Source organism: Gopherus evgoodei, chromosome 7 (genome assembly GCF_007399415.2).
Source record: "Gopherus evgoodei ecotype Sinaloan lineage chromosome 7, rGopEvg1_v1.p, whole genome shotgun sequence".
NCBI classification, from domain to species: Eukaryota; Metazoa; Chordata; order Testudines; family Testudinidae; genus Gopherus; species Gopherus evgoodei.
Genome location: NC_044328.1, coordinates 95,929,764 through 96,073,942, shown reverse-complemented (window position 1 = coordinate 96,073,942; position 144,179 = coordinate 95,929,764). Strand labels below are relative to the sequence as shown.

Genomic DNA, 144,179 nt, shown 5'->3' with positions numbered 1-144,179 from the left:
GGGGGGGTTGGATGGGTTGGGGGTTCTCAGGGGGCAGTTGGGGCAGGAAGTGGGAGGAGGCAGGTAGGGGGTGGGGGCCAGGCTGTTTGGGGAGGCACAGCCTTCCCTACTCGGCCCTCCATACAGTTGCACAATCTCAATGTGGCCCTTAGGCCAAAAACTTTGCCCACTCCTGTGATAGTAGGAAGAAAACTCACCTATTTTAATACTAAGCAGTAGAGCTCAAATATCATATTAAAAACGTGAACTTCAAGGGCCAGTTTCTGGCTTGCCCTTCCATGTACGTGAGAAAGGAAGTGCCCAAAAGCGGGCCTGAAGGCTGCAAGGGTTGCATCTCTAGGCTGGCTCCCCACAACACCCAAAAGGTGAAGTTGTAAGAAGTATGTTGCAAATCTTTCACCCCATGAGCTACAGAGAAGCAGTTTTGGGTAGGTTGTAGTGGTGTTGGATGTTTTCAAATTGACACTGCCTCATCTGCATCATTCCTTCTTCTATGTATATTGCTCCTTGGTAGGAACGGTTTGCACAAGTAGCTGTGTGGAGGTGCACAGAGACCCACAGCCATAATAATATTTCAAGTGCAGCATTTATTTTCACCCATGGAGGATAAAGCTCAGAATTTGATCTCCAATGTTTTCTCCTTCTATCAGAGAAGAAATGAAAAAGATTAGGACTATACTGTTTAGGAAGAAAGGCCCAGATCCTCAATGGGACTTGGGCACTTAACTCCTATTAAAAATCAGTGAGACAGACAGACCGACCTAAATACCTTTGGGGATCTGGGCCAAGGTGGCAAATAAGAGGGGGCACGATAGGGGACTAGAAGAACAGTGTAAAGAAGGTCACTTGAGAGCTCTTATTTAACCTCTTTCGTAATGCTAGACCCAAGAGCAATGCGTCATTGGTGTCAAGGCTTGTCAGGGCTGAGCAAGACACCTCTAAGTTTAGTAGTTCATAGCCTGGACACCTCTTGGCTTGCCGCATCAGTTACACGTCACTCAGCTGCCAGAGGAACTTCCTGAGCCCCAGCACCTAATTGCTTGAGCCCCGGCACCTCTTTCATTACAAACTTAAGTACTGCCCACAGGACACTCATTGAAGTGGAAAGACAACAAATGTAAAGCTAATAAAGGATTTTTAAAAAGCATGCAATTAATCCTGATGAATTCTTTCAGACTAAGAGCCTGGCAGCATTCACAAAAAGGAATCAACATTTACCTGCCTGAGCCAAAGCCCAGTGAAGTCCATGGAAAGACTCCCTTTGGCCTTAATGGGGTTTGCATCTGGCTCTATATGAACAAGAACATCCAGAATTACATCAGACAAGATTCAAATGTTGATGGGATATAAACTCTCCTGCATCTAGGCACAAGGCAGTCACATTTGGGCCTGGTCTACACCGGGGGGGTGGGCAAATTGATCTACGATAGGCAACTTCAGCTACAAGAATAGCGTAGCTGAAGTTGACATATCTTAGATCAACTTAGATTGATTTACTTCACATCCTCGCAGCGCGGGATCGACGGCTGCCACTCTCCTGTCGACTCCACTTCCGCCTCTCACCCTGGTGGAGTTCCAGAGTTGACGGGGAGCGTGTTTGGGGAATCGATGTATCGAATCTAGATGAGATGCGATACATCGATCCCCAATAGATCGATCACTACCCACTGATCCAGCAGGTAGTGTAGACATTCCCAGTTCTGGGCACTAAGGGTATATACTTCCCCTATAGGAAAATTCCTGCCTAAGTAGAATTTCTTGCATCCTTCTTTAAAGATTTAGGGTGAAATCCTAGTTCCAGTTAAACCAGTGGAAATCTTGCCACTGGCTTCAATGGACCCAGGATTGCACCGTTCTACTTGCCACTGTTGATGACAATATATTGGACTAGAAGGGCCACTGCTCTGACTCAGCATGGTAATTCCCATGTTCTTTCAATACACTAGTGAGAAACCCAGACAAATGCAACACAAGATTCCATTTTGTTTATTTCATGACGATGATTAATTTGTATTACCATGGTGCCTAGGAGAACTAGTCATGGATCAGTACCCTGTTGCGCTAGGGTCCAAGCTCTGAAGATACTTTCATGCTATCATCTAATTCCTGCATAACCATGGATAGAAATGACCAAACTCTGCCTTGACATACACCTTTGCATGGGATGTAAGATCGGAGAATTTTGCCACAAAACTTACAAAAAATAATAAGTATATTGGGCTATAATCTAACTGTAATCTGGAAAACTGACTTTGGTAAAGGTCACTGTGGGCAAAATTTGTCCCCATATGGGCCTCTCCTTGGCCTTTTGTGGAAAGTCAAGCATAGGCACTAACTTTGTGGGTACTCTGGGGCTGGAGCACCCATGGGGAAAAGAAAATGATGGGTGCTAAGCACCCACTAGCAACCCCAATATCCGCTCCCCCAACCCTAGTACTTCCTGCCTGCCAGCAGGCCCCACAGATCAGTGTTTTCCCTTCCTCCCCGCACCTCCTGCCTGCTGTAATCCACTGTATTGTGGCATGCAGGAGGTTGGGAGTGAGGGAGAGGACTGAGGACATGGCGTGCTCAGGGGAGGGGGCAGAACTGGGCAGGCAGAGGCAGGATGCCCGTGGGGCCATGGGGAAGGGTGGAGTAGGGGCAGGGCCTGGGACAAAGTCAGGTATCAAGTACCTCCCGGCACTTTAGAAAGTCGGCACCTATGAAGTCAAGTGCCATTGAGAAGCAAAGTCAGAAAAGTAGCAGAAATACTTCTCTGATGGGTTGTATTCACTGAGGAACAACCTATCCTAAATTCTCAATTACTGAGGGACAAATCTACAGTCATTGCTATATTTGCTTTCCACAAGCTACTCTTAATACAACCTTTTATGGAGTGATGAACCTGAATATTTGGATGCTAATATCTAAACTATATAATTAAGTTATCAACCTAAATTTGGGGCATTGCAGATTATGTACCATGACTTTTAAAGCAAATTTAGCTAATTTAAGCATTATACCAGATGTATAAATATTCTTTCCTTAACCTGTGTATTAGATAAACAGATTTAAAATGTTTTTATTAAAGCTAATGTTAATTACCTGACATCACCAAGTCCATTTTTGTGAAAGATGGGCTATTAATGTTGAGCGTCCTAATTACATTTAGACCTAATTAACATTCTAATATGGTGTAGGGGGGTGGTCACCCTGCTCCGGCCCTGAAGGGGTTAAAGTAGACCTGGAGAGGGCTATGGTGGAGAAGCTAGCCTGATGGGGAAAGCAGCCACAGCTGTGACCAGATCAATCAAGGCCCCGTTGGCCATTATAAGGGGGCTGGGGCCCGGAGCTAAGGAGGACACACACTCTCTCTAGCTCCCTTAGAGAGAAGGACCTGGCTGCTTGGGAAGCTGAGGCGGGTACCTAGGGTGAAACAGTGCTGGGGAAGGGCAGAGGGAACTGGGGAGCTCCAGCCTAGCAAAACCGCAGGCTGAGTTAAGGGCCTACAGAGGTACTGGGGCTGCAGAGGGGCAGCCCAGGTATAAGCAGAGGCATCTTGTCCAGCCGCCTTGCTGATGGTGCGTGGTTTATAGACTGCAGTCTGCCCCAGGGAGTGGGAGCTGGATGATAACTGGCAGTAGCCACTGAGGCAAGGTGGGGATAGGAGGTTGGGGTTTCTCCAGGGAGGAGAGACCCAGAGTGGGGGGTGCTGCAGTGGGCAAAGCCTCTGGGCAAAGGGAACCGGGGTCTGGGAGGGATACAGGGGCCAGCGATAGGTGAGACGTCAGCTGGCTGAGGGTGCTCAGGAGCTGGAAGAGAGCTAGTTTCCAGGACAACCAGCGGGAGACACTGTCTTGGTGATTTGTTGCCCTGCCACATATGGGAAGAACATTTGAAGGCTAGATAAGCACCAGAAGTAAATACACAGCTCTCTTGGTTACACACAAGATATTGGACTTTAACCAGATACCTAAAGCAGTGCAACCCCCAGATGTGGAAGCAGTTATACTAATATAAACATGCTTGTTGCCATATTTTATTTACTTCCAGGAAGGGGAATAAATTACCCCAGGATAAGGCATCCTTATACCAATACAACTACATCCCCATTATGAGTTGTACCAGTAACTATAAATTACCTGACATAGCCCATCCTTCACAAAAATGGACTTGGTGATCTATTAACACTGAGCATCCTAATTACATTTTAGCCATGTGTTTAAAAAAATATATATATATATATATATATATCATACCCTAACCAAAAGTTATGAGTACAAAAGCTGTGTTTAGAGCAGGCCTGTTGTAGTTCTAAGCTTCTTATCTGGTTGGTACCGAAAGTATATGTGAAATTCATGCAGGATAGTAGGGAAGTGGCCCAAGGGTACTTACAGGCCTTTCCAAAATACACTTGAAAGTAACCTTTTACCAATAATTCCATGGCTTGTTTTTACTATCAGGCAGAAAGATACCTGCCCAATGCAGCAGCTTAAACATAAGCCAAAACCAGCTCTCAGCTATTGTGCTAGTGTAACTAAGAGCAGAATATGGCTAGTCCTGTATAAAAGTAATCATGGAAATAAAATTTGTTTCCTTTCAATGTGTAAACCATCAAAAGAAAAAACTTGCCCCAGAAACTTAAGCACTTTACCAAAAAGTTAACTTGCCAAATGTAGCGTTAGCCTCTTTACAGACCTCTCATGTGAGTAAAGGGAGTTTGGGATTTGTTAGCATGAGTAAAAAGATTGAGAATTAGTCAGTCCACAGCACATATTTACTCTGTGCTGTAAACAACTCCTTCCAAAATTAAAATTATTCTAGGCAAGTAGTTCAATTACCCTAAACATTAAGGCCATAAATCTTTGCTTTAAAGATCTCTGTATGTGCTTGAGACACTCTTTTCATTCAGAACTTGTTTACATAGCCAAATATAATTCAGGCTGTCTGTTTACAAACAACATGAGCACATCTGTCACGCCTCTTAACCTGGTGACTAGAGTGAGCTTGGGGAGAGTGTAGTGTCCAGGATTGGTTCTTTGGGCATTGATCTGTCTTCGTGTGACCTGAGCAGGCAATGTCCTGGTTCGGCTTATAATTTGGAGCTCCATCACTTCCTACCATAGAGAAGCCCAGAGGGAAGGAAGAGGGGCTAGAAAGCTCAGTGAAGTTCACCTCACCAGATTTCTTGGTTCTACTTCCCTCAGGTGGGAGAGGTTTTGAGGCTGGCAGAGCTGCCAGCTGCTTCCCTAGCCCAGAAAAAGGAGTCAGCCATGTGGAAGTGTCCCCAACTCTACTGGCCCTATCCTAGCCCAGCTGAATGGTCCAGGAGTCTTACTGCCATTGGCAGACCTCTCCCATGGATGTGCAGCTGGACCTTCAGGGGAAAATCCCCAGCAGTTAGAATGCTAACACAACATTAACTCCATGGAGGCATTGGCACAAGTATCTTCTGCAATGAGTCAGCCAAGGAGCATGCTGTGGAGAGAGGCTGATCCTCAGTTTCACCTCAGCCCACAAATCCCATGGTTTCTGAACACTGTGGTGCACCATAGGAGGGATGTACAAGGGGGAAACGGGAAGCAAGGCGGGGTGGTACAAAATCCCAGAATGGTAGGCATCTCCACATACAATCCATCCTGCAGAGTGAATGGCCTGGCCTTTGGTTATGGGGCTGTTGTTGTAAGCATAAGGTTGCCACACATTGGTTTGAGATAAGTGCATTCATTCACAACATAAACTTTAGCCCCAGGAACAATACTGGGAGATTGTGTTGTCAGGAGTGTGGTTTGTTTGAATAAAATAACCAGGATAAGCAGAAATAAAAATCCAAGGAGCTTTTTCTTTTGCTCTTTAAACCAAAAACACATGAACCTATGAGCACATGAATTATCATTTATATTGCAGTAGACTTCCCAGTAACATACCCTCTTACAGACCCTGGGGTAGATTCCATGCCTTGCTAAAGGGGCACTTTCCAAGAGCAGCAATGAAAATATAGAATATAATATAGCATACACCTGATTTTCTCCCTCACAGCCCTGAATAAAGAGAAAAGGTAAACCAAACATCCTCAAATAATGGCTTTATGGCATGTGAATGATAATCACTTGTTCACCACTTACACCAAAGATATAAAAATTTGTGCAGTCTTGTTGTAGCCATATTGGTCCCAGAATATTAGAGAGTTAAGGTGAATGAGATATCATCTTTTTTGGACCGACTTCTGGTGGAGAGAGACAAGCTTCAGGTCCCAGAAGAAAAGCTCTGTGTAGCTTAACTGTCTCACCAACAGAAGTTGGTCTAATAAAAGATATTACCTCACCCACCCTGTCTCTCAAATACATAAATGAAAATATACATTGTTCTGTAAATCCTAGAGTTAGAACTAACAATTAGCTATTTCCAAATCTCTATTTAACATGGACATTGATTAATAATACTATCTATTTATGCTTGAATGCACCAGTTCTTCCTTCTACATGTTCCCAGAATTATAATGAGCTGCTGGTTGCAAATATACTGAAGATGAATTGTGTCATTGTTTTTTAACCTAGCTTCCCCTTGCAATTATAAACTAGTAACAGAGGGGAGTTAAAAATCGAAAGAGATACAGTGTTCTGTATTACACAAACAGGCATGGTCTCAGCCACTCAGAGTGGAGGAAAGGTGTACAGTTGCTAACGCCACTAATTTTCAGTGATTGAAATATGCAAATCCCTGTATTCTGGCTGGCCCCTGCTCTCAGAACTCTCCCATCCAGATCATGTGGTGTTCAACACTGTTTCGGCTTTTCCTATAAATTTATATACAAACTATTTTAATCTAATTATTGCTCAAAATATGTAACTAGATTATATTTTATTAGTATAATAAACAACAACAGATTTACTTCCTGTTTACTCAGCAATCACCATCCTGGGCTTGCAAACACCTTCTCACTCATCCTTGGAGTTTATTTAACCCGAGATACAGATATAGCTTTATAAACAGGAAGCAACCGCAAGCTATCGTCTAAATACACTCTCTCTCTAAAAAGAGCAGGGAATTCTCCTACGCCTTCAGATTAGGTCTTCGACTGGCCGTATTTGCAAAATAAATCCAGGCACAATAACAAAGCGCTCCCCTCCCAGGAACAGTTTAACATTTTGCAAAATGAATAACCCATGCGGAAATAAGACAGATCGAGGTAAATGTGTCAAAAAAAAAAAGTTGCTTTAATGAAACCTCACGTTAGTTCTGAGGAAAGAATACACAGGAAGCCAAAAGTAAAAGTTGTAAAAATGCCTGACAAATCAAGCTTGGTTACATCATTGGTCTCGAGTACAGCTAGTCAACATTTTATGCAGGAAAAGGAGGGATGGGGGGAGCATAAGAGAGAAAGAAAACGACCTTTATGAAAATAGTCTATATTGTCCAATTTTTTCATGAGCAAATCATGCTTTTTTACTATTTTTAAGCCTTATTAAAGTGTTTCATACACTGAAAACTGGGTTTTCAGCAAATTACCGTTTTATAACGATTTTGATAACGTTTTCATTTTAAAAAAAATCATGAAAATAGAAAGACAAAAAAGAGTCCGTTTCAGACACTAAGGAAGTAAACAACTTTTTCTTTTTTTGAAAGTGAAAATACGGTTTTATTTTTCTACCAGCTCTAGTCTGGAGACCTGACCTTATTGCAGGACCAGTCGAGGGACACGACTAGGAATTCTTGTCCCTGTAACCAAGTGATTTGCTTTTTGTATTACCAATAATCTAGGAGCCAGATCCGTCTGTCCTGACAAAGGAAAAAAACCCACTGACCTTGCAGGGAGTTCTGCCTAAAGATTCAGACGTTAAGTGGGATATATACACATCCTCCTTGCTAGGGACAGTGAGTTATCTGGTATTATAATTATTCAGGACAGATCCACAACTAACTGGCAGAGACTTCAAACACAGACAGCAATTTCTTCTGGCGAAACTAAAACCCTGTTCCTGCAATCCTGAGAGTTTTCCCACTTTTTTTTTGGGGGGGGGGGTAGGCTAAACCCTTCATGTTAATGTCTGTAGTCTGCTCTAATGGTACAATGGCTGGAATAGGAAGAATTGGACCAAAGACTTGAAATCTGAATCTAATCGTATTCAGCGGAGCATATATCAGGACACTGTTCATTGTCCTATTGACCTGTCTCACGTAACTGATATTACCTCACCCACCTTGTCTCTTACTGACTGAAATGGAAAAACACTTTGTAATATTTACAGAGCACTTTGCAGACGTAAATTACTATATAGATATTATAAATGTGCATCAGTATAACAGTATTATTGTAACATTATTACTCCAGTGGGAAGAGTTTAATTTCGCGTACTACTAAACAAGAAATTAAACCAGAAACCGAAATATAACGAATGCATAAATAAGACCAGGTAACACATTGTTTTTAATGGGGGGGGGGAGAACGGAGATTAAAATAACAATTCAAGTCACAAACAGACGGTAGTAATGTTTTGCAAATAATCAACAAATACATTTTTCTAACCTAGCGAGTCAAAGATGCATAGTTGTTTGAACACCCCATATGTGCGCCTGGAAAGCCGCCTGCTCCGGAACTTTCCCCAGCCCTGCCTCTCTGAGCTCTGTGCTCAGATCCCATCCCTATCTAGCTGCTGTTCCCTGCAGGCAGCCCTGAAAGGCGCTACTTACTCCAGAGCTGTCAGTCACGCTGCTGCAGAAGCTGGAGTCTCCACGAGTCTAACAAGTGCATCTCTACCTCCTTCGCCTCTTCTCGTTCCCCTGAGGCAGCATGCAGCCTAAGGACCCGGGTGGGTCCTACTTCTTCTGAATGCTGTAGGGCTGGAAGTTAGGAGTGAGGGCCTGAGCTACTCAGAACGGGCAGCTCTGCTTTTTTTTTCTCCCCTTTCCGGGGGATTGCTTTTTACTCTGTTATTTAATTGGGTTACTAACTACTCACTTAATTGGGAGAGGCTGGCCAATAAACTTAAAATCAATCAATCAATCTTTGCTGCAAGAGGTCAGACACGGCAGCCATCCATAGCCCTGATCCCCGCCATCTGTGATGCCACCCAGCGAGTGACACGTGGCCAAGGTATTCACAAGCGCAGACAGCATCGCTCCCTGCAGCGCACTGGGGATTGCGGCCGCCTGCCATAAACGGAAGAATTGTAGCGGTGATTGGCACGCTGCAAAGCTGTACACTTCGCCTCTGGGGAACTCCTTCCTCTTATCAGACCGATTGTTTTAATCCCCCGCGATTTAAATGATCCATGTTCTCAAGTCACCCATTTAAGACAAGTATCCTGCAAACTGAGCCAGGCCTGCCACACTTGTAATGCCAGACAGTCCAAAATAAATCAGCTAATTCAATCCACTAATAATCATGCAAACAATCCATTGAACGGAGTTGGGTCCCGCGCAGTTAGTGGGGGCGCTCTCGGCCTCAAGAGCAGCAGGCTCGGGCTCCTGACCTGTTTTGCTCTGTCCCGAGATTTAAAATAAAATCTAGAGTGAAATGAATATGATCCCCCCTTCCCTTTGTGCCCACTCTGGAAGGCAGCGAAAGGCTGGGTCCAGCAGGGGATGTTCTCTGCTTGTCTCACCACGCTCCAGCTGCGAATCAGACTGGCTGGCTGATTATTTTTCCCGTCAACAATTGGAGACCTTCCTTTGAACAGATTAGATGTCATCGGATATTGACAACATATTTCACCCCTCCAGGGATGGATGCTTCAAAGTACAATGCGCAGAACATTTCTCACGAAATAGTTCATACTTGTATACAACACACCTTCGGAGAAGAAAATGACTGCCTGGCGCGCTAGGATGCCCTCATTTCCGTCAGGCGTGGGTGGAGAGGAAGGAATAAAGATGCTTTAAGAGTCTCCAGAACAAATGTTCTCTTTGCTCTCTCTGCTAGACCAGCAGTTTGTTTCCTGCGGTGTTTTTGTTTTTTAAAGGACAATTGCATGTTTCCGCAGCTACGCTGCGATTTGATAACTTAATAGGGAAAAAAAAGTATATTCTGTATTCAAACAGGCAGGAAGGATCTCACGCTATTCTGCTATTCATCTCAGCAGTTAACAAAAGAGTCCCCGTAACATAGCCCGTGCATGGAATCGTTGACTATATATATTATATGCAATAGGTGAAATATTAAGATTCTCGCAGCCCGTGACATTTACGAGTTGAGAGTGGAACCTATCTGGGGGGGGGGGGGAGCTATAATTCACTGTAGTGAGTTCAGCAGAGCCAACAGCTCTCTTCGAGCGCTATCATCGAGACACCTAATCAGTTTTCAAGCTTGCTTCGTGCTTTCAATATTCCACCCCGGTGGAATTAATAGCTGGCGGAGATATGGAAAGGAAGCGATGGGCAGCCAGGGTCCCCAGGCGGCGGAAACCGGTGTCGCCCCGTTGATTTCAGAGGAGTTAAACTGGCGCACACCAGCTGAGAATTTAGGCAGAGTAGTCTGTAACTGACGGCTGTAAGAGTCGGAGGAGCAGAGGGTAGGTTGTGGGCACAGACCACCTGTATAGAGGCGTCATAAAAAATCCCTAGCGCGCAATCCTTCCCCTTCCAGCCCCCGCCGACACCTCTACTTCCCATGGCTCATTTAATGGGGAGGGAGGGAGTCAGACAAGCCAAAATCCTTTACCAGCCCAAGACGCTATTCTCTTACAACGAGCGAACCTAGGATCCGTGGTGTTTCCATTCGCCCATTTACCTGAGACACCCTATTTCCTAAACATCATAATCAGCCCCAGACGCTTCTCTTTTAATGTGCGATTACGAGTCAGCCTGGGGGGAGGGTTCTATCAGGGGTTTCCTGAATATTTTCCTCTCTCCTTATTTTGAATAACCGTTTCTGTTGCCCGAAAAGGGCTCACCCGACAGAGCAGCATCCTAACTGGTGAGCGCGTAGATAGCACCACGTGATGAGGTTGAACTTGGAGATATTCCAGGTAGCATTTCCGAAATTGTTAGACACAGATTCACACAGACAACAGAGATGGCCCGTCTGCTTTCTACAGACTCTGGGTGTGGGCCCGAACCTATCAGGCCTTACATTTAAGATAAAACAAATACCATCGTGTGTAAAGTAGCTTAGTGTTACCAGCAACTGATTTTTTTTTTTAATTTTTTTTTTTTTTTTACAAAAAACTTCCACTTGCCGCACAATGTTAAAATCATGCTGGTAAATTCGATGGAGAATTCGTGGAATCGAACATGCGTTTAGGAATCACTGAATTAATCCTCCAGATTTTTAAAAATGGGTGATTTGATACATTACAGGAGACAATTGATCTACGTCTCTCTGTTTTTGTGACGTATAGCTTTCGAACATTCTAATGTGCTGTCTAGCTGTGTGTAACTTCTCGGCAGCTTCGAGGGGCTCGTTTATATCGTTTGGTTCACGCTGTTTCACTGCGGATTTCTCTTGCTCGGCACTTCTCATAGTAAATGTCTAGAGCACTAGAAAAAAACTGTTATCAAGAGAACTTTCTTTGACGTCAATGTTAATGTGAATATTTACATACTGAATTAATATTGTATTTTCAGTATATTTTACATGGTTTCGATTTTTTTGTGTTAATGTTTACCGGATACAAGAAAAAATACCATCCAGTTAAAAACTTTTAAACCTCTTCATTTCTCCTTAGAGGAAGTATGATGTGTGGCTACATGTCTAGTTAAAACGTAGTTATTTAAATACATAAATATAGGGGCAAATGGTGACACTGTTCCAGGGTGTTGAACAGAGTAATTAAAGATCGAATTCGGTCTATAGTTTCAGCATTTTCTTAGGGACCAGATCTTTTATACTCCATTGAAGTTGAAGGGGGATCGGACATTATATGAGAGAACACACAAAATATGGCATACAGGAAATTAGTGTTGGTTTTATGTAGGCAGGCCAGATAACGATTTGCTTATTATTCAATCAAAAAAATTATAATACGCATTTTGTGCCATTTAGGGAGAATCATCGGCTTCGAAATCTTGTATATTTTAAATGTTTTGGTGGGCTTCTAAAAAGTAACATGATAGCTAGGCTATCCACTTTCACATATTGCCACACCCACATCAAGAAACGCTGTTTCGCCTCTAATTTAAGGCATAACATCATTTAACATATTTACTGTGCAGACATATCACTTTTTACTTGCTAACAGAAGTTATACGAAAAGCAATCAGTGAAATATATATATAAATGCAATGCGTGAAATATACTAAATACGGACTCACGCCTGCCCAAGATGAGGGAAGTTGGGCCAAGTAAAGATTTAAGGATTGTGCCCCCTAAATCCGTGCTACTCTGAGGGTGAGAATTTGCTAGTGAAATGAATACCGTACTGTATCACGAATGGAAGAAATAAAGCCACAGGAATACAGTGTGTCTCTGGAACAGAGTTGTGTATCCTCTGTTTCATTACGATCTGTCAATTAACTTGTATTTGAATAGCTAACAGGAAAACGGCTTCTGCTAATACACAAACACATTACCTTACTGAAGGCAACAGGTCATAAAATACTTTATTGAAATAAAGTAAATATCTTGCATTAACTGATCATAAAATGCAGTTTTCGGATTACTTGGGGCACCACAGGATTGTAGACAGCAAGTAGGCTTAAGATAACAGTAACAATCTCCTCCTGACAAAATACAACAATCTTCCATCTCAGAGCTCCCAAACCGATACAGAGAAAGAGAAACGGCTGTGTTTTTCCTTATGTACATGGGGGGAAGAAAAAGAGGGGGAAAGGAATCAATCAAATATTAAATACAACGGAAATCAAATCGTAATAATAATCCACTAACCATTTTGTCACCCATCTTCTTCCACCTGGCATCTTCTTGTGGAACAGATCGCTGCATGGGCCTTGTCTATTTATCCTGCTCCTCATTCCACATTGTGGAAACTAGGTTTTAAAATAGAAGGGAGTGCATGAGGCCTAACAAATGCATGGCACACAAGTCTAAGGATCACTCCACTGTTGCAGATGGTGTGTTTCTCATCGTTAATCCAGTCTTTAAAATGTTCAGGTTTCATTAGAGAAGGCACTTGATCGATGCTGTTTTGTAAGTCTTTGTGCTGTTTGGCACGCTCACGAGGCATCCTTGATTTTTTTCTTTTGATTTTTTTATTCCTCCTGGTTGACTTCACAGGGCGAGCTTAGGTTTTCCGCTTGTTTCTCTGCTTCCTTGGCTCGCTCCTGCTCTGTAAGTTGCTCGCTAGTTGGGATGGAGTTTTTCTTTGGACGACCTTTAGGTTTGGTGGGAGATTCAAGGCCTCCACCTTGTAATACCTGGAAAACCGAAGGATATGCCAGAATAAAACCACGTTTAAAGGTGCCTGATACAAGGGCTTTATCCTGTTGTGAAAGCTATAGGCTGGCCTATATTACTAAAAAAATATAACGAGAATCAAAAATATATTCTATGTCCCCAATATTTCAACACCAGGTCTGGGAGGCAGCCAGCTAAAACAGTTTACAGCTGGCTTGAATCGTGACCTGGTTTGCATTTACTGCTTTAACGGCTCTTCTCTACCTCTATAGATCACTTCCCTCAGCCCTTGGTCCTGAATATCCTGAGGGAGGGCGCGGGGCATATCCTCAAATCCCCGGAATAGACTTGGCTATTGGTTTCTTTCCCCGTCTTCCTGTGCTCCGCTATGTTGTGACTTTGTGCAGTTGCATTTTTACAAGCCCTTCCGCTGTTCATGATAGATGCCCCTTTCTGTCATAGCCAGCGGGGCTGGGTTTGCAGGCCTCTGTCACCAACACCGTAGAAAAGGGAGGGAAGATATATCCGAACAACGAGCAAATCTGGGTACACACAGAGAGATGTTACATTCGACGAGCGAACAATCTAAACCCCTTTTCCTATTCCAGCAAGCGGCTAATGTTCCCTGATGCAATCAGATATCGGCCAGCAACCAACTCCTACAGGGGAAAAAGACCCGAGGCTTTACAGACAGACAAGTAGCCCACTTACTATTTTCTTCCATTTCATTCGCCTATTTTGGTACCACGTTTTCACCTGAAGTTGACTGAGACCCAGGGACTCTGCCAGGTCTATTCTGCAAGGCGAGAGAGGACACACGTACTGCCGTCAGAAAACCACTCACTTGCCAGTCAAAACCCCACTGCTCAGATGAATCCCATACACCGTTTGGCTTCGCTCCGCTCCCCTCCCCCATTGGTCTGTATTGTTTCTTAAGGAAGGATTCGGACTATCGGGCGTTCCTGGCGCTCTTTCCCCACCAAACACCCCCACCTAGCTTCTGTTCCGCAGATATCTGAACTGGGGGAGGGAGCAGTAACCCAAACTAACCTGGGCTGTGGGTGAGTAAATATTGAACTAATTTCCTTGGAGCTCTTTGATTCGCTGTGGGGATCACAAATGCCCCCGGGGAAGATTAGCTTCGCTTAATGGGCTGGTAACCAAGCCCGGCTAGCCCCCTGCACTGCCTGCCCTGAGGCTGCAGAGCAGAACTGGCTCCTGGGCCCGCCCTCACCTGTCAGGCGTAGAGAGGTATTTCTGTTTCTCGAAGCGCTTCTCCAGCCCCATCAGCTGCAGCTCGGTGAACACCGTGCGGCTCCGGCGTCCTTTCTTGGCTTTGCTGCCCTGCTCCGGGGGTCCCGGCTCCAGCTTCCCCCGAAGGTGCAGCTCCAGCGGGAGGTGAGGGGATCCCGAGCCGCCCTGCAGCCCCGAACCTGCAGCCAGCAGGGCCGAACCCAGGCCGGAGCAGCTCAAGGGGGCCAGGGGAAATTTGAACACCGCCGCCTGCTCAGCCTTCAGCACCGCTGCGGAGAGAAAGACACTGTGAGAGAGGACAGGAGCCCCTGGCACGTATCTAGCGCCCGCTTAGCTTCCCCAGATACCAGCATGGCTGTTGACTTGTTTCAGATATGCCGTGCCCATGTCCCAAGCCACCCCAGCCAGGCCCTACTACAGCTGAGAGGCTCCGGGTACTGCCTAGGAAAAAAAGGAATAATAGGGTCAGACGGAAAAATGAAGGAAGTGTGGAGTCCCGCGGGGAAACGGGATGGAGTTTAGTGGGGGAAAATGGGTGACTTGCTGAGCTCTGTGGGTGGATCCAAAGAAACTAATACGACAAGCATTTAACCTTACCATTCAGCAAGATTTGAAGGGATGGAAGGCTCCTTTTCAAACGAGTCTAACCTTCATTCAGTGTGGGGAGAAAAATCAAGTTGGGAATATTTTATATTTCAACTGGAAAGCAATCAAACTGTAAGTTTTTCTTAACTTTCGCGTTGTATTTCTGTAGTCTTGCGGTTCACAGGTCAATACTCTTAAACTTAAGTCTATTTTTTTTTAAAGGTAGCCAATATTCTTCAGCCTAGTTCTATGTATTTCTGAATGTTTGATTTTTTCTCGTTCAGTAAATATCTTGCAGTAATATAAAAATCCCGATCCAAATAGGATCGAATTGTTATGTAAGCATATTTTTAAATTTATAAGAGCAGTTGATAATTAATGGTTTGGGCTTTACAAGTGGGTATAATTTAAAATAATTTAGTATGTAATAGTACCTAAAGGTACTATGAAGGTCTTAGTTCTTGGCCATAGAATAAATAATTGATATAATAGAATAATATAGCGTACATGGACAGGAGGTTATAGCGCTACTATATATATAATTTTAGTCCAAAGTTCCCGTATAGTTATATAGTATTTTCGTTCTTTGCGTTTTCATTCATTCTAATAAAATATTAATTTTGATAACAGTCTAGAATACTGCCACATTTTGCATGGCTTACTGTAAAACAATATGCTACAGAAAGGGTTTATTCTAATTTAAATTAACAAGCAAACTCGTCGTTAAATGTATTACTGAATCACAATCAAAACATTCAGGTCTAACCTTTCTCGATCCAAAATATTGTAGAAACGCCTAACAAATTATTTTTGAACTGGCGATACTTCTCTGAACCACGTATTTAGTTTCAACTCTCTTATTTGATGTATAAAATCAAATTGACAAATGACCTCCTGGAAGTTTAGTTTGCTAATAGCAGGCTAAGAAACTATATAAACTTACAATTCAAGCATCCCTTCCCGGAGCCCCCCACATGCCCCTCACAAGTAGGAAGTCCTTTCCCTATTAATCTTGCGGAGGAAACAGCAAAAGACCTGGCTCAACGCATAAGCAGAATTAGCTTGGAAATAATGAATAATTCATTCGGTATATTACAAAGTGTTTATGGGGGAGGAAATGAAAGGACAATATGCTGCATTCTCTAGAGCAATTTATATTAAAACACAAACCAATTATCTTTAACTGCCTCGGACAGCAAGGAAACTACAGGGACAATCAGGATTTTGTAAGAAAAATGTTTCTAAAACGCTTTTCGAACTCTCCCGGGACTGAATATAAATTGTGTTGCAGAAGCAAGAACTTTTATTACCCCAGTTTAGGAATCCGCTCGTTCTCCTCCTGAAGTCAACGGGAGTTTTGCCATAATATTTTATAAACATCATTATACTTGGTTTAACATTTTAAAGGCGCATTTGAGTTCGGCAGGTCTGTGAAAATCATTCCCCCTACAGAGCAATTGTTGCTCTGATTCTTTATGCAAACAGACGGTGTTACGGGAAACAACAAACTGTGTTTTTTTTTTGTATTTTATTCTTTTTTCTATGATAAAGAAAGGTTTGGTTCAAGGTAGCTTTGGAAGGGACAGTTTTCAAAAGGCCAGTTTTCAAATTCAGAAGCCATAGATGGTTTGCTTATTGTACCGGTAATATATTATATATTACTATGTATTACCAATATATCAGTAATGTATCACATACGTCTAGATATATGTTACACTCTATATATTACACTGTATATACACACACGAGTAATGTTCTATGTAGTACATTACTAATACATACGCAAGTTCTATATTTGTCTCTCTGCCGTACAATACAATCATAATAACTTCCATGATCTTCGAGAGGAGTTTTCTCTAAATAGGATGGGACTCATAAGGCCCAAGCTTTCATAAGGCCCAAGCGTGTAGGCCTATGTTGAATTTAAGAAGCCAAAGAGCCTGTCTGAAATACTTACAAATCGCTTACTCACATTACTAACCCAATCGTTTATTTTAATCTGTAGTGAATTATATGAGCTTCATTCTGAAAATAATCTCGAAAAGTAATGTGAAAAAAACGTTGGGCAATTCTTTGGTGGAAAAAAGATTAGAAATGCCACATACTATTTTGAAAGGTTTTCTGTTTTGTTTTCCTGCTGTAATTACAGTGTGTAGTTTACCAGGCTAAGATTCCGTTCTGCGCAGAAGGAAACAAAAAAGTTTTTCCCAACTGAAAATAATCAGATGGAATGAGAAGGAAACAGGCTGTTCCCTGTGATGAGCCCCATAAAATCAGTTATAATAGAAAAATGCAGCTCAAACACTTGGGGAAAAGGGAATAAGAACCAGTTATGTATAGACTATTTAGATGTGTGAGAAACCTGCTTCTGTTGGAATCCTGTTTGGAAAAAAAATCTTGTTATTTTAAATCATCCTTCCTGGGTGTGTGAGGTATTTGTTTGGCTGTGGCCTAAACTTCTGGCATGAAACTACATAAAGTGGGATCGTCCTAGTGGCATATAAACACAGATCCGTTTGTGAAAGGCTCTATCTACCGAACTTGGCCACTGAACGGATCCCCGAATAAAGAGAGCTGCTTCGTGTTTCCACCATGACCCCCAGCTCCCCTGTGCAGTGGCGCTTTGCCATCAGGCACGCTGACAAACAGCGGAAGAAAGGTCTAAACTTGTTACCGTCTGGTGACGACCCCCGCCATCCCCGGGACCTGCACTGCCCCAAGGGCCCAGCTGGTTCCCCGGGGACGGAGCTAATGAACAGGACTGTCACTCTGGGCATAGCGAGCCCCTGTCCTCCCTCTGCGCCTAGACTGGGAGCCGCTGCAGGGCTGATGAGGACTGAGGCTGCTCCTCGGCCTGGGGGGGGGGGGCTAGCGAGGCCGCGGGACATACCTAGGTGGTTGTGGTAGGGTCGGGCTGAGAGCAGTGCCTGCACCCCGAACTTGAGGAGCTCTCCCGCCGGCGCCGAGACCTTGGAGTCGGGGTGATCCGTCAGGATTTCCTCTATCATAAAACTCCGGTAGCGATGCGAGCGGTGGTCAGGGAAGACTTCCGCGGGGAAATAATGCGCGGCTCCCAGATCCAGGGGATGCTGCATCCTTCCCGCTGCGGGCCAGGCCCCAGGCCAGACCCCAGGGACGCCCCCAGCCCCTTTCCTCCGGGAGGCGCTGGCTCTCTCCGCCGCGGGCTGCACAGATCCTGCCGAACTCGCCCTAGAGCCGCCCTCCGCCTGGTGCCTCTGGAAGGGCGCCCAGGGACCTGGGGCAGGCTTTGTCCATTCTCCCTCCTGGGGCTTGACTGCCCAAGCGCGCAGTTTCCCCGCAGCCCTGGTAGCCTTTCCCCTTCGGAGGTGCTCGGGGGCCAGCGCTCGGCTTGTGCTTGCCCCGACCGCCCCCCCTCTTCCTTCTCCGCTGCACCGAGTGGCTGAAGATCTCCTTAAGGAGTGAGCCCAGGCTGGAAAAGTTACAACCTCATGCTGCAGGAGGCACGTCATAGGAGAGCTCTTTCTCCGCCCCAGGACTGAAGACAGCAGCCTATTATATTCCTGACCTGAGTCTGGGACTGTCGGAGCTGGATTGGGGGTGGGGGGAGGGGAAAGAGAGGGGCGCTTAGCACCTGGAAACGAAAGGTTAAGGAAGAGCGTCTATCCTGTGCCATATAAAGCAAATTAACCAGCGATGCCCGATTTGAAGCTAAAGGTACTTCCCAGCAATTACCAGCGCCAGCCCACTCCCAACAAAAAGAGGAATGTGCCAGCAGTTTAGAAATGCTGGAGCTGTACTTACCCTCTAGGATGTGCAACGTCCTATTGGTTTTAAATGTAGTCACAGGACATTTTCCAAACGCAAAGCCAGCTCTCCTTCGTAGGTAATCTACCCGTCTAGTTGTGTACTGCCCTGCAGGTGAGACGCTTCAAAGAGCCTGTCAAATATTGTGCATTCCATGAAAAACCTCAAGGTTCACGGATGTACAATTTAACACGCGATCGCCTTGCGCAGTATTTGCCCTTCCCTGGTTCCATTCTCGGAATGTCCCAGCCCCTGTTCTCCTTTAACTCCCGCAAATATCCCGTTTGGCCCTAACCAAAGCAAGGGGATAGGGGATAAGCTTTTGCTGCAAGCAGCAAGTCATTTACTTTCTCCTCTCTGATGCCAAGTCTGGAGAAGGAAAACACTGAAATAAGGCCAAGTGATTCCTCCTGTCCTACCGGAACCTGTCTCACAACAGCATCCTTCCAGTACCTGGAGGCTAGGAACATTATCGCACATTGTCTGAAGCCAGGGAGGAGCCCCGGCCTCCTAGTCCTGCAATAAAAAAAGTCAAAAACGAAACCCAAAGGGGAACCGCAAGGTTTTCCAAGGCAGGAGAGACGAATGAAGAATAATAGCGCAGAGTGCGCAACCCAGGTGAGTTAAATCATTTGTTACCCGGATTAGCAAAATTATAATCCCTCAACCCTCTCTCTACCACGTCTGCCAAGGATTGTTTGCCATTGACACAGCAAATCTGTGGCAAGGCACGAGTCGCCAACCGAAGGGGAAATTATCCTCTGACTAACGCAGTGTCTGAGATCTCGGGAACCGCGTGCCACAAACCCAACTCCCCGGGACACTAATGAGGGTCTTTCCCACTCGATGGAGTCTGCTGTGTCTATCGGGGAAGACAAGAAATTTCAGAACTGCGGATCCCCTAAGGAAACCAGGGGGTTAAATTCACTTCCTCCAAGGTGACCTGGCTTTGCTCAGGGTCATCATCAGGAACTGGGGAGGTGAAAGGTTCCCTTTGCCTTCGAACCCCATTTGCCTTCATGGGTGTAAAGAGGTTCCTCCTTCCTACCCTAGCCCTGTTTTAAATCTGGGCCTGGCTGTGAAGTTTGGTCTCATAGACGTACTGGGAGAAAACAGCATATATATCAGCCCCTCCATTTGCCTTACATAACTCTTAGCAGCACCTATTGCGGAGAAACATGGAGAAGCCCCAGGGACTGCTCAGCTGGGCCCTCCTGTCCTAGGTAGCACTCTCTGGTGGCGCTGGCGAAGGGTCAAACCCTGCAGTCCTTATTCGGGCAAGATTCCCGCTTAGATACACGGGGGCTGTGCCTGTCCAGGACTAGGTAAGGGACTGCAGGATCAGGCCCTGGCAAGAGTAATAAAGATCGATTTTGGAATGGATGGCGAAGTTCAGGGCACGTACCGAGAGGGCTGCCCCTGACCGGGGCTTGGGTGAAGGCTTCACCAAGCTGGATGGCTTTCTCCTGATGGGGCGCGCTGGTGGCGCGGCTAACGCACAGGGGGCACTCAGGCTGGGAAGTCTACTCGTGTTCCCCGTGAGTCTGCAGGTGTGGGTTGGGTTGACGGTATTATTGCTGCCCTCAAGCTATGCAGCCAAGCTGCTTTCAAATGGCGAGTAGTTCATATTTTCATGTCTGAGGACTGCTCGATCCGTCTGCAATGGAAATCAGCGGGAAACTCCCATTGCTCGTGATCACCCCCTGAAAGAGGTCGTGGTTGGGCCTGATCCTTCCCTCATTCCCCAGGAATACAACGGAGGGCTGCGGGATCGGGCTCCAAAAGGTGAAATGGAAAGACCAAATTTACAGTGGTTCCCAGACTGGCACTGGGAGTGTGTGCCCACGTCCTGCTTCCTTTCGGAAACAAGGCTCCTGGGATGAGCTGTTATCAGACCCTGCGTAGGTAGATGGATAGGTAGCAGGCAGAGAGAGAAACACTCACTTGAAAGGAAAGATTTATATCTGGTAATTTACGGAGTTTCAGATTTCCTTTTTCTAAAACCATTTCTGTTGAACCATAACAGAAACTCGCTGGATTCGCCGCGGATCAGAGACGAACCGTGTCTATGCCAAGACTCGATAAACAATTTAAAGGAACTGATGGGGGAGGAGGGGAGGAATCACTGATTTTATTCGTTTATTTGTATAGCCCTTTTACAGATATTTTGCATAGAACAATGGGATTCGTTTATTTTCCAGAGACCCTATTTCATGCAGGGCAGCCTATAATTAATGAAAGATTTATACATATGATTTATGTATTTCAGGCAAGATCTATGCACCTGGGAATCAATACAGCCAAAACAGTCTATAGAAAATTTAAGCAACAACAGATTCGTGGTGCTCTAATTTTAACATGGTTTTGGAAGTCTTTTAATTTCCATTTCTCCATGAGATAAAAGGAGGCTCTTAATGTTGGTAAGATACATTATGAGCGGGCTATTTTATAAATGGAAAACCGTTATCTAGTTAAACTCCATGGGAAGAAACAAAGCGTCTTTGATCACACGCTGTGTGTTACCAATGCAAAGCTTGTAGCTAAACGCCATGCCAATTGCGGGGAATCTGTAATTCGTTTCTTTTAATTTGGGGTTTTTATTCCAAAGTTAATGGCCAATATTTTACTGGGCTTTTGTTATCTGAGGAAACTATTACATGTGTGTTTTCATGGAGTCCTTTGCTCCAGGAAAAGCAATCTAACCTTCTTTGCTGCTCCTCGCGTGACACAAAGAGAATTGGGAGGAAAGTCGATCTCATCTCTTAGATGTGAAACTCGTAGACTAGTCTCCTTATTTATAGCGTTAGCTGAAACAATGTTGTTTTAGCACGTTTTCTCAGCCATTTCCCTGGGAATGCGTCTGTGGGAGCTGGAATGCGTTCTCGGAGCGGGTTCTGTAGCTGGAAATATTCCGGACAAACTCCCGAAGCCCTTGACCAGGCATAATTGCTACTGGACCCAATGACAGCTTTGAGTGAGGACTGCAGGATTTCTCTCTCTCGAGAGAGAGAGAGAGCTTGATCGTATTTTAATAAAGACCTGTACGCTGTACTCACTATCAATTGTAAGGCTAACTTCAACAGCCAAAGGCAACAGCAGTCTCGCCTCTTCATGGGTCCCACTCTGTAGTCCTCAGCAGGATAAAAACCCAATTGAAGTCCATGGGAAGTTTGCCTAGTCCAAGCCCACGCTACAAACCATTGACCAGAGTGCGTTCCCGCATGTCTGGAGCGGACAGACCGCTCGGAGACATGCGCAAGCACTGAGGGAAAGTGATTGTGAGCGAACTTTTATCACCAGAAAAGAGGGTTCTGTAGGGGCTTATACTTTTCATTGCACGGCTCTCCTATCACCATCCACACTGAATTGACCTAAGAGCTGCCGGTCCTTGCTCTCACGTAAGTTTAGGGTTTTTTTTGCCAACGACAGCAAGATCTGACCACGGATGTGGAGGCTACAGTGTAAATAGATAATTGGTTTTCTTTCTCTCTCTCTCTTTCTTAATTATCAAAGAAAATATTCTTTACTATGAAATTGGTTATGGCACTTTGAAAATGAGGATTGTTTCCGTTTCCAGCGTTCCTGACAAGAGAGCTACATGAAGCTTGAAAAACGTCTCCGAGTGTAAAAGCATCTGCCCCTTTCCCCGCCGTCCCTTCTTAACAGCACTGTTCAAAAAGACCCTGATATTTTTAGGGCTGTGAAAAACAGGCGCAAAAGCTGGTTCACTCTGTTGAAGCCCCTTTGGTTTGCAGCGAGGATCTGGCTTGTTCCTCTCAATCAAAACAGCCGTAGAAGCCATTAATTTGCCTCCTAGGAAAGCTGGTAACATGTTTCAAATTAATAATTGTCCACGTCAATTTATTCTGAGTGTTGTTCTTGGCATTATTACAGGGAGGCTTATTTCCTGGACATAATTAGAGCGGTTCGAACTGATAAGGATCCCCTCTCCCTCCTCCAGTAACACTGTCTAAGAATGGCTGGCTTTTAAATGGAACAAAATTCACACTGAGATAAAGAGGGAACAAAAGAAAGCGAATTGCCCCCAAACCGGACAAAATAGGATGCAAATTAACCAGCCAGCTGACCCGGGTCGTTCTTTATTTCCGTGAGGGCAGGTTTCACCGAGGAGGGGAAAGGGGCTGATAAAAGCCAAAGGAAGGCGTCCATCGGAGAAGAGAATCGTTCCCAGGGATGGACGTAGGAGCTAGTTTTAAACAATTAAAAGACGTTTAAACAAGTGAATACAATTAGAAATGGTTTGTTTCCCTTTACATAGAAAGGAAACCCGCAAGGATGGACATCTGCCTACGGGACAGGTAAGCTCACCCATTTCCCCCTCGCCTGGCTGAAGTGACTCTGGTTTGCTCGCAGGGTGAGTTTCTTTCCGACAGCCCCCGACAAAGAAAAAGAGAAGCAGATTGAATAATGAGGTCGATTTCAATGTGAAAATTCAAAGCCGTTGCAAGGGAACGATTTAGCAGCATACCATCCACCTTCTAAGCAGGCACTTTCATACAGGCTTCAAGCTATTTATCCCTCTCCCTTCCGACACCAGGGAAAATAATCAATTCCGGGGGGTACCAAAGTTTGGGATATTTCATGGCAGCAAGAAAGAGTAGCAGCCCCCCCCCCCACACCTCTTTAGGTGTATTATTGCACTGGAAGACGGCTTGCTAGTTTTTCTTCCTTCATCTAAGATTTGGTCAATTTATTTTTAAATTTAAGTATCACACATCTGATCTGGAGATCCCAAACAGCGAGGGGCAGCAGGGGATTTTCAGAGGGAAAAGAACCGATCTGGAGCCGCCTGATGCTCTTGGGGTCAGTTTTATCCCCGATTTTGAAGAGGTAGCAGAAGGAGGGTCCAGGGAGAAACCTGTTGGCCGAGGGTCACCGCAACAGTAGCCTGGAGAAACAAAGGCAGCGGGCCCCCAGTCTTGCGCTCCCCCAGGCTGCGCCCCTTCGGAACCCCCTCTTCTGGCCTGTGAGGGGAGCGCAGGATCGGGCCTGGGGGTAATGCTTCCTGGTCCAAGGGCGAAGAACGGACCCCCAAGCTCCCTGGGGAATCGATGTCTGAGAAAAACGTTCCCCACCCGCCACCTGCCCCTTGTCGAGTTAATGCCTGGCGCTGTCCGAGGGATTTGCAGGAGATGCTGATGCCAGTTCGGGCCATTCCTGCTGGTTTTACAGATCCTCGAACGAGCTCAGGATCTCCCTTCCCTCCTGCCGGATGGGGCTGGGGGGGGGACCCAGAGATGACATCTGCCCTTTGACTCTCTCCAAACTGCCTTCCAATGACAGTTCCTAATGAAATGGCCCCCTTTGAACAAAAGGTAGCAATTTTCAGCCTTCCTAAAAATACTTTGCAGATGCAAACCAGAGCTCCAGCCCGGACAGCACACGCTCCCCAGACTATTCCCGGGGAAGTCGTTTAGTGGCAAAACTACTTTTAAGTCTTTATTTTAATTACATGATGAGCCTGCATAACCATCCGAAAAGCTAATTATGGGAAACTCGCTGAACTCGTGTCTATTCCAGTTTAGCTCGGCCGGGTATTGAAGGAGTTTGATTGCTATTAAAAGGAGGAGGAATCTGGTACAAATGCACAGTCCCCGCAGAAAGGGAAATTCTTCTAATGCTTCTGATGAGACACAAATGTAGTTCATGGGTTGCTTTTTATAATTTCGATCTCTTCTGAAAAGCAGGACCTTGAGCCCGACAAAAGAATTCTATTCCTTTTTTGACAGTTATATGTTTGTGTGTATATATATAACAATATATCTATCCGTGTTTGTGTGTGTGTATCTCTCTCTCCATATATATGTCTCTGTGCATATGTAGATATAACTATATGTATGCATATCTATTATGCACACACACAGTATATGTTTATCTATCATACACAAATTTTATATATAGAATGTAAATTGGAATACCAAACTTTTGAAGGGCTCAGTGTTTAACTTCAATAGAGCTTCATCAATTTACACCCGCTGAGGATCTGGTTGTGTACACATAACTGCCTTTCCCCCTGAGACACAATCCTCTTGTTATCAAAGAGGGTCCTGAGAGAAGCAGCAAGAAGGAATGTTTTGTATTTAGTTGTTCTCCCTGGTTATATTTTTCCATTTAAATATTGATTCTTGTCATTTGGAGTTTGATTTAATTGCCAGATGGTTACTGAAGCAACCCCTAAGTCGGCTGTATTTCAGAATAAAATGATTTCACCATTAAATACTTTTTTCTATGTAATGTAAGGGACCCACCATGCACTCATGGGGAAAAAGGGAAACAGCCCTGACAGCAATAAAGACCATATGCAATGCAAGTTGTTCAGTTTAGTCTGCACTATGCAGGAGACTGTGAAGTGTTTAAATGTGTTAGCTGAATTTTGTAAGCTGAAAAAAGTGAAGACTTACAAGCAAAAAAAAGAAGGAAAAACAAATTTGATTTTTGGACAAACTCTGTCCAATAAACCATTTAGCTGATGGAAACTAAAACAAATCTTTCCATTTCATGACCTAACTGAACTTCCTAACCAGACGTGTAGCACACAGTTTGTGAGTCCACACACACACACAGGTACAGTAATGGATCAATGAAATTGCACCAGTATAAATGAGGGCAGAACTGAGCCCTGGGTCTTTAAAATGCTAAGGAATACGTGCAAGATTTTCAAGTTATTCCAACACTGCAAAAAAACCGTGTCACAAGATTCAGCTCTCTGTTTATGTTCCCTTGCATGCTGTAGCACTGAGGTAAATATGTAAGGGCTTGATTTGATCGTGGGCTGCGCTGCGATACATCTTGTAATGTTAACTAGGAACCTAGCAAAAGCATTTAATATCTAGATAACTACTCTAGTTGCTGACTTTACAGATACAGCGGCCTGGTCTACACCTAAAACTTAGGTTGACCTACCTAGGTCACTCAGGGCTATGAAAAATTTTATGCCCTGTGTAACACAGTTAGATTGACCTAGCCCCCCACAGTAGACACAGCTAGGATGACAGAAAAATTCTTCCATCAACCAAGCCACTGCCTCTTAGAGAGGTGGAATAAATCCTTTCATCAATGTAGGAAGCATCTACACTACAGTGCCAGAGCTGTGTTGCTGTAGTGTAGACATACATTCCGAGATGCACATCAGGATACCTAAGACTTCAAATGATATTTGATGCAAATTTCAAATATATTAGTGGAGGATTAGAGGGAGAGACATTAGAAAACCCTTTTAGGTATATTTTAGTCCCATCTTCCTGCTTTCCCAGCATGCCATGCCACCCCCTCATTCTACACAAACTAGGTGTTTCTTGAATTCATTTATATTCTTTACTTCCATTGACTCCCTAGGTAACCTGTTCCATATGTTTACTACCATTTGCGTGAAGCAGTTCTGCCTAGATTCTTTATTTTCTGAATTTTAAAATTATGTCTCTTGATTTTTGAAACTCAAACCAGTCCGGAAAACATGTCTATCAACTTCACTAAGCCCTTACATAATTCTTATATCTTCTGTTAGGTTACTTTAACTTACTCAAATATTGCTCTGTTAATGCCTTTCTCTGTAAGTGTGGCAATGGAGCACTGTGAATTATGCACCCAGTCCTACTCACATTACTTACAACAGCCATTGAGGTCAACGGGACCAGATACATGATTCTGGTCTAGTGGATAGAGCACTGGGCAGGAACTCAGAAAGCCTGCATTCTATTCATGGCTCTGTTGTGTGACCTTGGACAAGTCACTCCACCTCTTAGTGCCCTTGTATGCCCTCCAATCACTTGTCTGTCTTATCTATTTAGGTTGTAAACCTCCTTGGGCAGAAACAGTTTTTATTTTGTGTGTGTAAACAGTGCTTAGTGCAATGGGGCCCTAATCTTGGGGCCTTTATATCCTAATGTAATAATAAAATACTGAGGGATCTCTGTGCCTGTTTCCCCTCATACTCTTTGTCTGTCTTCTCTGTTGAGACTGTAATCCCTAAGGGTATGTCTTCACTACCAGCCAGATTGGTGGCAGCTATCGATCCAGCAGGGATTCACTTATTGTGTCTAGTCCAGACATGATAAATCGATCCTCGAGTGCTCTCCCATTGACTCCCTTGTACTCCAGTGCCACAAGAGGCGCAGGCAGAGTGGATGCGGGAACGGCAGCAGTCGACTCACCGTAGCAAAGACACCACGGTAAGTAGATCTAAGTATGTCAACTTCAGCTACGTTATTCACGTAGCTGAAGCTGTGTAACTTAGATCAATCCCCTCCCCCCCAGTGTAGACCAGGCCTCAGGCTGGCTCTTAACTGTGGCTCAGTCTATATTACAAGCACTGCAGCAGCACAGGTACAGCTATGCTGCTGTAGCACTGTAGTGTAGACACTTGCTACAGTGACTGAAGGGGTTTTTCAGTCCACCCCTTCAAGAGGCTGCAGCTAGGTCGACAGAAGAATTGTTCCATTGACTTAACTGTGTCTAGCTTAGGTCATCTTAACTATGTCTCTCAGGGGAATGAATTTTTCACATCCCTGAGTGCCATAGGTAGGTCAACTTAAGTTTTAGGTATAGGCCAGGCCTCTGTGTTTGTACACTGCCTAGCACAATGGGGCTGTCATGGTATAATTCCCCACTCTGAACCTTAGCATCCAAAAGATGGGGTACCTGCATGAATTCCTCTAAGCTTAATTACCAGCTTAGAACCTGTAGCGCTGCCACCAACCAGGAATTCCAGTGCCTGGTATACTCTGGTCCCCCCAAGACTTTGCCTGGGGAACCCCAAGACCCAGACCCTCTGGATCTTAACACAAGGAAAGTAAACCCTTTCCCCCACGGTTGCCTCTCTCAGGCTTCCCCTCCCTGGGTTACCCTGGAAGATCACTGTGATTCAAACTCCTTGAATCTTAAAACAGAGAGGAAAATGCACCTTCCCCCCTCCTTCTTTCTCCCCCTCCCAGACTCTCCCTGAGAGAGACAGTAATCCTAACACAGAGAGAAATTAACCTTTCTCCCCACCAATTCCCTGGCGAATCCAGACCCCATCCCCTGGGGTCTCACCAGAATAAAAAACAATCAGGTTCTTACACAAGAAAAGCTTTTAATTAAAGAAAAAACAGTACAAATTATCTTTGTAAATTTAAGATGGAATAGGTTACAGGGTCTTTCAGCTATAGACACTGGGAATACCCTCCCAGCTTTAGTATACAAGTACAAATTAAAATCCTTTCAGCAAAATACAAATTTGAACTCCTTCCAGCCAAATACACATTTGCAAATAAAGAAAACAAACATAAGCCTAACTCACCTTATCACCTAGTACTTACTATTTTGAATCTATAAGAACCTGTATCAGGGAGATTGGAGAGAAACCTGGTTGCACGTCTGGTCACTCTCAGATCCCAAAGAGAACAACCACCAAAAACTAACAGCACACACAAAGCCTTCCCTCCCTCAAGATTTGAAAGTATCCTGTCCTCTGATTGGTCTTCTGGTCAGGTGACAGCCAGGCTCACTGAACTTGTTAACCCTTTACAGTCAAAAGAGACATGAAGTACTCCTGTTCTATTAACCCTTAACTATCTGTTTATGACAGGGGCCCTGATCTCGGCTGGGGCTTCTAGCTGCTACTGTAATAGAGGAATACTATGGTAATGTCTGAGTAAGGTGAGAAGGATTTGGCCCCATATCCTTAGCAGAGTAAAATCAGCATGATGCTGTTTAAAAAAATCCCGGCATACTTAAGTTAGTTAGTTCATTCACCACAACAAATCACCTGCTATTTTCTTTTTTCCTGCTTCCCCTTTTTATTTAAAATCAAAAAGTATGAATACAGCAAATATTTATGGTCAGTCTTTTGGCCTTTAGGACAGGAGAAAGTGTTCAGTGTAGTGTAGAGGTGTTATACGTTTCTCAGAATATGGAATGACATAAAAGTGTAAATCAGTAATTATATCTTAAACATTTGTTTCCATAACACTTTCTGAGTAAAGGCTGCAGAAATGGTGCCTTGAGGCCCTGATTCTAGAATGAGATCCACCCAGACAAAGCTCTCCACCCAAATGAAGCCCCATTGAAGTCAATCAGTGAGTGCAGGGGTCTGCCTGCACAAATCTAATTTCTGAATTGGGGCCTAAGTAAGTTAGTAAGTTACATTTTAATTAAAAAATAATCATAGAATATACTACTATCATAAGAGTTTGATGATGCAAAGTAGGACTGAAGGAATCAGTTTCAGCATCAGAAAGCTTTGGAAATCAGTTTCAAAACTTTTGCAAGGCAGATTCTGTAGTTAAAAAGAATAAAACAACCAACTGTTAAATTAACAAAATTTTAAAATTGGGACTCTTGCTTTACAAGAGTTTTGAAGTTCTCTGAATTCCAGTGCATTCAAATTGGATCTGAATTCTCAGTCCTATTTTGTATTGTACCTGGATCTATAGCTGGGAAACATAACACCAGTGTTATTAAAGCAGCAGTTTCTTGTAAGAGTAAACAGCTTCATTCAAGAAAGGAGATACAGAAACAATATGTGTGTACACACCTAATATATGAAATATTTATTTCAGATCAGGCAAGAGATTATATGGTTTTCCCCTGGGAACTGCAATGCAAAAGCTCTCATCCCAACCCCAAAATCATAGTCTAAACTCTATTTCCTCTGAAAGGCTCTTAAAATAAACCTGCAAAGAAAAAAAATTAGGCTTGTCCATCTTTATGATAGATTAAGGTGGTGTGAACAAGTAAAAGGGTTTATATGGCTTGCTTTCACATTAGAAATTCGGGTCCTGTAGAGTGTAGAAGAGTATGCTGCTGGACAACTTATGAAACGGTGACAGCAAAACAAGTGGAAGTTTTGCTTTCAAGAGGGGAGAGTCTGGATTTTTGTTTGGTTCTGAGGAAAGCTCTTTAGCTTCAATGACTAATTAAGCTTTTGTTGAACATTCAACAACCTTGCCCCTTCAATTAAGTTGTTAAATGCTCACGGTAAACTCCCTCACAACTCCTACAACAAACATAAATAAAGACTGGGGAAAACTACATTTCTGATATTCCTATGATTAAAAATAAGCAGAAAAAAACTTTAAAACATCCCAAACTTTCCAGGCCTTACTTATACATCAAAAGTCAACAAAACAGGACATACAACCATTTTAAAGAAATCTTTTGCAAAGCACTTTTAAGAACTGGGAGCCCCTGCAGCTGCAGGGTTTTTAGGCACATGGCCTAGTTCTGATTAATTACTGTAATTTGTTTTTTAAATCCCAATTTTTATTCTAGCAGAAGAATAATTTTAGCAGAACAGCCTCTCCTAGGTTTCTGAAATCTAATCCTTGTCAATACTGGAGAGTGTTTTGCACTAGTGTATGAAGCCTTAAAAGTATGTGTCTGAAGTTGTGGCTTATAGGAAGTCTGTACTCCTAGGAGCTGCAGTGCAGCAGGTACATTCAGCAAATCCAGCTTCAGCTAGCTGATGTCCAGCTGCTTGTAATTGGGGGCAACCTTCATGCCATTCAAAGAACATCATTCCCACACTCCTTACCCCTCTAACTGATGCAGGATAGCTGAAGAGGGAAATTAGTCACAATAATCTCCAACTCACTCATGGCACTTGATACTCAGGAAATCCACAAAGTGGTATGAATGGAGTGGAAAACGTGACATCACACATTAATTGTAAAAGAGCATTAGGGCTGAGGGAATAGCTCAAGCCTGAGTAATATGTTACTGTTTAACGGCTGAGTAAAATTTCATCAGCATTTAAACATGTATTCCTCCAAAAATGATTTTCTGCAAACACCTGGCCTTACCAGACAGTTTGAATATTTAGCTATCTTTGAAAAATCAGGCTCACAACATGTAATTAGGTTTCCATATGAGCTGCCCTCTGCTCCCTTTATTTCCTTACCAATTAAAGAGCATCACCAGTTCATGCCCCTCTCCTTTCTATGCACTTCACTGATTGACACAACCGAAGCACCTCAGTTTTGCCCAGGACTTTTAATAAACGTTAACATTATAAAGAGAGTAGCCCCGAAACCACAGATGTGTGAATGTTTTTAATCAAACTAATCTTATACTCTATAGAATATAACACAAGTTTTAAAAATGTGAATTGTATATTGATTATGTTAATTTGTCTAATATTGGCTATAGTACACTCATTATGGCATTGTAATTAAATGTTTGTTAAAGGGAAAGTAACATAAAGGTGCTTATTATTATTACATGTGTATCAACAGATATCTTTCTATGATTATCGATCTATCCCTCATCACTGTAGTGTCTGACCACTCTCTAAGAAATGACAATGATCTTGCTTTCTCTCTGTGCCATACCCTTTATTTTGCAGAAGTCCAATAACAAAAGAGCGTTAACAAACCCTGCATGCACAGTGATTAAAATATGAACTGCCGTACAGGTGCTGCCAAACGGGTGTGGCAATGTTTTTAGTTCATGGTCCAAAAACAACAATGCATGTGCACAACAGAAAACAGTACTTGGCTGTCCATATCAGAATCTGTGAGCTAAGCTCTGAGTTCTAGTGCAAAACCCATATACACATATTGCACTGGGGACATATGGGAGGGGGTTAAGAAATTGCTCCTGCCATCATACAGTTTGTTAGGCACAGCTGCTGTGGCTTCTGGAAAGAGGTATTTCAGCCAGTGGATCAGTGCAGTCATGTATTCCCTGATCATATATGCGGCCATCCTTCTCTTTTCTGCTCCACCACAGGGGTTCTCGCAATAATTTTTTTGGTGGCCTCAGAGTGCAGCCGCCAACTTTTGCTGGCGGCCACACTGACAATTTTTCCTAAAATACTTAATTAACTTTGGAAAAACAAATTAATCTGCACAGATATGTCCAAATCATCGTAATCTATCTATGTAGGGTTTGTTTGTTTGTTTGCAGACTCAGTAATAAAGTGTACAGTTGTCTCTATTCTTTATTGGACCTAAACAGAATAGAAACACAAATAAGGTGCTTTGAATGTTCTTGTCCTTTTTCTTGTTCCATTTGCTTTTTTTTTTTTTGGTTGCTTTTTTTCTAAGACTTGCTAGCTACCAAGTGTGCTGTGAAAAGTGATATTAACAAACATGCAAATATCACTTTTCACAACAGACTTACTGAGTCCCTGCAAGCCTGGGAACAAATTAAGCCCTCAGAGGAGAGGTAGATACAGAGACAGCAGGGGCCAGGGGTGATGGGGCACTGAGGGAGGCAGCAGGGGGGCAGAGGTGATGTGGGGAGTGAGCTTGGGGCCAGAGCCTGTCACTACACAGCCAGGAAATGAAGCCCCATGCCCAGGGGACAGAGCCTGAAGCCTTTCACCTACCACAGGGGCCTGCCACCTGAGGACTGAAGCCCGATCCCACTGCCCCTGGGAAGGTGAGGACTCACTGGCTGCCTGTTCTTCCAGCTTGTGTCTCTCCAGAGGGAGGCAGGGCCCAACCACTCCTGGTGGCCCCTGGGGAGAGGCTGCTGCTTTGCACCCCCAACCCCATCACTTCCCAGGAGGCTGTGCCCACAAGAAAAGCCCCTGGTGGCCGCATGCCGACACAGTGGCTGCGTGTGAGAAACGCTGCCATAGAAAAAGCTGTTGTAGAGTGTAACACTGTAGTGCATAGGGGGGTGCAAACCTGTGGCTCCTGTGTAACAGAACTGCAGCAGTTCTGTGGTATTTAGGACTTTCCACGTCAATGGAAAGGAGGGGCAGGTTTGGCTTTTTAGGAGATTCATCAAGCTCACCTCTCACAAACAAGGAAATACATACTTGGAGACTTAGGTGAGAAGTTAATTCACAAACCGATTTATGGTCTACAGGATCAGGGCCTCCTTAAGCAAAGCTCTCAATGAAGTCCCATAAGTAATGAATGGCTGCAGGTGTAAACCTTATATTTGAATCCGTAGCCCGTGTAAAATCCTACGCCCAGATTTTAAGAAATGTGTGTGCACACTTTTACTCGTGCCAAAGTTGCATGCTATAATGCCTGATGAGAGTGCACCAGAGTTCTGAGTGTGCAAATCTCCAGGTTGTAGGTAGGCTTTGGAGGTTTTGCACACACCCAGCTGGTGTCATGTAAAAACCTAAGTACTTTTTGACAGCTGGGCTCTGTTGTTTAACTAGTGACAACTACACCAAACTAAAACAATCTGCACACATCTGCATAGTACGTATCTAGCTACCAAATCCATTTCAGGCAAGACAATGAATCAGCACTTCTCTCTCCTGAACTGTATGAAATTCCAGCAACCCATTATAAAATCTGCATACTCAAAGATATCCTGAAATCAGTGGAAGCGAGGAGTTTAAATACCTTTGTGGATCTGAGCCTATATCACAAAATTACAATGTTGGCCCTGATCCTGCCACATTCTTAACTTTACATGTGCTAAATAGTCCTACTGACTGGAAAGAGACTGCTCTCAAAGCATTAAGTTAAGCATATGCCTAAGTCTTTGCAGAATTGGGGCCCTCAACTCCTAAACTGAAGAACCTTTATTTCAATGGGAGTGAGGTTCCTAAACACTTTTGAGCATCTGGACCTTAGTCTCCCTAACTCTTCACTTCTTATAGTGTTTTTACTTGTTGTATTTCACCCAGCTGAGCTAAATTACTGAGGCCTGCTCTAAAATCAGTGACAAAACGCCAACTGATTTCAAAAGAAGCAGGATCAGGCCCCAAGCCTATTCAGTTTTATTGTTAATTGCTAGTAGGTTTCAGTTTCTGGTTCTTGTGCACTAGCCCAGATCTGTAGTGTCTGGGTTTGTAGCAGAGCAGGGAGATGTTGAAATCACTTAGAACAAAAAAAGTTTAACCGAAATGTTTTATTAAAAAAAATCATGAAATCATTTCTAGCTATATTAAGTTATGTTAACTCCGCCACCCCACACACATGCACACGAAGTCCCACCACCACCACTTTAATTTCTTTATTTTACAAAATCTAAATGCCAGGCCTAAATTTAATAAATTGGGTTCCTTTAAATGCCAAGCAATATATGAAACCATTAAACTGCAAGGCTGGGTTTTTTTTGGGGGAAACTTACAAGCTTTTGATGTAAAAATGTATTTCTTTTAAAAATATAGGGAAAATGCATGAAAGGTGTCCCTACAATAAATATTACAGGCAGGACGACTTCTGCCTCCCACCAAAGTAAATGGGATTTATGCATGAGAAAAGTCTGCAGGATGGGCCCACAGAATGTTAACAAAATAGATCCACCATAAATGCTTAGAAAAAGAGAATGGATGTCAGAAATCTCTTACATGATCTTTATTTTTAGAAGTTCCTCTTTCTACTGCTGACTGTTCCAAATACCCAAACTGACAGGGCAATAGATCTAGTGTGGCTGAAGATTTCCATAATGGAAATATTAGTCTCCTATATACTGTCTCAAAAATCAATTGAATGTTACCCATTGTGAAGAGAATTAATAAAAGACGTTAACTCAAATAAAGATATATAGGTCCCTAGATACAGAAATGAAGTTAGTGTGATTTACTGCCCCCTTCTAGAATAACACTTGGGAACAAAACCATGCCACATGGATTAGGATTTCTGTATGCCATTTACATTCCTAACAGTCTTTATCCATTTTAATCTATACACTTTGGCTGGAGTTCAATGGTTTCTAAAGAGGTAACTTTTGTTGTAGGAGTCTCACTCATAAATCAGCTGGTGTGTTTGATATATTTGTGCATATGCAATATCATGTGACCTGTAACCATATGTATAATGGTACCTGTGCATAGCTGCAGTACAGAGCATGGGGCTGTGCCCAGGGAAGTGCTAGGGGTAGCAGGCTGTAGTTTCCCTTCTCCTCCCACTCTGCAGTATCATCTGCAGTTGCTGCACCCTTCCCTGCAATGAGGTTCAGCTGATGAATCCATATAGTTGCAGATCAATTACACACCACTGCCCCACTCCCAACATACTCCCAAAGCCCTCCTCCCTCCGTATATTAGGGTGGAAGGAGCCCCTGTGGAATACAAGTAGGTAACACACACAGAGTGCAGGCTGCATCCTGCCCCACCCCTGTACCAGTCCCTCTTGATTCAGGGCCTTCTGTTGTCTTCACCTGAGCCAGAGAATTGGGCTGTAAATGAATTGCACATCACTGTTTATATACCCCCCCTTTGGTAATTTTAGTATATAAAGGCTTGATCTTGCACTCACTGAATTCAATGGCAGTTTTGCTATTGGCTTCAATGGGAACAGGATCTGGCCCTAAGTGAAGAGCTGGCCTATTGATTTGTCTGGGTGACACGCAGTAACAAACAGAGGTGCACTAGCTGTAGGAACAGAGTTTATGTTGCATTAGACTCATGAGTCATGGAGTGTTCTTGCCATTTTTCCATTGCAGGGGCTGCCCACCCCCAAAGAAATGGACAGACATTGGACAACAGAACTAACTGGGGGCCAAAACCATCTGTGTGGCAGTCAGGTGCTTCTGCACTACTCTCTGGCCCTACACAGCACTCCTCTGCCTGTGTGGGAGCAAGGGTCTGGTGAAGCCATGCTCTCAGGGCTTTGTCCACTGTGTGCCACTCTCAGAACCAATTCACATGATGGGGGGTGCACCTAAAATCAGGACTGACTCCATCATCATTAACTTAGGTGAGGAATCTCTGTGGGGCTGGGTAGGTGGGAGTAAGATGGTTCTGCCCACTCCAAGTCATGGATCCTGATTCCCACAGATGGGGCAAGTGCTCAGCAGGTGCAAGTTGCATCTCTATTGACTTCAATGGTAGAAGGAGGGTAGACAGGTGAGAACAATGGTCCATCTCCTTTCTTCATCCCACTCCAGCTCAGATCTGACACATTTTCCTCCCTGCCAATCAAGGATCAATATAAATCTTAATCTAATTTCAAGTGACATAAAGGTCCAAATTAGGAAAGATATATTTTAAAGTAATTCACTATAGGATGGACATTGGTATGAATCCAACCCTGCACACCCAGAGTTCTCACTGAAGGTTTGAGAGGTCTGGGAACGGACTGGTTCATGATCAGAAAAGCCACCTGCATGAAAAAAACAACAAATTACCCTACAAATTATAGCCCTTGATATATGTCCAGGCTCCATACATAGAGATTATTTTTAATTTGAAAATTAGAATGAAGTCGTTTGCAAACTCTATGCAAGAACAGAATTTAACCTTTTTGCTGAGTTATTAAAGAGAGTGCTAGTGTTTTCTAAAATCAGTACATTTAAACTTAGACAAAATCTTTACAATGCTGAAGATCATTTAAGCAGCTATAATTTCTTACGTTTTGTAATATTGAACCTGATCCTGTCGGATTTCCTCAGGCACCATTCCATGCCCCTACCCCACCCCAAATGCAGCTCAGGCCTTTTTATTAGATTGCACATATGAGCTGGAACTTGCAAAAGCACCTCAGGGTGCTGGATGCTTTTAACTCCCTTAGATGTTTGGAAAATCTCCCCCACAGGATGAACCTTGCTATCACTGAAATCAATGGGCATTTTGCTCTGAACTCAACAGAAGCTGGGTCAGACTTCCAGGTACATCACACAAGGTGGCAACATGGACTAATTTTAGATAAAGCACTTTCTACTTGCCATTTCCAAGAGGGACTGATACAGTTTTCAGCCTACCTCTGAAGCTTAGCATACTTAAGGAATTTAAACCATTTTGCTTTTCATACATAATCTATGTTGCTTCTATTTTATAACTAGATTTCAGACCTTTTAGATATAGCTTTTCAAATTCCAATATATCTAATTATTAAACCATGTCAGTGATAACTACAGATGATTTATTTTGTATTATGTTCTATTTCTGTTTTCTTTAGGCTCCCTTCACAACCTTTTTCTTTATACTCTGTATTTGATTAAAACAATTAAACACAAACCGACACATGAACCAGCCTAATACCATTTTAGTCAAGGTTATTTAAATGTCAAGTCTTTGCATGACAAGCTTCAGGACGAAAGGAATGTTTTTGGCCAACCGATAAAGTACTAAAAGAACAGGAAGCTATAACAGAAATGCTGACAAAACGTGAATGACAGGGGCATAAAGACTAACACTATAATACTGTCATACAAAGTGGGGGAAAACAAAAATGTATTACATAGGTGTTGTTTGTAATACAGAATCCGAAATGCAAAAGCAACCTTTACTCAGTTACAGGACTCAGAAAATTATCTTCTAGTTCTCAGCTACAGGGGCTCTGCCTCCCTCTGCTGGGTTTGTGGTGTTATAGGCTCCCTGAGCTAGTAGCTATGCGAGCCTGATCCTATATGTAACCTGAATTTGCTGATAAGAGCACCAAATCAGACTGCATGTATGTATATTATTACACTCTGGTCCCTGTATTCTCCGACATCCTCATTTGTATAGACTATGGACAACTTCGGAGCTCCAATTATTTTATTGTTATTTGTATTACAGCAGCACCAAGAGGTTCTAACCCACATCAGAGCCTCATTGTATTAGGTGCTGTACGAAATGCATATTAAGGCACAGTCTCTGCCTCACATACATTTCAATTTAATAGACAAAGCTGATGAAGAAGGGGAGGGGAGGCAGAGGCACAGAGTGAGGAAGTAACTTGCCCCAAGTCTCCAGCAGGTCAGTGGCAGAGCAGAGCAGATAACCTAGGTCTCCCGAGTCTTGTGACAGTGCTCTGCTTCATCCATTGTTTCTACAGCTTTTGGTACCCTTCAAGTGGAATAGATGTGTAGACTAAAAACTCCAAGCATTCAGATTCTTTTAATTTTTACACTAAGCAAAAAGATTTGTTTTGAGTTAAAATGTGAGTATTACCAAATGGCCAGATCTCGATCACTTTACTCACATGGGTCATGCCCAAAACTTCTGAGTAAGGTGAGCAGGATTGCCCCTCCACCTCTTCCCCTCATGTATAACATATGGGCTGTCGTGAGGGATGTTTGGATAAAATAAGAATCTTGCGCTACATTCAAGTTGGTGCTTACTAACTTTTGGACACAATTTACATGTACGGGCTTGCAGAATACAACCCTGGTGAGTCAAAAAAGTTCAGATCACTTCTTCTCCAGGCCTACTATTTTTTTTTATCTTCCTGGATGCATTCGCTCTGCTGGAAGAGCTGAAATAGTGGGGAAAATTGCTATTCTTGAGGCATTTCCTGCCCTTATGGGGATCACTGGAAATCTAATGGCAAAGCCTACCCTGGTGGAAGCTTGAGTGCAAGGCTGCAGATGCAGGAGGCTTGGATGTGATTTAGGGAAGAAACCACACTCCAGAGTGTGGATCTCTGAATCAAACCAACACATTTCTGGAATATGGCACCATCACTGGCTGTCAGAGCATGTGCCAGATGCTCTCACCCTGGCATTCAGATTTCGTTTTTTAAATATCAGATGCTATGTCAGGACATGTTTCAGGTTTTTTGAATTAACTCTGTGGCGGAAAAGATATCAACCTTTGATAACGTCTCACATTCTGTTGCAGTTCTAGTGTTTCAAATCCTTACTTTCCCATGGCCTAAAACCCACCCTGAACACCCGAGTTCTTTGCTTTTTCAGCAGATCATTCTCTGTTCTTATTTATTTTTCAATTGACTTCAATGGGAGCATGATCTGGCCCCAGAAGGACTCTGTTATCTTACCAGAGACCACATCCCAGGCAGAACAAAACTGCATGCTGCTTATTCTGTCCCACTTTTAATAGGTTCATCTTTTCTTGTTCTTGCAGGACACTCAACTCAGCATCCTCCCTAGTCGGCTTTTATTCCTTTTTTGTTCACAGATACAAAGTACTTGTTTATCACTAAAATTCCTATTTAGTTGTTTGTGATCTATCAGGCAAAGTAAGTTCCATATGCATACAATAACTTTTTCCAGGTGCAATCAGAAAAATCAAAGCAATTGCTAGGAGGAGATTTGATGACAAGTGGGTTAGTGTGCTAGCCTTTCACTTTTGGTGTTGCAATTTTCCTTGAGTCACACAGGAATTTAATGGAATCATGCTGTTTTGCTGGCAGCTTTTTCCTGGCAGCTTTTTCCTTTGTCAAATAGTCACCATATTGCTGAATTGGGAGCTGTTAGCTCAGACCCCAAAGCCTGCAGAAAGGCCACGGCCTGGATCCACAGAAGGATTTAGATGCCTACAGCAAGAGTTAGGCACCTAAGTCCAACACTGAGATCCTCAAAACTTCCATTCATTTGTTGCCTAGTCCTGTACACACCTAACTCCCCAAGTAGGGACGGTTTAGGACACATCCTGCTCTTTGGCGCTGGCAACTGGCTAGTTTAGGCAGCTTCAGGCCTAGCAGCGTGGCTTTTCTGGATCCCCTCTCAGGTGCCTGTCTCACCCAGTGCCTCCTGTAAGGAGCCTGGACACCTAGCCCAGCATTTGTGGATTACACTGGGTGGGCAAAGTGTGTAAAAGTTCGGCTGTACACTGCTTAAATTCCCCCTAGGCCCTACTGATTTCACTGGGACTTTGGATGGGCAGAAGAGTCTGTGAAGTGTGTTGCTAGGGCCTCTGTAATAATCTGTGAGTGCTGGATTGGAATAGCAGTGTGGCTGTTGGTTTTAGGAACATTGGCAGCACACTGAACAGAAGCCAATACAGTCACTCCCTTTATGATCTGCCTACTCTTTCCAGTGCCAAATCGTGCAGTGCGTCGCATGGCTAAGCACCAATTAAAACAATGACAAAACACATCTGTAGTCAAGATCTGAATACACATTTCTGTCCAGCTCTTGCTGACCCTCCTCATGCAAGTCATCCCAATGGAGCCAACTGGACGTCTCAACAGGGTAAGGTGATCAGGATTTGGCCTGGATTTGAGTTTATTTGAATTTGCTGTGTCACAGATAATAATGTTTACACCTGGGACATCCCATACGCAGCTCCAGTGAAATATGTTCCAGTGGAAAGTCTGTTTGATTAATTTCTGTGAATGCCAGTTTAGAACAGCAACATAGAAGTGTACTACTGTAGAGGTTGAGAAGTGATAAGGTTCAGGAAAATGCACTGTTTTGGAGGAAAGTTTTGTACATAGAGATGATACTGGAAATAAATTGCATAGCTAGAGATGAAAACATTAACACTTTGGAGACTGTAGCTATCACTTTGGAAATTGTATACTATGCGCCTGATTCCCCTCTCACAGCAGTTTTACACGTGTGTAACTTCCTTGACTTCCGTGGAGGTATTTCTGATTTAGACCAGTGTGAGAGGAGAACCAGGCCAGATCTGTGCAAAATTAAAGTTTGTAAGTGTCTTGATCACAGTGTGCAAATACCTACATGGGGAACAAACGTTTAATAAGAAGCTCTTCAGTTTAGCAGAGAAAGGTATAACATGATCCAATGACTGGAAGTTGAAGCTAGACAAATTCAGACTGGAGATAAGGCATAAAAAATGTATCAAGGAGATACTGGATTCTCCATCACTGGCAATTTTAAAACAAAGTTTAGATACTTTTCTAAGAGATGCTCTAGGAATTATTTTTAGGAAGTTCTATGGAAGAGGTCAGATTAGATGATCAAAAAGGTCCCTTTCTGGCTTTAGAACCTATGAAAATCATGCCTTCTATGTCGTTGTAGTAGCAAAAGAGAAAACGGAAAGCTTTGTAACAGGGTTTCCACAAACCCAGCCTCAGTTTCCCCACACAGGTAAACCAGCATATCATTGCACCAGCCGATGCATCATTGAAGCTCACACCAGTGTCAATATTTCATTTCCTCTTCCAAGAGATTCATTTTATAATACAAACACAACACAGTACAACATCAATCCAAACAGTAAACCAGGCCCCCTCCTAAGGCCTCCGCCTCAGAGAGTTTCTGCTGTTGCCTGCACGGCAGATATCTCCAGCTAGGTGCTTCGCTTAAGTGGCATGGCAAGCTCCCTTCCCCTGACCCAAGGTCTCCTGCCACCACTGCTCCCTCACCAATCCTACCCTATGCTGCTTGTTCACCATTTATCTCATGACTTGGGAGGTAGTTAGTTGCAAATGGAGCTACACCCAACATCTTTAATGGGACCATCTCATCTCGTGACAAGCATTGTCTCCTAACACAGAATCAGGGCATCATTCCAACTGAATCCTAAACGTTCATCAAAATCCCGAGTCCCTTTAATGGCTTCTCATACATCACACAGCAAACATGTAACAACATACCTTCAACGATGAGAAACAGTAGAGCCACAGCTAATCTGCAACAGTGAAATTAGCTCCTTAACATTCAACTCCACAATAGACATCTCTATGAGGCTGTATATGGCACTCTGAATGGTTTTTCCTTCCAAATTGTACTAATGTTCTGCAATTAAAAAACAAAACAGCCAAACAACTAAATGAATATTTGTCTGAGTCAACTGAGCTCTAATTCCTATAGAAACAAACTTCTCTACTGGAGTGCCAGCTTCTTGAGATCGTCTGAACCAGGGCTTTGGAGCTGTGCTCCAGCTCTGCTCCAGCTCCAGGCAAAAACCTGCAGTTCCGCTGCTCCGCGCTCCAGCTCCAGGCTCTGCTCAAAGCTCTGGTCTGAACAGCAGACTACAACTGAAAAGCCTCCAGTCTTCTTCCCATATGGAATTGATGTTGATGTTCAACTGACTACTCAGAGCAGTAACTCAACAGCTGCCACTCAGGATTGACCTGTTGTCTCTGGAGGAGCTAGTTCTTCAATGATTGGGCACCAGGGTTTAAATGATAACAGTTCTCTGTCAATTTATGGAAGGGGCTTCAAAGTTGACATTTTTGTAAATACAGAGCCCATCATTCAGTTTGTTGCTTGGGAAAATCCCTTCTAAGTTCTCAGAAATTACAAGATATGAAAACACTTCAGTTAATACCATAAGCATTGCTCCAGTGCTATAAAAGCCACTTTATTAAAACATTTAAAATGAGAAAGAAAATTACATTAAAAATTAATAGGGATGATGGTCTTATTGACGCACAGAAGTTATAGCGCTTTAATTAAACCAACATAGTTAGAGTAGTACAATCCTCCCACTAGCATGGAACACAGTTATAACAATAAAAATGTGCTTTTACCAATATAGTTTGTTCCTCTATGGGAAGGGGATTCAATCTTATAAGCATATTTATACTAGTAGAACAGCCTCCACATTAGGGATTGTACCAATGTAACTATATCAATTTAAAAAATCACATCCAATAGTAGTTATAGCAGTACAGGAACTGTGTACAGAAGCCTAATTTGGGGTAAAGACTGCATGTTGGGACTTTGTATTTTATTCAGTAATTGGCATTCATGTTTTAATGGATATGATTTAGTGCAAGTATAACAACATGTGATCCATGTTATATAAATCATGAATTGTTAAACTTGTTTCCTGTGTTTGGGGGGAGGGATAAATTATGACTGAATACAACCTTAACTTCACAAATGAAGTTTTTTTTTCCTTTGGATTATATAAAACTAGAGTGAAACAAAAATAAAGCAAAGTATTTGTCTATATTTTATGATTTACCTGCCCTAGGCAATCTCACAGTTCAAATTTCTTAATGAATTTAAGTTCTACAGATGCCTGTGGGAATCAGTGCATTTCTGAGAGCAGGTGTGATTTTTCTTTTTTTTTTTCCCAAAGGTTCTAACTGTTTAATTATGTCTTCAAACTTGCAACTCTGATCAAAAGTGCCATTTGCACTGATCTGTCCCAGAGATCACTCGTGATTGTGTAGCACTGACCCCAGATTTGGTAAAGCTACCATGGTCACAAGAAAAAAGGTTATAGCCAAAACCACTTTCATATGCTCCTCCAAACTATGTATGAGAAGGCCATTTATAGTGACAGCATGAGTTAAAACTACCAAAGGCAGCTTTAGCTTACACAGGTGGCAAATAGAATATATGGAAACGAAGACATTTAAGAGTTCACAACTTCTTACAATAAATAATGTTCCAGTAGGGGGCATTATAGTACATTAGGAATATAGAGAACACCCCTCTCAAGAAGCGCTTGATGAGAGAACAGTGTATGTGCAGGAAGGAATGAAGCCTGTATGCTGCTCTTTGTTTCATTATATGTACACACAGAACACAGCTTGCCACCAGATTTCTGGAGTAACAGCAACAGTTGAGGGCAATCTTCAACCTTAACTACCTTAGGTTACTGCCACTACAGTTCAAGAATACAGCCTGCATGATCCATCCATAGGTGGCTGTTCTGCTGTGAATAGATAAAGGATCCAGGTCTTTTTGTTCCAAGTTCATTCAATGCCTGGCACAATGGGGTCCTGGTCCATGACTACAGCTCCTAGGTGCTATGATAATGAATAAATAACAATAATGATACAGCACTTGCTCACAGACTGTGCTACACACCATCTCACTGGTGAGCTTTACAGTTCCATTCCACTTCAGCCAGAAAGTCACTGACAGGTTAGTAATCCTACCATTTGAATTCAAGCTAGAGATTTTCTAGCTGCTTTGTAACAGACTGAAAACATGCATAGTAACACACTGTATACATGTGTTTATGTAAAGGGGAACTAAAATAATTTGCAAATAAATAAAAAAAAAATCTCAATTTTAAGATCTTAAATCACTCTATGCCAGATTGTGAGCCTCTTACCTGCATTGGTGAGTAGTTACTCTTCCAAGTAGTTCAACTCACTTCAGTGGAGGAGTAACTTGAGACACCTTAATAGGACTTAATTTTCAGAGGGCAGGTGCTCAGCACTCTCTGAAAATCAAGCCTCTTTAAGATGTCTCAAATTGAGCCCTCAAAAACTGAGAACCCATACACACCTATGGGAGTAAAGGGTACATAGTACAGCCCTAATGATCAAATCCCACCTCCTCCTCCCTGGTGTGGTGAGACCCCTGACTGTGGAAGCAGTTCAGCTGTGCTGGTCAAAGTGGAGGGAAGGGAACATTAGGGGTGGGGGTTTACACCCCCTGAGTAGCACAGAATTCAGCTATTTTATGCAGGTGGATCTACATAATTCCAACCACCCTCCACAGAGAAGACACTTCATTGTCCTGGTAGCTATTGCAGCTTTAGGGACTTAAGGATGCATAGTGACCATAAAATGGATCCACAGTCTGGGCTGAAGAGGATTCCATTCAATCACATGGAGCTAAATGCTGGAAGGGACTTAAAGAGTTAATATTGCAAGTCTTACTATATCCAGAAATAGCAGTGCCTATCTGCGTCACTTTCAGGTTATTAATAAAGAAGCATTTACCTCTGTTGCAGCTACACATGCTTATCTGTGCTCCTGCCTGCACCACAGGATCATGCCAGCCAGTGCATAGCCAGGTATTCAGGTGATGTGCAGGGAAGAAGGATTTGGACTGTACAAGATATTGCACATGGGGAAAATTAACGAAAAACAATCACACTACTGGCACTTCTGCAGAGCTTTCCATTGGAGGCCCTCAAAGTGGAGGATCTCAAACTTTGGTGGCACATAGGCCTTGCACTGGCCTCTACACAGGGGTGAATTTCACCCACTAATTAATCATGTCTCTTATCATCCCAGAGAGTTGATTTGGTTCAGGCCACAGGGAACAATGTAAACCTAAATATTTGACATGGATTTCCCTCTTTACTTAACTGCAGCGACCTGAATGCAGAGTTCTATTTTTCTCCTGCAAGAGCTGATGATTAAAATAAACCAATAAATAAATCCATGACGAGAACTGTAAGGAAGACAGCTCCTTGCTCTGCATCAGTCACTTGTGATGCTATAAACTTCTGTAAGAGAAATCCAGGGCTTGGCATGTAAAATATCTTTCAGTTTACTTTTCCAAATAATTGGTTTAAATTTTAAGGCTATGCATGTATCATGATAGTGATTTGAGAACCTATTATTTATATTTCAGTACTACCTAGAAGCCCTAGTCATGTACCAGGACCCCATTGTACTAGGCGCTGTATAAACTTAAAACACATTTTTGCAATTTTCTTTTAAGAAAGCATTTTAGATCCCGTTTAACAGAGGTATATGCAGATGAGTCACATAGAAACAATGACTTTAGTAAGTTACACTTTTTCAATTAGAACATGTCAAAGGATAACATACTTTACTGTTTACAGTGTTTCCTTGTGAGATGAAACAAAGGTTAATTACAACAACTGAAACTTCAAGAAGATGGATTGGTCTGATAGCCTTTCCATATGGGTCTCCTTTTCATGGCAGCATGTGTACCACATCTTAAAGAGGGAGACAGAATGTGTAAGGAAGGCGTATTTGAACAATCAGACTGAAACTTTTTTATTAGAGTATATTTATTTTTTATTATGTGCTTTGACAGAAGTCTCATGAAGTGCTATGCTCCTGCTGTAGGGTCAAAGTCTTGTGACCTGCAGGGATTTTAGGGAAAAGGAACATAATTTTAGAGGGCATGTTTATTATTTCTGTAAATGTTCTGTTTTCTAAGCTAAGCGAACAGTTTTTCAGTATGTACTTTGATGTCAGCTTAACTCCACTGGCTCGCTTTCCTGAGTAGATCTTTCCTCAGATGTTTTTGATCACAGTCTGGCAAACAAATCAACAATATTAATAAATACTAGTGCTGAGTAAATGATCTGCAACAAATAATTTATCAGATTTTTTTAAAGTTTCTCTTGCTGCTTGCAGAATACTTGTGAGCAATTCGCGATTTTCCTTGCCTTTATTTGTTATTCAAAAGCATTCAGTTTTTGTCAAAACTGCAGATCATCACAAAAAGTCTGTAAATGTTAGTTAGTTGCAATTGTATGGCTAAGTCACACAGTCTTGGTTCTGCACCCTGACTGGATGAGTGCTTGAGCTCTTCCAGCATGAATATGTATGCTTGCAAATTTAAAATTAAACTCCTGCAAATACTTGCACACGCAGCTTCAAAATTTGTTTATACTGGCACAAATGTTCATGGAAAGAAGATGTGAAAGAGGGAAGAGGACAGGCAAGGTAAACTCATTTTAAAACATAAATATCCCACTTTTTCATTATTTGCTGAGCTCCATTAAAGGCACTTAAGTTCAGTTGCTTTTTTCTAATGATCAAAATATATTTTTGAATGTACTTTTCTGTATCACCTGCATTCTTTCAAATTCTATTACATGGACCCTTTGCAAAGCCTGACCCAGTTCTGTGTTTAACTGTGGCTCTTGAACACTGTTCCAGCAGCACAAAGACACTGTTAGGCCTAAAAAAATGACCTGAGGGAAACATCACTGTGTGATGTTCCATTACCTATGATTTTATTAAAATATGGTATTGAGTGTAAATATAATGTAACTGGAATATGCTTCATGCAAAAAGTCTCTTGTATGGTATCATTAAAGAGCTTATAGTCTACTGAATGTGGTCATCCTATTTGTATGAATGTATCATTCTTGTATCTGAAACTAGAAATATGAAATATAACACTGAGGTCCTATTGTAATTATGCAAAGTGTGGGCCATTAATGGTGGTTTGGAATCTTGATGGCTTCTCATTAACCAGGACAACTGATTATAGGTGGCTCTGTTTACTTGCAAACCTTCCTGTGAGTCAAGCTGGGAAGAATGAAGGCTTGGGGTCTCACAGGATATGTCACATGGTACTGGAATCCATCTTAAACCTGGTGCTTTTCCATTTAGAAGGAGGAGGGGGGACCCAAAGAGACAAAAGATTCCCACCTTGTGCCAAAGCTATATAAGGAGGTGGAACAGAACAAAGGCAGCTGCAATCATGAGAAATCCCCTAGCTACTACCTGAGTTGGAACAAGGACTGTACCAGGGGAAAGGATTGGGCCCTGACTAGAAAGGAGTCTAGTCCATGAAAGAAGCTTATTGGAACATCTATGAGGGTGAGATTTAAAGTATTAGGCTTAGACTTGCGTGTTTTTGTTTTATTTTGCTTGGTACCTAATTTTGTTCTGTCTGTTATTACTTGGAACCACTTAAATTCTACTTTTTATACTTAATACAATCACTTTTGTTTATTAATTAACCCAGAGTATGCAATTAATTCCTGGGGGAGAAAACAGCTGTGCATATTTCTCTATCAGTGTTATAGAGAGCAGACAATTTATGAGTTTACCCTGTATAAGCTTTATACAGAGTAAAATGTATTTATTTAGGCTTTGAATCCCATTGGGAACTGGTTGTCTGGGTACTAGAGACAGGAGCACTTTCTATGCTATTTTCAGTTAAGTCTTCAGCTTTTGCGGGATGTAGTTCAGACTTTGGTCTGTGTTTGCAGCAGGCTAGGGTGTCCGGCACAACAAGACAGGGTACTGAAGTCCCAAGCTGGTAGGGAAAATGGGCTCAGAAGTAGTCTCAGCACATTGGCAGTCCCAAGGGGGTCTCTGTGACCCAACCCATCACACATTGAGTTAAAAGGGCTTTCTATGATGCCCTCCATTAGGGTAATGCTAGGGATATGTTGAGGGAAGGGCAGAGATATAGCGTGCTCTGTCTACTTTCTGCTGTGGAACAATCCCTATGGAGCTATTGCAGCTGAGCTTAAGTTAGAGCAAAGTTGGGGATGCACTAACATACATTGGGTGCTCAGTAGGCCCTGGGCACAGCTAAGAATACTGTAGGCACAAAGGTGGCTTAGTGCTACTTTTGACCCTTCCCCTGTTCCTGCACTGAATGTAGCTCAGGAGGGATGGAGAACATGCCCCATTGCTTTCTTCAAGAAACACTTAGTTCTCTTCTAGTGAGACAGGTTGAGCCAAAGGGCTTGTAATGGCTTTGCCACAGCCCTGGCTGAGCTCCCGCTTATGGATTCTCACCAGGCAGCTGTGTCTGGACCCAAAACTGAATTTGTGTACTTCTAAGCAACCCTGCAATTTGGGCAGGCAACAGTCATAGTCTTTCAGGCGTATTTCCTGAGTGCAGACTGTAGTATTACTTCTAGGGACTCAGTGGTCCAGCTCCCCTGGGCCCCAGAACTAGTGATGCTGATTCTTCCCCGCCCCCCAAGACACCTCAGTTACTCAAGTACAGCCTCCCCAGAGCACTACCCCTTGGGTACTCTGTTTTATAATTTAACCAATGAGACACATGTGACAGTTGAAGTACATAAGACACCAACTTTGCAGAGGAATTTCTAAACGAATCACTTCTTACTCTCAGACAAAGCACAGGAGCCAGATCTAGGCAAAATACAAAACACACTTCCCTTCCCTAGAGACCTCACCGCTCTGGAGCCTCCTTTGGGTTTTGGTTGGTGTCTTCAGGAGTTCCAGGTCCCTTCTCCAACTGAGTCTTGTCTTCCTGGTCGTAGAGCCACTTCTGCTTCCTGCAGCAAGTTCCCTCCCTCTAGCTTGTTCAGGTCTTTTAAAAGCCAGTTCCAACACCTTGTTTTTTCAATCCTTCTTTTCTGCTGTGGATTTTTCCACTACTCCAACCCCTTTGGCAGACAACCAAATAGAACTGATTTTCCCCTAGGCTGGAGCATTGTTCTAACGTGCTCCCAGTTAGGTGACTGACTCTCCATTGTTCCTAGTCTTGGAGGTGACATCAGCCCCAGTAACAAATGGCTGATACATTGAGACATTCAATGAAACAGCAATTTCATAACATCAGCCAGAATTCATAAGTTTCACACAGACAAATTTCCCAAACTGTCATGGGGATATAGTCCCTTTTACCTCTAGGCCAGAGATATAAATCCAGCATAGGTCTGTAATGACTGAAAATCATCACTATCTGAAAGCATGTCTATGTGAATTGAGTTGTTGGCATCAATCCAGTTCTCTGTGAGCAAATTTTCACATCACAAAAATCACCCTGGTAATTTGCACTAATTACATTCTTATTAGCAATCTCAAGGAAGGCTAAGGATTACATGGGCAGGCGAATCATAGAATCATAGAATATCAGGGCTGGAAGGGACCTCAGGAGGTCATCTAGTCCAACCCCCTGCTCAAAGCAGGACCAATTCCCAACTAAATCATCCCAGCCAGGGCTTTGTCAAGTCTGACCTTAAAAACCTCTAAGGAAGGAGATTCCACCACCTCCCTAGGTAACCCATTCCAGTGCTTCACCACTCTCTGAGTGAAAAAGTTTTTCCTAATATCCAACCTAAACCTTCCTCACTGCAACTTGAGACCATTACTCCTTGTTCTGTCATCAAGTATCACTGAGAACAGTCTAGATCCATCCTCTTTGGAACCCCCTTTCAGGTAGTTGAAAGCAGCTATCAAATCCCCCCTCATTCTTCTCTTCTGCATACTAAACAATCCCAGTTCCCTCAGCCTCTCCTCATAAGTCATGTGCTCCAGCCCCCTAATCATTTTTGTTGCCCTCCACTGGACTCTTTCCCATTTTTCCACATCCTTCTTGTAGTGTGGGGCCCGAAACTGGACACAGTACTCCAGATGAGGCCTACAATATGAACTACAATATTTTCTCACATTAGGATATATTTCTGGCCAGGGCTTAGGGTAGACTGGCTAGAGGCTGTGGTTTAGATTACTCCTTGGAAGCTTAAAATTGAAATATCATGAAAATTTGTTTTCCTCCATTGTGAGTCACACTGGTTTGCTACTGTAGGGCTGTTCTCGAGCACATGTGCTGCAGGCTTCTTTCTTTAAAAAAAGCACGGAAGCATTTGTTTTAAACAGTTAAACCTATTTACATACAGTGTGGGCTTTGCAAACAGATATTTGAACCAATTGTGGTAGGTCACATTTAGGGTGTACAAACTTGGGTAGTATCACTTTAGAGTAACATGCTTTTCCAAATGAAGAATGAGTATTGTGGAAAAGCAGCGGACAAGGGCCCAGATCCTCAAAGGTATTTAGGCTCCTGACTTCCACTGAAATCAATGGGATTCAGGTGCCTAAGTACCAGTAAGGCTGAGCCAAGTTCTCAAGACCAATGTGTTCGATTCCCTGCTCTTCTGTTGACTTGCTATGACATTATGCATGAAACTTGAATTCTCTCGCCAGGATTTTCAAAGGTGATTTTAATGATCTCTGCTTTCTGAAAACTGGGGTCCTTTAAGATGCAGACACTCAAAAAAAGAAAGGCACTCCAAATCTCTAAACACTTCATTTCTCCATTTGTAAAGTAGGGATGATACCTTCCTGATGGGTTGAGACATAATTAAAGTTTTAAAAGTGCTTTTGGTCCTTTCATGAAAGATGTTCCTAGAAGTGTTTTTCTTAAAGTTAGAGCACAGGGAACATCCGTATTTCTGTGATGGCCATCTAGTTTTGCACAACTCTTCACCTGATCAGGAGGAAACATTGCATCATGCTTATTATTGTTTATTGATTGCAAAGGCCAAACCACTGTTTTGGGGGTCCTGAAATGAAAAGTGGCTGATAACTCTACAACATGCAACATAAAATGTGTGTAGGAGGGAAATTCAATAACAGTACTGAAAACATATCAAATCAAATCAATAACTTAAAGCAGTAAGTTTGGCTGAAAAAAATCAATAGGAGAGAAAGGATGATAGCATGATAAGAGAGAGGGTTAAGTAATTTAATAGTGTAACCCTTCTGCGAGGCCAAATTGATAGCAGCAAGAGCTGGGTTCAATACATAGGGGTCCCTTCCCTACAACGTAATACAAAACCAGCTCGAGCCCCGACCCAGTGACCTGGAAAAATCTTACACACACCCCAGGCACCTCGAAGAGGCAATACTTCTCCTCTCGCAAGCACAGAGTCTCAGTGTAGCAGAAAATGTTTAATAACATGAGATAAACAACAAGCATTAAATTGGGAAAACACCTCAGCTAGAGTTCATAGACCAAACCATGAAGAAAGACCCACCCAGGAAATTGGGCCGTGTCCTTTTCCCTGGGCTCTTAAGTCCAGCAACCCCCAAATCACCCCAAGACTCTAAAGTCCAATACCCCAAATGTCCCTAGAGTTCAGCAAACCAAAGATCACCCACAGTCCCAAAAGTCCCACAACCCAAAAGTCTCTGTCCCAGGTCAGTGCAGCCCCAGAGTTCAAGAGTCTATCTGCAGGGTTTTTTCCCCACCCAGCCTGGGTAGAAAGATGCAGCTTACATGGTCTGGGGCCGACTGCCCTGCCTCTCTGTGTGGTTCTGCTTCCGCCTTCACCACAAACTGCTCCACTCTACCAGCCACTCCACTCTGCTCTTCCAGCCGTCCCCGCAAACTGCTTGGCTCCACTTGCTCCCTGGGCAGCTGCTCCAACTGTCCCACAAACTGCTCCGCTCTGCCAGCTGCTCTGTTCCACCAGCCGTCCCATGATCCACTCCAGCTGTCCCCGCAAACTGCTTGGCTCTGCTTGCTCCGTGGGCTGCTCCAACTGTCCCACAAACTGCTCCACTCTGCCAGCTGCTCTGCCTCACCAGCCGTCCCATGATCCGCTCCAGCCATCCCCACAAACTGCTTGGCTCCACTCGGTCTGTGGGTACTCCAACTGTCCCCACAAACTGCTCTGCTCTGGAATATAGCTCAGCTTAATGATTTCAGCTCATAGTAGGGGAGCCCCAGTGCTGGTGCACCATTAGCCCAAAGTGAGTTCAGCTCAGTAACCTGTAACTAGATTCTTGAGGGAATCAAAAATCAGATCTGACATTCAACAGTGGAGAGAGGAGGAGGTGCAATTGGTGCTTCTGGACCACACCGCCAGGTACAGATACCTCCCCCTAGTCTCTCTCAATTCACTGGGTTTTTGAACCCAGGTCCTTTGTCTAGCGAGTGCTACTTAGTTGATGGTGAGACTCTCATAAAACAGTTTCATAGTTCCTCATTTACATAATCAGGGTGACAACACTTTATTCCTCCTGCCCCAATAACAAAGAAATTGGGGATCCCATAGCTGTAAAAGTAACCATTTTAGGCTGCCCGTGGGCTATGCTAGGTGGGATGGCTGTGCCTATGCAAACATGATCAGCCTCTGAAATTCTTTAAGCAGATGTCAGGGTAGAGCTCATCCTGACTCTGCTTACATCAGCATACAGTAGGTGCCATTTGTCTCGTTTGGAGGGAGATAAAAGGTGAGATGGGAACCCGGATTGAGGGAAATGTTCTAGGGCTAGAAACTCAGCTTGTATAAACAGTAACACCCAGGGCCACGCAGAGGGGGGGCAAGTGGGGCAATTTACCCCAGGCCCCAGGCCCCATAGGGGCCCCGCGAGCCCTGGCCCAGTGGCTGTCCGGGTCTTCGGCGGCATTTCGGCAGCGGGGGCCCTTCAGTTCTGCCGAAGATGCAGAGCGACTGAAGGGCTTCCTGCCACCGAAATGCCACCAAAGACCTGGACTGCCCCCAGATGAGTACAAGCATCGCAGCTCCACTTCTTTGCCCCAGGCCCCCTGAATCCTCTAGGAGGTCCTGGTAACATCGTTGACCTAAATTCAAACAAAATTAGCTTAGGATCTGGCCTCTAAACTCTAATAATTGCAATAGGGCATTCTATTGAATATAAGGTGCCACAAGTACTCCTGTTCTACTGAATATATTCATCATCTTCGTAGCAGCCTCTCCCAATTATTTTTGTCTTGCTGTTGGCACAGTTTTGCTACATGTGCCCACTATCCCCCTTCTTTTGTTCCCCTCCTGTAATGCTGAGGTTTGTTACAAACAGGACAGATGTTGTAGAATGTGTGATGGGCCTGGATAAACAATGTAAACGAAAGGCCTCTATTGAGAAGCAAGAACATCTCTGCAAGGATTGTATTCATTCTGGGAAAGAACACAGATACAGCTCTCCCCAGTGGAAAAACAGAATTTAAGAAAAAGAACATAGAATAAAGAACTGCAAACCCAGTGCTTGGGTGGGGGCGGGGAGCAGCGGGAAACATTTGGTGACTGAGCAATCCTTCATGCTTTATACTGTAGTGTTTAGTTATTATAGGCAATGTCATGGAAGTGATATGCAGGGTTTTCAATCATTTATTACATCAGTTGTATCATTTTTCATTATTTTCTAAATATTTTAGATTGTCAAAAACTTCCATTCTCTTCAATCCGAAAAAGGTAAAATAAAAAATTCATAAATCCATACGGTTCAGTGAGTCAGTTTCTTACTTTGCATGTCTATAATACCTTCCTTCAGAAGATCTCAAAGACACTTACAAAGAGTTAGGTATTATTTTGTAAATGGGGAATCTGTGGCAGAGGACCTTATTCTAATTTAAGATCCCATTACATGCCAGAGTGGTGTTAAGGAGCCTAGGTGTAAATGAGAATCAGGCACAGAGAATTTCAGTGAGTGCCAGAGGCCTAGGACAAAACCCCAAATCTCAAGGCCCAGCATGATGCCCTAACTACTACACCGCAATTATAAGTAATTTATTAAACAGATTATAATCTAACATGAGCAGCATGCATTGCTGTGTATCAGAACACTCATATACTTAGAAGCAGATTTTTTTTTAAATGTGGTTTTAGCTGCCCTCTGATGCCAACTGCAGATCTGAGAGTGGAATCAGAGTCATGTTCCAAAATGCTCCCAACATTTTTTTTTAAATCTTGGGTCAAAATGTCGGAGCCATTCGCCGACAAGCACTGTGCTGTTCTTTGCTAAAACTACAACAGAACACTTTATTAAATTGCTAGTGCATCCAAATCTCAAAACAAAAATCTGTTTTGCAGAAATGTTTGGCTTCCAGAATATCCTACACAAGGCACTTTGGACCAAATTCAACCCTTGTGTAAGTGATGGAGGTTTGCAGGACAATGCATTGGGTATTGCAGAAGTGTGTGACTGAGGTTCCAGAGCTCACCAAGGAATTTGAACAGTTGGGGCTCCAAACTATGCAGGAGCTATAGAAGGGACCCATGTGTCTATTCTGCATCCCCCAGCAAGACCAGAATACAATTTACATCATCTAGAATAAAAGTGTTTTAAAAATATATTTGAAAGAAAATGTGCATCATATTCATTTACCACAAGGTGGCATATGTTGATCTAAGACAATTTCCAATCAAGTATATGTCAAAATCCAAATTACGGAGGGCCAAATTCAGACTTGATGTAAGCAGGTGTAATTTCAATGGAGTTGCATCCACCAATATCAGATTTGAGTTTGGCCCCACAATATTAAAGGTTCTGTGATTCTGTCTCTCAGAACTTCACCTATTCTGAATTCAAACTCACTGCTGGATCCCTCCTATTCCTACCCTCTATATTCCAATGAAACCGCTCTCACCAAAATATCAGATGACGTTTTCCTGCCTATATTTCAAGGCCAACACTCCAGTCTCATCTTCCTTGAGTTTTTTCTGACTTCAATACTATGGATAATTCTCTTCTCCTTGATATCCTGTCTTCCTTTGCCTGCTGTGACCTCTTCTTCTCCTGTTCTCCTCTTACATTTCTAAGACTCTGTCAGCATTTCTTTTGGTGACTCTTCCTCTGTGCCATTCCTCCTTCTGTTACAGTCAGGACTCTGTTCTCAGCTCTATTCAGGGGCATTTCCACAAACACTTTCTCCTCTCCTTCTATGTAGAACACCTCTTTACCCCATTTGCCAAGCCACTTCACTTGTTTCTGCCAATGGGGGAGTCCTGATCTGGAAGACTCTCTTCTGGAATGCGAGCAGCATCTCCTATGCAGTCCTTGGCCTCTTTAAGATCAATTAGTGCAAACTGTAATGGTGCTTTTCATTATTTTTGCACATGTCCCCTGGGAACTGAAGAAGGAACATAAACTCATTTCAGTCCTAGATAGATCTGGAGGTTAGCAGGGTTAACCCTACCTCCTGATTAAGGCTGTCAAGCGATTAAAAAAATTAATCACAATTAATCACACTGTTAATAATAGAATGGATGTTTTCTATATTTTCAAATATATTAATTTCAATTACAACACAGAATACAAAGTATATAGTGCTCAGTTTATATTTTTGATTAGAAGTATTTGCACTGTAAAAAAAACCAAAAGAAATAGTATTTTTCAATTCACCGAATACAAGTATTGTAGTGTAATTTCTTTATCGTGAAAGTGCAACTTACAAATGTAGATTTTTTTTGGTTATATAACTGCATTCAAAAACAAAACAATGTAAAACCTCAGCGCCTACAAGTCCATTCAGTCCTACTTCTTATTCAGCCAATCACTCAGACAAACAAGTTTGTTTACATTTGCAGGAGATAATGCTTCAGCCACCATTCCAGGGGACATGCATCCATGCTGATGACAGGTTATGCTATATAACAATCCAAAGCAATGCGGACCGACACATGTTCATTTTCATTATCTGAGTCAGATGCCACCAGCAGAAGGTTGATTTTCTTTTTTGGTGGTTTGGGTTCTGTAGTTTCCACATCAGAGTGTTGCTCTTTTAAGACTTCTGAAAGCATGCTCCACACCTTGTCCCTCTCAGATTTTGGAAGGCACTTCAGATTCTAAAACCTTGGGTGGAGTGCTATAGCTATCTTTAGAAATCTCACATTGGTACCTTCTTTGCATTTTGTGAAATCTGCAGTGAAAGTGTTCTTAAAATGAACAACATATGCTGGCTCATCATCCAGGACTGCTAAAACATGAAATATCTATGGCAGAATGCAAGTAAAATCACAGAGCAGGAGATATACAATTCTCCCCCAAGGAGTTCATTCACAAATTTTATTAACTCATTTTTTTAATGAGTGTCATTAGCATGGAAGTGTCTCCTCTGGAATGGTGACTGAAGCATGAAGGGACATATGAATGTTTAGCCTATGCCGGTGCTTTGGCCGGCCACCCACCTCCTGGAAGAAGGCCATGACGGTCCTGATCTACAAGAAGGGTGAGCGAGACGACCCCAGCAACTGGAGACCCATCTCCCTCTGCTCTACAATGTACAAGCTATACGCCAGCTGCCTGGCAGCCAGAATCACGGAGTGGGCGACGACCGGGGGAGCCATCAGCCCAGCCCAAAAGGGCTTCATGCCATCAGAGGGGTGCTATGAACACAACTTCCTGCTCCAGACCGTCCTCCAGACGACCAGAAGGGCCCACAACCAGTGCGCAATAGCGTGGCTGGATCTGGCCAACGCCTTCGGGTCCATCCCCCACCATCACATCTTCAGCACCCTACGGGAGTTCGGGATGCCGGAGACCTTCCTCCGCCTGATCCGGGAACTCTACAAGGGCTGCAGCACCACCATCCGCTCAGTAGAAGGCGAAACCGCCGAGATCCCGATCCGCAGCGGCGTGAAGCAGGGCTGCCCCCTCAGCCCGATCATCTTCAGCCTCGCCATGGAGCCGCTCCTGCGGGCAATCTCCGACGGCGCCGACGGCTTCGACCTACACGGCGAGAGAGTGAACGTGTTGGCCTACGCAGATGACCTAGTCCTGATTGCGGACGACCCCGAGAGGCTCCAGGGCATGCTCAACACCATCGGGAGAGTTGCAGAATGGACGGGACTCCGCTTTAACGCCAAAAAGTGCGCGTCCCTCCATGTCAACTGCAGCAAGAAGAACTCGGTGCAGGCTACGGACTTCCTCATCCAGGGTGAATCCGTCGTCCCCCTGGCCGAGGGGCAGGCGTACCAACACCTCGGCACGCCGACGGGCTTCCGTGTCCGGCAGACCCCCGAGGACACCATCCAGGAAATCCTGCAGGACGCCGCCAGGATCGACGTTTCCCTGCTGGCTCCGTGGCAGAAAATCGATGCCCTCAACACGTTCCTGATCCCCCGCATCGCCTTTGTCCTGAGAGGATCTGCCGTGGCAAAGGTGCCCCTCAACAAGGCGGACAATGTCATCCGGCAACTGGTGAAGAAGTGGCTGTCCCTGCCCCAGAGAGCAAGCAACGAGCTGGTCTATATCGCTCACCGGCACGGTGGCGCCAACGTCCCCCGCATGGGAGACCTCTGCGATATCGCGGTCGTCACACACGCCTTTCGCCTCCTGACGTGCCCGGACGCCGTGGTAAAGAAAGTCGCGACGACCGCCCTGTGCTCCGCCACCGCAAAGTGAATCGACAGAGCTGCCTCTGGCCAAGATATGGCCACCTTCCTGAGCGGCTCCATGGACGGTGACTTCGCCCGAGACAGAGGACCCGCAATGCCACGCGCCGACTGGGGAAACGACTAGGCTGCCGCTGGGTATGGAGCGAGGACCGACGGGAGCTGGGAGTCCTGATACCGCGGACCGAGACGGAGGACACCGTCATCAGCCCTGGAGCCAGAGGCACGCTGGAGAGGTCACTGAAGGCCGCCGTACGCGCGCTCTACTTGGGCACGCTGAAGAAAAAACCAGACCAGGGCAAGGTTTACGAGGTCACCAGCAAGTGGGACTCCAGCAACCACTTCCTCCACTCAGGCAGCTTCATCCGCTTCGCTGACTGGCGCTTCATACACCGCGCCCGACTAAACTGCGTCCCGCTTAACGGAGCTGTCCGCCACGGGACCCGAGACAAGCGCTGCAGGAAGTGCGGGTACGCCATGGAGACCCTGCCCCACGTCCTGTGCAGCTGCAAGCCCCACGCCAGAGCCTGGCAGCTGCGTCACAACGCCATCCAGGACCGTCTGGTAAAGGCCATCGCTCCGCACCTGGGAGAAAAAGTCATCAACCGCACCGTCCCTGGCACCGACAGCCCACTGCGCCCAGACATCGTCGTCACGGACGAGGCTCGAAAAAAGATCATCCTCGTTGATGTGACGGTTCCTTTCGAAAACAGGACCCTGGCCTTCCGCGAGGCCCGAGCCCGAAAACTCGAAAAATACACCCCCTTGGCGGACACTCTGCGGTCAAAGGGCTACGAGGTCTATACCGACGCCCTGATTGTTGGGGCCCTGGGCGCCTGGGACCCTTGTAATGAACGTGTGCTTCGGGCCTGTGGGGTAGGCCGTCGCTACGCACAGCTCATGAGACGCCTGATGGTCTCGGACACTATCAGATGGTCCAGAGACATCTACACGGAGCACGTCACCGGTCACCGCCAATACCAGGAGTAAGCGGGCGTGACTCCGTGCTCCCGAAGGGGGGAGGAGATTTTCACACTCCCCCGTTGGACTCTATCCCCTGAGCCCTGAACCCACCAAACCAAACTCCACTATGTGAGGGTCACCCTATCCTCATCACCCAGCTCGCTCCGTTATTCCCACGACTGTCTGTAACCTATTTGTATGAGCGATGTACCCTCACTGCCTCCCGACTGTATCTTGATCTCACCCACCGTTCACCCCGCATTGGGGATATGACAGACTGTATATGGTATATGCTGCCCAATACCAAAATACTGACCCCTCCCCCATAGTCTGTATGATATCCCCGATAAAACAATAACTGCTGCTTTAAACTCTCTGTATCATTTTCAAATATTCACTAATAAACATTATATCTGGCATGTAAATACCTTGCAATGCCAGCTACAAAAGTTCCATGCAAATGCCTGTTCTCACTTTCTGGTGACATTGTAAATAAGAAGAGGGCAGCATTATTTCCTGTAAATGTAAACACATTTGTTTGTCTTAGCAATTGGTTGAACAAGAAGTAGGACTGAGTGGACTTGTAGGCTCTGAAGTTTTACATTGTTTTGTTTTATTTTTGAGTGCAATTATGTAACAAAAAAAGTCTACATTTGTAAATTGCACTTTCACGATACAGAGATTATACTACAATACTTGTATGAGGTGAATTGAAAAATACTATTTATTTTATCATTTTACAGTGCAAATATTTGTAATCAATAATAATATACACTTATTTCAATTACAACACAGAATATAATATATATGAAAATGTAGAAAATCATCCAAATATTTAATAAATTTCAATTGGTATTCTATTGTTTAACAGCGTGATTAAAACTGTGATTAATCACGATTAATTTTTTAAATCGCGATGAATTTTTTTGAGTTAATCAGGTGAGTTAACTGCGATTAATCAACAGCCCTACTCATGATACGTCATTTCCAACTATCATAAAAGAAAGCACCTTATGTTCTCAATATCCCATCTGTCGCTCCATAAACAAGTCAAAACTGCCCCTCCCAATAAGGATCTGGAACCCGCTGTAATTTCATGTATCAGGGGACTTTTGATTTAAGATCACTTGTGAATACAATATAGAGAATATTTTTGCTGACATTTGTTCTAAATTCCAGTGTTTAAGCCGAGTGCACCTTCAGGCCAGACCACATCAACTTGCAAGTCATCAGAAAGTAGATGCAACAGTTCAATAGAAAGCTAAGAGGGGGCAGTTCAAGCAGATACTAGATGTTTCAAGATTCCAAGGACAGTAGTGATTTAAAAAATAAATTACAATAATTTAAATAGCAGGCTGAGGGTGAAAGGAAGATGGAAATCCTAGAGATTCTTTCCTGTTACTTTATCCTCATGGACATGTAAAAATGAGGGAGGCCATGCAGATGTCTCTTTATATCTTGTCCATTTTATGACAAAGAGATACTATCAGTTGACTAGAATATTGGCACAGAATAATGATCTCTTCCCTAAGGATAGAGGCAAAATCCGGATGTTTATTTTCAAAACGTGAGATGTGATTCTGTGACAATATCCTATTACAAAACACTTTATGAATCAGAGAAAGCCTCTAGAAAATGTTCATTTTATTTGTATTAAACCAGTAACTGATGGTGATATCAGTTTTTCTGATAAGACTTCCAGCTGCCAGCTGTTGAGCACTCTCAATTCCCACTGAACAGCATGCATTGATTTGCTCTGAGAACATCTCAGCTGTTGGTTTCAAATAGGGAATAAATGATTCATAAAAGTGCAATTTGTAAGAGCATGTGAATAAGCACATTTAGGACTAGCTGATGTTTTTAGGTATTGTCCCTCAGAGTTTTCAGCACCTCCAAAGATTAGAGCTTTCATTTAAAAAAAAGTATTGGCTACAAGAGGGTCAGACATTCAGAAAACTGATTACATGACCCAAATTCTGCTTGGCAGCCTACAGGAAGTTTAATTTCTTCAAGTCATTATGCCATAAGAAAAAAAATATAAAGTAAGAAATGAATTATGAAATCTACACGTCACAGCATTCTTGCTGAGAGCTCAATTCTGCAAGGTGCTGAGTATTCTGGCCTTCATCCAGCAAAACATTTAAGCATGTGACCACTACACAGAAGTTAATAGCACTACTCACAAGCTTAAAGCTAAGCCTGTACTTTAAACTGTTTGCTGGAACTAGAGCAGGGTTCTCAGTGTTTTGTAGGATTGAGCCCTAAACACCAGTTTTCCTGCACTATGATGTAGTTAATTTTAGAGTGAAAATCCTCAATTTCAGTGAAATTTCTTGACATGTAGATTTTACAGAATAACAGCATTCAGAAGAGCAGAAGTGGAAGTCCTTCAGAATGCTAAATATGCACATTGTTCATCATTAATCAGCTGTGGGAGTAAATTATTGAACTGAGCGAAGCTCTGTCTTTTGAAGTGTTTAAGAGGTCCATCTGAAGGGTAATAACATATTAAAAATTATTTACCTATAGTGATGTTAAAAACCCTAACTAAAATTGCCTTGGTAAATTTTCTTCACTGCTGCTCTCACTTCATGTTTTTAAGCGCAGGATAGATATGAAAAATGAACCCAAAATCAGGGCCCCTGAGTAGAGCTCAACTGGCAAAGCTGTAAACTCAGGAGTACCATGAGATTATCCATCCTCCTCCCCAGCCTGCCACTTAAACCCCATTAGTATTTTATTATCGCATAACATTTTTAAATCCAGACTGACCAATCATTGGTCTATAATTGAACCGTAACTCATGAAGTTCGATGATGCCACTTGTCACTTGTGCATACACCAGTAGTTTTCAATTTGAACTATCTTAAACAGAACATTTGACAAGCCCCTCCTCTTTCTTAGTTTACTCCTGGGGGAATTCTGCACCAAAAAATTAAAAATTCTGTGCACAATATTTTAAAATTCTGCATATTTTATTTTTCAAAATAATATAATCACACCAGTTTCAATTATTTTTGGTCATTTATTTCAAAATACCTGTTAGCAAGTATGTCTGCAACAATACAGACAACAAAAAAGATTCAGAACATGTTTTTTGACAAAGATTCCTTATTAGGCATATTAATACAAAACTCTGAGTAATAATTCATTTAAACTAAAATACAGAACCATATTTCCTGCACCCCTCAGAAGCAGTGCAAAAGTTTAGGGGAGTCAGGGGTAATGGATGAGCTAAGGGAGAGGGACGTAAATTGCTGGGAAGGAGCCTGGGTGTGAACTCACAGGGTTGTTGGGCGAAAGTGTGGAACAGGTTTTTTAGGGGGCAGGGAGGGATTGTTAGGGTGTTTCCCCCATGCAGACCCTCAGCCTCTCCCTTTGTCAGGCACATCTGCCCCATCTCCATATGTTCCTGTACCCCCAGGTGTCTTTGCACCCACTAGCCATGTGTCCCTCCACCCTTACTCAGACACCCACTCCCCCATCCCTATATGGCCCTACTCCCCTCTCCCTCCCCATGTGTCTCTGCGGCCCCACCCAGCCATGCCCCCAGGGGCGGCTCCAGGCATCAGCTCAGCAAGCGCGTGCCTGGGGTGGCAAGCTTCAGGGGGCGCTCTGCTGGTTGCTGTGAGGGCAGCAGGCAGGTTGCCTTCGGCGGCATGCCTGCGGAGGGTCTGCTTGTCCTGCGGCTTTGGCAGACCTCCCCCAGGCATGCCACCGAATCCACGGGACTGGGGACATCCTGCTGGTAAAAGTCGGGGAAGGCAGCCTGCCTGCCCTGCTTGGGGCTGCAAAATACCTAGAGCCACCCCTGCATTCGCCACTGCGCCCTCTGGTGGGAAAAAGGTGGAACTGCATAAGTTATTTTCTGCTGGAAGCAGCTTGTGCCACAGCGCCCTCTGGTGGGAAGAAGGCAGAATTGCAGCAACATTTCCACACGCTTTTGTCTGCCCACAAAATTAAAAATATGCACAGCTCATTAATTGTGTGCACACGCAGTAGCGCAGAATTCCCTCAGAAGTATTAGTTCCAGTTTGGAGACTAGATAAGCCCTCTTCAGATGGGAGATAAATCAATGTGGAAAAAAAATCTATACTGCTATGATTGGGAGACACAACAGAATTCATGAGGCTCTTTGTTTTCCCTTATACAGTAACTCCTCACTTAAAGTCATCCCAGTTAACCTTGTTAAGTTGCTGATCAATTAGGGAACATGCTCATTTAAAGTTGTACAATGCTCCCTTATAATGTTGTGGCAGCTGCCTACTTTGTCCACTGATTGCAGGAAGAGCAGCCCCCATTGCAGCTAGCTGATGGGGGCTTGGAACCAGGGTGGACCTGACCAGCAGCCCAAGCTATTAGCTCCCTGCAACCTTAAGTTCCCTATGCAGCAGCCACCCAGCAGGCTATCAATTGTCAGCAGTTCAGCTGTCTCCCCCACTATGTGAAGCTCCTGCCCTCTGCCTTGGAGCTGCTCCCAGGAGCCTCCTGCTTGCTGTACAGGGGGGAAGACAGGGGCTAATGTCAGGGTGTCCCCCTCCCCTCTTTTCCATATAGAGCAGGGTGGGGGGTCGCAACAGGTCTCAAGATGGAGGGAGCTTGCTGGCCACAGCTGCTGTCTCAACCTCCTGATCTACTTAAAAAGGCAATATACTTACAGTGGTGTCAGTGTACTTAAAGAGGCAATGCGCATCTCTCTCTCTCCCGCTCACAGGGTGTGTGTCTATGTCTGCCATGCTGTTTCCCCTCCCTCCATTCGTGCTGTCTTGTACAGTCTGAGGCTACATTAACAACAATGTGCTAACCCTTAAGGGCTCAGCTAAATGCTAGTTCATCATTTAACAGTAAGAAATTCCCTGGGAAATATCCCACCCTCTTCCATCCTCTGACTTCACCATCTCAACTAAGCTTCACAATCATCATTGCTGTGTACAGCATTAAACTGTTTGTTTAAAACTTATACTGTGTGTGTGTGTGTGTGTACATATACACACACACCAGACAAAATATATATATATATAATAAAAGTTTTTTGTCTGGTGAAAATTTTTTCCCTGGAATGTAACCCCCCTATTTACATTAATTCTTATGGGGAAATTGGATTCACTTAACATCATTTTGCTTAAAGTCACATTTTTCAGGAACATAACTACAATGTTAAGCAAAGAGTTACTGTAGGTTTCTCCTGGTTGACAGCAGGCATTGATAGGGTAACCATGCATCCCTGGAAATAAATCTGAAGTGTCCCTGTTTTCAGGCCTTGTCCTGGTGTCCTTTTTATTAAAATAAAGTTTTGTCACAATTTGTGTAACCCTGCACTCTGCTCACTTGAAGCAGCCACTAGCCCAGTGGTGGCCAACCTGTGGCCCACATGCAGTCCATCAGGGTAAGCTGATTGCAGGCCATGAGACATTTTGTGGACATTGACTGTCTGCAGGCACAGCCCCCCACAGCTCCGAATGGCTGCAGTTTGCCGTTCCTAGCCAATGGGAGCTGTGGGAAGTGGCGGCCAGCACATCCCTGCAGCCTGCCGCTTCCTGTAGCTCCCATTGGCCCAGAATGGCAAACTAGTCACTGGGAGCTGAAGGGCACCATGCCCGAGGTCAATGTCCGCAAAATGTCTCACGGCCTGCAATCAGCTTACCCTGATGGGCCACATGCGGGCTGCAAGTTGCCCATCACTGCACTAGCCAGTGGGGACCTATACATACCTGGGATCACCCCTTCATCCTCAATTGCTATGTTGCTACACTGCCCTCTTCTGCACTGCAAAAACTCCCAGGAAGCTCCCACTCTGAACAAATCCTCAAACCAATCCTCCCATGAACTTAAGGTGGTAGACAAGATAAGGAATGGGGAACAGCTTGGCTGAGAAGAACACTCTTTGCTCTCTTCCCCAGCTGCCATAACTCTCCTATGCAAAAACCTCAAGGGCCGCCACTAAAAAACACACCCTCCCATTGGTGTCCAACTTGAAAACCTGCCTGCTCTGTGCATTAATCATATTAATAAATTGAGGAAAACTCACAGAGATTTTCTCACTCTGTATGTTTCAGCCATCAAGTTTTGTGCTTGCTTGTGAATATTTAATAATGCACCTGAGACCCTCAGATCCTTATCCTGTCCTTACTGGAGCCAATCAGAAAATTCTCATTAAGTATAATGGGAAGACAATTGGACTGCAAGACTCAAATGTGACTGGCTACTGGCTCAAGATGCTACAGACTGAAATAGTTCCACAGAGCTGAAGTTATTCATTTGATTGTATTTTTATCTCTATAGTTAATTGAGATTCTCCATGCTGTGACACATAATATGTATAAGAGAGGAAAGACAGTCTATAGTTAAGGCACTAACCAAGTTCAATTCCCTACTTCACCACAGACTTCCTGTATGACTTTGAACAAGTCCCTTCGCCTCTCTATGCCCCAGTTGTCCATATGTTAAAAATGGGGACAATATTACTTCCCTATCTCACAGGGGTGTTGTAAGGATAAATGTTATGAAACACTTTTGAGATCTACTCTTAAAAACGTATTCTATGAAAGCTAGGTGGACTCGATGACCTCTTGAGGTCCCTTCCAGTCCTAGAGTCTATGAATGAATAACCACCTTCAAAATCATTCTGATTGAAAGTATAAAGGCTGTAGGGCAAAAATTAAAGCAAAAGAAACAAACATAAACTGTTTAGTAAATCAATACATTTTCAGAGTAATTATTAGAACTACCTGTCGTTGGGGCAGTATTTTATGCAAAGATGGTATGTTTGTGGATGGTGTGTGAATACATCAAAAAATTCTGGCTACCGCATCTTCTTTTGTTATAGACAGTGTGGGAGAAAGCGGGTGGACTGCAAACATAAATCTTATGCAAACTGGCCCCAGCAGTGAAGTGCAGGATGTAGGAATAACCCTTATGTGAATAATGTTGCTTTTCGATTAAATGGGAAGTTCAGAACAGTGAGCAACTGAGTGTGTCAGGGAAAACTCTGGTTCTCTTGCCTTTGGATGTAGAAAAACCCATGGTGCCAGTCCTGCCCCCATCCTTGACCCCTGTATCCACACCTTCACCCTAATCCCATCTGCCCCCCATCCTGCACCACCGCTTCCCCCCTTCACCCCAGTCCCGCCTGCCCCCATCCACCACCACCACTTCCAGCCCTTATACCCCAGTCCTGCCTGCCCATCCTCCACCATCACTTCCTCCCCATCACCCCAGTCCCGCCTGCCCCCCATCCTCCACCAGCATTTCCCCCCTTCACCCCAGTCCTGACAGCCCCCCATCCTCCACCACTGCTTCCCCCCTTCACCCCAGACCCGCCAGCCCCACATCCTCCACCACCGCTTCTCCCCTTCACCCCAGTCCCGCCAGCCCCACATCCTCCACCACTGCTTCTCCCCTTCACCCCAGTCCCACCTGTCCCCCATCCTCCACCAGCGCTTCCTTCCCGTCACCTCAGTCCTGCCTGCCCCCCATCCTCCACCACAGCTTCCGCCCCTTCATCCCAATCCCGCCTGCCCCCCATCCTCCACCACAGCTTCCATCCCTTCACCCCAGTGCTGTCTACTCGCCAAGCTCCACCCCTTCACCCCAGTCCTGCCTGCCCCCCATCCTCCACCACAGCTTCCGCCCCTTCATCCCAATCCCGCCTGCCCCCCATCCTCCACCACAGCTTCCATCCCTTCACCCCAGTGCTGTCTACTCGCCAAGCTCCACCCCTTCACCCCAGTCCTGCCTGTCCCCCATCCACCACTTCCAGCCTTTATACCCCAGTCCTGCCTGCCCATCCACCACCACCACTTCCAGCCCTTATACCCCAGTCCTGCCTGCCCATCCTCCACCATCACTTCCTCCCCGTCACCCCAGTCCCGCCTGCCCCCCATCCTCCACCACCGCTTCTCCCCTTCACCCCAGTCCCGCCAGCCCCACATCCTCCACCACCGCTTCTCCCCTTCACCCCAGTCCCGCCAGCCCCACATCCTCCACCAGCGCTTCCTTCCCGTCACCTCAGTCCCGCCTGCCCCCCATCCTCCACCACCGCCCCGTCACCCCCAGCCCTGCCCCGCGGTATCTCACTAGTCCCAGGCGTAGGTGTCCCTGTTTGGCGCATGCGCATTTCCCGCCTCCGGCCGGCTAGCGGCCCACCCCCCACGGCCCGAAGGCGGGGCCGCGCCCCCTGCCCAGCCCCAAGCCGGGCTGCCCGGGCCCGCCTCGCAGCGGAGCAGCAGCAAGGTGGGTCTGTCGCCTTCGCCGCCCCCTCCCCGTCGGCCGCCATCGGGATCCAGCCCCCCGCAGCCGCTCCAGCCCCTCTCCTCTCTAACGCCGCCCCCCCGCGGCTCCCCTCATCCCAGGCCTAGCGCCAGCTCCCCGGCAGCGGGGGCAGCATCTTGTGGCTGCTCCCCGCCAGCGCCCAGCCGGCAGAACCAGCCCCCCACCCTCTGCAGCAGGCTGGGCAGAGGCAGGGTGTCCTTATGCCCAGGGAAGCCCCAGCCTGTGTGGGCAGGGAGGTGTGTACACAGGGGTGCTGTGGGGGCGCAGGGCATCCAAAGGGTTTGGTGATAAAAAGCCAGGGCCAAGCCATCTGCCTTCCCCTGGTGCTAGGAGCCCAGCCTGGCAGGCAGGGTACTTACCTCAAGCCTGACTTGTCAAATCATTCCCTGTACATCCGCCTCCCGGGGCGGGGGGTTGTTCCTCTTCAGAAAGGCAGTGGGAAGGATTCACCCAGCTAGTCCATCAGCCCCCCAGCCTGCCCTGACAGAGTTTGTGGGGGTTGGAATCGAACAAGCGCACAGGTGCATGCATGTACATACTTGCCTGCCTAGGCATGGTGTATGAGCGCACGGACTTGTGTGCACACTCATGCAGACGCACTCACATAGATGGAGTCTGATAAATTAGCCAGTCATTGACCAGTTGCTTTATGGGGCCAAGCTGTGGAAAGTCTGGTAGTAGAAGGCAATATAATAGATTTTTTCCCCCATTTCTAGATTTAAGGATTCACAGAAGTGACAGATAAAAAAGATCTGTTAGAGCCCATCTAATTAAACTTTGACTGCTTTGGATAGTCTAGTTTTAAACATCCTAAATGTGTGCCTGTGTGTGTATAAGTGTAATTTGAGGTTTTGTTCTGTGCCCAGGAAGGCAGAGATCAGCAAGAAGAATGTGCTTGATAGTCCACTTCCTAGGGAAGCTGCTGGGCTTTGCTCTTCATAGCTGAGGTAAGATGGGTTCAAGAGCATTTTGATTGGTGAAGGGTATTCAGCACCAGCAAAAAGCATTAAAGAGCAGTTACACCCAGGAAAGTGACTTTAGATGTGCCATTGTGCAGCTCTGTGCTTATCTCAGTGACATCAAGAGCAAATGTACTCAATGGCTATGTTAAAAGATTTATTTTGAATTCTGGCACTGTTAATTCCACCTGGGCTTCTGAAAACAAACTCTACTTTGTGGCTGGCAACTCATTACCAGGAATAACCATTTTTCAGCTGACTTTTCTGAAAGTGGCTGACAATTTTGTTGATGAGGCAAGAGTCGTAGTAGGATCCTGCTTATTCTCCCGAGGCCCATAGAGTACTGGCTGGCTCTGTGGGGTTTAATAGGAACACAAACATTTGTTTGTCATTCAAGTTAGCACACACAATGCTGTAGTGAATTAGACACACACTGAGCAGATCTCTTGGATAAGGCAGCACCACTTTTATATGATTACTTTTCAGTCTATATCTGTACTTTAAATTGAAACAGGCTATCCTCTTCAAACTCTGGGTATGACTACATTTACATTTGTACAGCGCTGGGAGTTACAGCTGTCTTCGTACAGCTGTGTAGGGAAAGCGCTGCAGTGTGGCCACATTTGCAGCGCTGTTGGGAGTGGTGCATTGTAGCTATCCCAGCGTTCAAGTGGCTGCAACATGCTTTTCAAAACAGGTGGGGTGGAGTGTGATAGGGAGTGTGCGGGAGACAGACAGAGTGGATTTTTGGAGCTGACACTGTTCTCAGCTCCCTGCCTTGCAAGTTCTAAGGACTGGAAGATACACAGTACCTACCTTCAATCATTTTAAAAGTTTTGACCCCTTCCCCCACCCCTCTCTTATTCACTAAATGCAAATTATGCACTCCTAAATAGCCTTCAGACCACATAAGCAGCTGCTCAACATGGACTCTCCCCTCCCCCTCTGCCATGTGACTTCTCTCTTCAAGCAAACAGCTGTGAACCTTCCAAAGCAATTCCCCAGCCTGCCTCCACTGGCTCGCTGGAGCAAACAGCAGCTGTGTTTGTTTTTTAGATAAGCAGCTGGGGGGGAGGGGAGATCGGAGTTCCGCCATTCTTCTGGTTTGTTGTGAGCAGACATTCTGGGATACCTCCTAATACCCTGGAGGCCAATAACAGCGCTTGTGGTGGCCACACTTGACGAGCAGTGCTGCAGTCATTACACCCCAAGCAGACCAGGGAGTTGCAGCGCTGGATGTGCCTTGCAGGTGTGGACAGTTACTAAGTTGCAGCACTGTAAACCCACCACCAGCGCTGAAACTCTCCAGTGTAGCCAAGCCCTCTGACATTTTCATTCCTTCTCTTGGCAGTTAGTTCCTAGAGTTAACCAATACTTATTTTACCCAACTCTTTTTAGAGAAACAACCTTTAGTCCCTTCCCCAGTTGAATTTGAGATGAAGAATATGCCAACATGTTTTTCTTTTCATTTTAACTCACTCCTGATAGTAATTTTGTATACCTAGTTGTTAGACTCTGTTTCTGTTTTTGCCAGTAGGCTGATCTTAACACTTCATTTATTGGATGAACAAATAAATAACAGAGTGATTAGCTTGCATGTTTATGATGTAGAGTTAATTGTTTTTCTTTTGAACAGCTCCCTTGATTATTATTTCTTAGAAGGAACCATCTGTTTTCAGGAGGCCTGCACCTCAGTCAGTGAAATTGGGCACCAAGTCTGTGGAGTAATTAATCCCAAAGTAATACATGTGAAGTAAGCCAAGTGTCTGCAGTTGCTCTTTATTTTGAAGCAATTTTCTCCATCTAGTTTTTGCATCAAGAGTTTCTGTAAAACCTATATGGTGGCTCCATGTGTTAGACAGCATGGGAAAAGTAAATGAGAGAGATAATACTTGAATCTTCAGGCACTGTCAATTTAAGATATAATTAACTAGTTGGTCCTTTCCTATAATTGGATTTCTTGGTTGGCAGCATAAAACCACTTGGATAATATTTTCTAACATCTGTTTTAGTGCAATGTCTAACAATTGTGAAACAGGTTTATTATACTGTATTGGTGATTTTATATAATCGCAAAATATGGTAAAGGCTACAAATAATGAAGGCTTGATCATGACTGGAAGCTGTACAGTTTGACAGTAGAATAAATTCCATGGGTGTTGGGAAGGTGGAGTTTAGTGGGATATGTAGAAATTAAAGACTTTTGCATGGTGTGAATGGTGTGCAGGATCACTTTTCGGATGGGAATATATCCTGGGGGTTTATGGATGAGGAACGTTTAGTATAATGCCATGAACAGTGGAAAAAGTAAAATACTTTTCTTTTAAAAAGACACTTTCAATTCAAATGTCACTCCTGTCTGAAAATGTTTTACCGACAATTGATACAAGTAACACCTCATGCTATTGCAACTAAAAGATGAAGGATTTTTTCAGTGTGTGCATTCAACTGCACAGTTATGCTTCTAGTTAATTTTCTGTCTTTTTTTCCTCCAGAAAAAGAAGTGAGAAGTACTGTAAAGATTTGAAACTGTAATTGTATAACCACAAAAACTTGGCAGGGGAATTTAGGGGCATGTGTAATACCTGAAACTGTTCAACTTTTTTGATAGTGAATAAATTTTTAAGTTTTTAATATTAGCCGTTTGATTCTTTACAGATCTAAAAATATTTCTGTATAACACATTCTAAGCCATAGTAATACAGTGAGGCAAGAAAATGTAGTTGAACTTGTTTACTTTGTGCCAGCTAAAAACTGGACGCTAAGCCATCAGGTTATTGGTTCACAGGCTTGTTTGTCCTCTAAGCTATATATAGTATGCTGAACTGCTAACATCTGTTTAAAGAGAGATGACTCAGTTGGTGATAGACATCAGTAAGTAGGTCCGGAAAGTGGGATGAGAAATGCGTAGTGCTCAGTTGATTTAACTGCCTAGGATTGTAATCACACTTCTTTAAGCCATTCACGTAACATTAAAAAAAATTGTGATGTTTATGGCATTTTGTAAATCAGAATATTAAAATTCATGCAATTGCAGAATAGGTTTGCTAATAAAATTGAGATTTGTAAACTCATGAGAGTTTAAACTCGTAAGATAAATATTATTCCCAGGATGTCACTTCTCAAGCTGGATTGAGACTAAGTGTACATTGGAGGCCACATATGATACACATTTTATATATATTTTTAAAATGGAAGGAAGGGGATTTTACTAGGCAATTAACATATAAAATCAACGGAAAGTTAATTGGGCAACTAAACCCTGTGCAAATTAACTTTGGTGGACAGGACTGCAGAGATATAACTTAAACATCTCATGCCATAACCATGTTATTGCCAACTGAATGAGAATGTAACCTGAAACACATACTTTGGAGCTTTCTTGGTTTATAGCATAATACATGGGTTCTCCATTCAGTAAAAGTAATAACGTTTCTTTGTTTCAAGTAGAGTGGCCACAGAATTACAAAGATACCAGGCTGTTTCTCTCTTACTTTACCAAAAATTTAGTGATTTCAAGTCCTTCGCTTCTAAAAGTATGGCCAATCACCACCTTTTGTTTGAGATCAATTACTTTGTCATTGGCAAAAATCCTGATTGTGGAGCCAAATTGTAGATATCTATTGTATATTCTGCACTCATTTCCTATAGGAGATCTGAAGAAGAACCGGTGGTAGAAATATGCAATGTGTACCACCAAAAAGGATTTTCCCCTATTTTATACATTTATATAAGTCTGTGAGTCCAGACACCCACCACGTACTAGTCACTTTCCAAACAGAGGAAGACAGTCCTTGCACTTATGCAATGTAAAGTGTGTGTCTATTTATGTATGTATGTATTATGTTTAGGTTTTCTTTCATAGTAGGTGACACAGCAGACTATAGAAACTCCTACACAAGGAATTGTGACTCACTAAGAAAAAACAAATTAGATTATGCGTGATCTAAGGAAGAAGCACATCAATTAAAAGTGGAAGATAAGATGCACTGCATTTGTATCTTTTTAATTGTTTAATATCTCTAAGTATGCTAATGAACGTTTGGAAGATTTCTTTCCTGGTTTTTATACCTCTGGCAGTACTCAGTCTTAAAGGGGGGCGGGTGGGTGGGGGGAAACCTGTTTCAAGGACAGAAATTCCCCTAATATTTTTCCTGTGCCTCATTAGTGTAGTATGTCTTGAAGGGGGACCAAATCACTTTGTGTCCTCTTAATACTTTGATACTTGCAGATCATTAAACTCTTTCTGGCCAGGTACAAAAGGTTGAAGTGGCATAATGAGGCTCTAAAAGCCTGGTATCTGGTTGGAGGATGGGGGGAGGATTCCCCTGGTGCAGGTATTGCGGAAGATAGCTGTAAGGCTGTCTTCTGAGGCTTCTCTTGCAAATCATGGCATGAGGGTGAGAGGCGGGGTCAAGAGCAGTGTGTCAGAGCCCACAGCACAAAATGTTTTGACTAACAGAACAGCTCAAGAAGACAGCTTTAATTTAGGTCCCTAGGGATATATCCAAAACGGTTTAGCAGATACAATCTTAAATCTAAAATTCTAGATACAGAAATAAGAAACCCATTCAATTCTCCATGACTTACAGATGTTTGAGTCTCACCCTCTTCCAGCTGTTACTCATCAGCAAATCTCCAGCCCAGGTCTTTGTGATGGTACTTTCAGTCCAGCAGAGGCTCTATAGTGGGCGTTCCTAATCTTTTACTTATCATGAATCCTTTTTTGGCTATCCATAAATTTGAGAATTTGTTAATATTAACCTGAGTCCCTAGTCACAGTCCTCATCCACCACTATGCTGTTGAGATAGCTCAGGCTGAAAGTATGTTCTAGGGATTAGCCTCACATAAATCAGATAGATACTGAGAGGCAGCCCGCACAACGCATGCTTATTATCGAAAAATTAAAAATTAAAGGCTTTTGCAGGCTGACCAGCTTTTCTGCCTAATAAGTTAACTTGCTATGAGTCTGAGAACTGACACATTCAGGACAAGATTATGGATTGTAACAGAAGAACAGAACCCATTTATTACAGTGTTGAAATAAGTATAATTGAAAAGAGAATAAAAGCAATGCATTTTTCACAACTGAGACATTTTCACTGATTTGATTTCTTCCATATTTTAATAATATATCTTCTAAACAACATCAAATGAAAAATTTGGAACTTTTTATTGGAAAAATCTCCGAATTTTATTTCAAGAATACTTGAACGATTATAATATTTGTACTATCACACTGAATGTGTTGTTGCTGCTGCTAAGACAGTAGCTATTGTACTCTAATTTCTATTTGCTCTCTGAGTTGATTATGTAAGTGTCAGATGGCAGAGTTGTGATCTAAGTGAAGGACAGTTAAATGCTAAATGTTTTAGAAATTTCAAGTTGCCAAACAGAGACCTAGGAAGTCAGTGTTGTAATTAATCTTAAAGTATTCCTGTCACTTAAATATTATTACCCCCTTTTAGGGATGGGGGAAATTGAGGCAGAGAGGTCAACTGATTTGCCCAAGGCCACGGAGTCAGTTAATGTCAGTGCAAGGATTAAAATGTGGAAGTTCCTGGCTTTCAAAGGCTATGTCTACACTACACATCATTAGCAGCTACATGCTGCAGTGAAAAGCAAGCTGCATCCGCACTGCATTGTGTAGCTACATGTAAGTGAAAGGCTCTGGCAGAGGGGATGCAGTGGGGAAAGGCTGAGCATGCTTCCCCACTGCCACAGCCGTTCCCTGCTGCTGGAGTCGTTACTCACCTGAGCTGTGCTTCAGATTCGACACTGCTGTTTACACCTGTCCTGGGGGGCTACAGAGATATGTATACTATACTCTGCTGAAAAAAAGCATAATGTAGACATACCCAAAATGGGACTCCTCTTGCACTGTACTCAGTTCTAGGGCAAGGTGACTGTGGTGCACGGCTGAGGGAAGAGTGTAGAACTGCAATGGGAGCAGGTGGAGGAGGGAGGTATCTCTTTCTCCCGTCCCCATCCCAGGACCTGGTAAAGAGACTGAATTTTTGATTAAATGGGGAGGTTTTAGTTGCGACTTTCCTTGTGGTTCAGTCCTCATAGCTAAGAACAGATTTCCTAGAAGGTGTTTCTCTTACAAGAGTGGTTTAGTCACCCTTACCAATCACAAGTTTAAACCATTGTATACTGATTATGTAGTCACTCAGTACAACTCTCCATCTTTAGAAATATCCTTTGAATTTAAATCCTCTTGCTATTGTGCTACACCATCTCATATTTACAACTTCCTCTTTGGTGACAGCTTTAATTAATAGTGAAGGAAAGAAGAAACAAGAGGAGGGAATATGGGAAGATAGGACTGTCTGTAGAGGGACAGGGAGACTCTTTAAAAAAAGATTGCACTTGATAGAAAACTTGAAACTGTATTTGTATTGTTTCAGATTATACGTTTATCCGTTATCGCTAAGAATACATGCAATTTCTGAGCGGAGTAATACATTTCAGATGGAGTGGTTGGCATGGCCTTTGATCTTAGGTCACACTAGGCACCTAATGCATGTTTTTTAGCTTTTTAGCTTACAACTGCATTTTATTGGGTGTTGTGTGTGTTTGTTAGAGTACAGGACTGAGTCCAAGCTGGGTTCTCTTTCCTGAGTCCTGACTCTGCCCATGACTTGCTGTGCCAACATAAACTGGATCCAAAATTAGAAGCTGTAAACAAGCTTTTATAAATCCTAAAACAAATAAAAATGTTTCCCCAATATTTGAAATTATAATAAAAACACTTGTTTATAAACAAACACTGCTAAACATCTCAACATTAGGAAGCTGAAAGCAAAATTGGCTTCATTGCTTTTCATTGCCCAAACAGAGAGAAGCAAAATGTTAATGAAGAGCATAGATTAAATTTCCAAAGCTGACTCGGAGATTTAGACACACAAGTCCCATTAAAATTAATATTAGCTTTGAAAATCTCAAATCTAAAGTGATAAGTAGATTGGATCTTTAGTGTTAGTAATAGATAACGAGTGTTTATAATGCCTGATAATTTTAAGTTCCCAGTGTCCCTTAATCCTCTCTCTTTGACTTTCTCCCTCTTATAAAGCATTTTGACATTCTTAAATAAAGGTACAATGTGAGAACATAATATTAAATGCAGTGCAGTTCTAGTTCAGTGGTTCATATCTTATGCTTTAACACAAGATAACTTGAAAGATCCTGTAAGTACCACAGTATGGCACCAAAAATAGATTTATTTTCAATGAGTTATATTATTAGATCAGAGTGACACCTACGAACTGTGGGGGATACATATCTTATACATGCCAGGGATATACTGGAGACAACAGGACATTTAAAATAAATCAGACATTTACATTTGTTCAGTTCTCCTTATCTTAGTATATATTTGCATTTTCAGGACAGTTTGAAGCTTTGATTCTGCCTGTTTAATTATATTATGGAAGTGTGTTAACTGTGGTGTTAACTGTAGTCAGAATTTTTAAACTTGCAGTTTTCCATTGGTCTAAGGAGATAAATTAGTTGTCTGGGGGTCATGGACAGGTGAATGTTAAGCCTTCTGTAATGCAGCCCTAAGACAGCATAGACGGTTCTAGTCACACTAGTTGCCAGACATCTAGTGACCAGGTCCTGTTCTACTTACAAAAAGCCTGTTAATGTGGCTGCATGGTTGGGATAGTTCGGTAGAATTTTCCAAAGTGCTTAGGATTCTTTTTTGTTCGTTTTTGTTTAAATAGTAACTGCTGAGTTCTAAAGGCTTCAGGAGTATTAATTCATTTGCCTGTGGCTGTGCATTAATTCTTTGAAAACAGCAAATGACAGCAAACCCAAAAAATAACTCCTCAGCTGGCTCAAAACCTTGTAGCCCTAATGAAAATAGAAATGAAGTAATAATTGGTTTGAACAAATAGGCGCGACATTGAACCATGGAGCTAGCTAAACTCTGGCAGGTTACTAGGGCAGATGGTTCTAGTAACCTACCTTTGGTACTGAGGAATACAAATCTAGGAAATGCTAGAGCAATCTAGTAGGTCATAACTTTTGCAAGTGGACAGAGCAAAAAGGCAAGCTCTCAACTGGGCTCCAGACCGCCAACTCTTGAACTGTACTTGGAAATCAACAGGCAGCCAGCACTAAGTTATGTTATCATTAGGAAAAGTAATTACTGAAGTGCTCATTAGCTGTCATTCAAATATTAAAATTTCAAAGTTTCCAAAATGCATCAGTTCTCACTAAGAAGCTCATCTAAATGTTTAGAAATTACCTTTCTTTGCCTTAAATTCAATTTTAAAAAAATCTCAGACTACTTATTCTGTTTCTTCTGTATTCAACTAAAAAAATCAGCTTAACTTCCATCGTTTCCCCCCCACAAAACACTCCATAAAGATATGTAATTTATTTACCAAGGTTGTGGGTGCTGAGATTTGAAATATCTGACATACATACTATGCTAGCAGGTGTCAAACAGTCATGTGTGGAGCCACTTCTGTAACAATTTTGAACCATGTGTACTTAAAACAAGAGGTGGTAGCGTTATTTGTGTGTCTTCAGTTTTTACTGTTTTCAAGCCTAATCCTGCTTAGCACCTTCAATTCCCAATGAAGTCAAAGGGGTGACTGAGGATGCTCAGAACCTGGCAAATTTGGATCCATGAAGTAGTGACAGTCTTGTTAGTTACAGCTAGGGTCCTGATCTTGCAAACACTTAAGTACATGAATAATTTTACTTACCTAAATAGCTTCATTGACTTCTAAGGGACCACTCAAGTAGATGAAGTTTCTTACATGGTTAAGTGTTTGCAGGATAGGACCCATAGAGACTGATTTTTCAGATGTGCTGAGCTCCCACAGTTCCACCTGAAGTCAATGGGAACTGGAGGTGCTCAGTATTTCTAGAAAATGAATCCCGAAGTGACATACTAAAAAAGCAAGGGGACGTTATTAATACTTTCTAAAGCGATTATTTTTGAAATGTGAAAATCTGATCTGATCAGATTTCTAAACAACAAAAGAACTTTTCTTATATATTAACTGTCTACAACTTTTAATTTTTAGAAACTGTTTTGTAGCTAGAATTAAGCACACATTTGAAAGAGCCACAAACACAATTTTGCCACTCAAATAGTTAATACTATTTTTATTATTTATATATATGGCATCTCAATTAACTTACCAAGTTTCTGACCTTTAAAGTTCGAAATAATGAGCCTCTTCAAATAGTTTTTTAAAGGAATTAGAGTTTACTCTTTAACTGTATTATAGAACGTAGAAAATATGAAAATGAGCACTTTTAACTTCCCTAGTTAAAGGCCTTATGATTTTGCCTCAGCAATTTATTCTATCATCTGATTTGTCACTACTGTCTATAGCACCTTCAGTCCTAAAAATATATTTTAATATGCATGTTAATTACAGGGAACATTACAAGGGAGCAGAATGAAATTATATGTCCTCCAGAATCTGTCAGTTACAAATAAATTACAAGTATGATTAGGACAATTATTAGGGTATCCCTCATAGTCTATTAATATACTTTAGTCTTCTTTTGTCTGCAGAAATTTTAGGTACAATATTGAAAGTGATAGCAACAATTTGCCATATGGTTAAAAACATCGACATTTATTTTTGAGTTCTGGGTCATTTCACTTAATATTTTTCAGCTACAAAAGGGAAAGGAATTGCAATGACATAGCCAAGAGGTTTAAAAAATACAATTAAAATAACTTTTTCTCTCCTGGTAAATATCTATTGCTTACTTGAGCAATGAATATTTGCCATTGATATTTCTAAAATAAAAAAATTGACTGGACATACAAAATTATAGTTTCTTCATGAGACACAAAATCCCTGAGGGGTGGAAACAGTAGATTTAATGGATTTCTTTTCTCCCTCTGTAATTAACAAATGAAACATCTGTGAGTCAAAGTTGTTTGGTCTGATAACATAATGGAGTGCACCAAACTTACTTTTCACAGAGGGTGGTTTTAATTGTCATGTAACCTTTTCCTTACTTCACCTTCTCCAAGGACTATACTATCAAACCAATCATTTTTGTAAACAGTAATATTTTAACCATGTCATTTTTAAAGAAAATAATATTTAACTGGAAAATCTAAAGAAGAAAAAGCAAACTTGTGAATAACAATGGGCCATATTTTTAAAGCGACCTCAATGAGGCCTCTAAATTGTGGATGCAACTTTCCATGACCAAATTTTTATTTCCATGGCTGGGCTTTTTGCACAATTGTGCTTGGATTTGTACAAATAGGATATTGTAATTAGCCATGAAAAAACACAACTTGAATGCAAATTCAGTTTGTGTACACATCAGTTTTTGTGTTTGCAAAAATAACATCTGTGAAAAATAGCATCTGCAATTTAAAGTTTGGCCCTGTCGCTCTCCTTATATAAAGCTTTGCATATAGGAGCAGCTGAATTTTTTTCATCTCTGAATTTTACTAATTCCACGGATGTTAGCCATCATAAACAGTTAAATCTGATCAGAAGAATGTTTCTAAAAACATACCTAACAATTTAGCTCTGTTACCAACTCAGTGTCTCCTCTGGCCAAATGAAGATGGGTCCTTAGCTGACACAATATTTTTCAAGCTTAATTGGGTTGTAGGCTTAACCCTTAGAACAGTTGTATCCGGATCACTTTGCTTTCGTAAATAAAACAGATCTCCCTATCTCCAAGAAGCTTGTGTGAAAATAGGCTGCTGTGTTTTTAAGTAAAGAGGAGGGGGCAGAAAGGGGTGTCATGTTATGGTGAACTTTCAACAACTGTTACTTGCACTGCCAGCTTTTTAATAAGAGCTGCAAGTATCAGTGGAAACCTTTTGTATTGTCAACTAATGTTCAATGGTTGAAATAAACTTTGTAAAATAGAGCAAAATATTTCCCATACTGTATATTCGCTGGTTGTTTGCTGATTCACTCATCCTCCCCCCCCGAATCCATATAGTTAGGCTCTTCCTGCTTTGATTAGGTGTGCTGTCTTCAAAAGCACTTTTTTCATGTTGTTGTAAACCTATAATATTTAATCCCATTAATTTACACTAGCTATACCTACATTAGTTATATGCTAGGCTCCTATGTTAAAATAAGAAAGAAAATATTAAAAGACCAGATGAGATACCAGAGATTTGAGCATGACATTATTAATTGTGTTTCAAAATTGATTTATTACAGAGTCCTCGTTTAATGTAACTTCATCTGAAATTATCTCTACATTGCCAGTTCTGTGTGCTTTCAGTGGTTAACAAGCACATCTTATAAATACCTACCAGAAACGACAAACAGGTTTTGCTGGACAGTAATGGGAGTGAGATGAACGAAAAGAAGAGGAAAAGGATTCTCTTATTAAAATATCAGGTTTAATGTAGCCTGTTTGCCTCAATCCCTTTAAAATCTAAACTAGACACAGAAAGCAGTTTATGGAATGATTATCAGCATAATCCCTTAGGTATTGCACATATAGTCTTAGGGGAAAAAAATTGATTCTTATTGGCTCCTCCCACATTACCCTTACAAATCCAATTAATTCTAGTAAAAACTGCAACAACATTTAGGAATCATTTCTATAAACGAGTATTTTCATACAACACACTATTTGTGCTTTGTCAAATCTGCAGTAATGAAGGGATCAACGGTCACCCAATCTTTTTTCTGGGTAACAGGTAAGGCATTAACTGAAAATATTGAAATTGCTTGTTAAAACTAATTTAAAATGAGAAGCTAACTCTCTCCGGTTCTGAGTGTTTGAAATTTGCAAAGGACAGAACTTTATATTCATTTGACATTGCTAAAGTCCAATTTTAAAGCATGTGCACTTGTGAGCATAGTCATATTAAAATTCAATTGTGTATAGCATTCCAAGCTATAATGACAATCCAATTCACTCTTCTGTATGTAGTTCACCATGTAAATCAGAAAAAGAATAGTCTTACTAAACATGAGATGCAAGATTAATAATATCTGAGTCACCAGTTTTGTTTGTAGAACAGTTAATGTATTCACTTTTACCCTCTTCCTTTATAATTCCCAGTAGTAATTATTGGCTGCCAGCCTGTTCAAGGTAGTTTAAAATAAGGTCTGTAAACTATCGTGCTAGCGTTTACTGAAGAACTCTGATAGTGAATTAAATAATACTAATTAAATCAATTGTTAGACCTGTCCATCAGTTAGCATGAAATTTCTTGCTATTTAATTTATGCCCACCTTCAATTAATACCCAGGGCTGCGACACCTACGCAGTGTTCTGCTGACTTGTATGTAGGCTCGGCAGAATTTGACTTTATTTTATTGGATATTATTGATATTTATTTTTAAAGATTTTTTATATATTTTATTGATTTAAATTTTCATGCTTGTGGAAAACTATGAGGAGGGCATCAGAAAATTATTTAATGACAAATATTGAGATTCAAAAAGTTAAAGCTTTATGAATAATGAAGACACATGGTCAATATCACATGTCAAAATATGCAGAGTAAATATCTGTAATTAAATCAACACATTATACGTGTTTTTACTATTCATTTACTAGTCTATTTGTAATAAGCCTAATTCAAAAGACTGAATCACTGGATTCTAACTCTTAAGTTCTCAAACAGTATTGTTTTTTACTTTGCCTGTTTGCAAATTTCAGTTGTCATCAGTAGAAATATTTTTTGACAGTGTTTGTGCAGTGAAGTTGGCATTTATCAACATTTACCCATAAAAATCTAAACCTTCCAAACCTAATTATATGCTTTTGTTCCTTGTGTATGTCTATGATATACCATAAGCAGCCACAGTCCTGTGTAAACACTGTGCTTAGTGATTAAGTCACATTCAGTTCTTATTGAAACAGATGGTGAATATTGTTTTTCCATTTTAAAAAAAAAAGTCCACGGAGGGAGATACAGAAGTAACCTACTGGTCCTAGTCCTGTTCCCATTTAAATCATTGGGTGTTTTGCCACAGATGTAGGATCACCCCACTGTGTAACTGTCATATGGCTAGTCTATATGAAAATATGTGTGATGTTGTTACCTTGACCTCATTTCTCCCCCTCACCACCCATCTGTTTTTCATCCACCTCTTGTGTCTTGTTGCTAAGCTAGTTTGAAAACTCCGTAGGGAATAATATTTTCCCTTTAAAGTTGTCATCACTAGTAGTAATGCAATATGGAAATAAAAACATTACTTCTCTGAGCATCTTTACAAATTTGTACTAATTTGTATTATTTCTGACCATGATGTTATGCTGAGTTAGCAATTCTAGAGTTAGCAATTCTATTATAAAATTTGCCGCCCTTTTTTTTTTTTTTTTTAGTGACCTGTACTTCTGGCTGAGAAGTCTTCTGATTGGCTACTTGTTAGCATATTTAAAAATGTTTTAATGTCAAAAACTCTTGATTGCATATTTTAAAATACCTGATTAAAAAAACTGAATTTTGACAAGTTTAATTGTTTCTCATATGTTGGAGAAATAGGGTAAAAGGATTTTTTTTATGATCACATTACTGTGACTTTCTTTAACCTACATTGGTAAAAAGTATCATCTAAGGTTACTATAACTCAGGCTTTCTCAACCTTTTTCTTTCTGAGGCCCCCTCAACATGTTATAAAAACTCCATGGCCCACCTGTGCCACAACAGCTGTTTTTTTCTGCATATAAAAGGCAGGACCAGCATTAGGGGTAGCAAGGAGAGCAATTGCCCAGAGCCCTATGCCACAAGGGGCCCCACAAAGCTAAGCTTCTCAGGCTTCAGCTTCAGCCCTGGGTGGCAGGAGCTTCAGCTTTCTGTCCTGGGCCCCAGTGAGTCTAATTTTGGCCCTTCTTGGCAGACGCCCTGAAACCTGCTTGGGCCTCAGACCCCTGGTTGAGAACTGCTGCTATAACTGAAAGAGATTAGAGAAAACAACATTTAGAGATTTGAGAAGAAAACTTTGTGCAGTTTACAGAACTTTGTGTTGTTGCTTTCATTCCTTCCTGTGTTTTGGCAGGTAAGGACCTGATCCTGAAAACACTTATCCAACTGACTAACTAGTCGGGGGAGTAGTCCCATTGACTTCAGTAGGGCCAGAGTAATTACTCATGTAAGATATTGTTGGCAGGAACGGGCTAGATTTTTGAAAGTATTCAGTGCCTAAAGACATAAAAACATGCCTAATGGGATTTTCAAAAGGGACTAGGCACCTATAAAAAGCAACGAAGAGTCCTGTGGCACCTTATAGACTAACGGACGTATTGGAGCATAAGATTTTGTGGGTGAATACCCACTTCGTCCAATATGTCTGTAAGTCTATAAGGTGCCACAGGACTCTTTGTTGCTTTTTACAGATCCAGACTAACATGGATACCCCTCTGATACTAGGCACCTATCTGCATCTTTAGGCACCTACTTTTAAAATCTGGCCCTTAGATGGTTTTTTCCTATTGTTTATGTATGAAAGATGACAGGGAAAAACACAACCATCTTAAAAAAACAAAAGCAGGAAGATATGGACGTATCCACAAAAACCAACAGAGAGACTGTGGGAGATGTGTAGTGTCTGATACTACTGTTCACTCATTAAGCTGATTAGACTTCAAGTTCATTATGTCCCTTTTATATTGAGGTTGAAAATACTGACTTTCTAATACATAGAGATTTTAAAATTGCTACTAACTTATGGCCCTGATATTGTAAGTACATGAGTAGTCTCACTGAACTCCATGGATTTACTCACATGTACAGAGTTACTCACAGGCATAAGAGTTTGCAAGACAGAGGCTTTATGTATTTATTTAGTTCAACAAAAATATGGTAGTGAGCCTTACCTTGGGGTTACTGTTCATGGTGGCAGCTGAGTTGGAAGAACTGGAGCCCTTCTATTCTAGAAAAGAGAAACTTGTCTACAAGTTTTGGAAATCGGTTCTGTAAGAAAAGGCAACAATTATTTGTATTTTTATGTTAAACAACCATATTAATTACTTGAGACATAGTCTTGTTCTCTCATTTCTTTTAGTCAGTGCAATTCTTTTCTGGCAGCCAGAATGTCAAACTTTATCCATTTTTCTCTCCTTCATTCTCGGGCAAATACTCTGCACAACACCCAGCTTAAACAACATCTGGGCGCCAGGCAGACCTCCCAGGTAGCAGAGATGAGGGGGAAAGGAATCTTCTTCCACTCAAGGGCAGAGTGACAGCAAAGCCAGTCATGAGACCGAGAGGAGTAACTTCCATTGCCTGTGTGGTCCTTCCTTCCACCCAACAGACATAGAGGTGGAACCACCAACCTATTTCTTTAGCCACATGTATTGTTCCTGCAGACTGATAATTGTAAATAGGAAGTCCTCTTGTGCCCCTGTGCAGTATCTCTCAATCTTGGGTCCCCTTCTCTTGCAGGGGAAGTGGTGTGATTACTTTGTGCCACCGGAGGAGAAGAGAATTGTCTCTCTGCACTAGTGGAGTACTAGATAGGTTTTGTCCTATGATGTGTAAGCCAGACTTCTTGTGCTACATGGTTTGCTGTTGCAAATTTCAGAGACTTAGAAGTACTGAAGAGCATGGAATGGGAGAATGACAGGCAGCATCTTATTGGATCATTATCCTAAATGGATCAGTGCTTTAGAAGTATCTAGATTCATATGTTTGGAACATGCAACATTTTGTGGCTGTTACTGAGAAATAGCACTGAGAAGCTTTAAGAGATGCTTCGTCAATGCCTAATGAAAGCCGTGGTGCTATAAAATGGAGAAAAAAAAAATGCTGCTCACAAAAAAGTGTCTAAAAGAATACCTGAAGTTCTACTCAAGTTGTTTTTAGTTTCTTCAACAATTCATTTGTTGTTAATCCAGTTCTATAACAAAAATAACTGAAGGATAAAGAACTACGTTTTGTAGGTTTTTTTTAAAAAGACTGTAGGCAGGAACACATTGAATAACTGATTTCAGAGTAATGGTATAAATGAAAGAGGGAGTTTCACAAGTTAATAATATATGGTGCAGTGACATGAAGCTAAAAAATTATTCCTTTTGGCTAAGTAGTAAGAAAAGTCTTAACAGCAAGAGACACTGGGCAGTGAAAAAGACTTACCAGGAAGGTGGCTGAATGTCATCAGGGCACATATGTAAGAACTGGTTCAATAAGGCATTAGTGAGTGGTAGAATTAGGTCTGCAAAATGCATGATGTAAATTTAAATGAATCTGATAGTTATTTCACTCTCAACTATTCTAGTTCAATTCCAGATGGCTGCTACTCATCTGTTATCAAATACATATTGCAAAATATCATATAACCCATACTCTGCCAGTTTATTAATCAAAGATAAATCAGCACAATACAGAAAGGAATGTACATTACCCAGTCAGGGGAACAGCTTTGTAGTAATCACAGCTTACTTCTCCAGTCTGTGTCTGTTCCAAAGTCTGAACAAAATTCTACTTATACATATACACACATAGCCTTGTTTATAACAAAATAAAACATTCCACAAATTTCACTGTATTACCAGACCTTACACATCTTCTATTTAGCCTCGTCCATGTTTTGTGAGACATAGAGACATCTATACCAACCAAATCTTGTACAGATAATCATCCATACCTGGTAGATGGTGCATATTTTGCAAGCCTCCGAGCGTACATTTTATTTTGTGACAGATTCTACATGTACAAAAACAGAGATTTTAACAGTTTAACTACTAGTAGTTTTCCACAGTAAACTTAATGAGTACAAACACAAAGCATTCCAGTAATGATACATTTTACTTGTTTAGTGTTAGCTACTTAGTTTAGTTGCATTACACACCTTATCCAATTACCCTTGCAGTTTACATATTTTAATTAATACATTTGTTTGTGAGAGTTGATTTCACAGTCTAAAGTAAAATTCTATTCCTTATGTAGTGAAACTACCACCTGGTCTCAGCTCTATAGGATACATCTACACTGTATCTGGGAGCAAGCCTCCAGTCCTGATGCCCAGACTTGGTGTTAGTGGCGGCTCATGCTAGTGTACTAAAAATAGCTGGGTAGATGATACAGCTCAGGTTCCCAAGCTTGGGTGGGTGAGCAGGCGGGCCTGACAACCCAGGCTCCAGCTTCAGTTGCAACTTCTACGCAGCAATTTTAGCATGCTAGTGTGAACCCCACAAACACAAGTCTGGTCTGGACCTGGGCTGGGAAGTTCACTCCTTGATGCAGTGTAGGCATTATCCCTAATTTCTCAAGGAGTACTTCACCTTTGGTCTAGCCCTATAGAGCATAATGGGATTTTGGTTCAGTTCAGTCAACAAAAGTTTAGATCAGCATAGTGACCAAAGCCAGCCAGCCAAAAACTTATGGTTCCTTTTTATTTGAGGATCAGTTTTGTTCAGGAAGGGGAGAAAATATCTGCAAAATCTATACTGACTGGCAACATGGTATGAGCAATAAAATAATTGTCTTTGGTGCAATATTTCCCTCAGTCTTGGTATCGGACAGTGTACCACAATTCAGGAGCCATTGTGTCCTTGGGCCAATACTATATTGCTGTTTCCTTCAGTTAGTCAATAGGTATATGCCTATTACTGTACTATAGTTCCATTAGCTATGTTATTTATGCAGACTTAATGGCACTGTTAATCTGTGGTCGATATGTGGTTAAATATATGAAGATGGTAGATCGCCTAAGATGCGTTCTCTGTCTGTCTGTCTATAAATAAAACCATGTATCTGAGATTAAAGGCCTCCTGCTTTGCTGTCATGGCAATAGAGGTGTATGTCACATGGATAATGTAGATAATCTGATTACTGTCATAGCATGATTGCCTCAAGACCTGACTTTATTAGTTCTGCAAGAGAATTAGGAACATGGCCTAAAATAATATGCTGGCTGTTTGTTTGTTGTTTTTTTTTCTCTAGCATGTTCCAGGATTGAGTGTAAAATATAATGAACAAACTGGTGAATAAGGGCTTTAAGAATAAAACTATATTTTAAATGAAAGAAACAGAAAATGCTAATCTCTTTCCAGAAACGCCTTCAATTTTGATCCTAACTGCTTAAAGAAAACTGCAGCAGCTAAACAGAGAATCACAGGTCCCTAATTCTCTTTCCACTCTCGTGCCATTTATAAGAATCAAGTGAACAGTTGTTACTCAAGCACTAGTTTTACTTTAGCACTGTGCTTGTTTGTGTAGCAATGCAAAACAAAATCCGTAGCCTGAATCAGTTTACTGTATATACTTACAATACTGCAATGTTAAATAGTACTTCCTGTTCCAAATCACAACACATTTCCTCACTGTGAGCCACATTTTGCCCTTGTTCCAAAAAGAGCTATTTTCCCATTTAAAGTAAGCACAATCCCACTTAGCTTGTTTTAAAAAAAATAAATGCAGACTGAGTATTGCTCACATTACTGAATTCAGAATAACTGTCATGTAGTAAATTCAGCATACTCATGTTTGAAATGAAATACTACAGCACTCCTAAAATAAAGAAAATATTGAAGTCCATGGCACTGCTCAAATGGGAAAGAGCAGTAGGATTGGTCTGGTTTCTGGAAAGGAATTTCAGGGATGTCCAGTTCCTAGTTAAAAAAATTTCGGGGCAAATCAACCAACTCTTATTGCTTTATTATTTAGAAAGAGTTCATTAGCCTTCTGCAATTCTGTAGCTACATAATTTTCTGCAATACTGATCTTTTCTTAAAATAAAAGAGATCCCATCAAACGTAACTGAAGTTAATTCTTAAAAAAATATGAAATAGTTTTGGGAAACACACCTTCTCCTGAGTACTTCTGCCAATTTTTGCAGTTTTACCACCACGTTTGTTTTTTATGACTTGATTTTACCGTATTATATAAATGATCCACACAAAATTGATTGTATGGTAAATGTGCAAAGTACTGTTATATGCACTCCCCTCAAACAAACACAAAACAGATTTTCCTTTAACCTCAGTTGCTGTACTCGCATATGTTAGTAGTAACAAAAGCAAGTACAAATTTTCAGACAGAAAACTTTCCCAAGTACGATTAACTTGACAGTGTCCCTGTAGCGTGCATCTGGAAAATATACTGTTTGTTTTCCATTCTCCTTTTGTATATGGATGAATTTAGAAACTATTTTTGTATGCACATTTGTGCCTTTTATCCAACATCTAGAGAGTTATTTTAATTGTTAAATGTATTGTTCAATCAGCTGCAGCAGAAATAATGTGTGTGAATCAGTAGCTTGAGTTAAGCAGCCTTCTAGCTTGTGGTTAAATAGCTCTAATAGTAAGATCTCCTATTGTGATAAGCCGTTTCAGTGCCTGCATCACAGGTAGATGTTCCCATTATGGACTATGAACAAAAGAGTTCTAAAGAATCAAATGTGTTGAAGAACTAAGATTTAGTAAGTCTTAAATGAATCCAATCCCAATGGAAATAATATTAAAAAAATGTAATGTATTTAGTAAAGGCACAAGAATAAAGTGATCAGATTGTCATTAGAATTTGACACACACATTTATTTTGTCTCTGACAATTAAATATCCAAACACTAGGTTAAAAGAAAATTTTGTAGGTTGTGAAGTCAAGCATTTGAAGTTTAGAAATGCCAGATTTATGGTTGCCCCTGCAGCCTTGTTCTTCCCTTCTGTGCACTGAGTAAGGCAAAGGTCCTGTGGAAAAAACAGTATATGATCATGTAGTTAAAACTGGATTGTAATGGGCTCACCACAGCTGTATGCAGTGGGTCCTTGTCTTGCTGGTAGGAAGTAAAGGGGTTGTTGCCCATTTTGGGGCTTCCTCTGCAACTAGTACTGGAGAAGGAGGAAAAGGGAAGATGTATCTGATGGAGAAGGAAGTGGCTGGACCAGACGTGTGGAGTAACTGCACTTCCAGGTGACTGGAAGAGTAGGGTGGGTATTTATTACCCTGGAGAGTCTAGAGAATCCTCCTTTCACTGGGATTGGTCTGGCAGTAATCCATCATGCCACCCATGGAATCTGAAAAAGGACTGGGTTTCTTCTTGATCCATCGTGGCCATTATGCTAGTTGCCCTTTTCTTGGGGGGGGAAGGAATTTTTCCCTCGCTGCCAGATTGGCCGAGATAGGATATTTTTTTCCACTTTCCCACAGCAGGACCCGGTAGGGTAGGACATGGGGTTAGGTTACAATATCGTAACTTACTATGTAATATTTGGGACCAAATATCCAGTGCAGGTACTTGTTGTGGAAAGGCTATGGTCATTGGATGAAATGGATTGGAAGGGGATTTAGAGGAATGCAGCCTGTAGGGGAGCTGAGGAAAAGGATTTGGAGCTCTGACACTGGTCCAATGAGAAGTCAACTCCCCTCCTTTCTAGCCCCCTTAATCCTCATGTGATGGGAGGGCAGTGGGGGCCCAGCAATGGGATGCCTGGGATCAGGTTGGGAAGGGACAGGGCTGACAGCAGCCCTCAAAATTAGGTGTAAATTATTAAGGAAATGATGACCAGCTGCACTGTACAACTTCTTGCTGGATATGCCGGACATTTTAAGTGAATAAAGTTGCAGCCTAATTAAACCATGTCCGTTTCCTCCTGTCTTCCTCTGGCATAGCCGGAGAATTGCATACTCAGAAAGGAGATCAGCCATTTTCCAAATTTTCAAGTGCTTGACTTAACAACTAATCACGTTCTTCTAACAGTTTTTTGGATGTAATTTCCAAGGGTGGTGGTTTTGTTAGAGGAAAAAGGTAAAAATAAAATTCTAATATGTACAATTCAACCAACATGCGCCATCATTTGGTGTGAACCCTGACTATCAGCACTGCAGTGCAGACTTTGGCCACTTGAGTTACAGGGACTGATTGTAGTAGGTGGCAGCAGGAGGAGGGGAGAGGTGGTTGGTCGGCTGCATATGCTGGGTCCAGGGGTGATGGGGGAGGAGTCTGACCCAGTCCAACAATCATTCCTTCCTCCCACCACAGTGGTACCTCCAGAGTGGAGAATGGGATGGCCATAGGAGATAACAAGAGGAGTCCAATCTGGCTGTCTCTTTTTTCCCTATGGGGAGATTGGGGGACTCTTGCCCCTAGGTCATTCCCTGGGGATGGGAAATGGGATGTCTTGGTCTTGTGCTGGATCAGTGGAGCCCAGCCTGGCTTGACTCAGCTCTTTTCCCCCTTCCCTCCGTCCTGTCACTACAGCTGCGCTGGCAGCTCCCAGGCATTCTGAGTGCAGCGTGGGATGGTGGTGATGCTGCTGCTTTAAACAATGGATAGCATGGACCTAAATCTTTAGAATGTTTGTGTGTTCAGTTATAGTTTTGGCAGGCTGCCAGAGTTTTCCTGAGGAATGTAAGTGAGAAGGGAGAGGGTGATTTTTTTTTTAAATAGTTTACAACTCAACTGAACCTGAATGGAACTTCATGAGACAAATAAAAGGCATTCCTTTAGCCTGTGGGCTTTCCCCTTGCTGAATTCCAGAGACCCATTGCAAAAAGTGAAAATGTTAGCACTTCTGAAAAAGCACAAGTAACTCTTAAAATGAAAAATGCTGGCTTACCTAAATATAGCTGTCAGCTACCCATATGATGAAGAATTTGCTGCTAAACAACAAAGTCAAGAGTCAGCATAGAAAACATTTCATATACAGGTAACCCTAACTTTTTTTCTTCCTTATAATGCAATGCACTTCTTGGCATTCTTGAAGATTCTAAAGGCTCTTTGTTTCTTAAGGTGCTTTCACTTACATGAAGGTATACCGTGCCTGATTCTTATTGTCCTGGAACAGAAAAAAGAGAAGATGTGGCTTAAGTAGACTGCGACTGTATAACCCATCTGGGAAGTAACTGGCAGTAATCCATTGCAATATTCCTTCCTTAATCACTTCCACCTGGTAGAGGGTTGCCATCAGCCTCCACAGCTGGTCATTGCTGGCACCCCACTGCCCTCCCTTTGTATGAGAGTAAAGGGGCTGGGAAAGAGGTTGTCTCCTGGCTGGAGTAGACATTAGGAGCCTCATCTTTGTTCCCTAGCTTTCTTAGGGGATGCTTCCCCATTAGGTCCACTTCCAATTCTGGTTTATCAGGGAACCAGACCCCCTGTGGAATGAGTACCTGCATTGGACTCCTGCAACACATAGGCACCAGCAATTAGCATGGACTGCCTCCTCCCCACCAACCTGATTCCCAGATGAATGGTAATTCCTTTCTCATGTTGGCCAGAAATATATCTGTCCTCATCTGGCAGGTCTACCCCATTGTCACTGAATAACAGACGTAACCAATATATTTTCGTGCGTAATTACCAATCCTCCCCATTTCCCTCTTAAAGGATTTACTACCCTTCTTTTTCCATGTGTCCCAGACAAAGCACAGCCACCTTGAGGATTGCAGGGGTTGCATTTGCACTGAAGCCATTTTACACTGCTGTGTCATTAAAGGGATCTTAAAATGGTGTGTAAATGTAACTTATGCCCACTCTAAAGACCCTTAACAATGCCAGAGCAGTGTAAAGTGGCTTTAGTATAAATGAGAACCAGGACCATTGTCTTCATTGGAGATACTTCTGATTTACTCCATCATGAATCAGACAGTGCTCCATTTTGATAAATACGCAGTGAGGATGTTTTAAGTCCTTTGAATTTTTAAAAAACAATTATACAAAAATATGTATAAATAAACAGTGGGCAAGGAAAAACAAGCATTAACACCCTTACAAACACACAGCCTTCTCACCCCCACAACACCTTCTTAGTAAATTTCCTGTACATTGAGGCAGCTTGCTTAGTGCTGTTGAATCCCAAAAACATTGTTGCAGAATTTGGTACTCAGGCTTGTCTGCATGGAAAGTTTTACCTATTCTACTGATATCCTCCTCTGTGGATGCTCTTATTCTTGTTTAAACCACTTCCTGCACACACAAGCTAATGAGAAAAAGATACTCCAACACGGGGATAAGAGTGTCCCCTATGGGAGGTGTTACACTGGTATAATATCCGTTTAAATTCACAGCTTAGGTTATACCAAAAGGCCCTTCTCCACATTGACGAGATCTCAGATACCAGACTTCTAAGTGGAGCAATGTCCCTCAAAATATGGTATCCGTAATTGCCAACATGAGGTTTTGAGGCTCATCACCTGATTCATATGCTTAATTATGGTGATTACACATGCTATTGAAGATAACTGCACACATTAATGGATGTCTCTTGAAAAATACAAAGTAATCTAAAATTGTAAATATGAAGTTTCTGATCCAGAAACAGTGCTGCTACAATGATTTCATTAACTTCTCCTGGAAAAAAAAAAAGCACTTCTTGCAAGATTTCTGTTCTACAATCTTGTGTTTACTCTAGAGATGGCAATGCATTGAATATTCTAGGACCTTTGTTGAATGTGTGAAAGTAGAGAAAGAACTGACAGGGATTTGTAGGTGATCTTAATGCATGACAGTCTCTGTTAGCAAGAGTCAGGCTAGCTGTAACCCTAATAATGCCGAGATTTGTAGAAGCGAGGATTGTGTGAGGCGAGTAGAAAAGAACTGTGCGAGAAGTTGTTTCGACCTTGTGTAGATAATGTGTAGATAATACGAATGTAGACTGGAGTCTCTTAAGTGAGAAAAACAAGATATCAGGATGACCTGTGTGTAAACAAAATGCAGCTGTTGCTTATTATTGTCTGTAACAAAAGTAAAATGCTGCTGTAATTGTTTACCTGTTGAGAGACCTGTCTAGGAAGGGGAAAACCCTATGTCCTAGTGCACTCTTTCCCTGCTGTAGCTGCTAAACAGAATAAAGTATCTGACTCTGCTGCACCCAACCAAAAAGTGAGAACTAAGTTTTTCTCCGACAAATGACTCATTCGTATAAAGGGTCCAGCCCTGAAGTCCGTATTCAGCAGAACTCCAAAACTAAAACTGCAGGATGTATGAGCTTGAATTTTCTGGGACAACGTGTCACTTCCTGCATTTAAATCCACTGTGTAACAATGAATATTACGGCCAACATCTAACTGCCCAAGGCCTCTGTTCTCACTCTGTACTGCATGTAACTTGCTCAGCTATATTTTATAATGTGTAGCTATCCTCCAGTGATTTTTTTTAAGTCTCCCCTGATATATATACAATCAACATGTTGCTGTTCAACAGGTACTGCCATGGCTGCAGGGGTCTTGCTGCGAAATGAATTGCCTTATTGTTCGTTGGTAAAGAGCAGTGCATATCTTTCAACTATGAGTTCAGGTAATCGTTTTCTTTAATATGCCCTTTAAAAGGAAGTTTAGATGAGTTTTTTTTAAAAGGAATCATCTCTAAAAGATAAAAGCCATATACTTCTGTTATGGCTCGGTTGTGGGGGATAGTGTGTGTGTGGTGTGTGTGTGTGCAGTACAAATAATTCAGTGTGTTACTCAAAAATCACTATGACGTAACCATCTTGACATGTTCCCTTCCATTCGCTTTCTGTTTCTATTAGGTTATAACTTCTTATGTACAAGGACTGTGTCAATCTTTTGTGTTCAGGACATTGTGGGGTGCCACAAAAACAAATAATAAATAGTAACAGTTTTTACAGGCAATAATTATGATTCACCACTTTGGCTGAATACCTCCAAATGGCACTGAAGTCAATGAGAGAATAATGGCATTTTGTCTTCCTCAGTCTCGCCAACTGCTGCTGTACTATAACTTCCTTGAATTTGACATATATAGAAGAAAAATGTTACTGACTTATGAAGATCCATACAGAATTACATCTAAGGAGAAAAATAACTGATGAGCTGAAAGTTTGGTATAGTCATGGATGTAGCCAGCATTTGAACCATCTCTAAAAAAATCCCCTTAATCACAAATGATACTTAAACCAATTATTACCCAAACAAAAATAACTCCTAAAATTCCAACGTTAAGACAGTTGTAAGGCCTTGGAAACAGATTCAGAAGTTAAACTAAAAAAGCCTATAATCACCCCATAACAGACACCCCAAAAACTTGCCTTAGCAGGCCTTCGGGTCTAGAAATCCACTTAATTCAAAGTGCTAGTGTTTCTTTTTTTGAAATTGATAGTGACATGTCAGGTTTTTAAAAAGGGTTTGTAGATAGCAGTAGCCCAGTGGGACGAGGCGAGTGCTATTTTCTATCCTCAGTTAGCATGTGATTGGTTGAGAAAGACATGGGCAACAGCCCCGGAGCAGGCTTTAATACTTCCTCTCCCTCCTGACATCAGCATTAGGCTTGGAACAGGGTAGCAAAGGCTCTTGGGCAACAGTAGCACCCTCCTGCCCTATCACTGGCAAGTGGTAGGGCTGGGAGCAGCACCAAACCTCTCTGTGTGCCCTTACTAGGCAAGTGGCACATCTGTTCAAAGTCTAGTAACATCCTTCCTGTCTGCACCTAGAAGAAAGAGATTATTGCCTGAGGTTTTTAAACTGGGAAAAAACACTTTTTACCTGCCCAGTTTTGTCATGCAAGTTCCACTTCAAGAGGTATCGACTTCCATTGGTGTACGTATGCAAGTCCCAATGACATCAGATGGTAACTGCATATCCAGATTGAGAGTAGAACATGGCCCTAAGAGAGGGCAACAGGAGTAACATGCTTATTGGGTCAGGTTATACTGATTTTTCTTCTGTCTTTTATTTTCTCTACCCTGCACGTCAAGATCTATAAATTGCACTCTAACAGAGAACTGACAAGATGACTATTATTTTAAATGTTTTTTACAGTCCTTATGCCATGCAAGTGACGGTTTGGCCCTGTGATTTTGAGAGTGCTGAAATCTTTCTGGCCAGGACCATCTCCCTCTTTAGCATGGAAGCAAAGAGGGACGCAGCTCATAGCCTGATACCTACCGCTTGAAACTTGAAGCAATCAAATTATATGGCTGCTTTCCCGGTAGTCTGCTTTACCTCAACCCAATAGATCCAAGAACTTTGGTTAATAAAAGCTCTGCTCTGAAAAAATAAACCTTTTGTTTTCAGTAACAAATTGTGTTTTGTTAGTGGCTATGAATGGTCCGTGAGTGAGCAGTCTGCAATTCATCACTGAACAATTTCATTAGCAACACAGTAATCCCCATCATTACAGAACTAACAATGCATTTTGGGGCAGCTAAGTGGAGGGCAAAAGATGGCAGTGGACTGTCAAACTAATCAGTGGGGGAGTACAGCATATTTACTTACAGATTTATAGAAAAGCAGTGCCCCAAACTACATTTTGATTGTATTTTGGTATATAATATACTATGTAGTAAGTTCTGAATGTACAATAACTGCAATTTACTAAAATACTCATTTTGTTTCGGAAAATTGTCTCAGGTCCAGTTGCAGAATTATCTACTTGAAATGCAACTATTCTCATCAGCAGTGGAACAGTTTGTCCCAAGCAGAATCAATTTATATAGAATTTAGCTGCCACAAGGGTAGCTGGCATCAGTGACTTCACTGTTTGTTACTATGGAGACTGCTCAGCCTATCCTGAATAGCTGTTAGATCATACAGAAAGATACACATCTCTGTGTAACTTCAGCATTGAGCAAGTTGGATTTCAGATACAGTTTGTTTTCTACGGCATTCGTAAAGTGTTGCAAGGGGGTGATCGATCATGGAGGGTTCACCCAGGAGGCGCTCAGCTGTGAATATTTTTAGCAACTTTTTTTCAGGGTCGGAGGCATTCTTCCTCTGATCCCTTTCTCCGCATACTCCAAAGGCGCCGGAGCTCAGTTGTAGAGGTCCTCTCGTCATCCACGCACCGTGTTATGGTGGCCATATCATCTGTAAGCCCTGCAGAGCTGAATGCAACTTTTCCTGAGAAAAAAGTGAAGTATTTTTAGATTATTGCCAAAATCATACTTTGGTTTTACAGCTATGTATTATATAACGTGTACTAAAGGTGTATAATCTTATTCAGATGTTTAGATGTATATAATACGTATGAAATATTTCAAGATCATTTTATAGTGGTTATTGTTTTATTATATATAATTGTATTTACTGATATCTTACTCAGGGCTAATCTGTGATTTATTTTTAACTTGTAGAGCATTTCAATTTAACACCTTGGTTTCAGAAATAATTAAAGCAAAAGATAGCTTAATATGTGTTTGTGTGCAGGCATGCTGTACATTTCTAGATAAAAGGTGACCGTGATATTTGCTTCATCGTGGAGGATATCACATATCTATAATTTCATGGAAGAAGGAAACTAAGCTGGTATCAGGAATAACCGCATTAATATAACCTTCAGCGCTAGTATAAGCAAAGAATGGTATTTTTATGTGAATCCTTGCTGCTTAAATCTCTTGAAAATCTTTAATATACTATATTTTTGTAATTTAATCATTTAAAAGTTACTGTATTATATTTTAGGGTAGTGATGATAGTTTGCTAACCTTATGTATTCTGTTTTTCTTTCTGTTGTAGGAAATTTAAGGCGTCCAACTGCAAAATATACTAAGGTAGGGGAACGCCTTCGCCATGTCATTCCTGGTCATATGCAGTGTTCGATGGCATGTGGTGGACGTGCTTGCAAGTATGAAAACCCAGCTCGATGGACGTGACCAAGAACAAGCTATTAAAGGACTTTACTCTTCTGGTAATATGCAGTACTCAATTTCACTAAGCTTAATTATATTACCTCCGTTAGAGAATTTAGGGTAATAAATTTATATTGCATTTTTCTACCAAATATAAACTGCCAAGTTAAGTATAGTATGTACTGGAATAAAAGGTTAGTTACAAATTAATACTTAGCAGTAAGTCATAAAGGCCTTCATACAAAGCCCATCAAAGTCAATGAAAGACACACATTGTCTTCGATTGGGTTCTGGCTCAGATCCAAAATAATAAATACCTGTTTACAGATTACATGAATGTTCTCAACTACAGACATTTTCCCTTGAAATTTAAATACAATTGTTAAAATATGCTCATTGGTTTAGATTAAATGAATGAAAACATGTTATTGAAGATAAAATATTATATCAATAATAATATTGAAATAATTTTTCCATCTGTATGGTCACTGGAATGTATTTTTAAATTAATATTGACATTTTATAAAAATGAGTTAAGAAGAAACATGTAAAATGTCTCTGAATAGGAATACAGAAATTGTGATCTGGGTAGCCATTATCTGCTTAAGTTTTGTATCATGCTCATCACCATGGTATTGAGCACCTCTCATAATGGTATTTTGTTATATAACTTAATTGTTTCAGTGGGATTATAAAGCATGTAATCTGATGAAAGAATTTCAAAAAGGGTATAAATGCACATTGCTAATTATAGATACCTTTTTATCATTTTCAGGAAGCTATATATTTTGATAGATTACCCATGAAATTATCATCACATGAAACATCCATCCAAATTATTAATTTATTTTTTCAGGATAACAGATAATATATTGGCCATGGCTCGACCCTCAACAGAAATTATTGAGAAGTATAACATTATTGAGCAGTTTCAAAGGTAATGAATTTTATTGATAATGAATTGCTCTAGATTTTACTGATATAATCCCCGATCCATTTTTTTTCCTCCTACTTAGATTTGGATTGTTGATAAGGTCCTTTCATTTTAGCAATATGTAGGTAAGCATCCATCTGCATTTAGGAGAAGTGTATGTTTTAGAAAATAATGGCTCAATGAAATTATGGCTGTATATAATGTAACTATTCTGGTCCTTGCTTAAGGTGTGACATAAAAACAGTAATTAACCTTCAGCGTCCTGGGGAGCATGCTAGCTGTGGGAATCCGCTGGAACAAGAAAGTGGCTTTACCTACCTTCCTGAAGCTTTCATGGAGGATGGAAGTAAGTTCCCTCCTGCTGCTTTTCCTCATTAATTACATGTACAGTACAGTACATGCAGATTTTCTGACACACAGCTTTTGGATTAAGAGCAGTTATATAAGGATACTATACACAAAATATAAAAAATTAAGTTTAGCAAAGTCCAACCTTGGATAGTACATTGCTCCCTCTCTCCTGCTACTGTTGGCTGAGATATGTGGTTGGTGTGTTAAATTTCAGTAGAATGAGCAGCTAGAGTAGATAGAAAACTATGCCTGGTAAAAAGATATAGAGCATATGAACTGTGTTTCAGACATGTTTGTGAGTAATGTTGCACTTTTCAAAATGTCTGTTTCTTTGATTTGAAGAGTTTGTATCAATACCATTATTTTCATACTGCACTGAGTGTATCTGCTTAAGGAAGTTAAGAGACATTGAGTTAAGATGTGCTTTTATGCCAAACCGAATGTTACACTTTTCCTATATATAGCTCAGTAATTTTAGTATGAATCACTCGTTTTGTTATACCTTTTCCATTCCAGCTGAGCTTTAGTCTGAAACATCTTAACTACCTCAGCATGTCCATGAAATTCTCGCAGCAAGCTCTCTCTGAAATGTGAAAATAATCTGTTTCAAACAAATATATATAGTCAGTCCTATTAAGATTATTTTTATTTTTTCAGTACTTTCATTTATGACTAGTCATTTCTCTTCTGCATATGGAACAAAAGATTTAACATTGTGTACTAAAGAAAATAATTCTCTCTCTTTTTAGTTTATTTTTATAATTTTGGATGGAAGGATTATGGCGTGGCATCTCTCACAACTATACTGGATATGGTAAAAGTGATGGCTTTTGCCTTGCAGGAAGGAAGGGTAGCTGTTCATTGTCATGCAGGACTTGGCCGAACAGGTATGTGTTCAACTTCAAAAATTAATGTGAACTTATTTTCTATAGGTACAAAATAATGGCAGATATAAATAATTATAGGTTTGTTTAAATTGTATATTTATCACTCTGAGGAGGTATACCGTAAAGTGATTAAACTTGGAAACAAAATTTATTTGTAAAAAATAAGTGTCATTCTGGCAGAGGCAGCAAGAGAACAAAGTTAACAGATATGAGCTGTGAACCAAAGGGTTAGAGAAACTTTGAATCCACGTAACAATCTCCCAGCAATATTGAAACTGTACAGCCTCCTCACCTAGGCAGCTGCTACTCCACATAGTCTCCAATTAAGAAAATAATTCATCTCGTGCTTTTCTGGTCTTGAATACAGTTATCTGTGGTTACCCTCCCAACTCAGACCTTTGGTCTTTGGAGCTTGAGGGTTTCTTTTGGATTTGAAGCTGTTAAAGATCGCACTTTCTTCTGACCCTCCCCAAATAGGTCTCGTTTGCCTGGTCCCATCTCTGCAATAGCCACCATTGCTCTCTGTGTTGTGAGGAGTTTGAAAATGATGCAACTGTGCTGCAAACACAGTTGAGAGAGAAACTGGCATTTTTTAAAATGTGGAGGGAAGCTGGGAAAAACCTTTAAGCACTCAGAGATGGCATTTAACAAAGTTAATACAAGCTAAGGGGAGATTTAATTTCTTATTTAAAAGGAGGGAAAAAGCCCCTAAACCTTAGTCTTCCACTGAGTAGCCACCTCAATTTCAAATTTCTCTTACATCCACAGAATGACAGCAATGGCTGACCTATATCAAGTAAGGGAAAATGGCTAGGAAGGAGATCAGTGAAACAGCTGCAGGCCTCAAATCCTTGCAGGCCAGAAGAAAAGTTCCCATTTTGGAGATCTGAGATACAAACAGCTGTATATGTAAGAAAATAATAAATAGGTAGGCTTAAAAGGAAACAAAAATCCACCTGAGGCTGCAGGAACCTCTCAGGGAACAGGAAGAGCAAAAGCAGGTATGGCTCACCAATCTCCTTTGTAATAATGATGTTCTACATTTTGAATATATTTTAGATTAATGAATTAGCACCAGTGTGCAGCTATTAGAGAAAATGGGCTTTTCTCAGGTATGCTTAAGCACAAGGTATCCCCCGATTTATGCATATAGAACTTCCCCTATAAGAACTACCCTTGAAATCAATGGGAGTCTCTACTTCATTGGGAGGTAAATGAGGCCCCATGTTGTCTGACAGGCACATACTCTGTCAAGGCTATTCTTATGTTAATTTCTTAATTCATTTGAGAAGATTTCCACATATACTTTTGGGTGCATGTACAACATTGACGTAACTTATAAAAGAGAACATAAAAAGTCAGAAATCATGACATCCCAAATCCACATGTTAGTGGCTCCCTCCTACCACCTAGTGCTACCTACTGATCCTTCTGTCCCACAAAGCTTGTCCCACAAAAGCTTGGAACAGAAGACTAGTTTAGAGTATGATTTGAAGGCTAACATTCTGGTTCTGGTGGACCAAGAGTGGATGTGAGTTCCAGAGAACACTTCACTGAAAATGCACTGCCTCTAGCCCCTTTGCAATTAGACCATGTAACATGCCTCTTCTTATTACTGCTTCCATGATATCACATGGAAGAAAGACAGTTTTACGTTCTGAGTTCCCAATGATTTACATGAGTTATCCTTTTACTGGTGGATAAACTAACAGTGGGAAGTTTAATTATTTCCCACTGTACGTACCAGGTACAGGATCAACTTGGGCAGCTAGCAGCACCAGGGGAAACATAAGAGACTGGAAAGTGGTTGAGATCAGGGAGAAAGAAGCAGCAAAGAAAAAGAAGATGGCACAAGAATGGTCAGTGTTGGCCATCTAGGGTATTACCAGTAAACCTAGTACTAAAGCGTTCATCTGTCTTATTGAGACAAGTGTTTATCTAGTTCTTATTGCACTCTGATGTTTGTATTATGATGCAAAATTGCATATACACTTAGTTAGGACAATAGCACACTATGAATTGAACATAAAATACATCCTTATGTGTGTGTGTTAATTTTTATTTTATAAAGTATTAACATGTTAAACCATTTGTCTTTAATTTTCTAGGTGTTTTGATAGCTTGTTACTTAGTTTTTGCAACAAGAATGACTGCAGATCAAGCAATTCTTTTTGTTAGGGCAAAAAGGCCTAATTCTATTCAAACCAGAGGACAGTTAGTGTGTGTAAGAGAATTCACTCAATTTTTGATCCCTCTAAGAAATGTGTTTGCTTGCTGCGAGCCCAAAGCACCATGCAGTACTCTGTCCCAGTATCTGATCCGTCAGAGGCATCTGGCTCCATGGTTATGAGAGTAGACATTCTCAAGTATGTGCCAAAACTTATTCATCTAGTTTGCAAGCTTGCTGTTGGACTTGGCTGAAAACAGGCAATTGGATAGAGGAAGAATTGTTAGATATACCAGATCTCTCTTCTGAATTGAAGAGGCTGTTTCTCAGTTGGACTCTACACAGCTAGATAAAGAGTTAACAAGACAGAACAGTGACACATCAGAGCCATTCTCCCACTCAGTAGTGGGAAATGTCACTTTTGAGACCCAGGATTCTGTTTTCTCCCATGAACGCAAATATGATCCTCTTTGGAAGAGGCGGAATGTTGAATGCCTTCAGCCTTTGACTCATTCAAAAAGACGTCTAAGCTATAGTGACTCAGATTTAAGGAGAACTGCATTCTCCTGGAACAAGGAGAAACTCCATGGACAGTGCCTGCCACAAGTACATTCTTGACAACTTAAGCAGCAGAACACTAGGGAACATTTTTCTCTCTTCAGGCATTCAATCTCCTCAGCTGGATTTAAACAAAGAGGCCTTAGTTCGTAGTACGTTTATTTTCTGGAGTCAAGGTAAATTCAGTTTAGATGGACAAAACAATTTCTATACAAAAAATCGCCAAAAGAAGTGCAGCGTAGTAAAACCTTTTCCTCAGGTTTTGAACGTGTACAACAATGACAGGGAAGCAAGAACATCAAAATGTAGTTCTGCAAAGGACATTGGTCACAGAAAGAAGCGAGAGGACTAATGTATATGGCAGAAGAGTTTGTGCATCTGAGGACTCTGATAATTCTACTTTAGAAGAAGAATCATCTATTGGATATGAAAGTCAAGACAGTAAAGATCTATTGGAAGCAGTTCCATGCATTGTTTTGCAATCAGAATTAAGTCTGGACGCACGCAGAATTTTGGCAGCTAAAGCCCTTGCAAATCTTAATGAATTTATGAGCGAGGAGGAAGTGCAACAGAAGGTTAGAAATGTGGCAGGTACTACTTTTTCTAAACATATTCAATATTGTGTATTTATTACATGTATATTTAAAGTATAAACAGCAGCAAAAATTCCACTGCTAGCTTGTGAGAGAAGTCTCTGACACCTATATAAATTATACACATTAGACAGGCTCTGATATTGAAATTGCCAATCACCTAAATAAAAGGCTCTTGCTTCAATGGAAATATGTGGTCAGAGGTCTGAAGTTTGACAAAACAACTAAAAAAAAAACTAAGCAAAATTTCAATTTACTGTTAGCATCTAACAGAAGGTAGAAAAATTATTTCTGTTTGTGTTTATTCAGTCAATTAAATCAGTTGATAGCTATAGTCATAACATTGTTAGTACATAAAAGTTCCTCAAGATTTTAGGTTAGAGCCAGGTCAGAGCTTTCTCACAGCTAGTCACAGGATTTTGTGTGTAAATAAATAAGAGAATTTAGTAGAAATTTAACTGCTTAAAATCATCAGAACCATATCCTCCGGAACCCATTTGATTTGAAACAGGAATCAGAAGTTGTTTCATATATTCCACGTATAACTGGAGGGCACTGGACTGTACAATGTCGTGTTGCCGTTCTGGTCTAAAGAGCCACTTGCATTGCAGCTGATTAATGTTGACAGTTTTGTAAAACTGTACCAGCCCTGATAGGGTTAACAAAGGTCTGAGAGGCCAAATGGATTACCTGGCATCACCTGCAAGAGGGAGGACCAAGATTAAGAATGAAACCCAGCTGGGGAACGGCTGGGATAGCACTGTAAAGCCAGGAGGGATAGCAGAAGGGTACTGCAGTCACTCCCTGGGATGAAGGAAGTTGTCAGAGACCAGGAGGAGAGTAAGCCCTGAGATTCTGCCCTGGAGTAAGAAGTCTAGCAAGAGGCTAGAAGGGGGTGGAGTAGCACCAGGAGCAGAGTCAGCTCCCGTGGTAAAACCAGAAACAGGCAAGGGAAGGCAAAAGGCTGGGTAAGGGGGAGCCAGCAACTGGGACAGGGACTGATTAGACCTGGATTGCTGGTTTTAAGGTCTCTCTGGGCTGGAATCTGGTGTAATTCATGGGCCTGGGCTCCCCTGCCAGCTGCTGGTTTAGTGGCTCTTGAGCCCCACGCTGGGGTTGGACACCATCTTAAGAAGGCATGTGGAAGTGGTCCTGTTGGACTTTGTAATCCTGGAAAGGGGTGGACTAAACAGTGACCTCGCTGGAGGACCAACTGACCAGAGTGAACAGAAGGGGTGACCTAATGCTGTGAGATCTACTTTCCCAGTTCTAGACAGGAGAAGGTACGCTAGCAACGAGTGGGAACCCCATTACAGGAGGAAATCTATTCCTGGGGCTGATAACTGTCTCCTCTGTGCACAAGTCTAACAAGTGCTGCTAAAAGCAAAGAAAATCTTAGCAGAAGTAAATAGATGGTGCATTTTTATTTTTGTTAGAAAGAACTGAATTCTCGAGATGGAGCTTGGGATAGAATTTGTGCCGAGAGAGATCCTTTTGTCCTTTGCAGCTTGATGTGGTCCTGGATAGAGCAACTAAAAGAACCTGTTATAACCAAAGAGGATATTGACATGTTGTCAAAAAAATGCACAGAATCACCAGAAACTCTTAACTTACTAGCAAAGGTAAACACTATATATGTCAATTCATTATTTTACTGAAAAGTACAGTTTATTAACTCAAGCTTTGCATCAGTGGCCCTTAAACAAGGAATTTACATTTTTAAAGGTAACTTGCAGCAAAACAAATTTCAAGCTCCATAAAAATCAAATGAAAATGTATCTTGATAATTCACAGTAAGTTTTAATCAATGCTTAGATGCTCTGGTGATGGGTGCTTTAGAAAAATCCAAGATAGATAAAATCTTAGAGCTGTAGTCAATAGAAACTTGATTTCCATGTGTGCTGGCTGGAGGTACCACAGTCTGCTGCAACTTGAAATTCAGAGAGACAGAAGGCAAGAAACTCTTTCCCTTTAGCTTTCCCTAACACCAGGTCTGGCAACAGTGCTTAATATTGACCATATTATAGTCCTATGCACCTTCAAAGTACTGTGCAAACATCTAATCCTGTAGCACTGAGAGGGTTGGTGCAGAGAGTGTGAGGAACTGACAGATCCAAGTAGTAAATGCTTCAGTTGTCTGGCGAAGTTTCATTACATACATCAAAGCTCTGGACTTCCATATTCTCAAATCATGATGGGGAATAAGTCATTCTGCTCTGAAACATTTGCATTATGTTTTCTACAAAGGGGTAAATAAATCCTTCTGGCTATTCAACCTTTTCAGAACATTTCCTTATAAAGAGAGTTTGTGTTCTAGAATTCTCAGTCACATGACAAATCTTCCAGTTCTTTGGGTGCTCTTTTTGTTTCTGGATTATTTGTGTAGAAAGTAGGACACATTCTAATACCCCCCTCTGCTCACAGTTACACATTTCCTCGAGCAGCAGGTGGTAATTGCCTTCTCTGCAGTCTACTTCCATGACGTTCAGTTTCTCTCAGTTCAGGGTTTTGAAATGTCATGCTTCTTCCTGAACTCAGTTCATCAGGGTTTTATTATTTTGGCTGAATAAAAGATAAAGTAACCACTTGATACTTGAAGGTAAATTAACCATCAAAATTAATTAATTGATCTTACCCATTTGTTGTTTATCTTCCTACATTTGTTGTTGTAATGTATGTTTGCCCTTAAAAGTTGCCTGCCCAAGTGGAGATTATCTCCCCCCAAGATCTGGTGGTGAGCCTAATGTGGAAGAGGAAATCAGCTTCCTTCAGAACACCATTTCCCTCATCCACCCAGACACTTTTTTTGGTACCACTTAGAGACCCTTCTGTGGGGTTGTGATCCACGCTGGGAAGGGAGTTGGGCAGGCCAGGGGTGGGAGTGAGATGTTAATTGAGGAGAAAGGCTTACGAGTATATACTTCCCTGAGCCCTATAGTCTTTCCTAGGAAAAGATAATACAATCTGGAGCTGTATAATTTTTTTGTGCCCTTTCACAATATGGATTCCCCAAGTTAGGGGATGGAGTCTAAGTGGACAGCCATGGGTAGGAGAGTGCATTGGACCATGTATCTATTGGAACGGTACTGTCGAAGAGTGGGGCTTGGGAAACCTGGGGTGGGGGGAAGGGGAAGCCTGTGCATGTATAGACCTGACTCCTAGAAGTTTCAGAGGATCCCTGGGGTTTGTGTCATGGGGCTACTCACATTCTTGCAGGAGAATTGTTGTAATAGTTGCGCCTACAGTTTTACCCAAGTGGTGGGCTCAGTTGTAAGAAGTGAGGTGAAAGTTCATAAAATGTCACAATAACATGTAACAATAAACATTGATGGAGAAAGGTGCAAAAGGGAGACAGACGAATTAGTCCAAACAAAAAGGCCTACCGAAACAACTCAAGAATTGTGTTAAGATCATGTCTCATAAACAAGAGATGCATGGGACCAGATATCAGTGAACCAAAATTGTTGGAAATTAGGCCTAATTGGTGGGCAAAAAAATAGGAGGATGGATTAGTCTACTTATCGCTCCCTTTTGGAGTCCTCAAAAGATTTTATAGGAAAGTTGGGATGGACATAAACGCTGGATGACTGAGAGAAAGTAAGAAGAAGAGTGAGTTTCATCATGATGATGGCTGCCATTCCCACCCTGTCCTGAAATATCAGGATCCAGCATGACACCGTTGTGCCTCCTTCATCCTAATCCTGAGAGAGGTTCTGATCAAACTGGCCCAGAGAAAGGGAGCCAGATGACATTGCCACCTCCAGTAACTCTGGCTAAAGCCCGAATGGTTTCCTGGGATGCGGAGACTGTCAACCTCCCTCACTCCTGTTGTGTGTCCTTTCCTTCTCCTCCTTATTTCATCTTTTTCCTATCTCTCTCCTTTTTCCTTCTGTTTAATAAGAGCTGGATTAGCTGGTCAAGACTGTATTTCACAACACTCCTGTAAGCCTTTGGCCAGAAAGAGGCAGCTAAAAGCAATTTCCTGAACATCCCATGCTAGTAAAAGTTTATCAGGTCTCAGAGTGGCTGTGTAAGGCCATGTGCTGTGGCCTTTGTTTTTTCCAGCAGTGAGATTCAAGCAAAATTGACACCAGAGACAGAAGTTGAATTTTCTATCTTTGCTATTCCTCTCTCTTCCTCTTGTGGTGTGTTTGTCTTGTTTTGTTTTTTAGAAAATGGGATCAGACTTCCAGCCACTCTGAAGTAACTTTTTTTTTCTGCAAAAGGACAGTTACGATTTCTATCATCCTGAAGACTTTCAAACATGGGTTTTTCTTTCTAAAAATTCTCTACAGTTAAAGGGAACAAGAGAGGTCATTAATGAAAGCTTTAATACTTTACATTTCAAATGTTAACAGTCCTCCCCCCCCCTTTTTTTTGCGTGTGTGTGTGTGTGTGTATCTTAATGGTGTATTTGCCATGGTACTAAGCAGGCTTAGGTCTCTGTATACCAAACCCTGAACCTTGCCTGAAACTGTTTAATATTGGACTGTTGCAGGGTATGTTGACATTCTTTGTCCCATCTATTTCATCAAATTAACACAACAGAACCTCGTTTCCCATTACTGAACAATTATGTAAGAACTCTGCAGGAGAATCCTTGTGGAATTTATTCCCCTGGATTTTATTGCAAGTGCGGTTAATGTTGGTCTACAGTTCTTGGCGTACTTTTAACAATTATTTAAATGTTTTTCCTTGAAAATGTTTCCTTTTTAATAACTTTATATTTCTTTTTACCCATTAGGAACAATATCAGACTATTCTTTGTATTTCCATTGTGTAGTGAATTTGCAGACAATACCAGCTGATGTGGAGAAGCCTTACTTAACCCGGGCCATTAAAGCTTTCACTAAGGCAAGTAGGAACTCACCCACAAAATTGTGATTGTGTTGTGATTATGGAGGATGAAGTAATAGTCTTAGTCAAAAATTTTAGTAATTCATAATAGTTATTATACTGACACTTATCTGCTTCAAGGTGTACAAGTTTTGTCGTAGCAAATCCTTCCCAAAGCACAGAAAAACATTCCACACAGGTCAACTGTGGGTGTTGAGTATTGAATGGAGTGAAAAATAGTGCCTTCAATCACTATTTTGTTATTCTCTGGCTTCGTTTTTATGTCTTGCTAGGCCACTTCCACTGGGTAGAAGTTGAAGTTAGACTATTTCAAACTGGAAATAAAGCGCACACTTTAACTGTGAAGATAATTAGCCTTCTTTTGTTTGAGTCTCCTTCAGTACTAGGGTGGAGGTTTACATAGCTAAGACTATCTCGGGACTTTAAAATCTGCCCTGCTTTTAAGGCAGCTATAGCTGTGAAGGATGGACATGTTAAATATATTTTTTGTTTAGGAGAGTCACATATTACAGACAAATGTTCAAATTTACAAATCCTTTCTGAGCACATGCGAGAGCGTATGCCATGTTTGTTTAAAAATGTTGATACAAAAGTCAAATCAATGAGAGCTTTTTGTACTCTCAAGGTTCTTCTTGAAAGCAATCTGCTGCTTTAAATCAGTGTATGTTAGTGTTTCTGTTATCAGAAAACACTATTTTGGGACCTAACAGGACTTTTGGTTCTAAGAGATCTTGTGCTTCTCAGAAATATGCTAAGCCATCTCTTCGGTTCTTTCTGTGTCATTCAGCAACTGCTGTTGCCCTTGGTAGGAGAAAGCATAGATCTTCCAACGGTGTTCAACTCCTCAGTATTGGCCAAGAAGAGATCTGAGATTCATCACGCTGATGTTTTCAAACTGCCTCCTTCCAAAACTAATTGGTGCCATGAATCTTCAAGGGCTGCGGAATATTACTCTGCTTCTTCGGTATCATGTTGTCTCTCTCTGGCAACCAATACCTCTTTCTTAGTACTAACGTGATTGGTACCATCTGCCACAGATTTTTTTAGTATTGCATATTAAGAAGATCCCATGTACTGAGACTTCCATACTGATACTGTTGAGATTGGTTCTTCCCACCTTGGTACCCATTCCTCTCTTAATGCAGGTGGCTTTCACGAATTCTCCAACCACAGCGATCACTGCAGAACCACAATCTCCTCACTTAGATATTTCTCCAGTATCAACAGAATCTACGTCCCTTATACTACTGGAACCAAAGATACTGATTATGAAAACCTCCCTGTGACCATCACCTGTGGTACCAATATCTACTTCTCAGAGATTGGGGTCTGGATCTCTGCAGCCTGTTAAAACTCCTCAGAGATCCATACCACTTCTGGAGGAGTTCTACTTCTCTGCCTCTTTGTCTCATTACAGTAGAAGCCCTTCTTCTAGATTCTCATCTCTTTTTCCTAGGCTGGCTCCTGAATGAGACTCAAGAAGGAGTCCTTCTCATCATGGATCCCATACTTCTGGTATTTCATCCCATATTGTGGCATTGTATGCCTTTCTCATATGAGATGCAGTCTTGGCCATAGTAGTCAGGGTGGAAGCATCACCATTTTCCTGCTCTTTATTCATCCAGATCTGGGTCTAGAATTAGATCACCATCTCCTGACGAACCATCTAAGATAGCCCAAATATGTAACCAGGAGCTTGTCTAGCAATTTGAACAAAAACCTCATAGTGAGGAGTAAGATCTTATGGAGGAACATGAGTATCAGCTGATTCCTTTGGCTTTTCATCTTCCTCATCAGATGAAGCTGTACCACGATCTGCTCTTTCCACAGTCAATTTCAAGGTCTTTCACAACCTTCTTAAAAGATAGCAGAGATCTTAGATACTCCTTGAAGTTGTTCAGGAAACGTCTCACAAGTTATCCAGCAATTTGCATCTGGTTTCCCAGGGTTGATTGGTATGGGAAAATGATGAGGCTATCCTTGAGTCAGTTAAAGATATGTGGCAGGCTCCTGCATCTAAAAGAGCAAATCTTAAATATCAAGTTGCCCCCAGGGGTTTGAATATTTCTCAACCCCTGGCCCCGGGTCTTTAGTAGTAGTAGTAGTAGTGCTCATGAAAACTTCAAGCAGCCTGGTCTTCCTAAAACTGCATCTAGGGTTGAGAGCATAATCTCTCACAGTTGAACAAAAAACTTCTTCAGGACATCAGGGACAAATCAAAAGCAGTAGCTTTGGAAGGACGGCAGCTGACAAGTGTCTTTGGAGGCTTCAGACACTGCAGCTAGGACAATGGCTACTGCAGTAACTATATGCAGAACATTCTGGCTGCAATAGTAAGAAATTCTAAAAGAGTTTCACATCATAGGAACATAAGAACAGCCATACTAGATCAGACCAATGGTCCGTCTAGCCCAGCACTAGATGCTTCAGAGGGAATGAACAGAACAGGGCAGTTTCGAGTGATTGGTCCCATGTTGTCCAATACCAGCTTCTGGCAGTTGGAAGTTTAAGGACACTCGGAGCATTGGGTTGTGGGTGATTGAGGACTTTCCTTTTGAGGGCCACAATCTTTTCATCCTGAAGACCTGATTAGGTGCTTCATGCATTGAAGAACTCGAGAGCAACCTTTTGATTTTTGGCCTCTGTGTTGCATACCAGAGGAAAAAGCAAACAAACCTCTGACCTTCTCAAAACAGAGATTTCCATTGTCTTATTCATATCAGCAAAGAATTTCTGAATTGTACAAGGAAAAAAAACTCTTATAAGAAAAGAAAAGCCCTCCATCTCCTATTAATGTGCATTCATCATAGGACCAAAGGCTACAGGTTTGATGCCTGGGTCAAGAGTTGTGGGCTAGTTTGTTGAGGATCTATGCCCTTTCTCCCCTCTTTTTCTTTGGCAATTGCCTTGTTTGCAGATGCATGGGCTTCAATTAATACCAACCAGTGGGTCTAAGAAGTTATCTAGCAAGAGTATTCAATTCAGCCCCAGTCTGTGCCAACTCTACACTCTCTTCCCTGTCTCTTTTCAGGGACATTTAACACAATAGTCTGGTGCAGGAGGAGATGGATACTCTTCAAGGTGTGATTTGAGATGGTGCCTTTAGGGTTGTGTGGCAAGGGCTTCTATTCTCACTACTTCCTCATTCCAACAAAGAAAGGAGAGTGGTATTCTATATTAGATCTCAGAGGGCCCAACAAACTCATCAGGAGCTTCAAATCTCAGATGACCACCTTTTTCTTCAGTAATTCCTTCTCTGGATCCCATGAACTGGTTTGCAACTCCTGACCTGCAGGATTCTTACTCCCATGTGGCAATCCATCCAGCTCTCAGGAAGCTTCTTCATTTCATGGTCAGTGGATATTATTGCTGGATCAGAGTCCTCCCTTTTAGTCTCTCAGCAGCTCTGAGTGTGTTTGCCAAATGCTTTTCAGTGGGAGCAGCTGGCCAGAGGAAACAAGACATTCACATGTATCCCTATCTCATTGACTTTTTATGGCTTTTGGTAGCAAATCTAAAGGTCATGCTGTTTCCTCTGAGGCTCTTGAAGTGGATTTCAGACTATATGAAGATAGCCTATGTGTTGAATAAACTATCCCTTCCTTCTAGAGTTACAAGGCATACTTTTATGAGAGCTCAGTCTACATTTGTAACTTGTTTCAGGGGAATCCCTGTTTCTGAGATTTGTAGGGCAGCTGCTTGGACTTCTGTTCATACATTTACCAATCAGTGCTTCATTGTGGTAGCCTCTAAATCAGATACTCAATTTGGCAAGGCTATCCTACAGATATTTTAAATAGGACTCCTATCCCTCACCTCCTTGAGAGGTAGCTGTTAGCCACTCACCTATAGTGGGAACTATGTGGACAAATGCTTGAAGAAAGAGGTTACTTAACTGACAGTAACTGGAGTTTAAAGTGCTTTTTTCCCCCCATAGTTCCCACAACCCACTCACTTTCCCCCCAGATAGTGTCTAGTAGTGAAGGAACTGAGTGGTGGTTAGGGCTGCTTTGCTCTTTATACTCTCAGAGGGGCACAACTGAAACTTCTGGCTAAAAGATTCTTGGCTTGTATGCATGGGGCATGCAAATCTACAATGAGATCTGTACAGACAAAAGCATAGTAAATTTCAGTTACTGTAATGTTAAGTAACCTCTCGTGTTTTGGCAGGCCTCAAGCAAAAACCAGGTAGAATATTCATTTTCTGCTCATACTTTTTCCTTGGTCATATGTCAGTCTCCCTTAGGGGAAGTTAAGCTTCACTAATAAGGCTGGCATCACTGTTTGATTCGGTTTGGATCCCCCCCCCTCCCCGATAAGTCTTCCCGCTTTAGTAATTAAGATTAACATTGTCCTCAACTTTATCTAAACTAACTAAGATGCTTTTTTCCGGCCATGACCTAGTGGTTATGGAAGAGTTGTGTATGTTGTTCCTGTCATCAATTAGGGCAGTGCCTGCAAATTATCTAAGTATCTCTGAAGGAATATTTGGTAATATTGTAGTTTTACAAATGAAAGTCATTTGCACTAACTATAGAAACTATAGCCCCAGTATTTCAGAGCCTCAAGGTGTATAATATATAGAATAGAAACCTGTTCTGGTCAGATCAAAATATGGTTTAGGTGAAATAAGATTAGAAAAGGAGTAACAATGTACATTTGTTAAGCCCACACACCATGAACAGTAAAGCTAGCAGTGTGCACAGAACTCTGCATTTAGTGGGTCAGATCCTCAGCTGGGGTAACTTGATGTATCTCCATTGTCAAATACTGGTTATTTTTTGTAGGGCCCATCTTTCCTATGCTAGTTATCATGGAGGGCAGAGGAAACATGTGCAACATGTGAAATCTATAACTATTACTGTTTTGTCCCCTTGGCCAGGAACTAAGGCTTCCACACCATTACCTGTAGGTCATCCAAGAACTGTGCACATAGATTTATCTTTTCTCCGATCTGCGTCCCAGATTCACCATTTTCAACTAGACCAGGGGTAGGCAACCTATGGCACATGCGAGCTGGTTTTCAGTGTCAGTCATGCTGCCCGGGTCCTGGCCACTGGGCTGGGTGGCTCTGCATTTTAATTTAATTTTAAATGAAGCTTCTTAAACATTTTAAAAACTTTACATACAACAATAATTTAGGTACATATTACAGATTTATAGAAAGAGACCTTCTAAAAATGTTAAAATGTATTACTGGCACGCGAAACCTTAAATCAGAGTGAATAAATGAAGACTCGGCACACCCCTTCTGAAAGGTTGCTGATCCCTGAACTAGACCCTGGATAGTATGCTTTCATAACCCATGCTCTCAAGGACTCCATGTGCTGCAACAGCCATCTGAACTCCCCTCACATGAAGGAGAAAGTCATGCCAATTAATAGAACCTCAAATTGTGTTCGTTTGTGCAATGTTCTCTTGCAGGTTTGGGTGGAGTGAAAGAATCCAGAGCCTAACAATTTCTCCCAATCTTCCATGTCCATGGAACTAGAATTCTGCTGGGTAGGGACACAAAGGGGAACATGTAGCAGAAGTGAAGTCCCCTCCCCTGTTCCATGGATGCATGGTCTTCATCCACATACACAGGTGGTGGGGAGCATGGGATATATACATATAAACAAGTGATTATAAAAGCAGACGTAAAGCTTTGTCAAGGTTAAATTTAGTCATATGGTGGGTTCTGGTGATGGTGAACTCAGAGCATCTTTCCTCTGATAATGTATTTGAAATAATTTGAAAAGAAGGATCATATCTAACGCACAACCATGCTTCAACTAGTAGCCATTCAGACTGTAGACATCAGCGTGACATCTCTCCTCCTACCTCTTTTATTTCTAACCGCCATTTTGTTTTAACCTTTCAGTAGGTAGAACTGAAGTACTCTGCAATAGTTTTGTTCAGACCTGTGGGGATTTATGAAAAATACCTATTTCCTGGTTTAAAATAAGTATATGAAAATGCATCTGGTACTTTGTATTTTAAAATATGTATTATTTAGTGTTTTCTGTCTGTATTGTGCTACGTCATACAGTACTGTAAAACATTAAAATTAATTTCTCCCTTTTCCCAGATGAGTTTGGATTCTGAAAATGGACCACAGGTTTACAACACTCTGAGAAAAGTATTTAAACAAATACTGGAAGCAAAAAGAAAGGAGGCCAAAAAAGAAACAGATAACCTCTCTTGATGTTTACACAGTTATGCTGGGGACTTCAGTGGTCCTGTCAAATTATCTTTCATTTACCAGCTACAGTATTTTGTGCTAATTGGCATGTATTGACCAAATTTTAGTTTTAGTTAAAGAACTTTTTTTTTAAAAAGGGAGCTGTAGTGAGCCTTATTCCATTTACAGATTTAAAAAGTTGATATTTTAATGAGCTGCTACTGTGTGATTGTACTGTAGCATTTGGTTTGAAGCAATATGCTTTTATATTGTGAACTCTGTTTTAAAACTGTATTTATTGATTTAGAAGTCTCATCAATAAGCTATATTTTTTTATGTTAAACAGTTGCCACAAAGTCAGTGCCATGTTATACAGTTATTTAATGTATTAATATTTATGTATTAATGTTTACATTAATATTTCATTTTACTTTACAGTGCATAAATACTGACAGCATTCTTATTTATTGGGTTATTTGGAAATCTTAAAATAAGAGTAGTTGTAGTAGTAAACAAATTTGTAGGAAAAAAATTCTTTATAAATAGGCTGTAGTAAATCACCACATGTCTTAATGTTGTTTTCTTGTGTCAAAAAAAAAAACAACCAACCCTAACAAGCATTTAACTTTTCAGTGTATGTTGCTTATTTACCAACTTTTATATATTTTTAGGTATTTTAATATAAAAGATTTCTGAAATTATTTTATTTTTAATGGAAAGTTGAATGTATGTGAAGGTGCTTGAAAGGAAAGAGTAATCTTTTCCAGCTGGCTAGAGAAACCTGCAGATGTTTGAAAAGTTATTTAAATTTGAAACTTTATTCAAAGGCCTCATTTTTTATTCACGCTGAGTCATAACTTACATGAGTAACCTATAAAAATTAAACCAGTGAAAACCTTAAATGTAAAAAGTGTCTTGCAGATGCTAAAGTATTATGTTGCTTTTTTGTCTATTTATTTCATTAAAGACATCTATGTATACTCCAAAGAACAATTTCTGTTTATGGATTAGGATTCAGGCTGGTTCCCCAATTTGCAGGGTTACAGCTCATATGGTAAGATAAGCTTAAAAAAATCCTTTCCTGTTCTAAAATATTTAGCTATACAACACCATCAGTGATTGCATATATTCAGTTAAAAATAGGAGTGTTTGCTATGTTCATAATTTGTAAATGCTAACTGCATGATAACTCCATAAACCAAATTCAAAGCCAAGCAAATCAGTTCCTGACTTTATAGAATGATCTTAAAATGTGTACATGTGAAAGTAAAATAGTGTATATGAATCACACCCAAAAAAGTTGTAAACTAAAACTCTAGAAAATCACCAGTTAAGGCAACACTAACATCCAGATTATGCTCAGTTCACATGCCTTTATCATCCATATATAATACCCAAGTGCATTCACAGGTTTCACAGCTCCACAAGAAATTCATTTCAACTTCCAGCATTCAAAAACCTATAAAGTAAAGATCCAATTCCTCAGTATCACATGCCTAGCCTTCATTCCAGACTCAGAATGGTTTAGGTTGTAGTAACAAATTAGTTATTTAAACTTAAATGTCTATTAAGTTTAAGTTTAAATAAGTCTATTCAACTTATGTTCATTAGTGTCAGAGGAATAGCTGTGTTAGTCTGTTCATTAGCTATATTAACCTTTCTAAGATTAAGGTTAAGGTTAGGCACGTGTTTGAGGAACCAGATGTGTGCACTGTGATTGACTGTATGGTGGATGCAGGCTTGCTGGCCACACCCAGAGGATGGTTGGAGGAGTGTGGCTAATTACCACTGTGCCCCCTACTGAAGGCCCCAGGAGTGAATTGTGGGGGCTGTGGATGGAGGAAGTGCAAGTATGGTTATTGTCTGCCCATGGCAGAAATGGAAGAGATGAGATGGAGGACACATTTTGGGGAAGTAGGGCTCTCTTTGGGGACATGGGGAGGGAATCATACAGGAGCAGGAATCGGGTGGAACAAGAGGGAGGACAGGTGCTGGGAAGCAGGGCTCAGTCAGTTGGCACAGGAGGCAGGGCGGCTCCAGGCACCAGCCCAGCAAGCAGCTGCTTGGGGCAGCCAACAGTGAGGGGCGGCACGTCCAGGTCTTCGATGGCATTTCAGTGGTGAGTCCCTCACTCCCTCTTGGATCAAAGAACCTGCCACCGAATTGCCGCCGAAGACTGAAGCGGCGGCGGTAGAACTGCAGATAGCAAGTGTGGCTTTTTTTTTCTTTTTGCTGCTTGGGGCAGCAAAAACCCTGGAGCCAGCCCTGACAGGAGGAGAAGGGGAAGGGGCTTTAGTAATGTGGCATAACGGGGTCGCTGATGAGGGAGCGTTAGGGCCCCGTACCATGAGCACAGTAAGAGTGACACTGTCAGGAAGGATATGCAGCGAGCATGGCTCTGGTAGGTGAGCCTTTGGGTTGAGGGGAGCATAGTTCTGAAGAGAGAGGGCATACTGTGCACCAGCACAAACCCATGCAAATCTCAGACTGAGCAAAGACCTGTATGAGTACAAGCGGGTTACATTTCTAAATGTTTACCTGTTTGAAAATGTGTGCTTGCCCTGAATGTTATGTGGACTCTGCTGTTGGGGAGAAGGGAGGCAGGCAGAATGTAGGGGTGGGAACATGATACAGTAGGAATAATGGGGGAAGGGCAGCTGCAGATGGACAGTGGCAGAGATTAAGGTGGGAAGTGGGAGCTGTAGAAGAATTGACATTATTTGATGGTGCATTGGAGATTATGAAGTAGCAGAATTGGCGTGTGGGGGGAAGGCTTGGGACAGTGGTGGGATTTGAGACGACCAAGGGGTCATGAGCTAATAGAAGTACAGCTAGTTCACTGACCAAAGCTCTGCTTCTGAGCTACGCAGCCAGCCAGCCCTAGAACAGAGCTGCTAAGAGGCTTGTCAGCTAATTAGCCCAGGGAGCAGCTCAGCCTGTGTTGCATCTCCTGTTCTAGTATTGGGCCATCCTCAATCCTATCCCTTTCCCTGTGACTTCAAGGAGGTAGCAGAATCATGCAGCATTTTCTAAAAGGTTAATTTACTGACCATTTTACAGCCCATTTTGTGGAACCCAATTTCAATACCTGCCTTGAGGTGAAGCTTTGTGGTGATAGGAGATTTTGTTGGTCAGATGAAGGGAGACAAACATGAGATTATTAGACAAATATATTAAAATGATCCAATTTTTAGGTCCTTAATTTTCAGAACTGATCATAGTTGCCCAATAAGACAACAGTGAAAACATAGAAAGTATAACCCTTCTGCTAGCAATGAGGCAGCAATGAGGGCCAGGTTCAAATAGCTAGGAGTCCTTCGTAAAATGAACAAACACCACCGGCTTGAGCCCGTACCCACAATTTTTAGAATCACTAACTACCGTCCCTCTATGCTCTTAACAGGCAGTACTTTCCCATTTACAAGCACTGAGTCTAAGATGAAACAAGGAAAATGTTATTAGTGGGAAAGGGGACACAGCATCAACTTGGGAAAACACAGCAACACTACATGTAACTAAATGACAAATCAAGCACTTCCCAATGGTAACTCTGTCTATTGGACACTCACACTGGGTGAGGAAAGATGACCAACTAACATTTAATCTATCTGTTAAATGTTACCTCCCCTTCCCCCATATGTTAAATGCCACTCATGGTTTGGTGTCAGTGGATATCATAGTTGCAGAGTCCTGAGGTGCATCTGAGCGGACTTGTCTCCAGTCTCTTGGGAAGTGTTGCCTGGTCCTGAGGCTCATCCACATAGACTGATTTCAGTTTTAGTTAGTGGTGGGTTGAAGGGACCTCACTGGAGTTCAAAAAGCCTTCTCTAACTTGTACTCTGTCAAGTAGCCACCTTTGCATTATCTCCAGTTACAAAGCTCTCTGTAATGGCTCTTGTAGTGAAATCCTCAGTCTACATCATGTTTTACCTAAAAAATTCCTCTCTAAAAACAGAATTCTCTAGAAAGGAAAAGCAGAAGCACATAGGACCTCTGAACAGAAGCCTTGCTCATGGCTAAACTTTTTGTTCCCCCAACTTACAACAATAGTAATTTTTTAAAAAAAGATTTCTATTTTCCCTTTGAAATCAGTTCCATTACCCTAACAATTCTGACTTTGTTTACAGCGATGGTCAGTCTCAAAATGTTACTAGAGGTATGCTGGGTAGAAACCATATGCAAATGAAGATCTTGCTCAGTAGCTATCCTTCCTCCTGTTCATTAGCAGATGAGCACAGAGACTGACTTACTCCCGCGTCAGGCCACAAGGCTACAAAGCACGTCTGTGCGGTGGGGGGGGCTTATTTACAAGGTGGCTTGAAATATGAGGTATAATCAGATGCTAAATGGCTGCAACACTCCATAATGCAGTGGAAGTGACTGCTAAGTGGGACAGGTTTAGGGCTTGCAAAATTGTGACTTTAAAACTAGCTACTAGGAAATCTCCTTAGCCCAGTCAGCCAATGAGATCTTCTTAGTTTTCACCTGTGTGACAAAGGAGATGCCTGGCTCTTTAAACCTTATAGCAGCATGAGCCCCTTTGGGGTCGCCCTCCCCAGGGGACACATGCAGGAAAGCAGGCACGTGCTACCCTGCTTCGCTTTGAGGTGCCCACAGCTCAGAGTGCCCCAGAATGCACGGCAGGGCCTGGAGCCAGCAAGGGAAGTTGCCTAAGCCCTACCCAGTGTGGATCTTCCCAGCAGCCTGAGAAGCATTGTGGTGAAGGACCACCCACCCCTTTCCCCGAGTCCTGGGTTGAGGCTGGGGAAATTTGAAGACCTTGAGAGGGGGGTTGGGCTGGGCAGCTCCCTCCCCTCTCCTGGCTCTGTGTTTTGTGTGTGAGAGAGTGTGAGTGAGAGAGAGAAAGAAGAGAGAGAAAGAGTGACAAGCCCCTAATGGCTCCCTCAGTCCTGGTGAGGGGCTGAAGGGGAGGGGCCCAAAGTATCACACAGTCAGTATGCGGCCATGAAGATAAGACTACAAATAGGTACAAGGGAGGTCAAAGTGAATTGGTTTTGGTTGCTGGGAGTTTTTGTGCGCGTGTTGGCTTTGGGCACTGAGGTGCAGAGGGTCATCTGTGTGTGAGAGAGAGAGAGTTGGGTCTCCGGGAGTGAGTCTGGGCATGCATGGTGCAGTTGAATATGTTTTAGGGTCCTGGAATGAGCTTGAGGCGGGGAGAGTTGACTAGTTTATGGTGTCTCGGGTGGATTGTGGGAGGAAGAAATAGAATTGCTTCCAGTCACCTGGGTTCCCGGGAGCTGATTGGATTTTTGATTGCTGATGTGTATTGGGGGCAAGAGGTGTTGCGGGAGGTGAATGGGTTTGGGTTGCTGGGATGCATTGACAAGAGATGGTGAATTGATTTAGTTACTGAGGTGCATGCTGGGGTGCTGAATTGCTCTTGGTCACAAGGGTTGCAGAGGGGAGGGCAATTGAATTGCTTTTGGTTGCCGGGAAGCACTGACATGATTTGGTCACTGAGGTGCACTGTGGCAGGAACTGAGCTGATTTTGGTTGGAGGGAGGTTGTGGGGGGCACAGCTGAGGTGATTTTGGTCACTTGAGTGCAGCGCTGTGGGAGCACTGAGGTGATTTTGGTCAGTGGGCAGGAGGTTGAATTGGTTTGGGTGCCTGGTAGGGCAGCTTCCAGGAGGTTTTTCACAGTCTCCCTTTTCTCATGCTAGTGTGCTGGGAGGTAGTTAACACACATTCCCTCCATCTCAATGTGCCTACTGGGAAGTTCTTCATGCTCCCCACCTCCCAGCACTCAGGGAGGGATATGGGAATGTGATGATGTTCTCTAGCCAAGATGTGTGTGCTTGGTGTGAATGAGGATTTGGGAGATCCAGCCAAACCAAGTAGTCTCTGACAAGACAGCTGGGATTCTGTACAGGAATTGAGGTGCCCAAGAAAGCTAGAACTGACGCATGCTGATGTCATGGGCATAAAGCAGCCAATCCATCTTTAAACTTTTTGTGTGTTTCAGGTTAGGGTGACCAGATGTCCCAATTTTATAGGGACAGTCCTGATTTTGGATTTTTTTTCTTATATAGGCACCTATTACCCCCCACCCCGTCCCGATTTTTCACACTTGCTGTCTGGTCACCCTATTTGGGGCCTGTATTGATGATTATATTGTTGGTTGGAGGAGGGGAGAAAAATAGTTACTGTTGCCCTCCTGGGAGATGCTTTTCTTGTGTGGTGTAGAACCACTGGTTCTTAATAACTATCACATACTAAGGCAATTTAGGATGTTGAGGAGAAAGTGACAGAAAAATATTTAGATTTCAATTTCTCAATTTATTTTATATATGGATTTTCAATATGGGGGAATGGTGATGTTGGAGCTGATTTCCTTTAGGAAGGCAGCTTGTAAAAACCTACATTGGAACTTGGCTAAGACACCTGAGATAACACCTTTGCACTTGAGGAAAAGTACAAAATGGATCATTCAGGAGCACAAGTGATGAGCATTTACTTGTGAAGAAGGCAGCAAAACGAACCTTATTTGAAGAACACATTTCCCTTGCTACTTCCTTTATTCAGCTCCACATGTCTCTTGTGAGCAGAGTGCTGCTCTAGGGAATATTGTTGAATTTTTACGCTTGTCTTTTCCAAGATGTCCATCCCCCTACCTACAAAATAGCATGTGAATGCAAAGCTGAGCCTGCACTATGCCTCAGATATGAAGTCTGCTTGTTCACACCCTGGACCTGTCAAAATGCTATGTGTGTGTCTACATGCCTCTTGGGCGGGAGAAGAATGATTTTGCTTAGGTCTCATGTATAATTCTGAGGTGTGTTTGAGATTTAGTTAGCCGATGTTTATGAAGCCCTTCGAAGGTGAACATTGTTGTGATATGTGCTTTTTCCTTGTGCTTTGTTGTTACCAGCAGCTCAGCAGAGCACAAAAAAAGGGAATGAAGTACAGATGGATCTGCTGATGCCCCAACTTCCCCAGTTTACTGCAACGTTCACAGTTGTAATGCAATGGGAACCATGGGGAGTGAATGAGCTCAGGCATCCTTACAAATTCAGCACACGTATGGAGGGAGGGTGTACGATGAAAAGGACAAACTCTCCAGTAGCCGAGCAACACACAGAAAAGCCAGAGACGGAGGAAAACAAGTTCTATTATATTCCAGTACAGTACAAGACGCAAGACACTAATTGCACCAGGAAGCTCACAGTATATCAGCTATAAATAAAACTTTTCCATTGCAGATCCTGTCACCAATTATATGGGGTCTCACAGGAGAGATTCCTTTTTGATGGACATGCAGCCCAATTGTACAAGATCTCACAGGAAATGTTTTCAGTAGATGAAGCTATGACTGGTTGTACGGGGGCTTACAGGAGCTTAATTGGGACTGAGGAAAAAGTACAGAGAGAATGTGGAGGAGGACATGGGAGACGTCATTTAGGTGAGGGAAGCTGCAGGGTTAATCCTTACAGTAGAAGATAGGAGCAGATGAGGAAAGTGGGAGAGAGAATTTTCTAAAATTGATCTTACTGCTACCTGGGATCTGAGATGCAGCTGTTCTAGCATAAACCCAGATCAAAACAGCTGGTGATGAGGAAATCAGTCTTCAGCGGTTCTGCACCTTAAAAAAAGAAATAGAAAGGAACGTGTAATATTATAATCCTCCCATAGGAATGATGACTCTTGTAGCCAGGCACTGTTATTTAATATTTCCTTGAAATTTTAAAATGCATGGGGCAGTGTGAAGAAAACACATCAGACATGGGGTGGTCACTGACCTTTTCTAGACTTTAGCCTATAACTATCTATAGCTGAAGCCTGTCTGACAGCTGTCATCATCTTTATCAGATAGGACACCATCTGCAGCATGAGATATAACACTAGATAATACCACCCTGGCATTGTGTGTTAAGCTGTGAGTGGGGAGGAGGGTGAGGAGGGTAACTTACTTTCATTACAGAATGTATAATGATCTCACAGCAATCTGTAATGGTTGTTGCATAAGGAGGAGGTACACATCTGCAGTGTGAGTATGGCATAAGAAGGTGGAGCTCAATAAAATGTGAATGCCAATGTGAAGCTCCCCTCCAACCTCCCTGGCCTTTTGCTACAGACTCACATACTTTAATAGAGACAATCCTATAATATTGTCCAGCAGAGATATTAGCTGAAAGATTCAGACAGTTGTTGCTTTAATACTGTTTTTGTTGGCACTGCCCCATGCAGTTGCTAAGTCCTCCTCTCCATAGCATTGTGACCCATGATACCACTCCTTTAGGGGCCAAAAGAAGCCCCTGAGTTCTCTGTTTTGCACAAACGCCTGCAGGGGATGATAAACCTGGCTCAGTCTGTTTATAGGTGTAAATAGCTCCAGGTTCTGCCTTTGTGCCAAGGAGGGAATTTGTACCTTCTTCATTAACGCTTCAGTACGAGTCGTGTGTTTAATGATAGCAAGCATGGATGGGCAGCACACAGGGCATTCATGCAGCTGAAGTATAGAAGATGCCTCCCCGTGTTATCTAACCCTTTGACTCCTGAGGGTCTTTGTTGTACTGAAGTTACATTTGGAACAGCACTGAAGCTTTTCCTGCAGCTCCTGCACTGCACTGACAGACACTGTGAAAGCTTCTACAGTTGTGGCCATACCTCTGGGTTGGAAAATCCCACTCCACATCTGCTGGGACAGAATAAACCTCCAATCAATGTCTTGCTGGGGATGCTAAACCTAACTGCCCAGTGTCCATAGGGGAGAATGAAACACGCTTCAATGATTTATTGGGTGTGGAGGTAGAAACATCCCTTCACGGAGGAGAGTAAAACTCCAGCAACTTACTTTGCCTTGTTAATCTTTCCTTATCATGTTAATAGAGGTGACAGTACATGTGTTCCCCTCTTGCTGTTGTGATAGACCCTTGTTGCAGAATACTGTAAAGCTGCAGCACTTGCAAAATTTCCACATACAATATAAGGCATTGGACTAACCACTCTGCATTTTAATCCTCTGCCCCATTGAAGCCAGCCTCTGTACTCACAGAACTCTGCAGAGATTGGTCTTCAACTGCAATATTAAGTAGTACTCCTGGAGTCTTGGCTTCTTCACTTTCCTTTCTTTTCCAGCTATTAGTTACTGGATCAGTATAACTAATTATCAGCTCTGAATTGTGATTCCCAACTTTCGTCCTCACTGCGTGTAGAGAAATAAGATACAGTTTTATGTTAGTGTTTGTGCTGTTACTGACTGCCACCGATAAGTGCTCTGGATTCAATCACTGGGTATCTCCCAACCATCCAGGGAACCAGAAGAAACACACACACACACTGTTTAGAATTTTATGTATGGTAGAATCCCTTTGATCTGATTTCAAATTATTTGTTTATTATTTGAGTTCCCTTGAAGAGGACACTGAACAAAACTGCTTAGGAAATCACCGATGGAGAATAAACACAGACCACCAGTTTCTTACCATCCGAAAATGACACCTCAGCTCTCTCCTCTGCCAGACTCAGCAAAGGCAACGATACACCTGATGTCCTTTATGTACAATTGCATTCTCAAGACTGGAAGTGACAAAAGGGATGTGTACTCAGCTGGGGCTCATAATCCACTATACCACTTTTCTGTGAAGGCCAGCTTTGCCTTACAGGGGAAAGAGTTTTCCCCTCTCTTCCCCCTGCACACCCAGGGGAGACAATGGAGTCAGGAAATCGTTTGGAGTGGGGATTCCATTCAGTGATTGACTTGCAGTTTGAGTCTTCTCACCCCCGGCATGATGTGCTTATGAAAGAGCAAACTGATGGTACCCTGAGGACTGTGGTTCTCTTATCGACTTAGTAGCTGGCGTGTATAGAGTAACTGTGGAGATTTTCCAGCTGTCAGCAGGAAATGCCCCATACCTGGATCCCATTTCCTAAGAGATATAACTTCCTTATTTGTTTGGAATTGCACTCGGAACAAAATTGTTTAGGAAATCACCAACTGAGAACAAACACAGTTCCCAAATCCCTGTCTTCCACAGTCTCTTACAAAACTAACTAGGAGTGGAGCAGGGGAGAGGCACTGGGCAAAAGCTCAAACATTTCTCACCTTGCCAGAATGTGCCCAGAGGATAATGACCTTTGGGAGAGCATCATTCTCTCCTTTTAGCTAACCAAGACAATGCCAGAAGCCTGAACAAATAGACACATGGTCCTTTGAGAGAGGATCAGTTTCTCACCACACTGATGGTATTCTGACGGAGAAAAATCATCACAAGCCCCAGCTCCTTTGTACTGGCGCCGTTGGCCATAAAGGGGAAGTTAAAGATCCACGGCGCTTTCTAAAGCCAGTAGAAAATAATCCTGGTGTCCTGGCGCAGCATTTCCTACTTACATAAAAGCTTCCACTGGGCTTTGTGTGAGCCATTACTGGGGGGAATAGTGGTCTGCAATGTGCGCATGCACTCACTGCACTAGTAACATACTAATTTTTAAGTTATTTGAGAAAATAATACAACGAAGGGTCTATATAGAGCTACTGCTGCATATTGTATTTAAACACCTGATTCTTCTTCAGTCAGCAGCCTGTTTTCTTACTGATGTGGTGGGCATTGGGCTGCATGCCTGCATGTTATCCCCAGTCTCAAGGATAATCTGATGACACATGAACATGGCCTGTAATGCAGTCAGGAGATGGCTGCTTTATTCCATTAAGCTGTACCATCAATGTTCTGCCTTTTGAAACTGGAAGGAATGTCCCCAACACCCTCCTGCTGAAATGCAACAGATCAGATGGAGGAATTCCATGAGCTGGACTCTCCAAACAACAAAACTGAATGCAAATAATAATTCTTGGACTGGGCTTTACCCATTGAAAACTGAATAAATTAAGTCAGTAGATCTCAACCAGGGGACTGGGGCCTCCTGAGGGGGCCGCAAGCAGGTTTCAGGGGGTCTGCCAAAATAAACCAGAGAGCAGGGCCTGCATTAGACTCACTGGGGCCCAGGGCAAAAATTCGAATCATGAGTCCCACTCCAGGCTGAAGCTGAAGCCTGAGTCCCTCCGCCCCAGGATGAAACCAAAGCCTGAGCAACCTAGCTTTGTGGGGCCCACATTAATTGCTGTGCTTGCTATCCCCCTAACACCTGCTCGGGTTTTTAATCTACTGAAAGACAATTGTTGTGGCAGGAGTGGTCCGTGGAGTTTTTATTGCATGTTGGGGGGTGGGGCTCACAAGGACAAAGGTTGAGAATCCCTCAGTTATGTGGTAGAGCCTTAAACTTCTGTCTTTAAGGTCTTAAACTCATAGACTTTAAGGTCAGAAGGGACCACCATGATCATCTAGTCTGACCTCCTGCATATTGCAGGCCACAGAACCTCACCTACCCACTCTTGTAATTGACTCCTAATTTCTTTTCTTATAACAAAGGAAACAAACTCCCCTTGGAGACAGAATCCTTCTGTGTATGCACCCAAAACCCAACCTCTTAAATTCTCACATGCCAGAAATAGGGAGATGCCCTTACCTACTATGTGAAGATAGAGGACAGAAGCTATATCTGCCAATGTTGTGGCCCTGAATCCTGAAAGTGGCAGATCCTAGGACAGGAATGGTAAAGTCGATTGTCCTCATCCCAAAAGAAGAGAAATGGAAAACATTATAATCTCTATTAGTATGCCCCTAATATCCACCAGCTAAACCTGTATTAATCTGCCTTCCTTCCTGCAAACCTCCACATTGTTTTAAAGGAGCAAATGAAAAGCCTCTTGGTCCAGGAGGGAGCAAAAGAAACAAGAAAAATATGTTGATTAGGAAAAAGGCAGAGAGAGATTTAAGTAAACGGCCAGTCCCAGAATGGGAAGAACAGAATCAATTTCCAGGCCTTTTCAAATAATGTCATTTTCAAGATGTTCAGAGAGTATGGAGATTGACATCTAACAAATACTGGACATAGATGGCAACAGACTCCGGCAGTAATCTCCATCTAAAATAAGAGCCAACGCGGTATTGGAGCCCATACATGAAAAAGCAGGGAACTGAGGCAATCCTGCACATGTCAAGGGAAAAGGAGAATGTGATAAAATCTCAAAAGATAGGAGTAGGGAAAGACTATCCACATTAGAGGAGGGTGACGTGATGAGAAGTCATGGCTGGGGTGGCATGTTGGCCAGACAATTTTGGCTGAGGCAGAACTTGCTGCTTTTCATAGATCCTGAAGTCTTGGAATCATCCTGCATTCCCATGACCATGGCAGCCCAGGTCCATCCTGGCACACACAGCTCCTCTCCCCTACACACACCCTTTATCTACACAGAGGCAATAATTGATGTGATACCCATTCTCACCCTGCAGAAGAAAAGAATGAGGGGGGATTTGATAGCTGCTTTCAGCTACCAAAGAGGATGGATTTAGACTGTTCTCAGTGGTACCAGATGCCAGAACAAGGAATAATGGTCTCAAGTTGCAGTGGGGGTGGTTTAGGTTGGATATTAGGAAAAACTTTTTCACTAGAAGGAAGGTGAAGCACTGGAATGGGTTACCTAGGGTGGTGGTGGAATCTCCTTCCTTAGAGGTTTTTAAGGTCAGGCTTGACAAAACCCTGGCAGGGATGATTTAGTTGGGGATTGGTCCTGCTTTGAGCAGGGGGATGGACTAGATGCCTCCTGAGGTCCCTTCCAACCCTGATATTCTATGATTCTATGAAAGTCGCTCCACTCTGATTCAAGAAAGCCCCCTGCTGGATTATGACATTGGTCTGGTGCATAACCAATAATCTGTGACCAATAAACTGTCCATGGACACAATCCTTGTCCTAAAAGAAGAGATGTGGAATTGACATATTGCTGCTGCTGAAAATCCTTCATGTCTGTCAAGATCATCACTACCAACCCAAACCCCATAAATATCGGATCTGTAGGAATCCTTGCACTTTCCCTCCAACTTTTAATAAAATCCAGTGATACCATTTTGGAGGAGAAATTTTAAAGTCTCTTTGGCCAGAGTGCAGCAGCAGAGGCAGGAAAGCTCCCCACCCCAACCCCCACAAAAAAACTGTGGACAAGAGAGAGGAAGCGCCCTATCCTTCTGTACTTTGGGTATATAGATTGTGTAAGCTGTCTGGGGCACATATAACTTTAACTACTTGACCCACATACTTGTCTGCTAACTGTCTAGTGCAATGTTGGTACCATATAAATAATACTAATTAGGAAAGAACCCCTGTTCAATGAGAATGATGAATAATCGATAGTACCTGTTGGTGAGACACAATTTGGTGTCTCCTTACAATGTGTGCAATCGGTGTTTACACGTTCAGCAAAGTGGTAACCTATTCCATGTCTGTATATATACATTCATACATACATAAAACTTTCATCCTCACTAGTTTCCTGCTACTAGAATGCCTGAGTCTAGAGATGTAAAACAAATATTTTTCTATTACAGTGTTTGTGCTGTTACCTGGTTGCTATGTTGAGGGCTCTGAAGTCTATCTCTGGGTGTCTGCTCACTATCCAGGGAACTAGAAGAAAGGCAGATACACTGTTTATATCACAAAATCCTTCCAATCTGAATGCAGGATTAGTCCCCAGGAGAGATGGGGGAGGGGGGTTACACTCCTAGCTGACATAGCTATGCCAGCAAAACTTTGTAGTGTAGACTAATTCTCAGGCACAAGATTTTCCTACCCTTCCACCTCAAACTAGATTTTCTCAGTTCAGTCATATCCTCGCTCTAACTTGCAGTCTTGCCATCAGAAAATGCCAGTTCACCTCTCTCCTCTGCCAGACTCAGCATGGACAAGATACATCTGGGAACATGGGAAATCAGACGCTGAACAAAATTGCTTAGGAAATCGCTGATGGGAAATAAATAGACACCTCCCAATATCTCACTTTTCCACCATCTCTTACAGAAATAACTAGGAATGGACTAAGGCAGAGGCACTGGGGAAAAGCCTAAATACCTCTCACCTTTTCAGACTGTGTCCTAGAGGATAACAGCCACAAGGATAATAATATTCATTTCTTTAACTACAGACAACAATGGCAGAAGCCAGAACAAATAGACACATGGCCCTTTGAGAGACAAGTAGCTTCTTCAAGTGATTGCTCATGTGTATTTCACAATAGGTGTGCGTGCACACCATGTGCACCGGTGCCAGAAGTTTTTACCTTAGTAGTACTGGTAGAGGGGAGCGCCCCAACGACTCCTGGAGTGGGGCCTCCATGTCGCAGTATAAGGTGCTCTGCACGCTCTCCCCACCCCCAGTTCCTTCTTGCTGCCAGTGAAGGTGCTTCAGAACTGCTCTGCTCCAGCTTTGCTGTAGCTTATCCCTGAAACTGCTTGTCCTTTCAGTGTATGGTACCTGTGTAGTTAGTTATTAGTTTAGTAGAGTGCCCAGGCCAGGACATGCCCCATGCACTGGGTTTTAAGTTGTGCGACACTTGTAGGCGATTTATGCCACTGAGTGATTCGCACGCGGACTGTCTATGTTGTTTGGAGGAAGCCCATCTAAGCGATCGCTGCAAGATTTGCAAGTCATTTAAGCCTTGGACCAAGTGCGAAAGGGACATTAGGCTATCCTGAGGGAGTCGGTGCTGACCCCGCCTCAGGCACGCCGCTCCGAGTCAGCACCGGGCACCGCAGTGTCAGTGCGCGGCGACCCTTCAGTGCCATTGACTAGTCAGCACTGCTCCCCATCCACGGGGCATGCTAAGAAGGCTAGGAAGAGGCCTTCTTCACCATGGCACCAGAGTAAACCCGGGACACAGGCTAGACCCATGTTAGGCAGTCCTCAATCTCCACTGGCCTCTAGGCCTCCGACTCAAGTCGAGCGGAGCAGCCTGGCCCATTTGGAGCAGGCCTCCGCGGATGTCTGGATGTGCTCCACACCGGAGGCCTTACAGGTGGCCTGGGATGTTATGTCCATGCTGGTACCATGAGCACTGTCGATGTCGGCTCTGCGCTTGAGAGGCAAGCTACCACTGGGATCTCTGCAGTCACCCCAGGCTTGGTACCGGTCTCAGTCGAGGGAATGTTCCCGATGCCATTTGCTGCCTGGTGACCTTTCAGGGCAAAGTCCACATGGATTGCCCTTGATGCCCACCAGGCTGTCTGGTTGGGTTCTGTCTGACTGAGACTCTCAGCACTGCTCCGCCTTGGGGGGCAAACACCATCAAGACCAAGGCAGACGTTGCCAAAGGTCCTCATCTCGGAGGGGCTATCACATCCAGTCACAGCACAAATGTCAATGTCGTCCCCATTCAGCGTCCTGCTCCAGGACCCTGCCACAGCTCCACTTCTGCAGCCCCAGGTGTTGATTGCTGGTCTCACCGCCTATTGCGGAGTAGCTGTTACTGACGGTATTAGACCTCCACGTTGGGATCGCGGTCCTGTGGTTGGCATCACTCCCGGTGCCACCGCTCCTCCCGGTCATATGTCAACCCGGCCTCCCTTCATAGTCATCCATCGATGGGTCAGGCCAGCCAGGCCGAACAGCTGGCTCCACTGGTGCCACAGCAGGTGCAGTGGCAGTGGGCCCCGTGACTGGCCCAATGGTACCAGTAGGCACTGTAGCCCCTGACACAGCCCCCAGTGGGGACTCACTCGGTGGCTGGAGCCTGAGAAGGACCATCAGCCTCCCCCTTCAGACCTCCGAGGAAGGAGTTGGTGGGACATACATCCTCAGCACCATGCCCGGAGACCGACCAGGTGGTGAACCCTCCAGTGCCCATGGACACCCAAAGTACCGCTCCAGCCTCCTCACCCTCCCTAGATGAGGCGATTACGGCCCCTCCTCTCTCCCTCCTGCAGGAGGACTGTAGGGCCCACCAAGATCTCTTAAAAAGGGTGGCATCTAGCCTCCACCTTCAAGCAGAGGAGATGGAGCCCTCAGACTCTCTGTTTAATGTGCTGTCCTCCTCGGCACTGGGCAGGGTAGCCTCTCCATGAAGGGGTAGTGAAAATTTCAAATGCCCTGTGGCAAATCCCAGCCTCATTGGTTCCCATCTCTAAGAAAGCAGAATGCACATATTTTGTACCTGCCAAGGGGCATGAATACTTATACACCCACCCTGCTCCTAACTCCCTGGTGGTCGAGTTGGTCAACCAAAGAGAACGGCAGGGCCAGCCAGCCCCTACCCCAAAAATAAAGATTCAAGGAGGCTGGACTCTTTTGGAAGAAAAATTTATTTGTCCTCAAGCTTCCAATTATGGGTGGTGAACCACCAGGCTCTCCTGAGCCAGTATGAGTTCAATTTGGGGAGCTCCCTGCCCAAGTTTGACGACTCCCTCCAGAAGCGCAATAGGAAGGAGTTCAAAGCACTGGTGGAGGAGGACACAGCAACTGCCATGGTAACCCTGCAGGCAGCTTCAGACGCAGCAGACATGGCTGTATGGTTCATGGCCTTCACGGTGTCCATGAGACGGGCGTCATGGCCCCTGCTCTCTGGGCTGTCCAGGGAGGCGCAGACCTCCCTGCAGGACCTCCCATTTGATGCCAAAGCTCTGTTTGTGGAACAAAAGGATACAAAGCTGCATGGCCTGTAAGACTTCCATATGACTCTGCAGACTCTGGCTCTCTGGCTCTGGCTAAACCTAAGTTGAAGCCACAGCAGACTCCTGCTCAGGCCACCCACCCAAAATTGAGACTGCTTATAAGAAGTCGCGGAACTATAAGAGACGCCCACAGAGGCAGTCTCGGCCTGCCTCCCAATCTGGGTCCTCCAAGGGCAAGCAAGCAGGGGAAAGGAAGTTTTTATGGGACACCTGGGGGCGCCCTGCCAGTTCTCATCAGGGATCCACCCTCAATAAAGCTTCCCTTCTCCAACTGGTTGTGGCTGACCTCAAACTGATGGGTCCTCAATATCATCTCCCAGGGCTACACCCTCCAGTTTACTTCCTCCCCACCCAACTACCTCCCATCCCCGTCCCTCCTGGGGGACCCCATGCACAAAGCTCTGCTTGAGCAAGAGGCAGAGCAGCTCCTGGGCCTAGGAGTGGTGGAAGTGGTACCTAGGGAGTTCAAGGGCAAGGGTACTACTCCCGCTGTTTCCTTATCCCAAAGGCCAAAGCGGGGCTCGAGCCTATCTGAACCAATACATGGTGAAGCTCAAGTTCCGCATGGTCTCCGTGGCCTCCATCATCCCCTCCCTGGATCCGGGGACTGGTATGCTGCCCTTGATCCACAGGACATGTACTTCCACATTCATATATTTGAGGGGCACAGACGCTTCTGCTGTTTCACAGTGGGGCAGGAACACTACCACTTTATGGTCCTCCTGTTTGGCCTGTCCACTGCCCCCAGAGTATTCACAAAATGTATGTCTGTGATGGTGGCCTACCTCAGGTGCTGAGGGGTCCAGATCTTCCCCAATCTGGATGACTGGTTGGTCAAGGGCAGTTCCTTGTCGCAGGTGTGGGATCACATGACGCTGCTTCTGTCCATGTGCACAACTTTGCGCTTGTTGGTAAATGACACCAAATCCACATTAGTCCCAGTTCAACGTATAGAGTTTATTGGGGCAGTCCTGGATGCCCTGTTGGCCAGAGCCTCCCTCCCACCAGACAGGTTCGAGACCGTGAAGAGGCTCATCGACATGGTCACAAGGTTTGTGGTGACAACAGCCAGAACATACCTCCAGCTCTTGGGTCACATGTCAGCATGCACGTATGTGGTCCGTCACATCAGACTCAGGATGAGGCCCCTCCATATCTGGTTGGCCTCGAGTTCTCCCAGGTCAGGGACAGGATGGACAAAGTCCTCAAGGTACCTGAGCCAGTGATCACCCCCCTATGGTGGTGGTCCTCCCTGAGAAGCATGCTCCAAGGGGTCTCGTTCGGGGCAGGGCCCCATCGCTGGAGCTGGTCTCTGACGCGTCGGACCTGGGATTGGGGGGGACCCATGTGGGGAATGTTCAGACCCAAGGTCTGTGGTCAGCTCAGGATCTGACCTTCTACATAAATGTCAAGGAGCTCAGGGCAGTACGGCTGGTGTGCATGACCTTCCACTCACACCTGGAGGACTGGGTGGTCAGGGTCCTCAGAGACAACACGGCCTCAATGTTCTACATCAACAGGCAACATCTTCCCTCTGCCACGAAGTTCTCAGGCTGTGGGATTTTTGTATAGCCCACAACATCCACCTACAGGCCTTCCATCTGCCGGGTGCCCAGAATGCGCAGTCGGATCGCATTCGGACTTCTCCTCTCAGCACGAGTGGTCTCTCCACCCAGAGGTGATGCACAGACTTTTCCAAGTGCAGGGAACTCCCGGGATAGACCTGTTCATGATTCGGCAGTACCGTCGCTGCCCCCGATTCTGCTCTGGGGGAGGAGAGGGCTGGGACAGGGCACTATTTCCGATGCCTTCATCCTGTCCTGGTCAGGCCAGTTTCTCTACGCCTTTCCCCCATTCCTGCTGATCGGCAAGGTCCTGGAAAAAATAAAGAGGGACAATTCCTGGATCCTTCTGATTGCCCCAGCGTGGCCCAGGCAGCATTGGTACGGGACCCTCATGGGCCTGGCAGTTGCCCCTCCGTGGCTGTTGCTGTCCCACCCAGACCTGCTCTCACAGGACCAGAGTTGCCTCCTCCACCCCAACCTAGCGACACTCCACCTCTCAGCGTGGCTGCTCAATGGTTAGGTAGGGAGGAAAGGACATGCTCGGAAGAGGTTCAGCATGTCCTCCTAGAAAGCAGGCGCCCCCTCCACGCGCCGAGCCCACTTGGCAAAGTGGTCTTGGCTCTCCAGATGGGCGGATGTGTGGGGCGTTTCTCCAGTGGCCGCCCTGACCCAGTTTATTCTGGACTACCTCCACCACCTTAGAGCCCAGGACCTACCACCCTCATCAGTCAAGGTGCACCTGGTGGCCATACCGGCCTTCCATCCGCTGGTGCAGGGCCACACGGTATTCTCCCATGCTATGACTGGCCGATTCCTTAAGGGATTAGATTGCCTCTTCCCGTATGTTGGGGCCCCTGTCCCGCAGTGGATCCTAAACCTGGTGTTGGCCCTTCTCACGGGGCCCCTGTTTGAGCTGCAAGCCATGTGCTCCTGGTCACACCTCTCGTGGAAGGTGAGGTTGCAATCACATCGGCAGAATGGGTCTCGGAACTCAGGGCCCTGACCTCCAAGCCTCTGTACATGGTGTTTCATAAAGATAAGAGCCAGCTCCGCCCACAGCTTTCGTTCATCCCAAAGGTGGTCTCTACCTATCACATGGGTCAGGACATTTTTCTGCCAGTCCTCTGCACCAAGCCACATGCCTCCGATGAGCAGCTGGATGTGAGACGGGCTCTAGCTTTCTACCTGGAGCAGACTAAGCTATTTAGAAAGTCCTCGCAACTGTTCATCACCTTGGCCGAGTGCATGAAAGGTCGGCCGATCTCCACTCAGCAGCTCTCCAACTGGATCGTGCATCTGTACGTGTTATGACCTGGCAGGAATCCCTCTACCATCAATTGTGAAGGCACCTTCGACTTGGGTGTAGGCTTTGTCAGTTGCCTTTTTGGCCTATGTCCCCATTCAGGACATTTATAGGGCTGCCACGTGGTCTTCAGTTCACACGTTCACCTCGCACTATGTGATCCTCTTCCAGAATAGGGAGGATGCAGGGTTCGACAGGACTGTGCTCCGTCCTGAGAGTTTATAAACTCCTACCCAGGGCCGGCTCCAGGCACCAGCATTCCAAGATGGTGCTTGGGGTGGCAATCTTCAAGGGGCGGCAATCCCTGTTGTTTTGCCCCCACCAGCGTGCCGAATTGCCGCCGCGGACGGTGGGGGCAGTCTGTGTGCCCTAAGGGCAGCATGTGCGTTTCCACGGTGGCAGCAATTAGGCAGCAGCTTTGATGTTTAGCTGTCCACGGCGGCTTCAGCTAAAAGTAGAAGCTGCCGCCGAATTGCCGCCGACGTGGAAACGCGCCTGCTGCCCTAAGGGCACATGGACTGCTCCCGCCATCCGCGGTGGCAATTCGGTGTGCTGCTTGGGGCGGCAAAAATTGTAGAGCCGGTCCTGCTCCTACCCACTGCCAACAGATACAGTTTGGAATCACCTGTTGTGGAATACACATGAGCAATCACTCGAAGAAGTAAAGACAGTTACCTTTTCTGTAACTGGTGTTCTTCGAGATGTGTTGCTCATGTCTATTACACATGCCGCCCTCCTTCCCCTCTGTCGGAGTTGTCTGGCAAGAAGAAACTGAGGGTGGGGAGTGCACAGCACCCCTTATACCACGCCATGGAGGCGCCACTCCAGGGGTCGCTGAGGCGCTCCCCTACGGATACTGCTAGAGGAAAAACTTCCGGCACCAGTGCACATGGTCAGGGCTGGTGCAAGGAAGTTTCGCGCCCTAGGTGAAACTTCCACCTTGCACCCCCCACTCAGCTAACCCCGCCCCCCCCCACAGCAGCTAACTCATCCCCCAACCCGGGGAGCCCCACCGCAGCAGCTACCCCCCACCGTGACAGCTAACCCCTCTCCCCCCTGTCCCCCCACGGCAACTAACCCCGCCCAGGGAGACTCCCCCTGTCTCCCACAGCAGCTAACCCTGCCTGGGGAGACTTCTCCCCTCTCCCCCCCGCCACGGCAGCTAACCCTGCCTGGGGAGACCGCCCCACTCTCTGCTCCCCGCCACGGCAACTAACCCTGCCTGGGCCGACCTCCCCCCGCGGAAGCTAACCCTGCCTGGGTAGCCCGCCCCAGCTCACCTCAGCTCCACCTCCACTGAGCATGCCGGTGCTGCTCTAATTCTCCTCCCCGCCCAGGCTTGCGGCGCTGATTGGAGGAGACTTAGAGCTGGGCTGTGTGCTCAGCGGAGGAGGCAGAGTGGCGGTAAGCTGGGGCGGGGAGCTGTTCCCCTGTGTGCCCCCTCCCCCGTTACTATAGGCAGCCCTCCCCCCGCATCCCCCCACCCAGCTCTCCTCCACTCCACCTCCTTGCCTGAGGGGACTTTTAGGTGCCCCCAACCACGAGGCGCCCTAGGCGGCCGCCTAGTTTGCCTAAATGGGTGCACCGGCCCAGCACATGGTGAGCACGCATACCTATTGTGGAATAGACAGGAGCAACACATCTCGAAGAACGCCAGTTACGGAAAAGGCAACTGTCTTTTCCCACCACATTGATGATATTATGATTGAGAAAAATCATCTTGAAACCCACCTCTTTCGCACTAGCTCTCTGGATTGTGCAGTGGAAGTTAATGATCCACTGCACTTTTTAAAACCCAGCAGAAGATAATATAGTGTCCTGGCCCAACATTTCCTTCTCACCACAAAAACAGCTTCTAAAGGAAGGAAGCACTAAAGAGAACTGCAATACTCACTTTAAGCCTCTTTCTGGATTAAAAGATTGTACTCAGGCATCACAGGGCCAGTCAAGAAGCCGAGAGCTGATAAACTGCCAGAAGCTGGAAACCTCAACCTAAAAGAAGAGAAAAAGAAATAAAATATTCAGTAGAAGCTCATTCCATACACTATATATGCCTGGAACCCGTCATATAAGCTAGATCTTAATGAATCCTCCCTCTTAATAAATTACAGGAGAAAAATGAACACTCTCTGCCTACAGTGGGGCAGAAGCAAGCAAGCAAAGGAGTAATGGGTAGGCAGCAGTAGATGCCAATGTATTTTGCAGTGCTGGCATTCTTGCAGGGCAATGAGTGAAGACCAATGACATGCTTGTCCTTCCTTCTACAGAAACCCACAAGGGATAATCAAAGGAACCTGTGGCATAAAACTCTAATCCCAACCTCAAAGAATGAACAGTCACAGACCAGATGTGTTTGGAAAGGAGGAGGAATTGGGCACACAATTCCAACTCTCTGACTTAACAATACATTTCATCTAGAGTTGACTAGTAAATAATAAAAGAAAGGCAGCAGTCTCCATACCACAGCTAAGGAGTAAGGGAACATGTATAAACATTGCAGAGATATTAATAGTGTGGCAATAGCAGGCAGGCAAAGTATTTAGTCCCATTACATGAGAATGGTCGAGTCTAGGCATAGGTCAGACAATGCCTTGAGTGATCCAGAGTTTAGTGCCTCCTCCCAATTCCTGTAGGGTCTAGTTGTTCTGAATTTCATTTTGAGGAAGAAAGCTACTCATTGCATGCTAGTGTAAGGGGACTATTGTCCCTTACTAAAACTCAGTGGGGGTGTTTTGGTTGGCTGGCTTCCAGTACCAAAAGAAAGAGGAAGGGTCAATAGGAAATTAGGACCCTGAGATGACCAGTCCCCAGGAACAAAGGGGAGAGGCCAATGCTCCAGGTCAGTCTGATTGACAGGGCGGGCAGGCTAATGAGGGAGTCAAGAGGGGGGGGGTTCCGTCCTCTGTGTGAGCTGGAATGGCTGGGTCAGACAGAGTGAGGCCAAGTTAAGGAGAGAGCAGGGGCCCAAGCTGAGCTGCGGAGCACCCAGAGACATGCCAGCCAGAGGGGCCAGAGAAGCAGGTCGCTGGGAGCGAGCTACAGAAGCAGTCCAGAGAGCAGACCTGTGCTGGGAGGAGAACTGCGGCAACCAGAGCCAGAGGGGCCAGAGAAGCAGCCCAGAGAGAGAGGCAGAGTGCGAGCTGGAGCTGGAGGAGAACTGCGGCAACCAGAGCCAGAGGGGGAGAAGCAGCAGAGAGCTGGAGGGAGCAAGGCGAGAGATGGGGGAGAGCTGGAGCTGGAGCTGGAGCTGGAGCTGGGGCTAGAACTGTCAGGAGCCGGGTGCGGTAAGCAGCTGGGGAGAATGAAGGGGACCCTGGGCAGCAGGCCCAGCACAGGGAGGCGCCTCCAGGCCAGAGGCCCTGCAGACCAGACTTGGAAGGGATCGTAACCCCAGTGGGGTGGGGGCGATGCTGCGAAGAAGGGCTCTGCCACCTAAAGCCTGAGGGCACGTGGCCACCGCCAGAGCAAGTGTCCGACACGCAGCATCCCTGCAGCACAGCCAGGGCCTGAAAAGGAGGTCTGGGACTTGTGAAGAACAACTGAACTTCCCTTACATTCCAGAGACACTGGTTGTGGTGTCCCTGTGCCAGAGCAGGGTTATGTGTTTTCCTTTCCCATTTTTTCCTTATTTTCTAAAATTGATTGCTGTTTAATAAATTGTATTTGCTTTGAACTGTATGTAATGATCAGTGGGTCAGGGAAGTGCCCAGTGCAGAGAGAGCACCCCAGAGTGGGGACATCCTAGCCCCTGCCCTAAGTGATCATGACAAGGTTGGGGGTCGAGCCTCCCCCCACCCCAAGGAATCCTAGACCCAGCCCCTGTTGGAGTTACAAGGACTCTGCCACACAGAAGAGTGGAAAGGGAGCCCTCGAGGTCAGGCAGGCCTCTGGGTAAAGGAAGTGGGAGTGAGGACTCAGATCCGTTCACTAGCCCATTTCACCGGAGTGGTTTATAAGCCAGGAAAGTTCCCCACAATAGTGGGACCATTCCCCCGCTTACATTTGCATGCAAAGCCCCATACAAGCACACACATAACACTCCCATCTCTGAAATTCACTCAGGACAGAATGGATGAGACTCCCAGTACTCATTGAGTGGAAAAGGAGGGACAACTCTTATTCAGGGAAGCCCCAGCCCAGACCTCCGAGGCAGGTGTGGGGCATAACGGGTCTTCAGCTGCCTCCATGTGTTAGTAAAGAGCTAAGTCTTAGAGAAAAGGAGTTGAAATGTTGGCAGCTGCAAAGCAATCCCCTTTTTCAGCTCTGCCAATCTGTAACTGATCCTTATCTGTATTGATCCTCCTCCCTTCCCTACTAAAATAGGCATTGTTTTAAGGGAGGCAAAGAGGGCCCCACTGCTGAGGCAGAAGCAGTGAGCAAAGGACTGCAGTAAGAGGAGCAACAGGCTTTATATCTTTCACCAGTACATTGTAGAATCTCCAAGGTAGAGACCTGGGTCTTCATCCTTCTGTGTAAGGCACTGTTGGAACTATACATAGGAAAGGAAGAGGGCTATTTACAGTAGATATGACTGTTAAGAGGAGGAGAAAGAATCAGGGATATTTGTTGGTCAGACAGTGCTCCAGGTGAGAGAGAATTTGGTGCCTCCTGACAATGCTTGAAATAAGAGGATCAGCCTATATTTTCTGAAAGGTGGCAGCACTATTCCTTGTATGCACTTGAGCCTTTAGAGACGCCTCTACCCACCATCTGTAATGTAGCTTGACCTAAGAAGAACTTTAATACTCACTGAATGGAGGAAAGGGGTGGGATTACATGGCCAGACTGAGTCTTAAAGGGCCAGTGACTGGCTGTGAGATTCCAAGTTCTCTGATCGTGTAGACGGTGTCCTAAAATAAGAAATATAGATACAAAATATTATTCACAGCTGAACATTTTTCATTTTCACCTCTATCCAATATGCTATTATGGTCTCTAATAACACACACCTAAACCCATCTGTCAGTAACATCTGTATGCTTCCTTCTCTGAGACTTCTAAAAACGTTCATGGTTTTAAAAGGGGTAAGTTCAAAGAATCTCTGCCGTTTAAGCAAGTAAAGAATGGTGGCTAGGGGAACAACAAAAGCCAATGTATCCAAAAAAATGTGCTCTCAGTGTGGCGACAGAGTTCACATGAAACATCGAAACAAGTAGCTGAAAATAAATGTAATAGGTGCTAGGTCATGGGATTCAGGATGATACATAACAGATCCAAGTTTCAACTCTAGAAATAGCTGTGAACTCCATCTACCATAGATATGACTGAGGCTTAGATCCCCCGTACAAAAACTATAACTAAAAATAGACAAGACATTCCCCATAACTGCCATCATCCAAAGGCAGGGATGGGGAGAATTGACAAATATTTCATAGATATTACAGGGCGAAGCTAGATGGGACGGAACAGACTGTTTGCACTGCAAGACAATGTTAACATGAGCAGGAATTATTGGGGCCTATTGTTGGTCAGACAGGGCCCTGAGTGAGACAGAATTTGGTTCTTCTCACAATGACTGCAGAGAATTAATTGTCTCGCATTTATATTTTAAAATTGGGAAATGAATTCCATGTCTGCATCAGAGCCCTGTATATATACACACAACACATACATCTTCCCCAACATACTCAGGCAAAACTGAAGAAATGCTAATACTCACTTAATGATAGATCATCCATTCTGTCCTAGGAAAGCCTCATGCAACTATAGGAGGTGAGCATCAGACAATATAGGGGAAATCAATGGGCAGTCACCCATTAAACTGGACCATGATGGAGCACTCATCCTAAAGCGAGATGAATGAAAAGAAATATTAGCATCAGCTGAGCATCTTCTCCTGTACCTTCCTGCGCATAAGCCATAATTAAGGATATGATTATGTCAAAGAGGTCATGGATTCCGTGACTTTCAGAGACTTGCGTGACATTTTCCACTTCAGTGCCAGAGCAGTGGGACTGGAGCGGTCAGCCAGCGGGGGGGCCCACAGCTCTGAGTCGCCAGCTGTCAACTGCCATGGGTGGCAGCAGGTGCTGGACTCCCACATCCTGCAGTGGGGCTTGGGTTTCTCATCCCCCCACCCCTTATTTTTAGTAAAAATCACAGACAGCTGACAGGCTTCTGTGAATTTTTGTTTATGCCCATGACTTGTCTGTGACTTTTGCTAAAAAATAGCCATGACAAAGCTTAACCTTAGCCATAATCTATATTAATAATGTCCATGACCCCATATCCCAGTAAGATTATTAATTCCTCTCCCTTCTATCTTCCAGTAAAATCTGCATTGTTTTATTAGCAGGAATTTCACACCTGATTTGGGAAACTGGGCTCCAGCATGTTCCTATGTTCTCACACCACCTAACTGGGTGAGAGAGAGGAACAAGTGAGCTCCATGGCAACCTAATCACTATCTGACCTTTCAGCCACCTTACCAAGTGCTTTGTTCCATCAGATATTGTTCTTTGGCCTTGGTCATTACAGGAGAAAAGAAATTCCATCTGATCAGCGATGGAGCATTACATAGGCAATGAATTTTAGGCAACGTCTCCTTACAAGGGAGAACATTATATAGGGATCTCTTAGAGGAGTTGTCAGGCCCTTTTTCTCACAGTGGACAGTGAAATGCCTTTATCAATCCTTTCTCATCATATTAGAAGTGTTCCTCACCCCCAGCCTGCCCTACGGTTTCAGTGAAATACAGAGATAGATGCTGTATTCATACTAGAGATGTGATTGCTGCATATTATATTCACAAACTCCCTCTTTTTCTCTAGAGAGGGCCTCAAAACCTAGAAAAATGGGTCCAAGACTGTTCAGAGTCTCTTAAACCTGCACTTTACTGGAGTATAGTGAGGACACAGACCTCTGGCTGGGAAGAGGTGTTGTTGGGGTTTTTTTCCCCTACAGGACTGCATCTACATTCTCAGAAAGGTGGGAACCCTATTCTATAGCTGCATGCTCCAAGTACTGTACCCTCAGGAAAGTGTGCTGGTCCCAGAATTACCTGCTGAATGAGGACTGACCTGCCTTTGTAACCGATGAAGATGCTTCCTTTGGAAGGAAGAAGTAGATGAGGGACCAAAAAGAAGCAGCAATTTGCTGCAGATACATGGACTAGCCCTAAATGGAGTCTCCATCCTAAATGAAATAGAAACAAAATATTAGTTACAGCTGCACAATTTTCCTTTGCTGTTATGATGTGTATGAACACCTCCTTCCCCATTAACTCCACCTATCAGAAACATCAGCATTAATCCTTCTTCCCTCTTCATATAAACATTGTATTTTATCAGCAGAAAACTGAAAGCCAATTTGCCCAGAATGGGGACATTGAAAGGAGTCGTGTACATCCATGTATGCTGGAAATGTACAGTATGTTTGTTATTTCCATATCACTGTGTAAAATCACAGACAACAGCTCTGAGAGTGCCTGAAAATAATATTGTACCAGTAAGTAAGCAAGAAGGCTGTGAGCCATGCGGATGCAAATGATGACTCTAGCAGTTAGCTGCAAACTCCATGTAAAATAGGGGTCTTAATGAGTCTCTGAGGCACCTAGAAAAAATAGTAGACAAAGAAGGGATTTCTCAGAGGAGCCTAGGCATTCAATTACAAAACAGTCAAGGGGTAATGAGGAGATATGATACACTATAAATTTAACCAGAACTACTTACAGGGCTCTCTCTGAAAGTTTTAAGTGGCCTACGTGGACAACTGAGGTTCTTCAGGTTAACTGTGGTGTCCTGAACATTCACCATTCTCCCCCAACATCACACACACAGTACAATATCTGCAGTGCAGAACTCTTTTCTTACCAACAAGCCATCATTTATTCCATATAGTCCAGGATCCTTGTACCTTAAATGGATAAAAAAAGAGACATTCACATTTGGGCTATCTTCTATGCAGTGTAAAAGAGAGATGACTTAACAATGAGAGTAAACTGCCTAAAGAAGTAATTGAGGTTTCCAGCACTGGAGACATTTAGCAATTGATTAGATCAGTGTAGTCTCCATCTTTCATGCTGCAGATTATTTTTAAGAGAGATCCTTTTCCATGCACGTACCTCCTCAATACAGCTATTATTGGTTCTCAACAGTTTCACTCTGCAAACACCAGACAAGGTCTCTGTAGATCCCTGATGGGCCATATAGGCAGAGAAGCACTAGGGTAGACAGATTTATAGTGGGATTAATACAGTGAAGAATCCTAAATGACGCAAGGGGTTGGAGTGGATGATCTACTAAATTCAGCTAAATCCTAACCATCCAGGAGCCCAGTGCTGAAAGTTTAGGTTTCTCATCATGACCATCATATTGTCTCATTATCACCATCCTTTGCAGAAGCAAGATATATAGATACTATGGTGATTGGTTCTATATAAATAACCTAGTATCACTAGCTAGAGAGAGGATTATAATTGACATTGGAATAGAAGACTATTTTCCTGGTTGGTTGTGAGCTCATTAATGACAAAGGAAAGGAATTTATCAGACAATGCTGTGATCTCTGCGGCTGGCTATGGCAGTAAAACTGCTTCCCTATCTCATGTAAAAGTCATAATTAAGAGAATTCCAGTGGAAGCAACCAGTAAGCTAAGGTGGCAATGTGGTATTTCTTTTAGGACAAATTCAAAACAAGACTTGTACCCACAAAGAACTGGAGTGAAACCTGTGTTGACCCACAACTCAATTCATAATAATGCACACAGTTCTATTATACTGGAAAAGCGAGAAAGAATCACCCACTTCTAGCCAAACCTTGAATGCCAAATCTTGAAATCCAATATAGTAGGAATTTCCAGAATAGCTGCCATACAGCACAGCATCAACCAGCTCTTCCCAATGTCCAGCTGAGTACTGACTTGAGTTGAATGCATAGACAGCTGTGCTTGGGTCAGATGATGTCATAAAGAGGGGAGGTACAAATGCCATGACAACCAGATGTTAGCTCCATAAAAGTGCAGTGCACTGACTGTTAATTATGTGCACATTTCTGCCTCTCTTGCTCAAGTGTTTGAGACTAGCCCACAAGGTCTATCAAAGCCCAATATAAACATCAATATGTTGATACATTTTAAAAAGATTGATAATATCCTTATACATATTGAATTTTAAAGCATCATATGTATTTATAATAGTAATAGTGTCTGCACTAAGATAGCACCTGGCTTCCAAAGATCAATAGTGAAAAACAACAAGTAAGCCACAAAACAAACCACCGGGAGCAGGTATTCTTCATTTTAAAGATGGATAAACTCAGGGGAAGTGAGAATTAATATTCACATATATCCTGTTAATGATGAAACATTGATTGCATCACTTATTTATATGAGTAACATGGTTTGCATTTATTATCTCATTGAAAGTCCAACATAGCCCATAGGGCAGAGATGGGCCAACTTTTTTGCCCGAGGGCCACATCTGGTATAGAAATTGTATGGCAAGCCATGAATACTCACAAAATTGGGACTGGGTTGCAGGGAGGGGGGTGACAGCTCTGGCTGGGGGTGCAGGCTCTGCGATGGGGCCAGAAATGAGGAGTTCAGGGTGCAGGAGGGTGCTCCAGGCTGGGACTGAAGGGTTCAGGGGTCGGGGAGGGAATCAGGGCTGGGGCCGGGGGTTTGAGGCATGGGGGAATGGCTCAAGAGTTCAGGCTCTGGGCAGTGCTTACCTCAAGCAGTTCTGGAAGCAGCGGCATGTTTCCCCCTCCAGCTCCTACACAGAGGTGTGGCCAGGCGGCTCTGCTGTGCGCTGCTCCATCTGCAGGTGCCACCCCTGCAGCTCCCATTAGCCACAGTTCCCAGCCAATGGGAGCTGCAGGGGCAGTGCTTGGCTGCCCTTATGCTTAGGAGCCAGAGGGAGGACATGCTGCTGTTTCCAGGAGCTGTGTGGAGCAGCTCCGAAACCTGCTCCCTGGCTGAAGAGCTGGAGGGGGGCAAGCCCCAGAGCCCACTCTCCAAAGGGAGCTCAAAGGTTGAATTAAAGCTGCTGGTGGGCCAGATGCGGCCCGCAGGCCGTAGTTTGCCCACTCCTGCTGTAGGGTCTCTCCATTGATTGCAGTAGGATTTGTATTAGGCCACGACATAACAACTTGTGTCTAAGTGTGATGTTGCACCCAATAATGTTTTATAGAAATATGCTTATGAGTGTAAATATGACATAACTGGAATGTGTTTTATGCTAGATATGCCAAGTAACATATCTCTGCAAAGATTATGATCTACTGGATATATTCATCCTATTTGTATGCATATATCATTTTTGTATTCAAAGTTATGAATATTGGCTATGATTTTAAGTAGCCTCAGTGAAGCAGTTGGTCAGCTTCTTGAGAAAAGACTATTCTGAGTAAGTGCCCAATCAAGAAACACTTAAGCTAACAATGAACTTTGAGAGATGCCAATCCACACCTGAGCTTTCCTGGGAATGTGGTGTTGGCCTGTAAGGAACAGAGTCATGCATGGACATGTGACTTGTCCATGTGACTCCAAACCTCCATCTTGAGGCTGGATTCTACATAGGAGAGGGGAAAGGGTTTCCACCCACAAGGGAAAGACTATATAAGCCCCCATGGAAACCCCCCCATTTTGTCTTCAGCTGGTGTGAAAGATAGCCTCTCCACCACAAGGAGATGCCTGAAAGAAACTGGAAAAAAGGACAATAATTACAGGGGTGTGAGTGATTGCTGGACGCAGACTAGGCGGAAGTCTAGTCTGTAAAAGATGCTTATTGCAAGATCTCTGAGGGTGAGATTTACTTGCATTTAGTTTCTACTGTATCAGGGTTAGACTTGCATGTTAAATTTTATTTTCCTTGGTAATTTACTTTGTTCTGCCTGTTATTACTTGGAAACACTTAAATCCTACTTTTTGTATTTAATAAAATCACTTTTTACTTATTAATTAACCCAGAGTATGTATTAATACCTGGGATGGGGGTGGAGGTGGGGAACAGCTGTACATCTTTCTCTATCAGTGTTATAAAGGGTGAACAATTTATGAGTTTACCCTGTTTAAACTTTATACAGGGTAAAATGGATTTATTTGGGGTTTGGACCCATTGGGAGCTGGGCATCTGAGTGCTGGAGACAGGAGCACTTTTTAAGCTGTTTTCAGTTAAGCCTGCAGCTTGTGTGGGACGTGGTTCAGAGTTGGATCTGTGTTGGCAGCAGGCAAGTGTGTCTGGCTCAAACTAGGCAAGGTACTGAGGGATAACTCAGTGGTTTGAGCATTGGCCTGTTAAACCCAAGATTATAAACTCAATCCTTGAGGAAGCCACTTAGGGATCTGGGGCAAAATCAGTACTTGGTCCCTGCTAGTGAAGGCAGGGGGTTGGACTTGATGACCTTTCAAGGTCCCTTCCAGCTCTATGAGATAGGTATATCTCTATATGTTATGTTGTACTGAAGTCCCAAGCTGCCAGGGAAAATAACCTCCAAGGTAATCTCAGCACATAGGGTGGCAGTCCCAAGAGGGTTTCTGTGACCACCCCCCACCCCATCGCACCAAGTATCTCAAGGTTCGAAACAATAATTCAGTTATCCAAACCCTGGTCAGGTAGATTAGCATAACCTGCATTTTAAAGGTGAATAAGCTGAGGCACAATTAATGTAAGAGGCTTGCCCAAGAACCACAGCAAATTAATAGTTGAAGTGAGAATGGAACCCAGGAGTCCTGTCTCTCTAATTTAACCCCCAAAATCTGAGTTAGCCAAAATTCCCCCTGGGATTCCAGCTGCAGCACAGCCCCATCACATGGGCCCTGCCTTAAAGCCAAAGAGAAGGGCTTTAATTCAAGACAGGGGATTTTGTATTTAACAAAGTTTGGGAATAAGTGACTAGAAAATTCCAGCTATACTACAATCAGACTTAACATCCCAGTGCACATTCTCCTTTCCTAACCTGCCACCTTTTATTTATTCCTCTTATTTCCCAGGGCAATAGTCTTGTTTCAGAAAGGAAGGGAAAAAACACTTGAAACACACATTAACTAGACTGAGACCCCCATTATGGTCAATTCATATTGAACTTACACAATTCTATGAGGTTGGTTACATGAGAAAATGCACTTCTCCTTGAGGCCTGAAAGCCAGATCTCAAGTCCAAGAGAGCAGGAATTTCCAGAATAGCTGCAATACAGCATAGTACCAGGCAGCTCTCTCTGAGGCCAGGTTGAGCACTGTCTTGAGCTCAGTGACCCAATAGCTGGGCTTGGCCTAGGAAATGTCACAATAAAAGGTGTGGCACATTTGCCATGTTAACTCCCTTAAAGGGCAATGCACTGGCTGTTATGTATGCGTACGTCCCTGCCTGGCCTGGTCTGCCCAAGTGTTTGTGATTATTTTGCCCTCTCTAGGGACTAGCTCAGAAGAGAATAAAAGCCCAAACATCAGAGAGAGCTGAAGGTAATTCTCCTTTAGCTCAAGTGGCAGAGGCCTTTTTTTTTTTAAATACACAGAATTCTCAGTTCTGCTTCTCAGACCACACTGACTCCTGGTTTCTGTTGTGTCCATCTGCATTCAGCCATGGAGGTGGTTTATTGTGTAAGGAATAATATGTACTACTAAGGGAACGGTTATAGGAGGAGATTGAGAGTCAGTAGAATTAGGTTCTTTTTGTGGTTCTGCCACTGATTGATTATGATGTTGATAAATTATTTAAAATCTCTGCCTCAGTGATAGACGGGACTAATATTTTAAGCTACCTACTCTGTTGTTTGTAGGTGAAGCACTTTGACACCCTCTGAAGAAAGGCATTATAGGTCAGATTTTTAGCATTCAGGTATATAAAGATGCACTTAGGCACCTAGTGGGATTTTCAAAAGTACCTAGGTGCCTATCTGCATCTTTAGGAACCTCTATACCATTAAAAATCTGGCCCTATACATCTTTCTTACCCAATTACATATTGTACAGACATATGAAGACTTTGCTATAGCAAAACCTGTGAAAAGCGCTAAACGTCAGACATTAAAGCAACACTTGTAGTTAACACTTTCTGATACCTTCATCCAGGGATCTCAGAGTGCCAAACATTAAACAAGCCACACAACACCTTTCTGAAGGAGTAACTACTATTGTCCCCAATTTAACGGCAGTGGAGTAATTGAAAGGGACCTACAGGAAGACCGTTACAGGTGGGAATTGAACCCAAGTCCTGACTTTCACACCCCTGTTCCATTTTCTAGAAAACATTGATAAGCTATTAAGGCATTTTGTATTATGGCAGGTTAACTGACTTTATGTTTAGAAACAAAACTGCTCCATGGATGCAGTCTCAGCACATACACAGATACCGAAAACTGTAATAAAGAGGATGGTACAACTACCTTAAGTTCCTTTGGTCATTTTTCAATTCACTCTAATTTCCTAACTACAGTACTGTATGTGAAAGATTTCTGTAGCAAAAGTTTTGTCCATTAGAGGCCAACATGATTATGCCCATAAAGGCTTCAATTAAAGTCCAAGATCTGCCAGTATACGACCACACAACAGGGACTATTGCAATATGCATGTTCCTTAAAAAGAGGTTGCTAGCTTTCAGTATTATAAATTATTCAATTTTCTTAAAATGCATTTTAAATAAGTTCACTATTACAAAGTAAGCTAGGTGAAATGAAAGTTAGAGACTCACCAAGCAGCTTCTGTCATAAACAGATAGCTAAGGGTTAATGTCTCTTTCACCTGGAATGGGTTAACAAACAACACCTGACCAGAGGACCAATCAGGAAACAAGATACTTTCAAATCTGGGTGGAGGGAAGTTTGGGTGTGGGTCCTTTGTTCTTGGTCTGTTCTCTCTCTGGGCTCTGAAATTGACCCCATGAATCTCCAGGCTCTCTAATCTTCTGTTTCCAATTTGTAAGTACAAAGGTAGAAAGACAATATAGGCTTTTACATTGTTTTTCTGTATTTGCAAATGTGTAGTTTGCTGGAAATATT

At 43.1% G+C, this 144,179-nt stretch overlaps 2 protein-coding genes across 2 annotated transcripts; one reads left to right on the top strand and one right to left on the bottom strand.

Annotated features, from left to right (window-relative positions):
- Window positions 1-12,517: 12,517 nt before the first annotated feature.
- Window positions 12,518-18,532, bottom strand: BARX1 (BARX homeobox 1). Its single transcript, XM_030569891.1, has 4 exons — window positions 18,003-18,532; window positions 14,508-14,796; window positions 13,985-14,069; window positions 12,518-13,293 (listed from the first exon to the last, which is right to left on the bottom strand). Exons 1-4 carry the CDS (start codon window positions 18,205-18,207, stop codon window positions 13,129-13,131), a joined length of 744 nt encoding a protein of 247 aa, XP_030425751.1. The 5' UTR covers window positions 18,208-18,532; the 3' UTR covers window positions 12,518-13,128.
- A 47,288-nt stretch (window positions 18,533-65,820) lies between these two features.
- PTPDC1 (protein tyrosine phosphatase domain containing 1) lies at window positions 65,821-111,829 on the top strand. The gene is given in 25 exon segments (XM_030570300.1): window positions 65,821-65,903; window positions 66,809-66,889; window positions 90,968-91,060; window positions 94,237-94,370; window positions 94,372-94,418; window positions 95,206-95,286; window positions 95,511-95,629; window positions 96,384-96,521; window positions 98,630-98,856; window positions 98,858-98,881; window positions 98,883-98,921; window positions 98,923-98,955; window positions 98,957-98,996; window positions 98,999-99,250; window positions 99,253-99,304; window positions 99,306-99,336; window positions 99,338-99,455; window positions 99,458-99,519; window positions 99,521-99,592; window positions 99,594-99,824; window positions 99,826-99,837; window positions 101,276-101,461; window positions 104,584-104,608; window positions 104,611-104,693; window positions 110,767-111,829. Coding segments are annotated over 23 exon segments (2,208 nt in total). The 5' UTR covers window positions 65,821-65,903; window positions 66,809-66,889; window positions 90,968-90,975; the 3' UTR covers window positions 110,884-111,829.
- The last annotated feature ends 32,350 nt before the right edge of the window (window positions 111,830-144,179 follow it).

What these genes read in the sequence shown, in the direction of transcription:
- BARX1 (XM_030569891.1), bottom strand. Translation starts at nt 18,207, where the DNA reads ATGCAGCATCCCCTGGATCTGGGAGCCGCGCATTATTTCCCCGCGGAA. An exon ending in TACCTCTCTACGCCTGACAG is followed by an intron (nt 14,070 to 14,507) that starts GTGAGGGCGGGC and finishes CTCGCCTTGCAG; the next exon opens with AATAGACCTGGCAGAGTCCC. An exon ending in GAATGAAATGGAAGAAAATA is followed by an intron (nt 13,294 to 13,984) that starts GTAAGTGGGCTA and finishes TCGGTTTTCCAG; the next exon opens with GTATTACAAGGTGGAGGCCT.